This window comes from Cryptomeria japonica, chromosome 4 (assembly GCF_030272615.1).
Source record: "Cryptomeria japonica chromosome 4, Sugi_1.0, whole genome shotgun sequence".
Classification (NCBI taxonomy): domain Eukaryota; kingdom Viridiplantae; phylum Streptophyta; class Pinopsida; order Cupressales; family Cupressaceae; genus Cryptomeria; species Cryptomeria japonica.
This window is the reverse complement of record NC_081408.1, coordinates 17,464,667-17,608,845: the sequence shown is the minus strand read 5'-3', so window position 1 is coordinate 17,608,845 and position 144,179 is coordinate 17,464,667. Positions and strand designations below refer to the sequence as shown.

Below are 144,179 nucleotides of genomic sequence, written 5' to 3'. Positions count from 1 at the left end.
GTGCCGAGGATGCCAGATGGGTAAGATGACAAGATCAAGATTTACAAGTAAGTCTTACACTTCTAAGGGAATTTTAGATCTAGTACATACTGATCTTTGTGGTCCTATGAAAGTTCAAAGTTATTATGGTGATAAATATTTCATATTATTTGTGGATGACTATTCAAGGATGATGTCAGTAATGTTTCTAAAAGAAAAATTAGAAGCTTTTCAAATGTTTAAATGGTACATGGAAAGAGTTGAAAATGAAACAGGAAGACAACTGAAATGTCTTAGATCAGATAGAGGAGGAGAGTTCACATCTGATGAGTTCAACTTATTCTTCAATGATCATGGTATTAAAAGACAAGTCTCTGCGCTGAGAAATCTACAGTAGAATGGAATAGCTGAGAGAAGAAACATATCTATTGTGGATTGTGCTAGAACACTAATGATTGAAAAGAAGGTGCCACAAACATTTTGGAGAGAAGCAATAAGCACAACAGTTTACACCTTGAACCGAGTTCAATTGAAGAAAGGTACTTTGAAGACACAATATGAAATCTGGTATGACAAGAAACCTAATGTTAGTTATTTTAAAATCTTTGGAAGTAGATGCTATGTTCACAAAGATGATAGAAATGGCAAGTTTGATCAGAAAAGTGAAGAAGGAACATTTCTAGGTTATTCTTCTTGAAGCAAAGCATTTAAATGTCTGATCAAATCATCTAACAAAATAGTAGAAAGTGCAAATGTGAAAATTGATGAATTTGTAGAAAGAAATGATGAAGGAAATTCCAAGGAACCAGAAGACTATGATGAATTTGTCTATGTTCAATTGAGAAGTCTTACCGAGAACACTGTTGAAGAAAATGAAGAGAATATCCAGTTACTGAGTGATGAAGAAGATCATATAGAGCCTACCGAGCCTGTATTAGCCAAGTATGTCAGAGGACATCATGCACCAAGTCAGATTATAGGAGATAACGATGATCCAGTGATGACAAGGAACAAACTGAGACATAACACATGTTTGATATCTGAATTTGAACCAAGAATAGTGAAAGAGGCATTTAACAGTAAAGATTGGAAAAATGCTATGACAGAAGAGATTGATCAAAACAAGAAGAATGACACCTGGACACTAATCCCAAGACCGAAGGACAAAAATGTAATCGGTACAAAGTGGATTTTCAGAAACAAGCTAAATGAAAAAGGAGAGGTCATTTGAAACAAAGCAAGACTAGTTTGCAAAGGTTATGCTCAAGAAGAAGGAATTGATTATGGTGAAACCTTTGCACTTGTTGCTAGAATTGAAGGAGTAAGAACATTGTTGGCATATGCTGCTTTCAAAAACTTCAAGGTATATCAAATGGATGTCAAATCTGCATTTCTGAATGGAATATTAGAAGAAAAAGTTTTTATCGAACAACCTGAAGGATTTGTTGAAGACAATAATAAAGATCAAGTATGTAAATTGAACAAAGCTTTATATGGTTTGAAACAAGCACCTAGAGCATGGTATGAAAGATTGCACTCTTATTTGATTAAGATTGGTTTTATAAGAACAAGTGAGAACAACAACATGTACATGAAGAATGATGAAAATGGAATACTGATCTTAGCCATATTTGTTGATGATATTATATTTTGTGGCAATGACTCTTTATGCAAGAACTTTGGAAATGAAATGAGCCAAGAATTTGAGATGTCATTAATTGGTGAGATAAAGTATTTTATAGGTTTATAAATACTGCAAATGAAAAATGAGATTTTCATTGCTCAATCCAAGTACATAAAGGAAATCTTGAAGAAATTTGGAATGAAAGATTCAAAACTAGTAAGTACTCCTATGACTACCAACTGTAAATTATCAAAGAATGATGAATCTGCATCTATTGATGAATCTGCACATGCAGTAGGTATAGTTGCAAGATTCTCTGCAGATCCTAAGGAAACACACATGACAGCAATCAAAAGAATTTTTAGATACTTGAAAGGCACTAAGGATTATGGCTTAGTATATCAGAAAGGAAATGATTTTGATTTAAAAGTTTATACTGATGCTGATTGGGCAGGCAACATTGATGACAGAAAAAACACAAGTGGAGGAGCTTTCTTTTTAGGAGAAAGACTAGTGAGTTGGCTTAGCAAGAAACAAGGATGTGTTTCACAGTCAACAACAAAAGCTAAATACGTTGCTGTAGCATTGAATTGTACCAACATTGCATGGATCAAACAACTGTTGGAAGGTATAAATGAGAAAGTTACCGAGCCAGTAACTATATTTTGAGACAATACTAGTGCCATTAATATTTCAAAAAATCCTGTTATGCACTCTAAGACAAAGCACATCTCTATCAAATATCATTATCTTAGAGAAGAAGCTCAAGAGAAGAAAGTGGTGTTGGAATATGTTAGCACAAAGGAACAAATAGAAGATATCTTCACCAAACCACTACCAAGGGACACTTTTGAATATCTCAGAAGTAAGTTAGGTGTCCTACCCCTATCTTCTACTCACTGACCGAGTTTGGTGAAAGCATCAATCTGATGACTCTATCGAATATATTTTAGGAGTTGATGCTAATTTATACACTTTAGGATGTTTTCTAAAGGTGTATAGGAATTATTATAGGGAACAGGAATTAAAGACAAAATGCTCTAACCGAGACTCAGTTGATACACAATAGCAGGAAATCACTTCATACAGAAAGTAATTATGTTTTAGTTCTTTACTTTTTGGCATTGTTGTCAAAGGGGGAGAAGACTCATATAAAGGGAAGAAGACTAAAAGAAAACTGAGAAGACTACAGATTGGAAAGAAGACTAAAGAAAAGAGGAGAAGTCTAATGTATGGGGGAGAGCATTTCAGCATTTCAGAATCACAGCAATCCGAATCTTTTAAGATCAAATCAATTGGTTTTGCCATCAATGCCAAAGGGGGAGATTGTTGGCAATATAGCATTATAATAGACAATGAAAGATTGTTGGCATTTCAATAAGGATATTGAGAAGGTTGCTGATGATTATGGATATAACTGATTAAGGATGTTTACTGTCTCGATATTATTATTTTGTCATTGATGTCAAGAAATTGATTTTCTAATTCAATAAGATGTTGCCATATCTTGAGAAGTATGATTTGAAGAGTATAAAGATGTCAGTAAAAGACACAGGAAAGAATATGATGAATAAGGGGATGAATAAGGTATTCAATGGGCGACTATTACCGAGTCAAATAATGATGAAATCATGATGTTTAGATTGTTTTAACATCATACATATGTTGTAAATTGTAAAGGTTAATACTATACTATGTTACCAAGCAAAGAACCTAGTCGGTAAACCCTAAGGTTATCGCTATTGGTTAATGAAGGCGGAATGTCTACCGAGTGAAGTTTAGTATTCACCGAGTTATAACTGAGTTGTAACCGAGCTATAACAAAATGCATTAAATGTTTACATGCGTTATTTAATGAAGGAAGTTGATGAGCTGGAACTGATTAAATGATTGGTATGTTGTGCATGAAGTTTGTTAATGAATCTAAGGCAAAGGAAAGTCAGCATGAAGATCTATAGCATAGATTGAACCACAATACCCTAGCACAAGTTCCAAGAAATGTATGCAAGTTCCAAGATGGGGTAAAACATTTTTAGATCGAAAGATACATTGAACCTGGACAAGATTGAAGATTTGATGGCTATGTTTGATCATGGGAAATGTGATCAAGGAGATTAAGCGGTTTTATAAATAGGAAATTGTTGATAAATAATGAATGTGGGCAAGTGTATGCATAGGATTCTACATAGTGATTACCGAGCACAGAAGCTTGAAGACCTATTTGAATAACAGAGTATAGAAGCCTAGCAGATGGACACGATTAGTTCTATGTCTAGATTGTATTGAACAAATAAGAATCTGCTTTAGCATTTTTGATGTGAAGTTGCAGATAGATTTTTATTACTGTTATTTTGTGAAAGTGACAAAAAATCTCTTAACCGAGTGGACTTAACAATCTTATTTGTAAAACCCTCTAGCAAGGTGACATTCTGATTGAGTGTTTGAAATCCTTTAACAAGGTCACTTCTAACAAGGTGAAGATCCTAACATATCTGAGGGAAATCCCTTAACCGAGTCACATCTAGCAATGTGTTTGTAATCTTTAACATGATTTGCTTTTAACCGAGCATACTCTAGAAGAGTATATTTCTTAGTGGTTCCGAAATCCCACAATGGTTTTTCCCTATTTGGGTTTCCACGTTAAATCTGGTATTATGAGGTTTATGATGTTTATATGCTTTTGAGTTTGCATGTTTAACAGTTTTGGTTATATTATTGAAGTATATGTTATGATTGATTGAAAAACAAGTTTTAAGGACCCGAAACCATTACAAGATAGTTAAATAGAAAGTTGAGAAAATAGAGTCCACATACAAAGTGACTGGTCAAAAAACATGCGAACAAAAAAAATAGCTAAACAACAAAAAACAGCAAAGAACCCAAGGAGAAACTACATAGTAATTTTCTTCAGCAGATCCTCTGCCTTAGTCACCAACTCATCATAGGTCACCCCAACTACTTTTAGCTCCTCCAGGTCCTTATTCACTTTCTTTTCCTTCCTCTTTCCATGGGTGCGGGTTCTCGGACCTTGGGCTTCCCCAGTTCCTTCTGCATCTAGGTTAATTTCCTGGGTTTCCTTTTCATCATCAAGCTTGCTGATGAGGGTATGGGTGTTGTTGGCTGAGATTTTCAGAATGCTGAGACTCTACTCCACAATGTTCTTGAGGCACTCCTCTATCTTTTCCACTTTGGCAACTGTATCCGAGAGCATTTTTTCACTAGTTTCCTCCAGGGTTTTTCTATCTTGTATCTCCTTTTCAATTTTGTCAAATCGGGGATTAAAGGCATCTCTGATGTCTTTAGCTTTGAAAATTGTGTTTTTTAGATCTTCGATATAATCAGCCATAGTGTTCCCCTCTCCAATGTTAATGGTCTCCAGGATCATGACTCTATTGTAGAGTTTTTTGTATTCATCCGCAGTATTCTTATTCCCATCAATAAGCCATTCAATGGTTTTCATAAAACCCTTCAAGGCCTCAGGATGAGGACCAGGAGAAGGAGTAACTTTACCAAGGGTTATCTGTTCATCTTTAGCGATATGGAGGGTAGAAATAGTGTCAGCGGCCCTGAGGGTCTCCTCCATAGTCTCCATCTCCAGGCTTTGTTTAGCTTCCAGGGTTCTTGTTTGCTTGTCCTCTTCTGGTTCCTTGCTGGTCTCCTCTAGATCTTTTCCAGTCTCCTATGTTTTCTTTTTCTTCTTCCTGGGTTGGGCTTGGTTCTTATTTTTTTCCTTCAGCAGTCCCTTAGGGTTTTTCTTCTCCTCAGGGAAATCAGAGTCCTCTTCTTCTAAAGAAATACTAATCAAGGGTTTGCTTTGGGGTTTTTTGCTCTTAGAAGAAGAGGGTCTTGATTTCCTCTTCTTGCTCCTCTCATACTCTGAGTCATTAGAGCTTTCCTCATTATCAATCGAGGAATCATTATCTGAATCCTCCTCATCTAAGAAATTAGAATCAGACATTTCTTCTTCCAAATCCACAGAGAGCTGCATTCGGTTGATATTACTGGGCTTTAAATGATCATAAATGAGGACCATAAGTCCCTGGTGCATTGCAGTGTCACCCCGAGGATTTTCTTTATATGCTTTTAGGGATGCATTCATAGAACAGAGCAAGAAGTAAGGGAAATTCACCTTATCATTATGCCTAAAATGATTTAAGAGGACAAAGTGATATCCATATACTTTCGTAAACCTACCATCTAGAGTTATACACCTCATTAAAACAAAGAGAATTTCTCACCAGGGTTTTGCAAAAGCCCTAGGTGGGTAATAGGTTTTACTCAACTTTACCAGTCTTTTCTTCTCTTTCTCTGTGACCGGGTACCTTTCAATGGCTTCCCTCCTGACCTTTCTATCTCTGTAGAAGTTGTATCCCTCCCTTTTGAGTCCCGTAGCTTTAGCTATTAACTCTTCGTCAATTTCCACCAGTTGGTCACCCATTTTAAGCATGCCCTTCTTCCAATTTTTGCAGAAGAAGCTAGTTATCTTTCCATCATGGCCATGGAGTCTCTCAATGAAGCTTGAAAGACCACCCTTCTACAAAATTTCCCACCTCTTCTTTCTATTTCCACTCCTTGCAACTTCCTAGCTCATATCTTCTCTTATTTCCACCCATGGTTTCATTTCTCATAGTCAAGTTTAGATTACAGAGCTGGTGAAACAGAAAGCTTTTCGAAGTTAAAACAAAAAACCAGAAAGCGTGCGTAGCATTAGTGATTTGACAAGTTATAATGCATGTTCTACTAGCTTTGATGTTATAATGAGTAATTCCCTCATTATCAAAGTAACTTGAAGTGCTTACTTCAGTACATATCATAATTGCCCTATCAATCAAGATTCTTTGGGGTACTTCGATATCTTTCAATAATTATGATTTGTCTTACATCTCCAGGAAGACCACTCTCACCTGTCCACGTGGTAATTGTCTCAATCTTCACTACCACGTTTGTAGCCCAATCAGCAGAATAGTTGGCCTCCCGATATATATGGGATATGTGGCAATTTTTGAAGGTTCTGATGATGTCAATGGCAGAAAAAATTATATTGTGAATCGACCAAGAGGGCTTAGAGGTCCCATTGAGACACTTAATAATATTATTGGAATCCCCTTCGATCCAGAGATGGGTACAGTTCCATTTTTTGGCTAGAATAATGCCTTGAAGGGCTTCCATAGCTTCCGCCTTATGACTAGTTTGAATGCCAATAGGGACAACAATCATACCTTTGCAAATGCCTCTGTCGTCTCTGAGAATAGCTCCATAGCCTGAAGGACCTGGATTTCCTTTGGCAGCTCCATCAAAATTGATTTTAAGCCAACCATGGGGAGGGGTTTGCAATTTAACTTCAAGCCTTTTATTGTAGTTGATATTATGACCATCAGTGATCTTCATATTCCAGGCTCTTAAGATATTTAACTCCAAGAGTTGTTTGAGTAACAAGAGACCTCCATAGTTCCCATATTTTCTTGAATAGCCCTTTGAATTTTCTGAAAAACAATGTCTTGATTTAAGGACACATCCCTGAAAATTCGGTTATTTCTTTCTTTCCAAAGACCCCACAAAATGTGAGGAAGAGAGAGCTGCCACATACACCTCAGAAAATAGTTGGTCCAATGAATTTTCCATGAAGAGAACAAATCTCTGATGTTACTGGGAAACACCCAAGCAAGACTAAAGCTTTTGAGGAAGCTTTCCCAAACAAAGGTTGAGAAAGAAAAATGGAGGGCAAGATGGTCCACTGACTCTTCCTCTTGAAAGCACAACACACACCTATTTGGAATGGCAAAACCTCTGTATTTAAGGTTGTCAACAATAAGGATCTTATTTTGGAGAATAGTCCAGAAGAACATATTGATTTTAGGAGTGAGCCCTTTTAACCAAGCTTTAGACCAGAAAGGATTCATAGGAGGGGAGGGGGAGAGGATACAATACATCGAAGATACAGTAAAGGTACCTTTGGGGTTATATCTCCAGATCAGGGAATCCTCTTCCTTATTCAGCCAAATAGCAGACAATTAGGTTTTGAGCTTGGAGAGATTGGGATGAATACTATCAATGTTTTGCTAGTTGTTCCCATCCCAGTAATCTACCACTAAGGTACCAAAAGAGCCAATATAGGAGGGGGCATGGGAAGCCCACTCATAGAAATCCATTAGGGGTTTGTCAAAAAGCTAGGGATCCTCCCAGAATCTAACTTTTCTACCATTTCCAAGTTTCCATGTCACACCTTTAGCAATCACATCTTTACATTTAGAAACATGGTTCTAGATATGGGATCCATTTATATTGAGATCCGAATTAAGAAAAGAAGATAGAGAAGAGGACAGAAGAGAATACTTACTTCTCCAAATTTTGCACCATTCAGAATTAGAGTGAAACCATCTCCTAACTTGTTTTGACAAGAGAGCTTCATTTAAAGTGCAAATCCTCCTAAGCCCCAGACCACCTTTGCTTTTTGGCTTGCAGACCTGATCCCATGCCACCAAGGACATTCTTTGCTTTTCCTCAACCCCAAACCATAGGAATCTTCTTTGAATTTTCTCAATAGCTTCAGCATACTTGACTAGAATTCTGAATAAGCTAAGAGCATAAATGGGGATACTTTGAAGAGTAGCCTTAAGAAGAAGGAGCTTACCAGCTCGACTTAAGAGAGCCCCTTTCCAACCTGCAAGTTTTTTATGAAATTTATCAACCAGCGAACTCCAATAGGAGTCAGGAGGGACAATCCCCATGGGGAGACCAAGGTAGGTAGTAGGAAGGTCAACAATCTTACACTCTAGAATTCTGTTGATCCTTTGTTGTCTTCTCTCTGGGGTGTTAATGAAAAAGACATCAATTTTGGCCTAGTTAATAAGCTGCCCCGTTGCAGAAGCATATTTACACAAGGTATTCTTCAGAACTTTAGCTTTTGAGATGCTTGATTCTCCCATAATTATTGTATCATCAACAAACTACTGGTGTGAACAAATAAGGTTAGTAGAAGAAGGTTGGAGACCCTTAAAGGATCCTATCTGCACCAAATTTTCCATGGTCCATCCAAAGCATTCTGCCATAATAATGAAAAGGATGGGGGAGATAGGATCTCCTTGCCTAAGACCTCTCGAAGCTTGGAAAAAGGTTGAAGGAGAACCATTGACAAGAATAGCAAAGGACACAGTAGTGGTAAGTTGGGAGAAAAGATCCACAACTCTTGGGGCAAACCCAAAGGAAGTGAGGACTTTTTGAAGAAGAGACCAGTCAACCCTATCATAGGGTTTGGAGAGATTGAGCTTAAGGATGAGACCCTTCTTCTTCACTTTAACAAGAGAGTGAATATTCTCATGAACAGTAATAATGGAATCAAGAATTTGTCTTCCAGGAACAAACCCATTTTGCTGGTGTTTAATTAAAGTTGGGAGAATAGACAAGAGTCTAGAGGTCAGGACCTTAGATATGATCTTGTAAAAGGAATTGCAGAGGCTAATAGGTCTGAACTTGTCCAAAGAATCAACACCTTGAATCTTGGGGATAAGAGCAATAAAAGTACCATTTATTTCTTTCAAGAGTTTTCTAGCCCCAAAGAATTCCTTAACCCCATTAGCAACATCAGTCCCAATAATGTCCCAAAACTCTTGAAAAAAGAGCATTGGGAAACCGTCAGGACCAGGAGCTTTGTTTCCATCAAAGGAGAAAACAACATTTTTAATTTCTAAGGTGGAAGGAATGGAAGAGAGAAATACATTATTTTGGGCATCAATGAGACGAGGAATGTTCTGAAGAAAAGAGGACTGAGCTTCAGCATCCAGACTTTGATCCCTCGAAATGAGGTCCGAGAAATACCTCTTAGCTTCATTCCTTATTTCATCTTCCTTGACCAACTCCCCACTATCCACAACTAACTTGTTCATCCTGTTGGTAGCTTTATGTTTGATGGTTGACATATGGAAGAATCTTGTATTCCTATCTCCTTCTTTGAGCCACATGCATCTCGATCTCTACTTCCAGAACATTTCCTCTTTAGTAATAATATCATGGTATTTCTTAAGAATCTCATTCTCCTCAGCAATAGAAATAGTACTGAAACCATCCTTCTGGATCTGGTCCTGTATTTCTTTAAGGTTTTCCTGAATTTTACTCTTAGCCTCAAATATATTCCCAAAGTTGTTCTTATTCCAGATTCAGATGTTGTCCTTCACACTTTTGAGCTTCTTAACCACTTTGAACATTGTCGTTCCCTCAACTTGGATACTCCACCATTTTTGAATATATTTTTTAATATCAGGGTGAAGAGTCCACATTTTTTCAAATCTAAAGGGATAGTTTTTTCTTCTGTTGATCAAACCAGCATTAAAATTAATTGGAAAGTGATCGGAACCAACCCGAATATGTGCAGATAAAGAACAAAAATATTGACTGTACCAATCATCAGAAATAAGAGTTCGGTCAATGTGCACTTGAATAAGGTCATTACCATTTCTTCTATTTGTCCATGTGAAATTACAACCCTGTATCTCCAAATCATTAAGAGCTAGAGAATAAATAAAATCCATGAGGGCCATCCTACTTTCAGTTGAGGCGGGCAGCCTCCAAATTTTTCCTCCTCTTTTAAGGGCATATTGAAATCCCCCATAACCATCCAACTTAGATTTTTGAAACTTTCCCTAGCCTGTTTTATCCTTTTCCAAAAAGAGTTTCTAGCCTTTAAGGTATTAGGAGCCTAAATGCTTGTGAGAACCCATGAAAAACCATCTTTAAGATGCTCAAATTTAATATAAGAAAAATTACCTTCCTGAATAATGACCTGGCCTTTAACAATGTTAAGATTCCAGATGGTTGCAATGCCTCCAGAAGCACCCTCAGAACTTCCCCCACTAATTTTACCATTTTTGAAAAACTTCAAAGATTCAACTTTTTCTCTACTCATTTTGGTTTCTTGAATAAGAAAAATGTCAGGATTGCTATCTCTTATCATATTCCTAATAATATCATGTTTAAGGGGATTGTTTAGACCCCTTAAGTTCCAAGAGATTATCTTCATAGTTACTTACCAATTCCTAGCTCCTTGAGAGTTTTCTGAGTTCCATCTACTATGTTCTTGCTGGCCTCCATGTCTCTAACTTTGTGATTAGAGGGTCACCCTGGGGAAGAGAAGACATATCCCACATCAACTTGAGCTATTTTGCTGGATTTCCTAATCAAGGATGTTGAGGGTGTTGCTGCTTTCTTACTCCTGTGTTTAGGCTGCTTCCATTCCATTTCTGACACAGGAGCCACTTCCGGATTGGTTAGGATTTTGTAAATTTCATCTTCATTACCCCATTTAGGAGTTCTGGACTCAATTGAAATAATGTTTTTTGTTCTTGAATGCTGATCCGAATCCAAAAGACTCAATCCCAAAATTGCACACTTTTGGGCTTCTTGTATTTCAAAACTAGGTATGGCTACAGAAGAGTCTGTCCTTTCAACTTGTGGATCTAGGATCTCACCTTCCTCCGGTTGATAGTCTCTAGCTTCTACTGCCTTATTTTCATATGTGTCATCCACCACTTCATCTTTTGCTTTTGGAGGATCATTCTGATCATTCAAATCCCTTTTCTACGTAATTTTTATGGGGCTAGCTTTGGTTGTTTCATTCCTATCTACCTCCTAAACCGTGGGACTGAAGATAGAGTTTGAGGCTTCCTTCTGTTCCCCCAAAGGAGAAAAGTGATTTGAATTTTTTTCCTTATTTTCTATGTTTTTAACTTGCCACACCCTTTTCTCTGGCATATTTTGGCTTTCAATCTGAGGTTTTAACTGATTAGGCTCCACCTTTTGCTTTTTTGAGCAAGATTTTACCCAATGACCTACCTTTTTACAATGGAAACAAGCAAAAGGAATAGTTTCATATTCTATATGTTGCTTCCAGGTTCCCAATTTTGAAACTAGATCAATCTGTTCCGGCATATCTGCCTCAAGGGCTACTCCAACATAGAACCTTGCATGGGTTAATCTTCTTTTTGAAGTAGTGACTGGGTCAATAGAGAGCAGCTCACCAAAAGAACTTGCTATTCCAGAGAAGATGCTTTCTACCCAATACTCGAGAGGCAATCCTGGGATTTTTATCCAAACTAGAACCTGTGCCAGAATAGAATCATTCATATTTAATTTTGGATGCCATTTTCTTAGAACTAGGGTTGTCTTTCCCACCATCCAAGGACTCCCGCACAAGATCTTAACCTTATCTTCTTCACATGAAAAAGAGAAAGATAGAAGACCTTTGGGTAGAGCCGAGACCTCTACATTTCCTTTAAGTGTCCATTTTCGATTAACAAAGGCCCTAACAACTTCAATGTTTGGGCGCGGACCCATAAATTTCCCTACCAAGGAGTTTGACATACTATTGATATTATGGTCCAGAACCTGGTCAGGGATGGAGATAGCAAACTTACCACCAGAAGGGTCAAAAATGTTCTTAACAAGAGGAAGGGAGGATTTACCAATTGGTCTAGATCCAAAAAAGGAAGACCATTTTTTCCCCTCCCTCCTGTTATCCACGAAGTCAACTAGTGGCATAGGCCCCCCATTGGACCCTACCCCCAGATGCCCAGAAGAATCCACTGTCACGGAAAATAGAGTACCATTGGACTGTGAGTCAGCAATCGGAACTAGGAGGTCTAGGGGCTTGTCCTTATCGTCAATAGGACCAGCACCATTGATCTGGCTGCTCTCACCATTGGAACCAGGGTTCCCGCCTTGCTAGAAATTTGAAATTTGAGCTCCCGCTCCTCTCGCTCCTCCCATTTTTTGAAATAGTTGAAAGGATGAAGAACTTGAAGTTACAAGATTGAAATTGTATGGTTTGAACCAAGGATGTAGGTTCTACAGGCAAGAAGCCCCACCATTTCTCCAAGGTTCTCCCCATGACAAACATGCTCCATTGTCAACACCATAGAGATGAACCTAGGTTGTAGGCACTATAGGCAAGAAGCCCCACCATTTCACCAAAGGGTCATCCCCAAAATTGTATGGTTTGAACCAAGGATGTAGGCTCTACAGGCAAGAAGCCCCACCATTTCTCCAAGGTTCTCCCCATGGAAGATTAAGTTTGTATGATTCACCCCCCCCCTCTCATCTTGTTGGCTATTGGATCTGTACTTACATTAAGTATCAGAACTATCAGCCAGTTGATCCTTTTTGAAAACCTTGATTCAGTAGATACTTGTCCAATCTTCCATATGAATCTCTAGGAGTTTGCTTTAACCCATAAAATGCCTTATTCAATCTACAAAAAACATCTAGATCATCTAATAACTTGAATCCTTCTGGTTGTTCAATGTAAACTTCTTCTTTTAACTCTCCATTTAGAAATGCTAACTTCACATCTATTTGATAAACTTTGAAATCTTTAAATTCTACAAAATCCAAAAACATCTTAATAGTCTACATTCTAGTAAAAGGAATGTATGTCTCTTCAAAGTCAATTCCTTCAACCTGTGTGTATCCTTTGCATACCAATCTTGCTTTATTTCTTATAATTTGTCTATCTTCATCTGGCTTATTTCAGAATACCCATTTTGTTCCAATAACATTCTTATCTATCGGTCTATGGACTAGTTCCCAATTCTAATTCTTCTCAATTTGATCCAACTCTTCCTTCATATCCTTCATCCAATTATGATCTTTACAAGTTTCTTCAACTATTTTTTGTTCAACTTTAGAAAGTAAACATAGAAAAACTTGTTCTTCAACAACTTTGCTTCTTGTGATAACTCCTTTGTTTTTGTCTCCTATAATTTAATTCTCAGAATTATTTTTTTGTACATACCTCAAGATTTTGATACAGTTGTTAGAGAAACCTAAGTTTATTTCTTCTTGTCTCCATCTATGTTCTTCTCTTCTTCTCTACTTGCAGACTCATTAGATTCATAACCTTCTTGTGTACTAGTTTCTTTTGAAACATTTTCATCAACCTTCACATTTGCACTTTCAACTATTTTGTTCAACCTCTTTCTATAACATTTGCAAGCTTTTCTCTTTTTAGATTAACCTAGAAATATACCTTCATCATCTCTAGTATCAAACTCTCCAATTTTTCCTTCATCTCTATAGATATAGCATTTACTTCCAAAAACTTTGAAATACCTTACTAAGGGAATTCTTCCATGATATAACTCATATGATGTCTTCCCATACTTCTTCCTGAATAGAACCTTGTTAATGGTATATACAACAATATTTATTTCTTCTCTCTAGTAAACTTCTATTAGATTTTCTTCTTTGATCATAATTCTTGCCACCTCTTGAATAGTCATGTTCATTCTTTTGACTACTCCATTTTGCCAAGGTGTCCTAGGAGCAGATAAGTGTCTTCTAATTCCATATTTCTCATAGAAAGTATCAAATTCATCATAAATAAATTCACCTCCTCTATTAGATCTTAAGCATTTAATCCTTCTATCAACTTCATTCTCAACTCTAGCTTTGAATATTTTAAACTTTTCTAATGCCTTTTATTTTTCTCTTAGAAATGGAACCCAAGTCATTCTAGAATGATTATCTATTAAGAGCATGAAATACCTCTCACCATGTAAACTCCTTGTTCTAATTGAACCAAAAAGATCTATGTGTACCAAATCCAATAATCTGGTAGAAGATTGTTCTTTTCCTCTGAATGTTCCTTTTTTCTGCTTTCCCACTTGACATTTTGCACAAATATTGTTATTTTGTTTAGTTAGCCTTGGTAAATATCTCACAACTCTTGTCATAGTAATCTTCACCAAAATGTCAAAAGTGATGTGACACATCCTTCGGTGCCATAGCCAACTTTCATTGATATGAGATAATAGGCAATATCTAGTAGTAGCTTCCAATTGATACATGTTTCCACCTGTCTTTTTCCCTGTAACAATAACAGTTTTGGATTTCACTACCACCATCCTAAAAAACAACATTATAACCATTTTCACACATCTACCCAACACTCAAGAGATTATGATGAATTCATTTTACATAGTAAATTTTGTTAGTGTTACACTTTCTATCAAAAGTAACAGAACCAATTCCAACAATCTGAGCAGTCAGATCATATCGAAATCTAATAGAACCACCATCTTGTTGGAAATTGACCCTCATCTGGTAGTTTTTGGTAGTCTTTGGTGGCTAATTATTGATTTAGAGTTTTCATTGATGGCAACTCTTCATAGAGATACGATCCAGTGGTTGTAATTCTTCTTATCCAAAAGCAAGTGTTAACTGGGAGCTAGTTTACTAGAACTCCAAGATGAACATAGCCTTTTTGGTTCAGAAGCTTTTTGGTGATTGCGGTGCATTGAATCATGTTTTGGTTGATTGGGCTGAGATAGACACATCATTTTATTATTATATTGGTGATCCGCATTTATCCTTTTGGATCTAGTAAAGGTGACATGAGACTACACATTACACTAGCAGGCCGACATGATAAAAGATCTATTTTGTGATTGTCGATATATAAGTTTGGTGTGGATGATATTTTTGGAGTATGGTATGATTGTATGCAAGTGAGTGGTGATTGAGAATCTTTGTAGCACAATTTCACATGCACATTCTTGATCTGATAGCTGACCGAGACAATAAACAGGGTAGAATAGAAAAAGTGATCCAGTCAGTATATTTGGCACGCAACCAAAACTCATTCAAGAATTGTAGATGCTATTTCAGAGTTTATTTATTGTAATTCATCACTGTAATTAATTTGTAAGGCAGTGAGCCTTCCAGGTTATTGTAATTGAGCAATGAGCTCTAGGCAGTGAGCCTAAATACCTGTGCATTACCATATTGTAATATTATTTTTCTACTTGCCATAGTGGAATAATATTGTGGGTTCAAATCCCACCTTGGTTTTTCCCATTTGGGTTTCTGCATAAAAAAATTGATGTTATGCTTTTGTGGTTGATTTATTTATGTTTCTACATTATAGTTTCAAGTGTTTGCTTCTGGTGGTTTAAAGTTAAGTTTGAAAATCTTCTAACTAGTAGATCACTAATTCATCCCCCCCCTCTTAATGATCATTGATTCCAACACATCATAATTTTCAAGCTTTAAAAATTTATGTTTGTCATCTAGTCATATGATTTGAACATCCACTATCAATCAACCATTCATTTCTATCTCTTCTAACATGCAATGCTGAAGCAACAGTCTCAACAATCTTAGAATTACCACCACATTATTACTAGGTTAAGCTCCATCTTTTTCTACCAATAATAAACAATCAACATCGTCATGATTTGACTCATCATCTAAAATACCAACATCATCTCTAACATAGTAGGCTTTCTTATTAAACTTTCTTTTGTTTTCCTTAAATTTTTGTTTTGATCCTCTTTCCGGACATCTAGATGCATAATGACCAATCTTTCCACACTTCAAATATTTAAGAGGTAACATAATAAACAATTGCATAAATATCATAATCACTCAACACCCATCTCCCCTTAAGATTAACATAAGGATGAGCTAAAGAGCTAAGGGTGAATGCAAAATGTATGCATGAATGAGTCCCAACAAAAAAGGTCTAATCAGGTACTCATGTATAAACCAATGCAACTCTCATGACTAGAGAAAAGACCAATGGAAGAAAAATCCTCTCCAAAATAGAGAACATACAATAACTATACTAGAGAAAGAACAAAAGGAGTCAATATTATCCCCCAAGAACTACTTCTACCATAATAGTACAATCGATATCCCTCCCATAAGAGAGATAAAATGAGGATAAAAATCTCCCCAATGAAGATGTTTCTCTCGTGCTAATGATGAAGACCTAAAGATAGAACATGATCCATTGCTTACAAACAAAATTTCTCCCCTTAGGAAGAAACAAATCCACTAGAGATAGGAGAAGCCACTCCTATAAATTGAAAGATGCAGGAACCGAAATCCATGTCTCTGAAAACTGCTCATGTGTTGCCAAGTCCTTGGATGATGAAGATGCCACAAATCAATCAGGTACATGCTCAATCACAATAGAAGGTGACAAACAAGGAACCAATCAAAACTAGTTTTGAACAAGATCAAAGATAAATATGATGTTAACAATCATGCTATGATTGTCATTAAATAAGAGAGACAAACCCTCAAATGTGTTCCTCTAAATTTGAAATATGAGATTGCACAAACAATAAAGCAATGTTTGTCAAATAGGAATCTCAATCAAGAAGAAAAATAGATAAATTATCTTGCTTAACAAGAATAAGAGTCTTAATCAATGAAGGTACAACAACTGTCTTTGTAGGTGGAGAAGGCGCAACTTGAGATTTTAATGCACTCTCAAGCTAGAGTTGAAAAACATTATATGATAAATTAGGAAACAATTCATGATCATGTTGATTGATCCCATAATATTTACATCTGCAACCCTTATACATGATTCACTCCTTAAGATAATCTAAAAAATGGCAGGGTAAGTGCACCAATATGGTGAACAGAAAATGGCCACATGCCAAAAAAAAACCAAATTTTTCATAACTCGTGCGGGTTCTGAAAATTCAAAAACGTGCTAGGCTTGGTAATACCAAGCCTATCCAAAAATAATTTAAAAAACAAAAAGTTCCTCAAAACCCATACGGGTTTTGAGGAACATTATTCCGTGGAACAACAACAAGAGAAAGCCAAAAATCCACAGAACCTACACAAGTTTGTAATTATTTTGGATTTTTCCAGCATTGAGAGAAATTTTAAAGAATGGCACCCCATCGAACAGGTAAGATTTGATTGGTTTGATTATTTTTGTTTGCATTTTAATTGAAGTAGTGTTTTTTAATTGATTTAAGTTTTGTTTTTATTATTTTGGTGTCAGATTCTTCAAGCAATCCCCAAAACCAAAATAGACAACAAAGACCTCCTGCACAAGCAACATAAGCTAACTCTGTAAACATTGCACATGAGCAACAAGAAAACCCTCAAGACATTGCTCCACAACCACAAAATCCTCAAAATGTTGCTCCTCAACAACCACCGCCACCCCAAAACCCTCCACGTCCTCCATTAGATCATGCAGATGCCGCACAAGGGGATCTCATCAATCACCTTACACAAAATAGTGCCTAAATTTCTATATTGGTGAATAGGTTGAGGTCCTCTAGGCTTGAGCAGCACTCAACCCTCACCAGAACACTAGAAATAATAGCCAATAGTGTAAATGAGGTATCTAGGGAGGTTACGAAATGGGGTTCATGGAGGGATAGATGCCAAAAAATTTATGTGGATGGGTTGTCATATGATCAAGTGAAAAAAAGGGCATAGTTAAAGCTAACATATGTGCTCTTTTCACCAATCCTGTTACCAATGACAACCTAGAACTAAATATGACTCATTTTCCTATACATTGGTGTGTTCATGCTAGGCTGAAAGAAGCTTTTTGGGATAGGTGGTATATGGTCTTTGACCAACCACCTTGTAATAATTGGGAGGTGCCTCTATATTTTTTGAGAAAGTTGTATTGTGAGTTTATCCTCTATGAGAAGCTAAATTATTTTGACATCCGACAATTTCAGGGTAGAGGGAGAGGCTCTACGCACGATAGACCTAGGGCCCATAGGGTGGTAGAGCCAAAACATAGGAGGCTTACAACTCCTAAACCCATGGTTCATGTCATTGTCCCTATATCCTTGAAGGAGTCTATGGAATTACACTCTTCAGGCAACTACATCATTGACTGATGTCATTGTTCAACATGGCACACAATTGGTCAGAGTAGAGGATGTACCAGCACCTACGACACCTCCTTAATCAGTGACACCTCCTTCATTAGTGACACCTCCTTCATCAGCAACACCTCCTTCATCAGTGACACCTCCTTCATCAGCGTCACCTCATGCATCATTTGGCACGGGCCAACCCATTTAGCATATGTGCCCCACCTACCAGGGTATATGTTCTGGTGTAGACACTGACAAGGATGAGGATGGTTTGACATCTCATTCATGTACATGTTGCAGGAGTAGATTCCATGCTTCCATTGCAGAGGATGTGGCCCTCACCGATGACCTGATCTGTATGTTGTACCCTCTCCATCAGACATGGGTATGTTTAATTCTGTTTATGACATGCTATCAATTAAGTGACTAAATCTTATAAAAAGAAATGAATTTTTTATTTTTAGAACAATTCAAAGTGACATATAGATAAAATGCATTGCAGGTTGTAGCAGGTGGTGGGAGTACACCACATACTTTTCAATCGACTCCACGGACACGAGTAGTTTTGCCACTAGAGGTAAAGATTATTAAATTTGTTAAAAATATAATAATACATTGGTTTCAAAATATCCTTTCTTAATTATATGTATCATTACTTGGTGTTTTATAGGGCTTATCGGGGGCCGAGATGTGCCAACTTGATGATATCATGCTTTTGGCCATTGACTTTGGCCAAGATAGCTATGCGGTACCATTTAGATTTATATATATTTTTATTTAAGTGATATATTAAATACATGCTCTTTTGCCTTATGTTAATTTTTTTATATTAGTTTACCCCACTTGCCTCAAGGATCTCTTGTGTGAGAAAGCCATCCTCTAGCACTCCAAGGTAGAAAAATATATCCTCTCAGACACCCAAACGGCAGAAGGTAAATTTAGTACAATTTAAATTCATTTGTTGAAATGTATTATGATTAACCATGTATATGTAGATATTGATAAATGCCCTTAATTTATTTGTTCTATATATAGAAACATATGGGGTTTATGGAATTAATGAATGCACTTGATGTCGATGAGGTTCAGTAGAGGGAAGAGGTGATATCTTCATATTCACTTTGGATTGCATTCTTGCTTGTTCAAAATAACTAAATCCTTCTATGTCTATATCATATGTTATCATTTTTCATACAGGAAATGGTAATAGCTACATCATATTCGACTAGGCCTCCTAAGATTACAGGAGAACTATATGAGGCTTCTGTGTGCATTTGTTCTACATATGTTAAAAATATTTGTTCTATCTAGCTTGTCAACAACTTTGGGTTATTAACTTGTATAATTGTCTTTAACCTATTACAGCCCCCTTCCAAACTTCCTGCTGATGTTCTACCATTCCATTTCAGTAGAAGTCCTACATGTATAATATGGGATCCAACACGACCAAGGGAAAAGGTATGTCTATCTTAGGTCAACTCCTTTTCACTAAGTGCACAATAGAGCTGAAACCCTCTAGTTAACTCCTTTTGGATCACTTATCATGGATATAGGAAATGATCGTAACTGATTCATCTATGACTTTGCTTCCTACGACCACAACACATCCATCTGAGGCTCTGGTATGCTTTATTTTTCTAGTTTATTCATTTTTAGTTATTATGTGTTATTTTCAACTTAATACATAATAAAACTAAAGCATAATCACGGATCCTTAGCCTCACCCAAGCATCAGGACATCCCACGGATCCTCAGCCTCACCCAATTGTAGAAGACAAAGATGAGGTAGCCAACATTTCAACTTCAAACAATTTAGAGTTCAGTATTTAGTTATTGTGATGTTATATTGAGAATATATATCTGATTTGAAATTTAAATTGTCCTTGTGCAGCCACATGCAGAACCACATACTGCTTTGAAGAGGCTTGATTTTGATGATCCGCCACAGTCATAGATACCGATAGAGACATATAGTTATAGTTGTGATCATTGAAGGACCAATTTTTTTATATATTCGACATTTGTATATGTATATATTTACTTTGACAGACATGGCACATGCCACATTTTTGTAACTATTATTGATTTGGCATCTATGCCTTTTTTTGATATGTACATGATTATTATTCATTTTGATATATATGAAACTTGATATTCAATCCAATTTATTCATTAATATATATGAAACTTGATATTCTTGAAACTTATTTATTTGCTATTGAAATGTGATCAAACTTGTTCATTGTGTATATGTCTTGAAATGTGATCCAATTTGTTCATTACTTGTAACTCATATGATGTATACTTTTAAACTATCTATTTCTCATATTGTGTATACCCACGTACCGACACCGGTAATACTAATATTGTTTATTTTGATTGAGTGAATTTTCTTTGAGTCCTTCATGCATGAAGAGATTGGAGTGAAGTTATTATTTCATAAACTCATGCTTATGGAGCGAAGTTCATCATTTCAAGAATCAATTAAGACAAGATTTGAGTGCACAAAACAAATTTGAAATTTATCTAAGGATGAGTCAGCTTAGGTAAGGTTTTCATTTAAATTTTATTCCATAACAAGTCAGACTTAGGGTAAGAGAAACACCTATTCATCCAAAGCACCTATAAAAGAAGAGTTGAAGCAATCATTTTAACATCAAATCAAAGCAATTATCTCTTCTTTTGTCAAAAACCATCAAAAACTATCAGCGAGAGGTGGCAAAATAGTGCATCTTTTGTTCTAATCATCGTGGGAATGAACTGTCAGTGTGAGAAAATTTGGGTGGCTAGGTTTATGTTAGGTGTGCCCTTGTCTTGCTCCCCAAGATGTCTGATCATTCCGAGCCACCTTGTAGCGACGTTTTCCCTTGAGCGCTCAAAGTGGAAAAAATGGTCAAACTTTGACGTCGCATAACTCAGAGACCATGGCACTTATGGATGATCCATTTGAAGCTATGGGGTCATATTGTCGCTTCCTAAAAACACCTCTCTTGGTTTAGAAAAAACTGATTCCATTTTCTTGTGGTGAGATTTTTTTTGTCGCATCAAAAACCGTAAAAAACCATCAGTGAGAGGTGGCAAAATAGTGCATCTTTCATTCTGCTCATCCTAGGAATGAACCGTCAGTGCGAGTGCATTTAGGTGACTAAGTTTACACTAGGTGTGTCCTTGTATTGCTCCCCAAGACGTCCGATCATTCTGAGCCACCTTGTGGTGACGTTTTCCCTTGAGTGCTCAAAGTGGAAAAAATAGTCAAACTTTAACGTCGCGTAACTTGAAGACCATGGCACTTATGGATGATTCATTTGAACCTATGGTGTCATGTTGTTTCTACCTAAAAAATCCTCTCTCAGTTTTGGACAACTCAATTCCATTTTCTTGTGGTAAGAATTTTTCTGTCGCATCAAAAACCATAAGTGAGAGGTGGCAAAATAGTGCATCTTTTCATTCCACTTGTCGTGGGAAAGAACCGTCAGTGCGAGCGCATTTGGGTGGAAAGGTTTATGCTAGGTGTTCCCTTTTCTCTCTCCCCAAGATGTTTGATCATTTCAAGCCAGCTCGAAGCAACGTTTTCTCTTGAGCGCTCAAAGTGGAAAAATAGGTCAAACTTTGATGTCGCATAACTCAGAGACTGTGGCACTTATGGATGATCCATTTGAACCTATGGGGTCATGTTGTCACTTCCTAAAAAATCCTCTCTCAGTTTCAAACAACTCAATTCCATTTTCTTGTGGTGAGATTTTTTCTGTCGCGTCAAAACTGTCAAAAATCGTCAGTGAGAGGTAGCAAAATAGTGCATCTTTCATTCTGCTCATCGTGGGAGCGAACCGTCAGTGCAAGTGAGATTTTTTTGTCACATCAAAAACCGTCAAAAGCCGTTAGTGAAAGGTGGCAAAATAGTGCATCTTTTGTTCTGCTTGTTGTGGGATTGAACCATCTACATGAGCATGTTTGGATGGCTGGGTTTCTCACCAATAAAACTCCAATCATCCAATACTAAGTTTCTCACCCTTTCACACCTTGTCTCAATGCACTCCCAAGGCTTCACCCAACCACTCAAATGGGGTTTTCGACTTTAACGGCTTAACCAAACATAACTCGGGGGTTTAACACACCTATTAAACCCTAACACAAGGTTTCACATGCCCAAGTTGATTGGTTCACTTCCCAATACACAAAACTGCATTTAGGAGGCTTATTCCTACTAGCCCTTCAAATTGGGTAATTTAACAATAACTCAAAACTTTCCCAAAACACTTGGATTTGTTTTTGCATATTCAGATACCCATTTGCAAGTTGTTTAACATATGTTATAATTAGACACATTTATTGATAATCAAATAGTACAAATTTATAATCAAATGGTACAAATTTATTACAAATGTATTTATAATCAAATGGCACAAATTTGGGCTCTCAAAATTTGCAAATCAGCCCCATGGGCACTTTTATAAATAAAATTTGGCATCTAATATAAATGATCAAGCTCATTACTATTTATATTTACAAAATTTTGCATCTAAATATGCAAATTACAACTCATTATTGTTTTTTTATACAAAATTTAGCATCTAGATATGCACATTACAACTCATTGTTGTTTTTTTATACAAAATTTAGCATCTAGATACACACATTACAACCCATTGATGTTTTAATATACAAAATTTGGCATCTACATATGCACATTGCAACTCATATGCATGTAGAGAACATCCAAAAAAGCAAAGTTACAACGTTTCGCAAAAGATATATACAAAATTGTCAAAATTATTCTACCATATTGTAGAATTATTCTTCTAGATGACCCAAAATCAATCAAGTGAACCTTCTGGATCAGCTCTAACCCTTAGTGTCTCAAGTATTACCTTGTGGTCAGATTCACGAACTTTCCACAAATCCTTGTTAAGAGGTCTACCATGATATTTAATCAAATGAATATTTATTGCAACAAGAAGGTTTGAGTAATGAAGAATATGTCTATGTGTCTCAAAGTCCTCAAACAACTAGGCATTAGAAATTTTGATAGGGTACCTACATTTTATAGAAGGATAAGTTAATGCCAAAATCAATACAATGACTAATAAATAAATGAGTTTAAGAGGTCTCAATACAACTCGACACAACAATGGTACCTTCTAAGCCATGTCCTTGTCACAACAAGGGATCCTAATGGGTACTCAATACCCTCTCCATAAACCACTGTAGAAGTCAATTTCTTTTTGGCCTTAATACAATGACACAAAAAGTAATGTGTTCCTTCTTCTTTGTTCTCATCTGCAATAACTCCATATACATGACCTGCATTTAATAGAAGGATATAAGTTAATACCAAAATCAACATAAGTTAATACTAATAAATTGAGCTTAAAATTGTAGCAAATTGCAACCCTTTACTTGGTTCAACTATGTCTAATACATGGTCAAAATCCACTAATGCTTCAATCTGGTTCATTTGTAGTGCTCTAGGAAGTTGATATGTATCTAGGGTTTGCAAAGGTCTACAAGACCATTGGTCAACCCATTGTTTTGATTCACATTCATCCCACACAAAATGCATACACGAAGAGCAAAACCATGCAATCTGTCTAGTATAAATAACTAGTGATGTTGTATTTGAACTTCTAAATGAATGCACGTCACTTGATCCGGTAAGTGTACAACAATCTAGATAGTTTTCAATGTTAGATTCACATATTAACCAAAAATATCTAGAAACCATATACTTACCTGCATTACCTAGTCACATCATAGAGTTACACCATTGCACAATTGTTTCTACATCTATTAACATTTGACCACCTTCGTACTTCAATTCCTCTATGGTAAGAGCTCTTTTCACATATTCTCCCGCACCATCATGCTCTCCCTTTCCATGCCCTACCTCAATAAAATCCAAAAATGTTGCACACCACTTGTCACATGCATCCTAGTCAACCAGTAGAACATCCTTGCATTCTTTAATTGTGCAGTGCAATTGTCCAACCATATTAAGTGTTGGTTGTATCTTATATCTTTTTCCCTTACTATCATAGAAGACTATAAAGTATCCTTGCACAAACTCTGAGGAATGAGTACGATCATCATTGATATAGAAGTGATATTCTCTTATAACCTTTCTGTCCTCCTTGGTGCTATCATGTGCATGCATGAATTCTATGTGTACAAAAAATAGTAACTTGTCTAGAGTGGTAATACATAGATTGTACTTGATTTTGTGGCTTTAGTGTATAATTCTCAGCAAAATCAACGACATAGACAATAGTGTCGAGGGGGAAAGTGTACTTACATAGCTTGAATTTCCCATCCAACCACCTAGCTCTATGTGTGTGACCTATGTACTCATACACTAGTTTCTCTTGAAACATCTTGATGAAATCAGCTACACATATATCCCTTTTCACTAACTCACACCTCTTTAATTCTTTTCCATCTTTAACACCATATGTGACTGACTTGTATTTTCGAATAGAAACTAGTTCCTTACCAATTCCATGTGTGCTATCTAGATGTAGGCATCTATGCAAGTGTTGCAAACTAACACATGTAGGACAAAAACCTCTCAAAAACATCATCTTATAGTAAATGCACCCATCATCTCATCTACATAGTACACTTGAAATAAATTCTCTCAGTGACTTAGGAGGTGCTTGTAGACCACATTCCTGCAAAACATTGTTAATGTGCAAAGTACAACATATATAGCGATAAATATCATAATGCATGGAAAATTCAACATGGACCCTACAACATGTAGTACGTACATGATTAATTTTACATAAAATGGTTTTTTCATCTCAAAAAATATTTGACTAATTTTAATCTGAGGAAAGCTTTGAAGAAACCTTTCATAAAATTGTGTTTGAGTTGTATCTAAATAGTGTTTTGTATGTGGCTCATGTTTACTAATTCTAGTTCGCCTTCTAACAACATCTCTTTGGTTGGGTGAAACCCTTGTGTTGTCATGCCAATATTTCTCAATTAACGTTCTTAGTGCATCAACAACAACCTTGTCCTTGCGTGGGAGTCTACCCGAGAATGCCCAATAGAGAATTATTGGTAGGATCCTCAATTTTCTCTTGCCTCTCTAAGGCATAGTGTAATGTGGTTCTACTTATCCTTAATGACTTGCTTGTTTTGCTTATTATACGAGATTTTTTCATTTCGTTTCCCATTAGGTTGATGTGAGGACATGAGGTGTAACAATAGCATCTTTAGTGTGTGATTTTGAACCAATGGCTTGGTATGCATCAAAAAGATTTCTCACAATGGTTCTTTCACTATTATTTTTAGATGTTCTTAACCTCAAAATTTTCATTGTCTCTCTAAATCTTTTATTTTTAATCATTTCAATAATTAATTGTCATCTTCCACTTTGATTTAAGTTTTCAAAATAGTTATTCCAAATTCTTCTAGTGTTCTTCTACAAGTTCTTTCAAAAATTTTATCATGCATTGGCTTCACAATATTTTCATCAATATCTATTGGCAACTTTAGTTTTCTATGAATTATTCTAAGAGGTGTTAATATTGGTGCATGCTATTTGTTTTCATTAGGTGCATTATGTGCATTGATCACATCAAATTCAAATGGTATAGCTTCTTCAATTTAACTAACATGTGCATTCACCGAATCATTTTCAAATGGTGTATGTTCATTGCATTCATTAGGTGCATTCATCATATGCATTTTAATTGGTGTATGTTGATCATTTTGATTTGGTGCATTCATCATAACAATTTAAGTTGTTGAATGTTCATCACTTTTATTAGGTGCATTAGATGATGTACCTTCACGTAATCTCTCGATACGCTCCCTTTGTCTTTCCTTTGTTGCCTCTCTTTATTCATTCATTCCTCTCTTTTTCTTTCCCATTGTCCTACACATAACATCATGATGACAATCCACATCAAATAGCAAAAAAACAACAAATGATCACCATTTTGTTATAATCTAAAGTAACAATAATAAAATAACTTCAAAAAAAACCAAAATACAAGACAAATGAATCATGATCAAAGCAAAAAAAACAACAAATGATCATCATTTTGTTATAATCTAAAGTAACAATGATAAAATAACTTAAAAAACAATCCAATATGCAAAACGAATCAATCATTTCAAAGCAAAAGTGACAAAAAATATGAAAACCTGACGGTTACTATCCCAAAAAATCATGTGCAAAAGTAGTGGGGCCTTCAAACAACTTGCAATGCTATTTTTTAGGCCGTTGGGACTAAAATATATTAAGATTTTCCCATAACCTATATGGGTTATGGAAACCTTTAATGTGAACGTTCACAATTTCTTATAACCCGTAAGGGTTATGTAAAACTACAAGTTTTGGCCTTAGTTCTACATAACCCGTATGAGTTATGTAGAACTAGAAGTTTTGGCCTTAGTTCGGGTTATGTAGAACTAGGAACTGAATAGGAAGTGGGGAGAGAGATAGAGGGAAAGAAAGAGAAGGGAGAGAGGGTGAGAGAGAGAGAGAGAGAGAGAGAGAGAGAGAGAGAGAGAGAGAGAGAGAGAGAGAGAGAGAGAGAGAGAGAGAGAGAGAGAGAGAGGATGGATGGAGAGAGAGAGAGGGAGATTAGGAAAAGAAGAGGGGGAGAGAGAGAGAGAGAGAGAGAGAGAGAGAGAGAGAGAGAGAGAGAGAGAGAGAGAGAGAGAGAGAGAGGGATGGATGGAGAGGGAGAGAGGGATATTAGGAAAAGGAGAGGGCGAGAGGGAGAGGGAGATAGAGGGAGATTGGGAAAAGGAGAGAGAGAGAGAGTAGGTTAAGGAGAGGGGGAGGGAAGGAGAGGGAGAGAGGGAGAGAGAGGGGGAGAGAGAGAGTAGGGTCAAGAGAGGGAGAGGGGGAGAGAGAGAATAGGATAAGATAAAGAGAGGCAGAGGGAGAGAGGGGAGAGGGAGAGGGAGGGGGAGAGAAAGAGAGAGAAGGGGGAGAGGGTGAGAATAGGATAGGATAATGTGTGTGTGTGTGTGTGTGTGTGTGTGTGTGTGAGAGAGTAGGAGGAGGAGAGGGTGAGAGACATGAGGTAGAGAGAGAATGAGAAGGAGAAAAGGGCGAGAGAATCGATAGAGAGAGAAGTGTGAGGGGGAGAGAGATGAGATAGAACTCAAGGAGGATAATTAGGGCTTAGAATAGACAAAGATGATGATGGGGGAAGGAAGATGAGAGAGATAGAGGAAAAAAGAGATACATGCATGTATACAAACATATATACATATATCTATATAAATATATGTATATATAACTATAGATATGCATATATACATACATAAACACATTATATATGTATATCTATACATATGTATAGTAAATGATAAGTTTACAAGCATACATTATTATGTCTTCATAACCTGTATAGATTTTGTGAAACACAAAATAATTATTTTTAGTTCTACATAATCCGTACGGGTTTTGTAAAACACAAAATAATTGTTTTAGTTCTACATAACCCATATGAGTTATGTAGAATTGCGAATAGTACTTTTTGTTTTTTAAAACCCGTGCGGTTTTTGGCTTGGTAAGAGGGTTGGAAAATGACCCTAAGGCTTGCAAGCCCATTTTCCCCCATTTTTGTCCCTTTACACATTTTTTCATTGTCCAACATGATTGCTCAACTTCCTCGTCATCAGGTTTACAAATGATCAAGTGGGTATCTCTAAAATTACCACCATAATCTCACACATCTTCTCAATTTTCTGACCATATAATTTTTTCTATTTTTGGACAACATTAGCATAATAAACTTTAATTTTCTTTATCAGTGCCTTGACAGTCCTCACAAACATATGTCTACCATTTTTTTAATAACTTTTGATATACTTTACCAAATTAAAACTAAATTACATATTATTGTTCTAAACTAGATTATATATACTTTTTAAAAAAAAGTTTACATTTTTTATTATTTTGATGCAAGTTATGCCCAGCACACGAACAAGTACCAAAATTTTAGGATGCAGTCACTTCAAAAAATCATTTAAAAAAAAATTCTCAACAGAAAATTACAAAAAAATATACAAATTCTAGATCTCACTCTTGTCTATCATCCTACCAAAGGGTTTTATAAAATACTAAAACTAACTATATATTTTGTATAGCATACAAAAACAGCTATGTTATGTTTTTCTAAAAAAATTAAGAACAATTTTTCGTGTGTGAAAGGTTTGACCCTCTTAATCTTATCCAATTTTTTAAAAAATTAGTAGTTTAGAAACTAGATTCATAGTACTACAATTCTTATTCTTTTCTCAACTCCTAGTTTTGAGTGCATGACCTTCAAATATCTCTTTGAAGTTTAGGTTTACCTATTTTCAGAAAAAAAAAAAAAAAAAAAAAAAAGTGGCCACTTATACCCCCTTTTTGTTCACCATCTTGGTGCACTTACTCGGTACAAAAACAAGACCCCTCAATATAGATATAGACCTGATTTGCTTGTATTCCAAAAAAGGAGACCATGTTGGCAATTGACGCTCATCCGATGACTTGTGATGGTTGATTATTGGTTTAGGGTTGTCATTGATGGCAACTCTTTTTGAGATTCCTATCCGGTCATCATGGATCTTGATTTCCAGAAGAGGATGTTAATCGGTAGATAGTTAACCGATATTTCAGATTGAATAGAGCAGTTTTGGTCTAGAAGCTTTTCAGTGATTGTGATGTATTGAATCATGTATGGGATGATTGAGCCGACATAGAAACCTCATTTTATCATTCTTTTGGTGATCCAGTCAAGCTGACATATGGCTACATGTTACATTAGCAGGCCGACTTGATAAATGATCTATTTTGTGATTGTGGGTATATAAGACTGATGTGGGAGATCTTTTTGATGGATGGTATGATTGGATATGAGCCAGTGGTGATCGAGAATTTGTTTCAGCGCAGTTTCACGTACACATTCTTGAATCGGTAGCTGACTGAGACAGAGAAGAACAGGGAAGAACTCTAGAGGTGATATAATCAATATATTTGGCACTTAACAGAAACTCATCCAGGCATTGTAGATGCTATTTTGGAGTTCATTTATTATAATACATCATTGTATATGATTTTTAAGGCAGTGAGCCTTCTGTGGTTGTAGCCCTTATTGTATTTGAGCAATGAGCTTTAGGCAATGTGCTTGAATGCCTGTGCATTCCCCATATTGTAATATTGTTTTTCTATTGGCCATAGTGGAATAATATTGTGGGTTCAAATCCCACTGTGGTTTTCCCCATTTGGGTTTCCATGTGAAAATTTTGGTGTTATGATTTTATGGTTGATTGATTTATGTTCTTGGATTTCAGTTTCATGTTTATGCTTCTGGTGGTCTAAAGTCAAATAATTTTTTTTTGCAAACTGATAGATCACTGATTCCCCCCCCCTCTCAGTGATCCTTGATTCCAATAGACCAAAATAAGAAGAATAATATATTTGAGTACCTGATGAAAATTTTGCAAAAAAGAACCTAAGATTTCGATAGAAAGCTTTGAGATATTTCCAATAATGTCTAGTTTTTGAAAAATGAAGTTTGGATGTATAAGATATGGCCCTAGAAGTGCAAAAATGAAGGTTGACTTTAGAGGCCTAGTACAAAAAATTGGTAAAAAATTTGAAAAGTGCCTATAGATTTGGATCAACATTGGAACCAACTTTCCAACTATATATGGTTTGTGCGATTTTGACCTTTTATGACAAATTTATGAGAAAAAAACTGCAAGCAACTTTTTAGGGTTTTGAAGGCTTGAAAGGGCATGTACAAGTGAATTGTATTGTTGGAATCTACTTGACATCATGCTAATGTTAGCAAAATATGGCTGGAATATTCCCTTCATTGTCAAAAAGACATCGTCCCTTCTGCTAAAATATTCCCCTTTGTTGTCGATATGTTCTCTCTGCCAAAAATAAAGGCTCCACTAAATTTAAAAGTTGCCACTATATATAGGGTCTACCAAAAATAGATGATGGAAGTGCTGATGGATGGGGCTATGTAGGCTGGAAAAGTGATATGAATAGTACCATGTGCTACAAGGAAAATCCAAATCACCATTTTTTGCACACTATTTAAAGTTTAAAAAAAAAAAAACCTTTTATTTTTAATATAAATAATCTAATTATTTTGCAAAAAAAAAAAAGATTTTAGAAATTTATGCAAATCTTATGGATTTATTTGTGGCACTTGCCTATGATGGAGGGTATGATACAAAAATTTGTACCAAATAAAAAATTCTTTCCTCAATTTCACCAATGTCAAATTTTGACAATTTGACAAATGTTTTTAGGGTTCTTGGGCCTCCTAAGCGTGATAGTGATCTCCATTTTACTCCAAAGTGCCCATATTTTTTTTATCTACCCTTGGATTTTGCTTTGATTTTTATGCCCACAACCAAATGGACCAAAAAATTGAACTACTCAAATTTTGATGAAACAACAATCAATCTTATGGTTTTGGGACATTGCAAATGCGATGACAACCTTCGTTTCAACCCAATGTGCACATAAAAATTACTCCAAGTTGGATCCCTCAAGTACATGGATAGGAACTTGAGAAATCTACTAAAATAGCATGTAGGAGTTGATGATACAACCATAGGAGCCAAGAATCATTTGCAAGCAAAACACAATGTCACACAAAAGAGAAGAAGCCATGATTGATGCTATGCAACCTTGAGAATTATGTATTATTGCTCACACAAAATTATTGGAGAAACAATATTGGAGACACACAATTACAATGAATGAATAAATTGCTTTTACAGAGAGAAATACATGCCCTAATCCTAGAATTAGGAGAACTAAAAAGATAAAGTATGAGGAGCTAAATTAAGCTCAACTATAACTTGAGCTAAAGCTATAAAAATAAACTCTAGATGAAAAAAGCATCTAAGTTTAGCTTAAGTATAAAGTAATTAAAAAACACAGTTAATAAATAATTAGATAAATTTCCTAATTACTCCAACATTGTGCAATTGGTATTTATGCAGTTGTTAGTTTTAGAAAGAAAAAGATTGTCTAATATTGATTCACCCTCCTCTAAATATAAATGTGTGCTCATCACAAATGACTCTATTAAGTGGGCTATAATGTCCTTAAAAATGGATAAAATGTTAGATTTAAATAAGGAAAATTTATCCACATGGGATAGTGTCAATGAGATGGACCTTTGGGGTGGAACTCAAAGTTTTCAAGCATGAAGATAACACACCTATCCACAAATAGCTCATGTGATAAATGATACAACTACTTGGGCATGTTCAATAGTTTTAAACATGCGAGAAGCAATTATTTCCTAGTCTCCTTATGGTTTCAATTTTGCAACCCTTATTCTCCTAGTTCATCTTAGCCCATTTGTAAAAAAATAGTTTTTGTAGGCACCCCCTTAAGAAAAATAAGATGATATTTAAATTTTGGCATTTAGATATAAACTTCACTATTACGCTTAGGAACTAGAATTCTCAAGATTTACCTTGTTTATTGTGTAGGTCTTGAGTATCCTCTTAGGTTGACTTGCTCTCTATTCAATCTTCTTTACTTCTAGTACTTTGGCTAGCACGTTGGGTTTTAAATGTTTTCTTTTCCACGTAGTTATCCCCCAAATCTCTTCCAACTATGCAAATCTAATTAGGTTATCTTCATCTATTATGTTTGTAGTTACATCGGTCTTCTCTCTATCCACTCTTTCCTATCTAGCCACTTCTTCAAAGCAAATTGGAATACAAATGAAAAATAGAACATCTTCAACTCAAGGTTATTAGCCTTTAATAACTTTACCTTGCTTTTATTTAGTCTTTTAGCACTAAACAATTATTTTTCCAATCAATCAAACTTCTTTTAAACCATAGGGTTTCTATAGTCTTCCAAAAATTCTCATATCTCTTCCCTTTGATTTAGTTGTTGAAAATCAAGCTAACTTTATTTGCTTGTCCTCAAAATCCTTGATCTTTCTTTGTTACTCATGATTTTCCCCATTTGTCTACACTCAACAAGACTTAAATAATTAAAAAATATTAAATTAATTTGATATTCACATAATTCAAACACAATCTTATATATTTGAGATTTAGTCTTTTTTGCTTAACTAGATTCACATTCAAACAAATAAATTAATATCTTAATTCTTATTTCAAACCTATTTATTTGTTCACTTACAATCATATATATTTAAGAGTATATCTTTTTGCTTGATTAAATTCTCACTCAACCAAATAAATCAATATTTTAATTCTTATTCAATTATCATTTCCATCTTATATATTTAACATTTCATCTTTCCTTTTTGCTTAACTAGATTCTCCTCAACAAAATAAACTAAATTTATTTAATACCTTATGATCTATTCAAATAAATTATTTTTATTCTTTTGAGTAACAATATTTGTATTTATGTACAGGGTGAGTTGGCTTAGTGATGGAGAACTTGTGTCTTGAAAGAGAGGTCACATATTTAAATCTCATAGAACATGATCCATTTTTTTTAATGTCTTTTTAATTATATTTATTTATTCTAATAATAAGTTTCCATTTAAATACCTGCTTCAAATGTGGCATTTCATTGGACTTCAGTTTTGGCATTAGCGACCTGTTTAGATTCCCATATTAGTATGAATACAATGTTTTAAGATACTTTAGTTGGCATGTAGCACGACCAAAATATTTCAACTTTTTGACATTGACATCAGGACCCATGTTCATAGAGTAATGCCACAAGGATTATCACTTTAAAACTAATTGTTTTTCCAAATGATTCGTTGTCCACTATCTTGGTCCGGTGTGTAGATCCACTTGTAACGTGTGTTACTATTAATCCACGAATTAGGAGTTTTTAAATTTAATGTACTTACACACAGAATCTCAGTCCTCATCTCTTCAAGCTTTTAAGAGTACATCTTTACAACAGGGTGTCTGGTTCTGTCAATGGCAGTAGCAAAACCCACAACACCAATTGCAACAATACCCACAAGAAAGCATACTGTCACTTCACATGCATTTCAAATAGCAAAGAACAATAGCAGTGCCCCATTACAGGGTGAAGTTGATTTCAATTCCAAATTGAAATGTTGCTCTGTCAATATGCATTCTAATGTCAGTAGTCAATGTCTGTCTTCAACACATTTTCTTTTGGACAAATATAATATCAATTCTACCAAGGTATCCAGAAAAAACAGCAGAAGGAACGTGAGAAAAGATTTATCTATGGAAACTCAATCAATGATTGGAAATGGATCAGCCAATGGAGAAACAATTCTGAGAACAGTTGTTCGTCTTCTAGACAGATCAGTTAGTTCCCCTGCTCTTTCTATATTTTGTGTTTTGTAAATTCAATGCATTTATGCTGTAAGTTGTAGTTTATATAGAGCCCTACTTATTTAGAACGACAAGGAGTTTCTTTTCCCTCCCTCCCCAGTGTTTCAGATAATGAGTAGCTTTTTTAAGTCCCACAGCTGTATCTATCCTAGATTCAGAGCTTTTGTGTGTATATCGTTTGAATTCCCTTATTTGTTCATACATTCTGTGAACTAGTAAAGATATAATTTCATTAGCTGCATTCTTTATCATACCAGAATTTTAGTACCCACATTGGTTGCACCTCTGGGAGAATAATTGAGTTGATGAGATCCCAATCATTATGAATTTAATTTCTTTTATTTTGTATAGCTCATTAGTTATACAATTTAGGATATTACTATAATGGATGCTCACCAGGAAATATTAAGAAATGAAGTCAGAATGGTTGAGTACTGTGGAACTTCCTAGACCACAGACCTTTGTGAATTTGTGTTTTTTAAAAGCAAGGTGGAGAGCAATATGAAGATAGCACAGATGCTTACACATAACAAGATGAATAAATGGGTAGAAAATCAATGTAAAATCTGTCTGGCAGTTGAGGATGGAACTTGGACTATTGTCAATGAACATGAAGTATTTTGCTACACATCCTGGTTTGGTGTTTTGGTAAAGGCCCACATTTTACAAGTACTTGGTCTTTACTTCTAACTTAGAAAGTGAATACAATTCAAATAGAAGTTTCAATTTGTACACAGGGATTCCAGAAATCTGACAATCTTCTCAGAGTGGGCTGTGGAAAGTCTGGGTACCTATTCTGTTATAAATTAATATAAAGATTTCCCTCCCAAACTAGTAGAAGTAATTGCATACATAAAATTCATAAGTTTGTGGCCATTGCTCTCTCTTACGATATTGAATTTGAAACTTTAATACTTGAAGCACTCTAGTCTGATGGTCCCAAAGGAGTATGACAACTAAGTAATCTGGGTGAAGGCACTGAAAGCAGGGGATTGAAGGTAAAATGATGGAATCCCTTGAACAATATCAGCAAGTAGAGCTCTAAGAGATTTTTGATACATGCAAGCTCAATCTCTTCATGAAAATTTACCAGCATAATCAAAATCATGTACAGTAGAGTCTTAAGGAAGCAGGGTGACAGCTCCTGAAGACTCTACTGTGATGGAGACCCCTTTTAAAAGTGGGGCGTCGGGTCGGAAGACGGTATTGCTTGTGGTCCCTTGGTTCTTTCAGGCTCATTCCAAAAAAAGACTCTGTTGAAGGATGTTAGCATTAACAAGGTTAAACAAACATCTTTGAAACAAATGGACTTCAAATCATTTATAAATTTGGGTTGGTTGCTTGTTGGGTATTATATCATTCCTTTGTCAATCTGTTTTTAGTTGTGTAATTATTCTGTTGTTGATTTCTTATGGTTGCCCTTTGTTATTTTGATGAACCTTATTACTTTATCCTCCTCACTACTATAAAACGATCTAGATCCTTTCTATTTACCTAACATTCTCACAAAGAAGTATGACAGTGAAGTACTCTGGGTGAAGGCAAACTGAAAGCAGGGGATTGAAGGTTGAAGGTAAAAAGAATGGAATCCCTTCGAAATATCAGCAAGTAGCTATGAAGAACTTTGAAACCCATTTTGACTTTGAGGGTCTAGCTTTAGCTCCTAGAACTATAAGAGATTTTTGATACATGCAAGCTTAATCTCTTCATGAAAATTTCCCAACATTATCAGTATCTTGCTGTTTGCCTAAGCAACAAGAAATACTATTTCATTTCGAGAAAATCTCATCATTACCAGTGAGAATCCACAGAAGGAAGGAAGTAGGGAGTATCTACTGAAGATTGTACTGTGATGGAGATCCTATTCAAAGTGGGGGCATTGTGGGGGTCTCTTTTGGTCATTTGGATCTTTCAGGTTCTTCCCAAAAAGAAACTTGTGTAGAAGGATTTTAGCATTAACAATAAGATGGTTGAGTTTAAACAAAGATTTTTGGAACAGTGTCACTTCAAACCATTTGATTTGGTCATTTGTTGGATATTATACGTTCCTTTATTAATCTGTTTTAAATTGCTTGTTGGATATTATATCATTCCTTAATTAATTGTGGTGTAATTATTCTACTGTTGATTTCTTATAGTTGCTCTTTGTTATTTTGATGACCTTTATTGTATACAGAGATCTGAACCCTTTCAAAATCCGTGTTTATGTTAATAAATGTTTTTCAACGAATCCTTTACAAATGAAAAACAAAGTACCATGTAAACACCACTTATCTTTGCTCACGCTAAGCTGCTTCCCTTTTAGAAATATCCTATTTTCTGTTTTCAAAGTCTAGGTGATTAATTAACTCAGGCTGAAATTATGTTTTATATTGGGTTGTTCCTTGTCTCACTGAGAAAACTCTGAAGCTTGTTTGATCCTGTTCCAACTCTCCATCTTTGTAAGCAGTTGCATATTATATATTTTGAAAGATGTTTGAAACATAATGTTAGTACACAGTTTTATTTTTCCAACATCTAACCCTTTGATTATAATTTTCATCACATGGTTGCAGACTAAGTGGGTTCTCCTCACAGCTGTTGTCTCTATTGTGGTTTGGAGACATAATTCCCCGGAGGTCCTGTGGGCTGTCACAGGCTGCATTCTGAATGAAGGGAGCTCAAAAACTTTAAAACAAATAATCAACCAACCAAGCCCTGCTTCTGCTATTGGCTTGAGGAAAGATCCTGGGATGCCATCTTCACATGCACAGAACTTGGCATTTGTGACAACATATGCTCTTTTCATACGTATGTATTCCATCTAGAGCCTTTTCCCTGTTTGGATTATTAATACAGTAGTTGCTTATACACTAAGACTGGAGGATTTAGATCATGGAAACCTGTTTATTCAGAACCAACAGTCGATCATTAAAATTTGCAAATTCATTAAATTGAAGGATATAAGTTACAACAGCCTATTCCTACATGCTCAGATATATATTAGAGATGGGTATCCATTCATTGTTTTTAGATTTTTAGCAATTGGGTTGTCTGGTAAAGTAGCATTGTCCAAGATAACAAATATGATTCATGGACAATTGTTCGTCGAAAGAAAAAAAGGTCAGTCCTTAATGTTTCCTCCCTCCCAGAACGTTCCACTGGGTTGAAGTTGGGCCCCAACTCTGATTAAAACTGATTTTCTAGTTTTGCTGTTCAGTTCTCTCTCTTTACTGTTGTGCCGTTCTTTCAGTAAGTCGGTTCCGCCATTTTTGTGTTGTTTGGTGTCTTTTCTCTCCTTCTGGTTAGTTTTGCTGTGTTAATCCTTGTTGCTTAATCGCTTACCCCTTTGATAACCTTTCTTGCTTTGTAACAGGTTTGGACCCTATCAAAAAAACTCAACATATCAAAAACATGCTCATAAATAAAACTAGAAGCAAAAACTAGTAGAAACAAAAGCTAATTGAATTGTTGATTGGTAATCATTCTTAGGTGAACAGCCAGAGCACCTTAGGTCTGTCTTCAGAGAGCTCATGAAATGGAAGTTTCAGATCTGAAGTATAAACTCCATATTCTCTACCATATCACCACTACAGAGTAGTTACCATAATATAGTAGTTACATTAAAGAATATTTGATTAATGGTAAAGATGGGAAGCAGATAAGGATTCCTCTCTGGGAGAAAAACAAGGAGGAACTCCTAATGTCTAGGAAATTTCAGAGAAATTGCTTTAGAAGAAGAATCGCAGTTCCTCTACTAGAGGAATTCCTAATGCTTAGGAATTTTCAGAGCATTGAGAATTTTGCAATTGCTTTGAATTATTTATCAGGGAAATAGTTATCCAGTCATTATGATGAATTATAATATTAATGATTGGATGTAATATAATTGAAGTTTTAATTTTTTGGTCTATAAAAGGCATAGCCAGAATAATATATTGATTTTAAGGAAAAATTTACTGCACGTTTCAGATTTTCAAAAATAGTCCAGTGAACCTAAAAACTGTGAAAATGAAACTATGTCCATGAGTATGCATAGAAAAAGAAAACCAACTCCAAAGCCCTAAAATTCTCTCAACTCTGAGTGGAATTTGAGCGTTTATCCTTTTCAAAAAATCTCTTAAAGATTCAAAATTTAAAAGTCTAAAGCTTCATAAAAGCATCTACGAAAGTTTTAAAATTAACAGAGAAGTTAAAAATTAACAGAGAAGTTAAAAGGAGCCAACTATGGGCTCTGTAATGGCCTCAAGAAAGAAAAGACCAACTGGAAACCTATCTGATTAATTCTCCCCTCCGGGCATGGGTGGAGGCATTGGGGCACGGCCTCTTCCAAGACCCCTGCGTGGAGGATGACCCCTTCCTCGACCAGAGGCACGACCGAAACCTCGGCCACCACCTCGCTTACTCTGCTCCGCTTGGGGACCCTCTGGTTCTGTTTTGGGAGGCAGGACACCATTGAGTCTGGCGAAGTCTAGGAATTCTTCTTCGCTGCCCGCGTCCTCTGGATTGTCCCCCAGAAACCTCCATTTTAGAAATCTGAGGGCCATGCCTGCAAAGGTTCTGTGCTTTTGTAAGTCCTTTCCCACCAGGTCGAGCAGAAACGGGTAGAATTTGATCAGCTCTCTCGGGATATTGAAGAGGATTCTCTCGCTCGGTCGGGGAGCACCAGTGTCATGTCGCACCTTGTTTAGGACTTCTTGCAATTCGAGCAAGATGTCACTGGGAAGAGTCTTTTGGTGAGGTTCCAGACTTCTTGTTTATCAAGCTTTAGGTCAATTAGGGAGGCGACAAACCGAGACGATATGCTCGTGTTGTCTCGGGGGTATTCTTCCCTGCTGATATGCCCACTCCCAAGAATGAGCTTGACGGCCAGGATGATCGTTGGCTCAAGAAAAAGGAGGAGCCTCTTCAGTCTCAGGTCCGTGATTTTTTTGAAAGAGATTTGATGGGTAGAGGCCGAGAGAGAGATGAGAGTGTCCGCTCCAAAACAAGAGATTGATCTGGGGTAGACACTCATTATAAATCCAAACGGCTCCTCACCAGACATTGCTTAGAAACCTGTAGCAGCTTGAGCTTCTGTATGGGCGGTTGCAGAATCCAGTTGATAGTCTTTTCATCAATGAGAATTTTTGTAAAATTTGTTTGAAGTGATGGTACAATGAACAGGTTGTAAGCAGTTTTCATTGATTTGAAGTCAAAACATCTATAATGACTGGATAGCCGTATCACCTCATACATTCCTTTGAACAGTCCATAACATTAAGAGATTGTTGTTGACAGATAAAACATCTATGTAATTGATGGAGTTAATAAATAGATTTTAGCATTTGCTTCAGTTTCTGAGATTCTAAGTTCATATGAACAAATTGTTGCTCAAATAAGTAAATTTGCCAGAAGATATTTGGCTTAAATCAAAAATTGAATTTTGCTTAAGTTACCATAGTTGAAAATTTTACAAAACTGGTAGAATATAAAAGTCTAGATTTTGATGCCAAAGAGAGGTTATAAATGCACCCCACGAAATGAGGCCTGAATTACTCATGGACTCTGAATTGCTTTTAATTTTTTGTCATGTTTTAAGAAGCATCTTATCTGCACACTGTTTTTCATCGATGCCCTGGTTTTTTTCACATATCAATCAAACATATGCACTCAAATGGCATTATCCTTTCGGACCATTATATTGTCTCAAAACATAGTAGAAATATAATATTATAGTCTAAGAGAAGTATTCATATTACATTTTTCTTTTATAATCGATTTGATTTTAAGTTTTAAATTTGTCTTTAACTGTTAAGTGCAATAAGCACTTTTAATTTTCTTTTTAACTTATTTTACTAAAATTTAACTTCATTTCTTTTTCTTTTATAATTTTTTATAGATATTAAAAATAATTTTAATTTCAGTTTTTTAAAATTTATATTTTTGCTTTTGTACTAGTGATTGGTTGGCAAGGACTCAATATATCCACCTTGAGCATTGCATTTACAATTATCATATGGGCAATAAACATGGTAAGTGTTTTTTTGCAATACGTTTTCTAGATGTTTGTATTCTTTATAAATTTAAGATTGAACCTTGAATCAATTAAGCTTAGAATTTTTGTGTTTCATGAAAGATTGAGATAAATAAAAGTTGAATTTTATTATAATTTATATATTTCCTTCACGAGAGCCTAACATTTTCCACTTCAATCAATAATGACTACTTTAAAAATGTTTTTTTTTTTTTTTTCAAGTTTTAATGATCTCTAATTTATTCTTAAGCTTTTATTGTATTTAACTCATATCAATTAACAATAAATGAATCTGTAGACAACCAAAATTGTCCAGTCTAATTAAATAAATATTATTTATTTAATTATCTAAGCCTAATTCTTCTATTAATTAAATAAATTTTTATTTATTTAATTAATTCATTTATCCTCTTCTAGCTTTATTTCTCATTTAAATAAATACATTTGTTTATTTAAATTATCCCTTTCCTAAATTAAATAAATATTTTATTTATTTAATTATCCTACTTCTTCTATTAATTAAATAAATCTTTATTTATTTAATTAATTCATTATCTTTTTCTACACATGACACATGTCATTCATCTCTTAATTCCTACACTACCTACCTCTTTCATTATTTTACTATTTCTTTTACCCACCCTCTAATCCTAGCCGACCTCTCTTTTTACTCCTCTCAATCTTAACCCTCCATTTCTTATTGTGTTTTCTATTTAAGGAGATGCTTTCTTCATTATCAAACCCTAATCACTCAAGCTAATCAACAATTTTGGAGGACTTGGCTACACTACGATCCTACTTGCAACCACATTCTGTTCTTTGTTGAGCTCTTGTGCATATAAAAATCTGAGAGCAAATATACATCAAGCAAGATCAATGGAGATAGGAAGAATGGAGATCAAAACCCTATTGGACATGTGATGGTATAATCTTTGTGAGTTTGAGTTATTTTGCATTGTCTTAGGTAATCTTCATATGTTATGGTGGATCTTTGTTCATTGTTAGGCTAGGGTTTTGTGGTTGGATTCATTTAGCCTTTCAATATTGTTGTTATTGTTATCCATTTTCACCATACACATTTTGGCACGCCCGGTGGGACTCTTGTCCCTTTGCATTTAACATTTTTGTTGCAGATTTTGCATTTTTGAAGTTGCAGATCGGACATTTTTTGACGACATTTTAGGTATTTCCGCGTCTGCGAGCGTTCGGATCGCGTCTCTGAGTTTCAGAAGCGTTTGAGAGATCGGGAATCGCGTCTGTGTTTTTGTCGAGTTTTTATTTTGCAGGTTTCCGGAAGCTGCGTCTGTGTTTTCTAACCGCGTCTGAGAAGTCTCTACCCGCGTCTGTGTCCGGGAAAAGCGTCTGTGTACTCTGAGCGTGTCTGTGAATCATAGAACTGCGTCTGTGTCATTCAGACGTGTCTATGTCTGGTATAACTGCGTCTGTGTTTATTGTTTTGAAATTTTCAATTTTCCTTTGATTCAATTTTTCGGATTTCGCGCTTAGGGTTTCAGATCTGGTTTACTTTTGGACTAACCCTTGCAGATCTAGCTAACCAAGTTTGTGCAGCTTGCTTTGGAGGCAAAAAACATTTTTGTTGAAGGCCCCTTTTTCACAAAGTCTTTTGGGTTTTTCTAAAATTTACCTAACTTGTGTGCTTGCAGGAAGGGGTGATCATTTGAAACAACCCAAACTACTAACAATTTTGTTGCAGGGCCTTAGCTAGGGTTTTATAATTTTGTTGTGTGCCTTGTTTTCATAGATTAAACACTTCCATTGGTGCACTAAAATTGAATCATTGTCTTTTGTGTCTTGAGCAATAGGCTCTTTTTGTTTAATTTTTAGAGGGCCTGTCTTCCCGTGTGGTCATTAGGACTACTAGTGAGAAGAGAACGACCCAAGTGGCAGCAAAAGAAAAGCCATCTTCTTCCAAGCCACTATAAACAAATGTATTCATGGTGAAAACTATGAATAACGTGTGCTGATTAGTTCATACCGACACTATGTCTCCCCATAAACCCATTTGATCAAATTTATTTGGTCATTTGTAGGGCGTAACCCCTACCGGCTGGGAGCCTTCTGTATTTACAGAGCTGAAAGTGCCGCATGTATGGCCACACGAGCGGATGCCCTTACTAGCACCTTTTTGTTTTAGAAGCCCAAATCCTTCTAGTTGTTGAGGCAGGAGGTCGGACCTCTGGTAGCGGCCCACACACATACGGTTCTTAGTAGAGATACAAAGTTCGCCATGGGGAGTTTTCATGGGGACCGATGCTTGGCTGACCCGAGAAGTGAGTGCCGAAGGTGGAGCCAGTGAGGTCAAGCATCTAAGTATCCGCTCTGAATAGCGTAGCCTCGGGGGTAAAACCCTATGTGGGATCAACAACTATTGTCTTGGCCAACCATAAGATTTGTGCTTGTCTTATGCTAAACACTCAAACATTCAAGACCAAACAACAAAACATTGTGTCTTTTGTGTCTTCAAGTGTATGCAAAACATTTTACATCAAACAACACACTTTTGGAGTCTAAACACTTGTAAACATTGAGTTCTCATCAACATTGTGTCCTCTTGTCACAAAAAAATAGTCAAACAATCGGATTTGGTCACAACAAAACAACTTCACAGATTGGAAAAATTGCATGAAGTTTACAGAAACGCGTCTGTGTCTTTTTTAACCGCGTCTGCGTCATATAAGCGCGTCTGTGAAGGGCAGAATAGCATCTGTGTTTTTATCCGCATCTGCGTCAAACAGAGAAGCGTCTGTGTCTGGGAATCGCGTCTGTGAAGTATATAGAGGCGTCTGTGTCAGGAATTGAAAACTTTTACAATCCAGCAAACAAAGGAAACCAGTTTCGGAATACTTGAGCTTCCTAGGTTGTCTCTTCAGGTTTCATCTAGCATTCAACCTGTTCTAAGGTCTCATACAGTCCATCATTGCTTCACATCTCATTTTACATTCATACTTGTCTAAACTTGGGTCAAAAAGGTCACTTGCTTGTCCTCACTATACTCTTTCAACACACTACATACAACTACACTTTGCTAAGTGGTCCCTCATCAAGGTTTCTTACCTTTGGGTCTCATTTGGTCTTACTTAGAGTCAAGGTCAGCTTACCTCATCAAGAGAAATGATCCTCTCTTTGGAAGTCACACCTACTCTACTACTTACATACTTGGTCTTACACTTTGGACTTTGCAAGAACACCTCGAGATTCATTTACACTCCATACAACTCTTGGTCTTCCATACTCTTTTCATTTTCATCTAGTCTCTCACATCTTGGTTGAAACACCTAGTTCATGGTTGAAACCCGTCTTCAAAAATCTAGGAGAATAGCTAAAGAAGCTCAAGAGTCCGCAAACATGAGTTCTTATGAGTTTGACAATGATTTATTTTATAATCTTGAGCACACTACATTACCCGACATGGATGTTTATAGAAACAATCCAAATGTGGAAAGCGCAAACACTATAAACAACAATACTACACACAATGACAATGTGGACAACTCTTCAATATTATCAGCAGACATAGAAGAATCCATAATGAATCCTCATTTCAATAGATTGGTTGAAGAGATAATGAGGAGAGATTGATAGTACTTCTTACACATGATGGCACAAAGTGGAGCTAAAATACCTCATGACTTTGACATGTCTCAACTTATGGAAAGTCGACCCTCACAACAAACTCAATCAAACATGGATCAAAGGAGACCAAATAGTGGAGGAAATAGAGCACCGAATATGATGCCTGAGTCACCATCAGTTTTGCTTCAAAAACCAACAATCCCACATACACAAGCTCTTACATATGATACTTACTCTCGAAGACCATTATGGAAGCCTTACGCTCAATCACATGCTCAAGGTATGGATCAATCAAAACAAGTGGATACTCAAAGACATCCTCAAAATTTTGACACAAGGAAACCTCATGTCAAAATTGGGGGCAACACAATGGAAAATGAAATACCTATTGAATATGGTATATATGCACAAAATAGATATGGGGTCCCTCAACATGAAGTTATGCCAAGTGCTCCATATATGCCACACCAATATAGACCTCCATATGGACATGTCTACAATCAATATCATCCATATATGCAACAAGCTCCTCCTCAAATGGGTGTTTCAAACACGGGGTATGCTACAAGAAATCAATCTCCTCCTAAAAACAATTTGGAGCAACAAATTAGAGATCTATAAAAGAAAATGGAGGACATGAGTACATCAAAACCAACATACACTATGAGAGATATATGTCCTTATCCCTTTGATAAGAACATTCCAATGCCTCCGTTTCCTGCACACTTTGTGACGCCAAAATTTGACAAGTATAGAGGAAGAGGAGACCCCAAGGCACACATAAGACAATTTTTCACAGCCTGCATAGAGGTAGCGGCAGAAGAAACATACTTGATGAGATTGTTTCCACAGAGCTTAGGCGATCAAGCTATGGAATGGTTTTCTCAATTACCTCCTGGTATTAAGTCATGGGGCGACTTAGCAGAAGCATTCATTCAGCATTTCTCTTACAATATAGAAACAGATGTCTCAGTCACTACCTTGTGCAATACGAAACAAAAGGAAGGAGAATCTTTCGCAACATTTTTACAAAGATGGAGAAATCTAGCTAGCAGATGCTCTTGCGAAATCCCACAGAAACAAATGGTAGAAATGTTCACACAAAACGTTAACAAGGCTATTGGCTATGATCTCAGAAAAGCTTGTTTGTCCACATTCAAGGATGTCATTGAAAAGGGCCTAGCCACAGAAAAGGTCTTAATTGAACAAGGAGTCATTAAGATATTCAAAGCAAACAAAGAGGACTTCAAAGGAAAGGACAAACCAAAATTTTGGAACAAGAACAAGAACACAGTTAATGATGGTGTTGTTGATGCCAACACAGTGAGACCCAAGTTCGTCTTTTCTGGATCGAGTTCTACAAATAATCAAGTGAACACTCAAACAACTTCTAGACCACGAAGGAAGTACACCCCATTGGGAGAACCACTTGAATTAGTATTCAAAAAGCTTGTGGCAAACAAAGTGATCACAGTTCCAGATTTTCCTCCATATGAACCAAAGGTCAAACCAAATTGGTGGAATGATGATGAGTATTGCGAATTTCATAAGAGCAAGGGTCACAAAACAGGTAATTGCCATCGACTGAAGAACATTGTGTAGGATCTCATTGATAGAGGTGATATTGAGATTGAGGGACATTCATCTAATCAAGAACATGAGATGTTTAAGGAACCATTCCCAAAACATGACAAAGGAAAAGGCAAAGTCACAGATGATCAAGCCAACTACACTAGAGCACCTTACAATTATGATTCTACTATCAATTGTATCTCAATGGATAATCATATCTCTACTATTACCATCAAAAACAAAAATCCTGAGAATCCTCCTCAGAGACCTAAGATTGTCCTAAAGGGTGTTGGATCTTCTTCTGAGCATACCTCTGAATGTCATGTTACAACTCGTCGAGGTAAAATCACGTTGCCAGGTGCCTCCACTAAGAATACCGCTTCCTCATTAACCAAGCCTGAGTATGATCTTGTAGAACAGTTAGGGAAGACACCTGCGCTCATATCTATCCTTGAGCTCTTACGTATATCCCCTGCTCATAAGCTATCCTTGACAAAATATTGAGAGACACTACCATCCCTACTGATCTGAACGTGAACCAGTTTCAAGCCATGGTGGGATACCTTTCCATTCCGCATTCCCTTACATTCACAGAAGCCGATGACGCCTCCATAAGTCAGCCTCATAATGCACCTTTACATGTTGAAGCCTTTATACATAAACATCGAATAAAGCGAGTCCTGATAGATGGAGGAGCAGGTCTAAACATTTGTACATTGAGCACCATTAGACAATTGGGATATTCTGACAAGGCTGTGAATTCTACAAATCAAATAACCATCAAGGCCTATGATGATGAAGAGCGTTTATCCAAGGGGACAGTCACCTTACCTCTAAGAATTGGGCCGGTCACAAAGGATGTGGTTTGTCAAGTCCTAGACCTGGATCTCACATATAACATATTGCTAGGAAGTCCTTGGATTCATGAAATGAGGGCAGTCCCATCGACATATCATCAATGCATTAAGTTTCCTCATAATGGAGTCGAGGTAACAGTCAACGGTGATCCAAATCTGTTCATATATTGCAATAACTTGAGATCACATACTGAGACTATCATTCCCAGTAACCGTGAGGCTACTCCTTCTTCGGCATACATTGACCCTGAGTCATTAAAACCCTCGACATCCAAACAAGGTGAACTTAGAGGCAAGTTTCAGGACAAAGGCATGGGAGAATACACTTTGAATCAAACCATGTTTTTACGGCAAGTCATGAGCTCTCCAAAAGAATATGGGAGGCCACATTCTAACAAACAAATCTCCATCATGATACTCAAATGGGATCCTACTACCTTTCAAAGATGGGGCGAACTAGAAGAGGAGAATTTATACAAAATGCTTTACAAAGACATTGAGGAGGACACACAAGATCAGATTAATATACCCTGTGAGAACTATGGCAAAGGCTTCAAGATTCTACAAAGATTCGGGTATGATGGAAAAAGCCCTCTCGGGTTACGCAAAGAAGGCGTCATGGAGCCCTTACAACCTGAATTAACCACAAGAAGGGAACGCTCAAAGGGGCTTGGTTTTCTGACTCCCAAACTACACAATAAAAGAACAGAAAGGACCTCACGAATCAAAGTTGCTGAAGTTCAACAAGAAGATTACTATTCCACAGATTCCAATGAGTGGGAATGGGGTTCAGACAAATCCTCTAGTGACTATGAGCTCACCGAGACATTTAGAGAGCCAGATGAACCCACATAAGAGGAGGAATTTTACAAAAAATTCAGAGTTGGTCAAGAACCAACCCATAAGGATCCCGCACAGTCTTCGTTTCCAGGTCCTAGGTTGAAATCGCATAGGATGAGGACACCTGTCCTGGAAGGCGCTACTAGTGATGACAATTTGGATTCGTTTACGATCGAAACTGATGAGGAGAGTGCCATTGATGACCTCGACGATTGCCTCGACATACCCGAATATAACCACATCTTCACTCTTCGCCCTGCAAATTTCGAAAACATTAAAGACCTTCCCCTTGTTCACCCACAACTCATTGACTGGGATCATGAAGGACCAGCACAATTTGATACATTTCAAAATGATGAAGCTATTATCGACTATCTTGGCATTCGAGATGATCTTCCCCCTGGGGACCACAAAGCAGGATACACCATAGAGCTCAGCAACATGGCATACTTTGGTGAGGGTGCCGGACCTTCCAGTCGCAAAAATGTGAAAATAAGAACAAAACAAGGGTCTTATGGCGAAAACCACACTGTGGCGCTATCTGATCCCAAAAAAGTAAAAAGAAAGGACGTATCTGAGGGCGAAAACCTCTCTGAGGCACTTGAAGATGGAAGGCTCGACATCCTCCCAGCATCATATGAGGAAAAATCATCCATGTTGGTAGAGGAGACTATCAAGACAAACATTGGTACAGAAGAAGTTCCACACAACATATTTTTGGCTCAATCCTTGACAGAATCCGAAAGGGCAAAATTCATAAACTTCTTCAAGGAAAGACAAATCAACTTTGCATGGTCATACGCTAATATGCCTGGACTAGATCCGGATTTGGTAATGCATCATTTGACAGTCAAACCGGGGGCAAAGCCAGTAAAACAAAAATTAAGGAAAATGCACCCGCAAGTGGCATTACTAGTCAAAGCAGAGCTGGAAAAATTATTGGATGTCGGATTCATACGCCCAATTGATTATCCTGAATGGATATCCAATTTAGTACCTGTCAGTAAACCTGATCGCAGTATCAGAATATGTACAGATTTCAGAGACATCAACAAAGCTTGTCCAAAAGATGACTTCCCATTACCAAATATCGACTTGATCGTTGATCTCATAGCAGGTCATGAAATGTTATCTTTAATGGATGGATTTTCTAGATATAATCAAATCAGGATTGCACCTGAAGATCAACATAAAACATCATTTACTTGTCCATGGGGAACCTTCTGTTGGAATGTCATGCCCTTTGGGTTGAAAAATGCAGGCGCTACTTATCAAAGAGCGATGACTACTATCTTTCATGATCTCATGCACATAACCGTGGAAGATTATGTTGATGATCTCTTGGGAAAATCAAAAGACAGAGATACACACTTGGACATACTTTCAGTCATCTTTGATCAGTTGGAAAAGTATAAAGTAAGGTTAAACCCTAAGAAATGTGTCTTTGGAGTAACCTCTGGGAAGCTCCTAGGATTCATTGTGTCTAAAAGAGGAATTGAAGCCGATCCAGCAAAAGTCAAGGCTATCTTGGACATGTCGCCACCTAGAAATATCAGTCAACTTCGATCCTTACAAGGGAGACTCCAGTCCATACGAAGATTCATAGCACAACTTGCAGATAAGTGCAATCCTTTCCAGCACCTGCTACACAAAAACATCAAGTTCAAATGGGATGAGAACTGTCAACAAGCTTTTCAGACGCTCAAAGACTATCTTTTGAATCCGCCAGTTTTGATGCCACCAATTCCAGATCAGCCTTTGCTACTGTACATATCAGCTACTCCAACAGCACTGGGGGCACTCCTAGCACAACAAATAGCTGACGGTAAGGAAAAAGTAGTATACTATATCAGTTGCACATTGGTGGGATATGAGCTAAACTACACACCAATCGAGCGTGCATGTCTCACTGTGGTCTTTGCTTCACAAAAATTACGCCATTATATGCTCACTCACAAGACTAAGTTGATTGCCAGAATTGATCCACTAAAATACCTTCTCAACAAAGCTACACTTACTGGGCGGCTGGCCAAGTGGGTAATGATCCTGAGTGAATTCAACATTGAGTACGTGGACAAGAAAGCAATAAAAGGACAAGCAATCGCAGATCAATTGGCAGATGCTCCCATGATAGATGATGCTCCTCTAAAATCAGAATTTCCAGATGAAGCAATTTTAACAATATCACCTGCAAAGCCATGATAATTATACTTTGATGGCTCATACACACAACATGGAGTAGGAGCTGGTATACTCTTTATAACTCCTCAGGGCAATTCTATACCCAAATCGTACCACTTATCATTTCCTTGCACTAACAATATAGTGGAATATGAGGCATTAACAACTGGATTAAGAATTGCAGTTCAGTGGCAGATCCAAGAACTTCGTGTTTTTGGGGATTCTCAACTTGTCATCCGTTAAGCAACTGATGATTATCAAACAAAAGATGAAAAACTAATGCCTTACAAACAATTGGTAGATGATTTGAAACAACACTTCGCAAAGATAGATTTTGAGCAGATACCAAGAGAACAGAATCGTGCTATAGATGCCATGGCTACAATTGCTTCACTAATTGATCTACTGCAGAATGAGACCTGCTCTGAGTTCCTGGTAGACAACCTGTTGATTCCCTCATACGAGATCACTTCTACTGAAATGATATGCGTTGTTGGTCCCAAATCCCAGTTATATGGTTCCATATACACATACCTTCGCGACAATATCTTACCTCCCGATCTATCGAACAACCAACACTGTACTTTCATTCGCCAATCCTCTCGATACGTCATTCTAGCTGATATCCTATACCGACGAGGTCTAGATGGCACTCTTCTTAGATGTTTAGAAAGTGACGAAGCTCAGATTGCGTTACGTGAAGTGCACGAAGGGATATGTGGTCCGCATACTAGTGGTCCTACCTTGGCCAAGAAACTCATCAGGACTAGATACTACTGGCCCACTATGGAAAGAGATTCATATCAGTTTGTCAAGAAGTGTAAGCAATGTCAAATTCATGGAGACCTCATACATGCACCAGCACAAGAACTACAACCACTTGCATCTCCTTGGCCCTTTTGTTAGTGGGGACTCGATCTCATAGGCAAGATTCACCCTCCTTCTTCCAATGGTCATAAATTCATTATCACAGCCATAGAGTATTTCACAAAATGGATTGAAGCCGTGCCTCTCACACAAACCACTAGGAAACAAATTGCTACTTTCATCCTGAACTACATCATTTGCCGATATGGTATTCCCACTTCCATTATTACTGATAACGGGCGTCCCTTCAAAAATCAGGATGTTCGTGAACTCTGCGAGCACTTCCGTATCTCTCATCGTTTCTCCACACCATATTACCCCCAAGGTAATGGCCAAGCTGAGGCATCTAATAAAACAATTCTTAAAATCCTCAAAAAGACAGTCGACGATGCTGGTCGTAACTGGCATATCCAACTCAATCCTGCACTTTGGGCCTATCGCACAAGTGTCCGCACACCTACAGGAGCTACACCTTATTCACTTGTCTACGGCGCTGAAGCCATTTTGCCTATTGAGGTCGAGTTGCCTTCTTTACGGGTCTCTTTGAGAAACATAATCAATGATGAAGACTACAGGGTCTCTCGCTTACAAGAACTAGAACTGCTGGATGAACGAAGACAAACTACTTTTAATCATCTCAAGGCTTACCAACAACGAATGAGTCGCAGCTACAATCACAAAGTCAAGCCTCGCACATTTGAGGTAGGTGACTTAGTCCTCAGAGAGAACCCCAAGAACCAGCAAGACAGAGATAAGAAGGGCAAGTTCGAACCAAACTGGCTTGGTCCTTACATCATCACATCAGCCTATGGATCTGGGGCATATCAGCTCTCAACTACAGAAGGTGAACCCTTGGAGGATCCTATCAATAGCATGCACCTTCGCAGGTTCTACACATAGCTTTTCAAGAGTATCCTAATTCAAAAATACAAAAAAATCAAAAAATTCAAAAATACAAAAAAAATTATAAAACAAAAAAATCATTACTTGGTGAAAACCTGGCAAACAGGAGCCTTGTGACAAAAAAAAAAAAAAAAATCAAAAAAAGTAAAGAGAAATAATTTCGTCCAACGGTGAAAACCACTTCGGTGGCGCCCTGGGCAAGTACCATGGTGAAAACTGGGTCACCAGCGCCATGCGTAAAGACTTTGCTCCTCTCTCCTTCAGGATTCCCTTTCATCCTTCACATTGCACACACTCACTACCTATTCACTCACAATAAACTTACCCATTCCCATCATGGCTTGTTATTGATCTACCTAAGATTGGTTAGCCATTCATAATAAACCCCCTTTCTCACTCTCTTTCCATCCATAATAAATCAGGTCCTATCTGTGGCTAAGGCAAATCCTACATCTAGTGATGGGTGTGGAACTAAGAACATCACATGTTTCGAGGAGTACAGTTTCTTCCAGCTTCCTTCAGTCTATCCGCGCACAATCCGCAATAAAGAAACATTTGCATCGAAGATCCGCAATAAAGTTTCGTCTTCTCCGCAATAAAGTATCAGTTTCATGGATTCAGTCAGTTTCAGATGAGACACAGCAATAACAAAGAGCTTCAACAAATCAAATCTTTCGACAGACTCAGACAACATATGATTCAGTGTTAATCTATCCTTTTTGTGAAAGTGAACATTGTGACCACAATCAAACATGACTTATACAAGTGACAAGAGACACTAAACTTGAGGACTACAGTGGATGTTGGTGTCGAGTCTTGGTTTTCTTTTGATTTTATCTTTTTTGGTGACATGTCTTTTAGCTTTTCCAGGATGTCTCTGACTAGAGATTCTATCTCCAGGATGTCTTTGACTAGAAAGGCGAGGATGGGGTATCGTCACCTATTTTGTTTGCTATCTATGGATTGTCTTTTAGTAATACTATGACTTGTCCAAGGATATGAGGACACTGTGAGTCTAGTATGAACTGGGGCATTCCTTGTTTGTGACTGTCTTATCTCCATGCAAACAGGTACAATGACTTTCTAGGTCGAACATATGCCTCGATTGTCATAACCTATTTTGTCATAATAAGCTCAATGATGATAACGCACAAGAAGCTCTTTCACGTTCATATCTTCTGTCTTCCATCCCCCTTTCTTGATTGACTTCCATCATCCTTCTTGAGTTCGCGTAGCCCGCTATCACATGACTGAGTATAATGACACACCAAAAACATTTGCATTTCATATAGTTACACCTGCATCACCACATATAAGCATTTCATATAGATATCACAATTGCATCACCTCCTGCATACAACACATGTTAGCACATCTTACATTTCCATCATGTAAATAATCATTTGCATTATCATATTCATTTGCATTACATACATTCACATTTGCATCATGCATCACATATAAAACATAAAAGAACAAAAATATATTGCATTGCATCATATCATAAAATAAGCATCACATAAGAACATTTCATCACATAAGGTACACATGCATATAGCTACCACAAAAATGACTCATCTCTCATATATATAATCAACTGTGTCATGATACAATGATGTCAAAAGCATCATATGGCTACAAAATCATCCGCAGGTGTCTACAATACAAAAAGGGTACATATACTGATACAAAGGGGAGCCCTCTATGGCTATGATGAACTCCCTCCCTCGGAGCTGCCTGGCCTCGACGGACGCTAAGCTATAGATGGACCTGCTCCAGGATCACCCTGCCTGTCTGGTGGTGGTGGAGGACCCATGACCCCACCACTAGATGCCTGCCTCCTCCGACTCCCTCCCGTAGCCATCGCTGTCCGCGATGGTCTATGGAAGCTCCTCACCCGCTGATCCGCTGGCACTGCACCATAGTAGAGGTCCCTCCAATAGGCGATCTCCTCTCCAGCTCGCAACACATATGCGTAGCCTGCCCCTGCGTCCTCTGCCGCCCGCCTCCCTGCCCTCAGAGCTGTCTCAGCCTCAGTATATCGCTGGATAGCCTGGTCTCTCTCTCGCTCAGTATCTCTGAGCCTGATCCTGAGGTGATCCCTCTCCTGCTCCAACTCCTGGATCTCGTCTGCCTGGCCCTGGCAGATCTCTCTCAGCTCTAGCAGCTCATCCTCCTCGGGATCCCCACCCTCAGCCTCTGCCTGCGGCTCTCCCTCTGCGGGTGCCTATACCTGTGCCTGCCCCTGTATCTGTCTCGGTACCTGAACCGGTGCCTGTCTCTGTACATGCCTGGGAACCTGCACCTGTCTCTGTACCTGTGCCTGTACTGGCACCTGTCCCTGCACCTGTCCCTATCTAGGTCCCTGTGCTCTAGGACCCTGTGCTGCTGGTACCTATAGGGGCAATCCATCCCGACCCCTCACCACCTGGGCTGCTCCCTCCTGTCCTCCCTCTCTCCGAGGTGCCACCCTCCTCTCTCCCACTACTCCCCTCCGTCTTCATCGGCCTCGGCCACCATCCCCTCCAACCTCTCCCTCCAGCAGCTCTCCTGGATCTGTCAACCGTGGAAACAGATGCTTTGCCCAATATGCAGAGTACTCTGCATCCATACCTGCATCCTCAACCTCCAACCACATATCCCAAGGTAATGGCATCATCTCTGTCAGCTGTGTGACGGCCTGATCATATGATAACAATGGCCCGAACTGTGCCTGATCCCTGACTGTACGGGCATACATGCTTGAGCCTCGTGGCATCCTCTGGATCCTGCCGAACTGTCTGCCTACCCTATCAACCAGCTGTCTCTCCAAAATGTAGGGCGTCCGCCCAATCAGATATCTGCTCCTGAATGTATATGGCAGCTCCACTGCGTCATCCTCCCACTCCTCGCACCTCAAGTACGGCCTCAGATGACCACATCGATGTCGTCTATCACACGCCTCTAGTACTCTAACCTGCCAATCCGAGGCTGTGATGTAATCATATCATAGAGGTGTACAAATCTTCACCCATGCCCTCTGCCCCTGAAGTGAATCGGCCGTGTGATTGGCAGATGCTCATATGCCCACACCTGTAACTGTGTCACTCCGCAGCCCAGTCCCACTGATCCATGGTAAATGAACTGATGCAACTCATAATACAGATGCGCCAAGACACATGGCCCCCATGCATATTTGGTGTGCTCAGTCACCAGTATCTCTAGTGCTCCTCCCCAGCCCACTGCCAAACCCCGTGTAGCCCTGTCTGGACACAAGAACCCACTGATGGCTCCTCCTATCACAGCTGGCAAAGCTAAACCTGTCACGGTCATGGTATCCCATGCCACGTGTCCTGCTCTCATCTCCAATCCAGGGTCCTGAAATACCCGTCTCAATGCCTCCCTATCTCCATTTCGATCGTATGGGATCAGCTCTCCATCGATCGGTATATGCAATATCCTATATACATCCTTGAGGGTCACTGTCATCTCCCCCATCGGCAAGTGAAACGTGCAAGTCTCGAAGTGCCATCTCTCCGCCAGCGCAGTCAGCAAACCCATGTTTGCCCGAAACTCAGGCACATATAGTACATGTCTGAGGCCCATCTCCTCAATAGCAGCTCTGTCCTCAAATGACAACTCTAGTCGCAGTCTCTGTGTAGACGAGAATCTCTCCCATGACTCCAAAATAGGCAGATACTCCTGCAGTCAAACAATCAAATCATGTCAGTTACCGTGGCATTCACTGTTTATCACAAAATGCTACTTGCTATCTAAATGCATATGGTTATCTATCCTAGTGACATTCCTTGTTCATCACAAAGTGTTACTCACATTTGTACTCCCCGTTCATCACAAAGTGCAGCTTCTACTTTGGGTACTCCCTGTTCATCACAAAGTACTCTATCTTGGTGCTCCCTGTTCATCACAAAGTGCCTTGATCTATCCTAGTCTTCCTAGAGGACCTGTTTGAGTGTATCCTCTCAGCAGCTTATCCAATCGACAGCGTATGTTCATCACAGAACTGTCGATTTGACCTAGAAGACCAAAACCATGCATTTTGAGACACAAATGCGCTTTTACATCACAAACGCGCCTCTATACTGCACAAACGTGCCTCTGCAACACATACGCGCTTTCTGAACATAAACGTGCCTACATTATGCACAAACGCGATTTCTGAACATAAACACCCTTGCAGGACACAAACGCGTCTGAAATTCACAGACGCGGCCGCATTGAACGCAAACGCGGTTCCAGACACATGCGCGCCTGGAACCAACACAGACGCGCCTGGCACCGACACAGACGCAGTTGCGCGTTTTTGCATTTTTTTTAATGCCCTATTCCTAGTGCATTTATTGCTACCTACTAAAAATTAATGACAAAAAAGGGAAATGCGTGAAAGTACGAGGAGGTTTGGTGGTACTTACTGGCTCTCTGCCTCTGCTGGCCTCTGGAATCGGCGAACGCGGTCGAATTTGTGAACGAAGGCCATCGCTGCTGACTGCTGCTGCTCTTTTCTCGCTCTGCACTGTGATCTCGTAAGGGTGTGGATGACAATGAGGATGTCTTTTGCCCGTGGTCTATCTTATAGCTTACCCTAGCCCTCGCCTTCATTTCCCGAGTCAGTCTTTTTTATCCTGGGACTTTGTCACTTTATCCGGTCAATCCATTCTAGCCTTTCTTTCTTATCGAGAGATTGTCTGCAATCTTTTTAGACAATTTCATCCAATCTCTCGAGGGGGCATATTATTCCCATACTGGGGCAACTTTGTATCAGTTCATCTTATCTTCTTTGAAACAACGCGACAAGCCGCATTGTCTCAAAGAGGTGCAAAATGTAGACACCCAAAATTGTCCAGTCTAATTAAATAAATATTTTATTTATTTAATTATCTAAGCCTAATTCTTCTATTAATTAAATAAATTTTTATTTATTTAATTAATTCATTTATCCTCTTCTAGCTTTATTTCTCATTTAAATAAATACATTTATTTATTTAAATTATCCCTTTCCTAAATTAAATAAATATTTTATTTATTTAATTATCCTACTTCTTCTATTAATTAAATAAATCTTTATTTATTTAATTAATTCATTATCTTTTTCTACACATGACACATGTCATTCATCTCTTAATTCCTACACTACCTACCTCTTTCATTATTTTACTATTTCTTTTACCTACCCTCTAATCCTAGCTGACCTCTCTTTTTACACCTCTCAATCTTAACCCTCCATTTCTTATTGTGTCTTCTATTTAAGGAGATGCTTTCTTCATTGTCAAACCCTAATCACTCAAGCTAATCAACAATTTTGGAGGACTTGGCTACACTATGATCCTACTTGCAACCACATTCCGTTCTTTGTTGAGCTCTTGTGCATATAAAAATCTGAGAACAAATATACATCAAGCAAGATCAATGGAGATAGGAAGAATGGAGATCAAAACCCTATTGGACATGTGATGGTATAATCTTTGTGAGTTTGAGTTATTTTGCATTGTCTTAGGTAATCTTCATATGTTATGGTGGATCTTTGTTCATTGTTAGGCTAGGGTTTTGTGGTTGGATTCATTTAGCCTTTCAATATTGTTGTTATTGTTATCCATTTTCACCATACACAGAATCAATATTTTAACTTCAAGATTTTTTTAAAGACAAGCTAATCTCTATATAAAATATACTCATATACATCAAATAATCATCATGTATGCATCTTTAGTATGCATGATGGGTGATAAAAAAGTGACAATATCATTCACTTTAAAATAGTGCGACTTGTTATAGTTAGAAGTATCTTTGTTCCTATGGTATAATTGGTTGATGGACATGCTAATAAAATATAGGCCGCAAGTTCAAATCATTGTTTATTTGCTAATTGCATGTTGAAGATGCCTACATCCAAATAAATATAAGTATTGCAATGCTTTTTATGTCCCCATTTTCACTTTGTCTTCTTTTCAAAATATCTTAAAAATAAATTAAATCTACAATAACAAGATGATTACAAAAATAGAAAGAGTGGAATAGAGGTATTGTAATTAAAAGATAGCACAAGTTAGGGAGAGGGGAGGTTTAGAAGCAAGAGAAATGAATGAGGTTAGTAGGACAACAAGGTTTACAAGAAATTAAAAAGGAACATGGAGAAAGCCATCATTGTAAGAAGTAGTGAAGACAAACAAAATATAATAATAAAAGGTATGAGGAAGGATGTATGACAAGAATCCCAACTACCACAACACTAAGAAGGAAATAAAAGGAAAAAAGGAGGACCATGAAACAACAAGAAAAGTTGAGGAAAGAAGCATATAAGAAGTAAATTAGATGAAGAAGGAAAGAAAACATAACGAAAAAATATATCAATTAGAAAAAGATAACTAAACACAAAATTAAAAAAAATAAAATAATAATTATAATACAAAAAAATAGAAGGAAACCCAACAAATAGAAATACCACTTAGATTGACAAGCCAATCTCTAATCATGTTCACCCCTTCTAAAGTCTTGAAACTACAATTACATTAACTATCCTTTGGCTGAAGTAGCATTTGTCAATTTAACTTTTGGATCTTGGAGCTAACAAAAATTTACAGTTGCTACTAGTATTAATAAGTTTATAGTCCCAAAAAAATCAAATTTCCTCTATATCCCTTATAAGGGATCCAAAATTTGATTCTTAAGGATTATGTTAAGAGACTCCATGATAAAAATTAATTTAGTTTAACCAATGGTGGAAGCTCTAAACTTCTCCACTCCTCCTTTTCTTAACCATTGGATTGATTTGATAGAAAAATAGATATAAGCTCTAGTCAATTCCTTAAAATTTATAGTTTATTTGGATTACACTCTTTTTATTTAAATTTTAAAGAAAGGATATGGACACTACAAGTGAGAAATTTCTCCTAATTTTGATTATGATTTTTTAATCCATTATTACAAAACATTTTGTTTGTTAGGATATGGACACTACAAGTGAGAAATTTCTCCTAATTTTGATTATGATTTTTTATTCCATTATTACAAAACATTTTGTTTGTTTCTAACTAGATCTTCCATCCTACAACTATACACCATAGATCTTTTAGAACCCTAAGAAATAATGGGTTGTTCTAGGAATTTGAGAGTGGTCTCTAAAAGTTTGATTACATCCATAGGTTTTAAAAGAGGAGATTAACTATAGCTAGATATCCTTAGCATAAGAACATTGAATGAGGAGATGATTATCTCTTCCTTGTGAGAAAAGTAAAGTAGAAATCTATTCTGACGTTTAAAACCCCTTCTTTTTAACTAATTTCAATTGAGAAGATTACCATGAAATGATAACAATAGAAAGAATTTAGCTTAGATGATCTTTGAAAGATCAAATATTATTCTACGGAAAGGAATTTGTCACCTCCCTCCTTTTAGTATTCTTATTAAAATATCATTTTTTGATAGAATGGGAGCCACTACCTATATAACCATCCCAAGAAGCCCTCCTTATTAAATTCCATAAACACTTGATGCTCTTAAGGAGTTTGATATATTTGGAGGTCCCATCTTCATACTATATATAATAAAATAAGATCCTTCAAGTTCTAGAAAATCACTTTTGTCTAGCTACTCAACCTAATAGTATACATTCCTTTAAGAAATGATGATCTGTTCTATTTATTGAACACACAATGCTCACAAAACCCACTTTTATCAACCAAATTTTTATTAAGAATGATCTTATGATCATTTTCATCATTTTGATGCAATCTATGGTGCAAAAACATACATGCATTTTCAGTATCAACTACATTAGTAGAGTTACAAAAAGTAAAAGAATTTAGATTAAACAAAGTCCCTGTCAAAGATTCTTTATCTATCAATAAACCCCCTCACACGAAATTGTAACATGACTTGTCAAATTTTACAAGCATTCTACAATCATTCAACTTGGACATTGAAAGTAAAATTTTCACATCATAGAATATGAAAAACATTATCAAGATTTCTTATCGTCCCATTACTAAAACACAACTTCTCTTTTCCCATACAAACAATATTCTTCATGTTGTTATCACTAATGAAAACTCTCCCCCATCACATCCTTTGTATGTAGCAAACCACTCATGTGAGCAGTTACTATTGGCAACAATGCGACAAACTGAGAGGAGGTGGGGGGGTGAATCAGTTTGCACCATAAATTCAAAACCTTGCTACAACTTAAACCACAATTCAAATCTGATAATGAACAGTTAAAGCATAAAACAACACCACATCAATGACGAACATAACACCAATATTTTTGACGTGGAAAACCCGGTTAAGGGAAAAACTATGGAGGGATTCAAACCCACAATGATATAATACCTTGTTAGGAGTAAATGAAATATTACAATGGAGAATGGACATGCATTCAGGAACACTACCTAGAGCTCATTACTCAAAATAAGAAACCTAGAAAGGCTACAACCTTTAGAGAAGGTTCACTACCTTAAAAGAAGTCACAGTGACTTATAAAAAATTCAGATTATATCTGGAGAATCATGAACTGATAAAGTAGCATCTCAACATGCCTGAGTATAGTTTTGGTTAAGCACATGTCTGATCTGCTATGCAATTGGTGTAGGAGCACCTAGGACTTAGGTAATTTAACTTTCACAATGTTGGCTTGTACTGACCCTAGCCAAGTTAGTGGTCAATAAGGACTCTAGGAGGGTCCAAGGGTGAGTATTTTGTGTCAATGTAGGCCTAGGTTGAGTTCATTTTACTTAGGTTTGCATTTTTGTGTAAATAGTGAGTTTGAGTAGGTATTTGGCCTTTTTGTTAGTCAAAAGTGTCAAATGTTGGTAAAAGCATTAGAGAGGGTTAAATAGGTCTTAGAAATGTTTTAAATGTCATATGTGATTATTTGAAATAGGTCTCATAGGTTGAAGAGACCAAAAGTACAAAAATCACAAAGTTGCAAAAAGTTGTCATGACAACTTTTGAAAGTTGTCATGACAACTTTTGTCCTGAAATTGGTTAGCGGTGGAGTTAGGGATTTCCCAATGCCATGGAAGGATTCTACATGTGGGAAAGATATATAAACCCTCTCTTTCATGTTTACCAAGGTTGGTGAAGTGTGTTTTGAAAGTTCAACAACTGAAACTACTCATTTTCAGTCTTATTGAGAACATTTTGGCTTGTTTTACTCAATTTTGCAATAGAATATGGATTGAATCCATTGATCCAGAAATGGATTGAGTTACTCTTGTGTGTTTTTGTACTATTGGTTCATTTTAGAGCTTTGTAAATACTGTACATAGGTGTTTTCTTGTTCAAGTTTGTAAACAACCAGTTTTGGCTTGTAAATAGCAATTTTCTTGTAAATACGGCTGCCCCATGAGTCTCACATGTTCTGCCATCATGGCTAGTTGGGACATTCTTGAAAATATACTATACATTGTACATATGCAGGTTCAAGTGCTGGAGAAGTGTTTAAACATGACTAGCCCCTTATTCTAGGCGAGTCTAGGAGCAACCCGGCTAGAGAAAATAAGGTGAAAAAGTGGTGTAAAGTGCAGGGGTGAGTGCAAGATCACTATTTCAGAGTTTGGATGGGTCCATGGGGTTGGGAAATACTTTTCTATTTAAGGAGGAGCCTTGACAAATCCATTTAATAGAAAAACCCCAATTTGTTCATTCATTGCCGGTTAAAGGCCTTATAAACCCTTCAAACCCTCATTTTGAGGTTCACACATTGTACGGCTAGAGCAGGGCCTAAAACCACAAAAATCATTTAGGGATAGGTGTATCATTGAAGAAAATCCAAACTTTTTTGTGGTTCCTTTGAGTCATTTTCCCTCAAGCCCTAGAAAACTGGTTTTGGAGGCCTAATTGGGGCTCATTCCTTGTAGCCCTTTTCTAGGCAAGATTGTGAAATCGGTAAGAAACCTCAAGGTTGCAAACCACCAATGGAATAAAAATGCACTAGAAACATGTTAGAAGACCTATCTACACCTCTGCAACACTTCACAATAGTTGGAGGTGAGTTTGTCAAGTTGAGGCCAGGAGACCAGAATTGAGCACTTGGGAAGCACAGTGAGTTGGTAGGGTTCCTAACCAAAACACCTGAAGAAAACACCTTAGAAAGGTCAAGAATCAAGCCCTAGAAGATATTGAGAAAGACTTAATCAATCCCTAGAAGATATTGAGAAGGACTTGGAGCTCTAGAGTGCAAGTAGGCCTGGTGAGGTGGTGGAGTTGAGTAACACCAACTAGGTGGAGTGTTGAGTAGGCTAGGTAAACCCCATCAAATTGGTATCAGAGCCTATAAGATTTGGGCTAAGAGAGTTTATTTCCTTAGTGGAATCAGTAGGAGACAAAAACATGGTGACCAATGCAGAGTTGGCAAGGAAAGTGGATGATCGGGAGGAAGAGAATAGACTCCTGAAAGAGAATTTGATTGAATTGGAGAGTAAGCTTGGTGCAATTGAAACCAAGGTTGATGAAGTGCTAGTAAAGGTTGAAGGAGCAGAAGGGAAGGGTAGAGAAGTGTTGGAGATAGACAAAGTGCCTGAACTAGATCCTATCCTAGAGAAAGAGCCTTTCCTAAAAGCGTTAAAAGCTTTGAGTTGTAAATCACTAGAAGGATTGCCATTGTTCACTAGTAAGATGGAAATAGAAGTGGTCCTAGAGTGGATAGAAGGTATAGAGAACCACTTTGAATGTGAAGGTATAACTAAAGCTCAGAGAGTTAGAGTAGCCAAGTCTAGGATGAGAGGAGCTTCTCTCACATGGTGGCAATTTGTGCAAGATGAGAGGAAGAAAATGGGCAAAGCACCCATCTCTTCTTGGCAATGGATGTTAATCAAGATTAAAGAAGTCTAGCTCCCTGATGACTATGAAGTGCAAATTCATAGGAAGAGGCAAAAAATAAGACAAAAATACCTTGATGTTAGCAACTACATGGAGGAGTTTCACAAACTTAGCCTTAGGTCTCATGAGGTTGAAGAAGAGGGTCTCAAGGTTGCTAGGTACCTCAATGGCCTATGGTGGAATATCCAAGAAGAAATCAGTTTAATGAGTCCAAAACAAGTCCATCAAACCTATCAACTTTCCCTTAAGGTGGAGGAAAAACTGAAAAGAAAACATGACACAAGCAACAATAGGGGCAAGGGTAGAGGAAAAGAGAATAGAGGCCATAGGGGAGGCTTTGGAGGAAGAAGTAGTGAGAAAAGAACACAAGGTGAGTCCAAACTCACAGAGCAGCAAGAGAGTGGCACAAGTAGAGGAGGATTCAATAGAGGAAGGGGATCAAGTAGTGGTTCCAGAGGAAGATCTAGTGGACAGGGTAGGGATCAAGTAGTGGTTCCTCATAGTTTGCAACAATGAAGTGTTACCATTGTAACCAACTTGGCCATCCAACATATAGGTGTCCAGAGAAGGGATCATCATCACAAGGTGGTGAAAGAAGAGTAAACTATCTTCAAGAAGAGACTTCAAGTAGCAAGACTTCTGAGGTTGCCTTAGAGTTAGAAGTGGGTGACAACTTGATGATAAGGAGAACTTTGATCAAAGAACTGGTTAGAGAAGAGCCTAGCCAAAGAAGGTCCTTATGTAGAATCAAATGCAAGATTATGGATAAAGTGTGCAAGGTGATCATAGATTCAGGGTCTACAAACAATATTGTATCAGAAGAGGCAGTGAGTAAGCTCAAATTGTAAAGGATACCTCACAACAATCCCTATAGAGTCACTTGGTTGAACAAAGGAAAAACATGTACTAGTCAATGAGCAAGCATGGGTGGATTTTACCATTAGAAGGTATAAGGACAAGGTGTTATGTGATGTCCTACCCATGGATGCATGCCATCTCCTATTAGAAAGACCATGGAAATTTGATAGACAAGTTATCCATGATGGAGCCAAGAATGCACACTCATTCAAGAAAGATGGAGTTGCATTCAAGATTCATTCTATCCTTGAGGAAGGTGAAAAAAGGGCAGCAGGTCCTAATGTTCTTTTGGTAAGTGAAAAATAGTTCTTAAAGACACTTGAGGAAGGTGAAGGAGTAGGGTTTGCACTAGTGATGAAGCCTAAAGAGGAAGACAAGAAAGAGCAACAAGATTTGCCAAAAGAGGTGCAAGATTTGTTGAAGAAATTCAAAGGCATAGTAAGTGATGGGCAGCCAGCCACATTACCTCCTAAAAGAGCCATAAGCCATCAAATAGACTTCATTCCCAGAGCATCCTTACCTAACAAGGCAGCCTACAAGATGACTCCCCAATAAAACATTGAGATTGCCAAACAAATCCAAGAGCTCTTAGATCAAGGCTTGATTGGGAAAAGTATTAGTCCTTGTGCTGTCCCTACCATGTTAGCCCCAAAGAAAGGTGGTACTTGGAGGTTGTGTACTGATTCTAGAGCCATAAATAGGATCACCATCAGATATAGGTTCCCTATTCCTAGAATATAAGACCTCATGGATTGTTTAGAGGAAGCCAAGTACTTTACCAAGATTGACCTTAAGAGTGGATATCACCAAATTAGGATTAAGGAGGGCGATGAATGGAAAACAACATTCAAGACAATAGAGGGGCTCTATGAGTGGCTTGTAATGCCATTTGGCTTATCTAATTCTCCAAGCACCTTCATGAGGCTCATGAATGAGGTGATGAAGGACTTCATAGATAAATTTATGGTGGTATATCTAGATGACATTCTCATTTTCAGTAAGGATAAGGCAGATCATATTTCTCATTTGTAAGATGTATTACAAAGATTGTATGATGAAAAGCTAACCATGAACTTGGATAAGTGTGAGTTTGTCAAGCAGGAGTTGGTTTACCTTGGGTTTGTATTGTCTCAAGGAAACCTCAAGATGGATCCCAGCAAGATTGAAGCCATTGTTAATTGGCCTACTCCTAAGTCAGCAACAGATGTGAGAAGCTTCCATGGACTAGCTCAGTACTATAGGAAGTTCATAAGGCAATTCAATGCTATATGTGCACCAATGTTAGACACCATTAGAGGTGGAATGAAGGAAAAATTTCAATGGATTGAAGCACTAAACAAAGGTTTTGAAACTTTGAAGCAGAAGATAGCTACTCAACCGGTGCTAGTGTTGCCTAGTTTTGAGAAACTTTTCATTGTGGAATGTGATGCAAGAAATGTTGTAGTAGGTTTTGTCCTAAGCCAAGAACAAAGACCAGTAGCTTTCCATGGTGAGAAGCTAAGTGGTGCCAAGAAGAAATACTCTTCTTATGATCTTCAGTTGTATGCTTTAGTGCAGGCTTTGAGAAAATGGAGACACTATCTCCTCCCTAAAGAATTTGTAGTCTATACAGATAACCAAGCATTGAGTTTTCTCAACTCACAAGACAAACTCAATCATAAACACATGAAATGGGTGGAGTACATGTAGGCCTATACATTCACCATCAAGCACAAGAAAGGGCAGCTAAACTAGGTAGCTGATGCATCGAGTAGAAGACTTTTGACAGTCCAAGAAATCCAATTGAAAAGCATAGGTGTTGACAGTTTTTAAGGATTATACTAGGAGGATGAAGACTTCTCAAATGCCTACAAGGTGTGTAAGGAATATCAAAATCATTTCCATAGTGAGTATTCTGATTTTACCTTGCAAAATGGACTATTGTTTAGAGGTGGACAACTTTGTGTGCCTAGAGGCTCAATAAGAGAAAATATCATACAAGAGAAGCATAATGGAAGCCTTAGTGGACATTTTGGAATCAATAAGACTCAACAGTTGGTTCAGAGGTACTACTATTAGCCAAGAATGAATCAAGATGTGAAGAAGTATGTGGAGACTTGCATAGTTTGCCAAAAAGACAAAGGTACTTCTACAAATGCCGGTTTATACCAACCTCTTCCAATACCAAATAGGCCTTGGATATGCATTACTATGGACTTTGTAGTAGGTTTTCCAAGGACAAAATAGGGATATGACAACATTTATGTGATTGTGGATAGATTTAGCAAAATGGCTCACTTTGTGCCTTGCAAGACTACTCATGATGCATGCCAAATTGCTCAATTGTTCTTCAAAGAGGTAGTAAGGATACATGGCTTACCCATGAGCATTGTTTCAGATAGAGACTCAAAGTTCATGAGTCATTTTTGGAAGACACTTTGGCAAAAGCTTGGCACCAACCTCTCTTTTGGATAAACCCATCATCCTCAAATAGATGGGTAGACCGAAGTGGTGAATAGGAGTTTGGGAAACTTATTATGGTGCCTTACTAAGGAATACAGTCATACATGGGATCAAGTACTCTCACAAGCTGAATATGCATACAATGACACCATGAATAGGACTACCAGCAAGAGCCCTTTTGAAGTGGTCTATGGAGTGCACCCAAGAGGCATTTTGGAGTTGAGAGATTTAGGAAGTGCATCAGCAAGGAGTGGATATGCAGAGGACTTTGCTCAATCCATGAAGGAAGTCAATGAATTAGTCAAGCAAGCATTGATGGAGAACACAAGCAAACTCAAGCAACAAGTGGATGAAAAGAGGAAAAATCTATAATTTCAAGTGGGAGATCTTGTCATGGTGCACCTAAACAAAGAAAGGCTACAATAAGGAGTACCTAACAAGTTACAAATGAAAAGGATAGGTCCATGTACCATTCTAGCCAAGTATGGAGAAAATTCCTACAAGGTGGATCTACCTAGTGACATAGGATTGTCATCAATTTTCAATATAGAAAACTTGATTGTCTACAAGGGACCAATTAAAGGTTCAGATTGTAGTCACTCAGAGGTTTTAGATGATGTGAATAACCTTCAATTACTAGCCAAACCAAATCCAAAGGCCAAGAAGGTGTCGAGTTCAAGGATCGCCAAGAGGACAAGGCATCAAACCTATTGGGAGAACCTCATCAAATGGTAGGGTATGGATGATGTTGAAGCTACATGGGTACTTGAGTCAAAGTTTAAGAAGATTTGGAGTGATCAAAATCTGATTCTCAAAGAGGTGACATGAACTTCTTTTGTTTGGGAGAATGGTGCAGGAGCACCTAGGACTTAGGCAATTTAACTTTCACAATTTTGGCTTGTACTAACCCTAGAAAAGTCAGCGGTGAATAAGGACTCTAGGAGGGTCCAAGAGTGAGTATTTTATGTCAATGTAGGCCTAGGTTGAGTTCATTTTACTTAGGTTTTCATTTTTGTGTAAATAGTGAGTTTGAGTAGGTATTTGGCCTTTTTGTTGGTCAAAAGTATCAAATGTTAGTAAAAGAATTAGAGAGGGTTAAATAGGTCTTAGAAATGTTTGAAATGTCATATGTGATGATTTGAAATAGGTCTCATATGTTGAAGAAACAAAAAGTGCAAAAATCACAAAGTTGCAAAAGGTTGTCATGACAACTTTTGAAAGTTGTCATGACAACTTTTGTCCTAAAATTAGTTAGCGGTGGAGTTAGGGATTTCCTAAAGCCATGGTAGGAATCCAAACATGGGAAAGACATATAAACTCTTTCTTTCACATTTACCAAGGTTGGTGAAGTGTGTTTTGTAAGTTCAACAACTGAAACTACTCATTTTCAGTCTTGTTGACAACATTTTGGCTTGTTTTACTCAATTTTGCAATAGAATATGGATTGAATCCATTGATCCAGAAATGGATTGAGTTACTCTTGTGTTTTTTTGTATTGTTTGTTCATTTAAGAGATTTTTAAATACTGTACATAGGTGTTTTCTTGTTCAAGTTTGTAAACAACCAGTTTTGGCTTGTAAATAGTAATTTTCTTGTAAATATGGTTGCCCCACGAGTTTCACACATGCTTCCATCACGGATAGTTGGGAAATGGTTGGAAACCTCCTTTAAATTGTACATATTCAGGTTCAAGTTCTGGAGAAGTGTTTAAACATGACTGCCCCCTTATTCTAGGCGAGTCCAGGAGCAACCCAGCTAGAGAAAATAAGGTGAAAAAGTGGTGTAAAGTGCAAGGGTGAGTGCAAGATCACTATTTCAGAGTTTGGAGGGGTCCATCGGGTTGGGGAAGAATTTTATATGTAGGTAGGAGCCTTGAAAAATCCATTTAATAGCAAAACCCCAATTTCTTCATTCACTATCGGTTAAAGGCCTTATAAACCCTTCAAACCCTCATTTTAGGGTTCACACATTGTACAGTCAGACTAGGGCCTAAAAGCACAAAAATACTTTAGGGATAGGTGTATCATTTAATGAAATCCAAACTTTATTGGGGGTCCTTTGAGTCATTTTCCCTCAAGCCCTAGAAAACCAGTTTTGGAGGCCTAATTGGGGCTCATTCCTTGTAGCCCTTTTCTAGGCAGGATTGTGAAATCGGTAGGAAACCTCAAGGTTGCAGACCACCAATGGACTCCAAATGCACTAAATAAATGTTAGAAGACATCTCTACACCTTTGCAACACCTCGCAACATTTAGAGGTCAGTTTGTCAAGTTGAGGCCAAGAGACTAGAATTGAGCACCTGGGAAGCACAGTGAGTTGGTAGGGTTCCTAACCAAAACACTTGAAGAAAACACCTTAGAAAGGTCAAGAATCAATCCCTAGAAGAGATTGAGAAGTACTTGGAGGTCTAGAGTGCAACTAGGCCTAAAGAGTTGGTGGAGTTGAGCAACACCAGCTAGGTGGAGTGTTGAGCAGGCTAGGTAAACCCCGTCAACAACATACTTCTCACAAACTTGCTCAACTACCAAATGATTAGATCAATATTCACACATACAAAAACCTTTCACAGTGATCAGATACCTCTCCCAATGATTACAATTCTTATTTATACACATCATCAACCCATGAAACATAGGTAAGCTCACCACATGCTACATATTAAAAATATAATCACATACACCATAATAATGCATGTGGACCAAAAAAATGTGGGCTAAGATAGTCTAGACCTAAAAAACCACCACAAATATGAAATGCATCCAAAGTTCACAACTTGATCATCCACAACATGCTACAACACGAAAAACATCACATAACAAGAAGAACATCACCGGATTAAGAAAATCTTCAATAACATGCACAAGGATCAATGCAAACCACCAATACAAATAGCACATGATCTAGAAACATCCACATGAAATGTGAATTGCACCACAAGAACTACAACATCTTACGTCACAAGAATCATCATTATCTCACAACCAAAGCTGAAAAGCATACACAGAACTAACTGTCAAACTAAAAGATTCACTTGCGGACCTCAAAATCATGAACCACTCAAACTAAGGACACATATCAATGTTCAAAATATATCCCACACTTTTACAACCAAAGATATTACAATTCCGGAGCATAGCATACAAATTTACCAAAACTGCCAATATAAAACAACTAAATAACCAACCACAATACCGCATCACAACTTGATCAAATCATCATGCATACCTCTGAAACTTATGCTGAATCAACTAGAGATAAGCATCTCATAAGCCATTAAACCGCATCATCTCATTTGCAATAAACATGCTCAACCAGCTCAACCAATCTGACTGTAATACAACATCACATATTGACTCACATATGTTGACATCAATGACAACATATCAACCAATATCCAATAGTTACGTGTTAGGAGCAACCTAAATTAATAAGCCAAACATCATTACTAATAGTGCTAGTTGAAATAAAAAAAGCACTAGAATAATCATTGAAGGAATTTTTCATGTATGAATAAAAATTATTTTTCATAAATTTATACTCCTTCACATTCTCTCTCTGACCACAATTTCAATATTATCCTTCTCTTTCTAGGGGTTTGAGAGAATCTTTTAGACTTATCCCTCTCTTTATCTCCTTTAAGCCCTTTCTCTTTGGAGCTATGCTATGCATGCAAGGCATCTTGGGAGCCAACACTCATAGAATTTCTCCTCGTCTCTTCTAAAAAATGTATGAAAATCATGCTATCCATCTCTGGATCTACATTAATAGTAATAATAAAAACTATTAGATTTTCCCAATATTTGGGAAAGGAGCAAAGAAACAAGATACATTTATCTTCATCTTCTAATTTAACATCTATTAATGCAAGTTGACTTATAATCATATCAAATGCATTTAAATGCTCTAGAATAGAATCACCATCTTTCATTTTTAAACAATAGAAATTCCTTTTGAGACATAACTTATTGGAAAAAAATTAGTTTGATATATATCACCTATCCTCTTCCATTACTTGTGTACATTGTCTTTTGTAGAGATATTTTAGAGAAAAGAATCCATCTTAGACACAACTAAATGGTTCCTTATGCCTTCTTGTCCAAATTCTTCCAATATTTATCAATATTGTTGATGGATTTATTTCTTGCGAAACCAACAAACACTAATCTATTTCTTCTAAAATATCCTCCCATCTTCAATTTCCACATCTCATCCCCAATGCCATTAAATTTCTCAATATATTGGTGAGAAGTAGAAGCCATATTTTTCAATCCTTTTCACAAATCTACAAAAGATCACAACAAAAAAAGCTTCCACTATAGAAAAAAAAACTTGAACACTTAAAGAGAAAGGCATCCCCCTCTCAAAAGGAACCATTATCTCTAATACCGAATGTTGAAAAAAAACTAAATAAATATAATAATATTAACTTATTTATATGATAAAAAATTTGGAAATAAGATTATCAAATTTGATTATGTGACTGCACATTTAACTTGAAATAGAAAAGTTAGAAAACCATAGAGACATTGAATTTAAGTGGAGAAATCCTTTTGGCAAAAAAATATATATACTAGAAAGATGGCAAGTATATTATTAATCTTCAATGATACATACAATAATATGCTTCACTACTCTCCACCTTGGCAACACCCCATTGCATGCAAGAACTCAATACACTACTACCATCTCATGGCTCCAATTTATAGAAAAATGCAAGAGAAAAAACTACTATGGTATCCCAAAGCAAAAGGCAACAAACCACTTGCAAAAAACCGTTCCTAGGATAGTAGACAACTAACATACATGATATTAAAATAAAATATTTCAAATGGCTCCAACATGGGTGCCTAACCTATAACTACTTGAAAACATTTTGCTTCCTAGATGCTCCATAGCTCCATAGTGACTCTTTAGATCATTCAATTGAAAACCTTACACCTTTAGAACTTGGGTGCCCAAAGAATGACTCTTCACATTCCCCAAAGTGGATTCCTAGGAGGCATCTTTGCCCATTTTGACTTGTCTCCATTGACAATACATGTCCACCTCTTAAAAATGCAATTACAATTTGACATATAATACAAATGTTTGATATTTAATATTTATAGGAAAATTAGAGAGGAAAACTAAAAATAGTTTCCCAAACTAATGTACCATCAAATTATGTTATAATGAAAAAATCCAAAATAAAAAGACTATTTTGAGAAAAGTACAAAAACTCTCTAACTAAGCCATAGATAGAAAAAGTATCATCCTTACTAATAATAAACATCTTTAAATTGTTCAGAATGTGCAAATTCACCTTCATGCATGGATACATGTGGGCCCACTAATAATGCAAGATCCTTAACTACTTGTTTCTATCACCCAAGAAAAAGAAATTGTTAAAAATAATTCTTATAACCACCACATCTAACTCAACCTTCATTAATGCTATTAGATATAATATTATAACTAAATAAGAAAAATAATAATTTCTCTTAAGAGCATGGGCATCTAAGTTCCCACACTAATAACAATAGTAATGCATGAATAGTTACATTAGGATTTCCATTAAGTATCACACTATTCTAACATTTTCTCACTTGATATTATATAGTACAATGGAATCTAATGGATTAGTAAAGAATAACTATACAAGATCTAAGACCTATGCACTAAGATAACCTATTGATACTGATGCAGGAGCATCCCTGGTTCTTGGCAGTCTTGCATCAACCAAAAACATTTTTTTTCAATTTGTTTTCTATTTTGCAGTTTTAGCATTTTGACATGCATTTTGTTGTATTTTCTCACTGGATCTCACGGAGCTGGATTTTGCTTGTAAACATGATTATCTTCCTTATTCCTGAACCATGGGATGTTTGGATATTTTTTCAGCAAGTTATCGCTTTTGGATTCTGAGACAGTTTTCTGGCTTAGAACACCGAAACTGCTTCGACCTATTTGCTATTGGTGAATCTTGTGAATCCTTCTCGTAGCTTACAAAGATTCAATTCATTGAGTCCAATGTTCGTTGGCATTTCATTGACCTTCCCTTTGATCTGCACTTCTTCCTTTGGATTTTTCAGAGGATTTTTCATTGGTGGAGGTTGACCTGGTGGTTTTACATGTTTGATCTTGGTCTTCAGCATTTGATCCCTCTTGGACCGATGTGGATCTCTCTTGAGCATATAAATCAATGTAATTAAGCACCACAATTCATTCCAGAGAATATAGAAGATATATCTTAAGATTTAGAGGTCCAGAGTTGACCGATTCTGTAATTGAGCATGTATGTAGCAGGTTAGTGAGCCGAATTTTGTAGTTCAGATATTACTAGTCATTTGTAATCATTTTTCATGATCTAATTCATTCAATTCTGCATTGCCTCCCTCATCTTGTCTTTCTTTCGTTGTGTTTACTCTTCTTGCATGATCCAGATAGATCTCATTGAGGTCCCTCCTAATCATGACTACACCAAGTGGTATCAGAGCGAGATTTCATTCTAGAGATTGCGTTGTCCAAGAGATTTTGTTGTGGGGTGGTAGATTGTTGATCTGACCTCCAGCTACAGAGGACTAACGTGAAGATGGAACAAAGAGGAAGTAGGAATGGTGAGGTGCGTGGGAATGTAGACCCAATTGTGATAGAAATGTTGAGAGGAATTCCAACTCAGTTAGAAGCTGTTGAAACAACCTAGAGAAGATGTGAGCGAAGATGAAGAAGAAGAAGCACTGGCAAAACAAGTAGCAACCTCATCGACGATTGATCCAGATGAAGAGAGGTTCTTGAGGGTTTTGAGTAGGGTGAACACCAAACCACATTTTACCTCATACATGCACCATGCTCAAACTAATACTATTTACTGAGGTACATCGTTGCCATTCTAAGTAGATTGATGAGCTCATACATATCCTCAAAAAGCATACCATTGATTTGCATAATGCCTACAAGAAGGAGGATTCATCACCTTCCACTTCCTCATAATCAAAGGGGAAAGGGAAAGCATTTATGGCCTCAACAAGTGGGAAGACTCACTCTTTTGGGAAAATAAAAGGACAAGTTTTGTGTGCTACTACAAGTCATGATTTAGGGAGATGGTTTCTATATTAAGGGGCTTCTCATCATATGGCATCTTCATAGACTATGTTTTCTACATTTGAGCCTTGCACCATGTCACAAATTTTGATGGGAAATAATACATATATAGATGTGATTGGGAATGGATCTTCAATGATGTGTTGTGTGTACCCCATTTGAAAAACAATCTTATTTCCATCTATCAAATCACAAATGGGGAAACAAAGAAAACTGTGGAGTTCACACCCGAGTCAGTTATCATTAGAGACTTGGAGAGTAGAGCTATCATTGTGATTGGGGTGGTGGATCATGCATCTCGATTATATTCCTTTTCAGATTTTGTTCCTATTGATGAGGATGATTCTACATATGATGATCAAACTTCTTGTGATGATTCATATTTTGAGGAGAGCTTTGGGTACTTGAACTTGGGGATTCTCACATGTGACCCCATTCTTGAACCTTGCATTTCATCTCCTCCTCTTGATATCACATCACCTATTGCACCTGATGATGTATATGATGCAACAATTTTGCCTTCTTGTGATTCAGTGCAGTAGGATATTCCTTGTCCTCCAGCTTCAGTTCATTGAGATGACTACTTGACATACATTCTAGGTTTGTTTGTGGAGTCCTACATTGCAGATTTGGGAGACATCATTGATGATATTCATCTTCTCTTTGATGAAGATGATCCTTCTTTGATTGTTTCAAGGGAAACTCAGACCGTTTTGTTCATTCTCTACAAAATCATTCTTTCAAGGTTGACATGATTGTGGATTCCTATGTACAATAGTTGAAGGAGGTCTCTTTATCCTTAGAGGAGACATTTAAGTCTTTGGGACTTGTTCTACGTTCTTCTCCACTAGATCTTAGAGTGCCTTTTTTAGCAGTGTGGAGCAGTTCACCAACTTTGGAGGGGGTAACTTTTAACAGAGACATGGGGACACTTGAGCAATTTTCAAAGACTTCATTCATCATGAGTTTTTTTCCTACATCTTTCCTTCATGATCTAGGAGACTTCATGGATACACCTTTGGTTTTGTTTCTTCCCAAGGGGAGGAACGTTGTTCGACATTTGTGGAGTAGTTTCTTCATTCAATTTCGAGCTTCTACCATTGGTACATATTCTACATTGAGGGGGGGCTACCTAGCTTCTCTCTTCTCTCATATGGGGGGGAATTTATCCTCACATGGGGTTTAGTCCTTCACATACTTCTTTGAGAGTTCCTTGTATAGTTTTCATCTCTCTTTTGGGGGAGGGTTTTTTCCCATTGGATTTTCCTATCTTTCCCTACTTTTATGGGAGATTGCATTTGCATTTGTACATGGGTACCTAACATGGCCTTGTAGTCGGTACCCATCTTGCATTTCTTAGTTGCATTGTAGGCATAAGTGCATTCCCCTAAGTTGCACTTAAGGGGGGGTGTTGGTGTAATTAATTATTCATCTTGGATATAATTACACTTTACTTAAGTTTACTTAGGTACATGCATAACATTGTAGTTTGCATATGAGACACTTAGGGAGATGTGCATACATTGGGAGTGTGTATGTAGGAGAATTTCAACATTTTAAGGTATGATCTTGTTGTTACTTTATCATATCCACTTATTGTGGGGTGATAATTCCACTTTTGGTGGGTGATCCACCTCATGTGGAATACTTTACTAATCTCACATGGTATCAGAGTGCATAATCTTTGGAGAGATTTTATTGCATCTTTGAAGGAGGTCAAGAGGTAGATATGAGGATAATCATATTTTAGAGGTAGCCTAGACTATATTCAACCTCACCATTGAGTCTAGGTGGCCATTTCCATGAATTTTGACTATAAATTCGCCTATATTGGGTGAAAATTAGCTTTGAGGCTTTGGAGGAATTTTTTTGCCCAATTTGGGTGTACGGTACGATTTTTTTTGAAAAAAAATTAATAATATTAATTTTATTATTATTTTTTGCAAAATCATTTTAATTTCAAATATTGTCAAAAAACAATTCGCAGTTTTCATTGTGTATTGTAAGAAGTTTATTTTAAAATTTATTTCGGGGAGGGGGGAGGGGTACATTGTCCCCACCCCCGAACTGTATCGTACCACATAATTTATTTGTATATGGGTCATCATACTTGCACCAAACACTACCCATAGTACTCAACTGACTCTTTGTGTCCATCTCGGTGTTGTCATCGGCTTCATTCTCCCGGCCCGACCAACTGACCTCCGTCTCCTTGCCACCCATCACCAACATTTATGGCCCACACTTTCTCGATCGATGATCTCTTCTACCTTTCCCCCTTGGATGCCTCCCATGTGCCACCTGCCTGTTCACTTCCCTGTCGCCAACCCTGCTCCTTTCGGTCACCCCTCAAGACCGTCAATGACCTGCCACACAGGACCTTCCGTCTGCACTATGTCATTCCATGTGACACTTTTTCATTAGGCCACACTATTGTACTGGGCCACGTCATTGCCTAGATGGCCACCACGTCACAAGAATAGTAAGTTATACAACTTTCCATATCAGTGCCATGCATAGTACAACAAGCATAGTCAAAGACAAGGTTGGCTGGCCATGTCACTCACCACAGAAGCAATCGTACAGTCAATACGTCCACACAGGATCCACGTCAGCTTTTCTATACTATACGAAACCTATCTAAATCTTCCATATCATCTCAATCCGTACCGTATAGACACTCAATCAGGCAGATGTGGTGAATTTTTGGTGACGACCATATGACCATCAAATTTAATTGGGTGTTTTGCTGACATCATCAATTTTTTGAAAATTTATCAGCCCCTTCTCATTGAGCTTTTCAGTTTTGTAGTTCAACTTTAGTAGGCCATATCTTGCTCATTTTGGCTCCTTTTTGTTGGCATTATTGGCATTAGGTTGTCATTGATGTCAACTAGTTTGGCATGGTCACCGGTGAGTAAACTGTAGTGGTGACTGTTATGGGTGAAGTAAGACATGATGATGTCAATCCATATGTGTGTAAGTAGACAAAAAGGTATGTTACAGGTACATATGAAATGCATTATTGACCGGTAATGCAAAGCAAGCAAGCAAAAGAAGAACTGAAGGATGTGAATTGGTATACATAGAGAAGCTTAATGTTGTCGGTAAATGGACCGAGTAGTTGGACTAGCATGTTTGATGAAAGGCCAAGTTGATCCATTGATAGAGACAAAGTCAACAAGTATGAAGGACCACCGATGTAGTTAGGTTATATCGATAAGGTGAGTTGAACCCATAGTCAATCTTGGTTGGTGAAGGATGTCAAACCGACTTAGCAAACCGAGCATAGGTGGATGTCAAAAAGGATGATAGGTGGAAACCAGGTGGCGATTACGCAGAGGTTGGTGAAGTATTCATCAATGTAATAGTCAACAAGTAGGTTGGATTTAATGAAGAACTCGCAAAGTATGGGAGGATGGCAGAATGTTGCCACTCGAGGAAGACAAGGTGGCAAGATGATTGAAATGACCCTGCAAGAAGATCTAATCTTTGTACCCAATTGCCAAAGGAAACAACCGAGCCATTAATGGTGTTTGGCAGAGAAACGCAGAAAAGCATGTCATAGACATCCTAAAATAGAAAACGCACATCGAAAAGCAAGGAGAAGGGGGTGCTATTTGGTGTGATGCAAATCACCATTCTAGAAAAGAGGAATGAAAAAATCTAATATAGATCAAGTTGGTGAATGTTAAACCTAACACAACATCATTTGAATGTTGCTTTGGAAGGAACCCTAAAAGATAAAGATGTCAGCTCGAGACTGAAATTAGTTGATTCTAGATGCGAGGTGTGAGAGGAAAGAGAGTTTAATAAAGAAAGATAATCTGCCTTAGAGTTATCTCTTAGAGAGTTACATTGTGTGTTAGCAAGCTGAATCGGTGAGTGGGTCTAACTGGTAGAGATAGAGCAACTGGTAAACTATTGCGGTTCTAATAGCCAAGCGAACCGGTGAGGAGTGATTAGTTAAGAAGGCATCCAAGAGTGTCACAGTGAAGTGTGAGGTTGAGAGAGAGAGAAGAGTGGCTGGGAGTAACTGGTGAGTGATCAGAGAGAGTAATCTGATAATCGGTAGTGTGAGAACCAGTGAAGAAGAGGAAGTTGTTAACCAACAAAAATCCATTTGATCTGGTGTTGTAGAACTCATTTGCAACTAGATTCTATCACTGTATCAAAATTGTATTTCATTATATTACATCGAGTTAGTGCTTGGTGCAGGGGTTGGTGCTCCTTGGGTTGGTGCCCTAAATCATTATAAACTGTTGTTTCATTATGAGGCTGGATTGGAGCAGTAGACTCCAGTAGCATTTCTCACTGAGGTTTTTCCCATATTGGGTTTTCCTCATACATTTGGTGTTGTGGGTTATGCATTTGTGTGTTTGCCTCTTTTTATATCTACTTTTATCTTACCAGTTTGATTGTTTAGTGTTTAGGTTGATAACTGGTATTCCAAGATTGGTTAAAGAGAAGATTTCAAGAACCATTGATTTACCCCACTCTCAGTGGTACATTGTGTTCAACAATTGGTATTAGAGTGTAGGTTCTCAGTTGATTAAAGCTTTCTCTAGCTTGGGTAGGTTCTAGTCAAAGAACACAATGGCAAGAAATGAGTCTGCCTCCTCAAAAGTCCCCATGTTTGTTGGATCTAATTATGCCTTCTAGAGCAGAAGAATGGAGACCTATATTTCCTCACTTGGCTTTGATGTGTGGATGTCTCTCAAGAATGGGTATACTGTCCCTAGTGTTCCTCCCATTTATCTGGATGCTAAGAAGGAGTATGAGAATAATGCAAAGGCTAAACATGCTATATTAAGCAAGTTGTCAGATAATGAGTTTGTCAAGGTCACGCACTGTGCATCTTCCAAGGAGACAGGATAAACTATAGATGTTATTTGAAGGAGATGCCAAAGTCAAAGAGGTCAAGCTGCAATCACTAAGAGGTCACCTTGAAGACATCAAGATGAAAGATGAACTAAAGATTGCAGACTACCTTCACAGAATAGATGAAACTGTGAACACCATCAGAGGACTTGGAGAAGAAATTGCTAATGAGATTATTGTCAAGAAGGTACTTAGATCTCTCACATCTAAGTATGATACTAAGGTTTCTGCCATTGAGGAAGCAAAGGATTTGAAGACCTTCACAATGGATGAGCTATTTGGCTCTCTAACAACCAATGAAACGAGAACAACTAGTGAATCATCCTCAAGGAAAGAGGCAGTGTTCAACTCCACAAAAAGGGAAAGGAAGAGGTTGCTCATAAAGGATCCAATGAAGACTTGAATGTAGAGGTAGAAATTTTTTTTAGAAATCTCAAGAGAGTATCCGACAAGTATAAAGGAAAGTTACCACTCAAATGCTTCAACTGTGGTAAAGTAGGACACTTTGTTGCAAAATGTCCTTACAATGAAACTGATGGAGATGAGAAAAGAAGTTTTGGCAAATCTGTTGGTAAAGACAAAGAAATGAATGTCTGTCTGCAAGGAAGAAGAAGCTAATAGAAGCAAAATAGATTTTATACTCTTGAGGATGATGCAACAGATGAAGAAAGTGCATTAGAAGATGACTTCCATGAGAATGAAAGAGAAGTTAATCTCTTTATGGCACCAGTTGGTGAAGATGAGGAAGAAGAAGACATTGAAGCCAAAGTGGATTTAGATGGTGAGCTCATAAGTGCTCTTGAGGAGTTAAGTAAGACAAGAATAGAACTCAAGAAGGTCAAGCTTGCTGCAATAGAAGAACAAGATCACTTGAAGCATTCCCTAGGTGAGTCCAATCAAGTTATCTCTGACTTGAAACTCTAGTTGGAAGAGGTCAAGAGGATATGTGAAGTTACATCCTCTGATCTATTAAAGAAGGAAAAAGAGCATCAAGATTTGGAAGTAGAAATAATGAAGCTCAACAAAGAGTTTGAAGAGAGTAAGGATGAACTACAAATGAGGAGCAAATATGAGGGTAGCACCGAAGCCTTAGAGAAGATGTTGAGAAAATAGAAGCAATCTAAAGATACTGGTGGCTTAGGATTTGAAGAAGGAAAAAGTTCAAACAACAAAGACACATCTGGTAAGGAGATACAGTTCACTTCTTCAAGAGAAGGTGAAGAGAAGAAGACATTCACAGTAAGCAAGGATACTAACAAGAAGACTTATGCAGTTTGCAGTTATAAACCATTACACAGATTGGTATACACAATCAATGAACTAGAGGCCACACTCAATGTACTAAAATGCAGATCTTATGATAAATGCAAGGGTTGATCATGAAGGATTTACTAGAGTCAGCAGCATGAAAGGAAGACCCCCAATGAGGTAGACGTTTGCAGGACCAAGACAACCTAACTGGTATGTTCCAAACTTTCATGGTTATTGTTACTGATGTAACAAATTTGGACATAGGTTAGCTGATTGTAGATTAACAAATAAGCCCACTATGAGTTTGAAAGTAGAAATCGATTTAATGCACTCTGAGATATGAATGTTGTTTGTTATTAGTGCAATGGATTTGGTCATAGGAGTTTGAATGTAGGAAGAGTAAACCAGTGTCCTACAATAGTTTCAAAGATTCACCTTTCAATGTAAATGTGAAGTGCTATAACTATGAAGACTTTGTACATATAGAAAAGCTTTGTAAGAATAGGAAAATCAAGAAGAAGAGGACAAATCCTGATTAGGAACTAGTAGCCAAATTGGAGTACAAAATTGCAGCCAATAAGAAGAAGGAAACTCAATTGGTTTGGGTGGAGAAAGAAAAGGACAAAGAAGAATCAAGTCTGATAGTGCAGACTTCCCTACATGATGAAAGAAGAAATCTATGGGTTGTAGATAGTGGTTATTCCAACCACATGATCGGTGATATTTCTTTTTTATCAAGCTTGAAGATTGGAATGGTGGTTCAGTGAGATTTAGAGACAACTCTTCCATCAAAATAAAAGGAAAGGGTACTCTAAAAATTGATGGAAAACTGAAAGCACATGATGTGTATTATGTGGAAGGCCTGAAGAACAATTTGCTAAGTGTGAGTCAGATGTGTGACAAAGGTTATAAGTTCACCTTTGACTCTACTGACTACCAGATAAAGAAGGAGAGTATCGATCGAGTTGTAGCCAAAGGCAAGAGGACATATGGTAATGTATATAATCTGAAAGAATGTTTTGAATCACAATGCATGTTGGGACAAGTGTATGAAATTTGATTGTAGCACAAAAGATTAGGCCACAAATTTTGATAATCTAGTTGTAGTAAGCAAAAAGGGGTATGTAAGAAATATACCACCAATTATCAAATCGATGAGCACATTTTGTGATGAATGTGTGAAAGGAAAGAAGACTAAGGTGAGCTTCAGGACAAAAGAACACAACACCTCAAGACCACTTGAAATTGTACATATAGATCTGTGTGGTCCAACTAGGACAAGAGCTCTTACCGGTGAAAGATATTTTATTCTCTTCATCGATGACTATTCAAGAATGACATGGGTCACTTTCCTACAAGATAAATCACAAGCATTTGACAGATTCAAGATATTTCAAAAAATGATAGAGAAGGAAAGCAGGTGCAAGCTGAAATGTCTAAGATCAGACTGGGGTGGAGAGTTTACATTAAATGAGTTTGAAGATTACTGTGAAAGAAGTGGAATCAAAAGTAAATACTTAGCCCCTAGGACACCACAACAAAATGGTGTGGTAGAAAGGAAGAACAAGATAGTCAAGGAGATGGCCACAACCATATTAAATGAGGCAAGTTTGCCAGACATGTATTGGAAGGAAGTGGTTCATACTACTACATAGACCTTGAACCGGGTTCAACTAAGAACAAACAAGAAAATGACACCTTATGAGTTGTGGTATGACCGGAAACCATCAGTCAAGTACTTCAAGGTATTTGGAAGTAAGTGTTTTATCAAGAGATATATGGATGGTTTAGGTAGTTTTGATTCCAGGAGTGATGAAGGAATCTTCCTTGGTTATCGAACTAACAACAAGGCTTATAAATGCTACAACAAAAGACTAAGAAGAGTCATTGAGAGTGTGCATGTAAGAGTTGATGAGGATATGCATAAATGAAGACAAGCACAAGTGAGCCAGTATGATGATTCCTATGATGAAGCTGAAGAAGCTCAGTCAGACAATGATCTGAAAGAAGCATCCACAAAGGTCCCTAATCAATATGTGAAGATAAACCACCTGGAAGAGAAAATTTTAGGTAATAAGAGTGATGGTGTGCAAACTAGGAGAAGACTTGCCCAAAATGATGAACAAGTCAATTTCTGCCTTATGACTAAAGTAGAACCTAAAACATTCAATGAGGCCAACTAAAGTCAGAAATGGATGGATGCATTGGAAGAAGAGTTGCAACAGATTGAAAAGAACAAGACGTGGGAATTAGTTTGTAGATCGGAAGACAAGAACATCATTGGCACCAAATGGGTCTACCAGAATAAGATGAATGAAGAAGGTTAGGCATAAAGCTATACTTGTGTGCAAAGGTTACTCTCAAGTAGAGGGCATTGATTTTGAAGAAACATTTGCACCAGTGGCTAGACTAGAAGCAATCAAGATGTTTCTAGCTTTTTCAGCCTACAAGGGTTATAAGGTATATCAAATGGATGTAAAATTTGCCTTCCTCAATAGAAATTTGAAAGAAGAAGTGTACATGGAGCAATTGGAAGGGTTTTTGTTACATGATGATGAAACCTTTGTGTGCTGGTTGAAGAAAGCCCTATATGGTTTAAAGTAGGCTCTTAGAGCATGGTATTCAAGGCTAGATCAATATTTGAAGGAGCAAGGATTGTGGTTGTGTATGTAGATGACATTATTTTTGGAGGCAACAAAGACACTCTTTGCAAAGAATTTGCTGATCAGATGCAGTCAAAATTTGAGATGTCAATGGTTGGAGAATTGACATACTTCCTTGGTTTACAAATATGATAGCTAGATAAGGGAATATTGATCTCACAAACCAAGTATGAAAGGGATATGCTAAAGAAGTTTCAAATGGAGGACTACAAACTGGTAAGTACCCCCATGGTGACCAAAAGAAAATTAAGCAAGAATGATGAATCACTAGTGGTGGATCAGACATTGTATAGATCCATGATAGGCAGTTTATTGTATCTTACTGCTTCTAGACCAAATATAGTTTAGGCAGTATGTATGGTGGCTAGATTTCAAGCAACACCTAAGCAATCACATATGAATGTCGTAAGCAAAATTTTTAGGTACTTGCAAGGAACACTCAATTATGGATTATGGTACCCTAAACAAGGGGAATTCATCTTGGAAGCATATACTGATGCTAATTAGACAGGTTGCATTGATGAACAAAAGAGTACAAGTGGTGGTGCATTCTTCCTAGGTGACCGGTTGGTCTCATGGCATAGCAAGAAGTAGGATTCAGTCTCCCTATCAACTGCTGAAGAAAATACATTGTTGCTTCTACATGCTACTCTTAGGTGCTTTGGATGAAGAAAAACCTCAAGGATATATAGGTGGATATCTCTGATCCTATTCCCATCTGGTGTGATAATTCAAGTGCCATCAACATATCAAAGAACCCAATGATGCATTCAAGGACAAAGTGAATAGCCATCAAGTATCATTTTATCAGAGAAAAGATTGAAGGACAGGAAGTAAAGATGGAATATGTCCCTATAGGAGAACAAGTAGTAGACATCTTCACCAAACCTTTACCGATAAGCACTTTTGAGTTTTTAAGACACAAGTTGGGAGTTGTGTCACTTGCCTCATACATTTAAGTTTGTAAGGAGATATATGGTTCAGGGGGAGAATGAAGTACCCTAACCCTTTGTCTTTGTGTCAAAGGGGGAGAAATCTACTAGTGTGAATACTTGTAGTTAGTTGAAATCAATGCCAAAGGGGGAGATTGTTGGCATTATTGGCATTACATTGATGTCAATTGGTTTGGCATGATCACTGATGAGTAATTAGTGGTGACCGTTATGGGTGATGTAAGACATGATGATGCCAATCCATATTGGTGTAAGCAGACAGAAAGGTATGTTACAAGTACATATGAAATTCATCATTGACAGGTAAGGTAGGCCCATCGGTAAGGCAAAGCGAGCAAGGAAAAGAAGAATTAAAGGATGTGAACCAGTATACACAGAGAAGCTTAATGCTACCAGTAAATGGATTGGGTAGTTGGACCAACATGTTTGATGGAAGGCCAAGTTGATCCACCGACAGAGAAGAAGTCAACAAGTATGAAGGACCACTAGTGTAGTTAGGTTATACTAGTAAGGTGAGTTGAACCCATAGTCAATCTTGGTTGGTGAAGGATGTCAAACCGACTTAGCAAACCGAGCATAGGTGGATGTCAACAAGGATGACAGGTGGAAACTAGGTGGTAATCACGTAGAGGTCAGTAAAGTATTCATCGACGTAATAGTCAGCAAGTAGATCGACTTTAATGAAGAACCTACAAAGAATGGGAGGATGGAAGAATGCTACAGATCGAGGAAGACAAGGCAGCAAGATGTTTGAATTGACCTTGCAAGAAGATCTGATATTTTTACCCGCTTGTCAAAGAAAATAGCCGAGCCATTAATGGCATTTGATAGAGAAACACAGAAAAGCATGTCACAGACATCCTAAAATAGAAAAGACACATTGAAAAGTGAGGAGATGGTGGTGTTGTTTGGTGTGATGCAGTTCACCATTATGAAAAAGAAGATCAGATCAAATCTAATATGGATCGAGTTGGTGAATGTTAAACCTGTCATGACACCATTTGAATGTTTCTTTGGCGGGAACCCTAAAAGATAAAGATGTTAGCTCGAGACTAAAATTAGTTGATGCTAGATGTGAGGTGTGAGAGGAAAGAGAGTCTGAGAAACAAAGATAATCTGTCGTAGAGTTATTTCTCAGAGAGTTATAGTGTGTGTTAGTAGGATGAACTGGTGAGTGGGTCTAACTAGTAAAGATAGAGCAACCGACAAATTTTTGCAATTCTAACAGTCAAGCAAACTGGTGATGAGTGATTGGTTAAGAAGGTATCCGAGAGTGACACAATGAAGTGTGAGGCTAAGAGAGAGAAGAGAGGCTGGGAGTAACCGGTGAGTGATCAAAGAGAGTAATATGATACCTGATATTGTGAGAACCAGTGAAGAAGAGGAGATTGTTAACCGATAGAAATCCATTTGATCAGGTGTTGCAAAACTCATTTGCAACTAGATGCTATCACTGTCAAAATTGTATTTCATTATATTACATTGAGTTGGTGCTTGGTGCAGGGGTTAGTGCTCCTTGGGTTGGTACCCTAAATCATTGTAATCTATTGTTTCATTGTGAGGATGGATTGGAGCAGTACACTCCAATAACATTTCTTACCGAGGTTTTCCCCATTTTGGGTTTTCCTTGTACATTCGATGTCCCTCTCAGTGGTACATTATGTTCAACACTTTTTGGGTGTATTTTTTTTTTGAAATGGGCTAATTTTTTGTGTACTTTCACATGGTGGTGTTGTTTCCTAATTTGAGTGGAAATTTTTTAGAAAATTCAGTTTTTGGTGATGGTACCTGTCCAATCCTCATTTCTGCAACTTCTAGGACTCTGTTGGGGCTCATACGAAATCCTTTTTAGGTGCCCTTTTTTTTTTAAAGTAATGATTTTTTGTCTACTTTCATAATCTACTATCATTTTGTAGTTATTTTGAGTGGAAGTTGTACTTTCAACATATGGTCCTTTTTGCCAATTTGGCACTTGTATTGCATAGATCTATCTTTTTGGTCTTTTGCATTGTAGTTCTAAGCCTATTGGGGCAAGTTGTAAAAAAAAATTAGAAGTCCACTTTTCCATTGTTTGCAAGTGGCCTATTGTACACGCACTACATATAAAGTGCCAAAATCATCATTTTGGGGGCTACTTTGATTGAGTAAATTTTTTTTTTGGGGGTGTCTCTTATGCTCTTGTTCTCTTGTGTTCTTTCATTTTGTGGCTATGGGTTCTCCTAAGTTTCCTCTCTTAACTCCACATAATTATGCTACTTGGAAAATTGATGCATGGAGTAAACTAATGGAAAAAGTGTTAACTCATTACATTGATAGAACTATTGTTGCTCCCATTAATCCTAAGGCTGATCCCAATGGTCACTTGGATTGGCTTACTAAGAATATCATGGAAATTTGTACCTTAAGAAAGTATGTATCAAAAGACATCATCTTTCATATTGAAAAATATACTTTAATTAAGGATGCTTGGCAAAAGTTTCAAGACTTGTATGGTCAAGCTGATGAGATTAGGGGATATCAAATTGATAGTGATCTCACCATGTTAGATCCCAAGAACTTTGATACAATACAAGATTATGTCACTAAGGAAAATGAGTTGAGGGCACAACTCAAGGATTTTGGCAATGATAAGAAGGATACTCAATTGATCTTCAATCTGATGGGTAAACTTCCATAAGAATATGTAGCATTTGTTTCTAGTTTTCAAACCCATAGGATGACAATGGGTTCTGTAGACGTATAAAAATGACCATATTTCTAAATGAATATTTTATGTTCATTTCTCTATTTGATTAAATCCAATTTAATTAAATTATCCGCATTCCTCTATTTAATTAAGTAAATTACTCAATTAAATTCACTATACCCATTTAATGAATAAATCATTTTATTCAATTAAATCCCTTCTATCCACTTTTAATTAAATTCAAATTTAATTAAATAGTTATCCTAAATTGAATAAATCTAATTTATTTAATTTTCCCAAATTACAACCAAATTGAATTAAATTAACTTTATTTCAATTAAATCTTATTATCCCTCCATCCACTTGCAAAATCCTACACCTCCCACTTGCATCCTAACCCTCTTTCTAACCTCTTCTAGACTCTTCTAATCGCTTCTAATTAGCCTAACCCATCTCCTAAGCTTTGTCACATCCCTAAGCAAAGGGAAGTCACTTCTCAAACCCTTAAAGTCTTTGATAACCATTAAAGGCTTCAAGTCTTCAACCAGTTAATTTTCCAAGGTCTCCCAAACCATTAATGGTTAACTCAACCCTCTAGCATGATTAAAGAATTTCTTTTAACTCAACCTCCATCTAACCCAAGGGTCTCATCAAGAATTCATTGCTTTGACCATGGTTATTCCTTAATCATTTGCACAAGAGTTTATCCTTGGATTAACTCTTAATCCAATGGGTAATCTTAACTTAGACTTGACCCTTACCCTCTAGATAACCATAAGGTCTTCTCAGGCATTTAATGCCTCCAACCCCTTCTCTCAACCCAACCCTATGTTGACAATTGTCACCATTTCATTGGTGCCAATTGCAAACATGGATCCCCAACTTTCAAACTCAACCCTTGATTAAACCTTTCAATCCTGACCATCCATTGCCCTATTTTTGCTATAAATAGAGCTCTCATTCCTCCATTCTTATATCATCCAAGTTTGTAGTATCATACTTATGCTCAAATACATTCAAGCTTTCATACCATTTTTATGCTCATCATTTAAGCCTCTCTTTAACTAGGAATTAGTCTAAATATGCATGTTTAGAATACTTTCTTTATCATTTAGCTCAATCATAGACTAATATATCATGTTAGGATATTATTCATACTAACCTTGTCATCTTATAGTTAGTTTATTGCATTTCTAGAATCATGCATAGCTTAGGATGCATCTCATATTAAAACCAACAAAAAGAATCTCTCGTTCTTGCATTTGCCGTACCTAAACCATTTTGCTCAGTGATCTGAGAGCAAAAACATTGGTTTGAGGGACCGTGTAAGATAGAGAACCATGGGACCAACCTTGGGAAGCTGAGTGATACTTCATTACTCCATAGCTTGCACCAAGAAGTCTTGTGAGTGTGTGAGCAAAGCTCCATAGAACTCCATTTTTCACATTTCAAGTTCTATCGATCCACTTTTCCCGCATACATTTCTGGTGCCCACCGTGGGGCCCTACCCCATATATCTAATCGGTTTTGAAATATATCCACTTTTGCAGGCACATGGGAAAAATGAATTAGCGTGTTAAGTTAACTGTTTAGCACATCCAGTTAACAGCCTAGCACATTCGGTTTACTGTTTAGCGTGTGGAGTCCATCATCTAGTGCATAAAGTCCATTTATTAGCACATAAGATTACTAATTTTTCCTATAGGTCTCGGTGCAGAAGAAAAACAAAGCAGCACTTTCGGCACACAGAGTAGTGAATCTTGAAAATAGAGTAGCGCACCATATCCATCTTTTAGCACATCTTTGTTATATTGTAGCACGTACAGTTTGTTCTATAGCGAATTACAGACAGAAAAGAGAAAACTAATTTGCAACAGAAACTAAAATTTAGACTTGTGGAAGTCCAGAAAATTTGCCTTTTTGCTAACAAATTGACTAGTTTTCTGTAGGTTACTGACAGTTGACTGGAGGTTTTGAATCCATTCTATTTAGGCTAGAATTAAAGTAGTTTAAATTTTTACTAACTTTTCTAAGTTAGCCAAAGTTCAAATTTATTTCTTTTCTTGTTTAAATAAAATTGAACTCACTTTTATTTTGGGCAGGTAAAACAAACAACAAATCAAAATCTTTTCTTGCTTTTCTAGGAGAAAATTTCTCACTTTGGGCTCTAAAAAGAACAACACAAAATTTCATTTTTTTTGCAACGGGCTTAAAAAAAAAACCTCACCATCCTTTGGTGCATAAAAGGATTCACTTTTGAAATTTTGCAAAGGAAAGAACCTCACCTCAAAAGGCTTTGTTGTAATTAAAGAGAGAAGTTATTCCCCTTTTGTTTACTGATTTTTATTTGTTGACCAAATCGAACCTTTTTGCTTTGTTAACGCGGTTATTTCGTTAGATTAAATAATCATTGCTTTGAGGAAGTAAAATTAACACTATGCTTTTCTTGTAGAAACATATCCCAGTAGAGGTTAGAAAATCACTAAATTGAAGGTTTAAAAAGAATTTGTGATTGCCTTGAATCGAAAGAGGAAGGTATATGCTCTCCCCTTAACTGGGTGATCCAAAAAACCAGACCTCTCTTAAAAAGATTTCTTTCCTTCAAAAGCATTTTACATCCTTTAGCAGGCCTGCCTTCCCGAGGAGTTGAAATCAACTCTTAAAGCCATTTATGGCTGGTGTGAAGGGAACGACCTAAGTGGGAAATGACTTTGACGCTAGGTATTCCAACCCACTATAATCAAAAGTGGAAAGTGATGAAAGTCCTTTTCAATGGTTGTGCGCAGCGATTAGCCTTCCACCAGTATCCTCGAGATATGTAAAGCCTTTGTTCTAAAGGTTGGGAAGCCTCCCGAGGGAGTTTATCACTGACGGCCAAACAAGAAGCCTGATTACGAGCCATAGAAATAGAAACTTTGAACTGAGTCAGTAACCAAACATTTATAACATCATAGTGCAAGGGTGGGGAAGAATCCACCCCCAAGATTACTCACCATATATCTCCCAAGATAACTACTCAACTGTGAAGCAATTCACTTTGAGTTACTTTCTGGCAAAAGGAAAAAAAATGGGCGCCCTCTAGGGGGTGACACGGCTGTTTCAGCTGATAGAGTATCGAGACTAGTGGGCTATGATGTTATTTATGACCTTTGAATAAAGAGTCTTTCTAAAGTGCATTATTCGTATCCAAACCTATTAAAACATTGGGGATTTGAACACATCCTTGCAGAACATACACTTTTTGTTAGATTAGGCAAAATGGTTGTACTTCTTGTGTTGTGCTTGCATTTACTACTTCAGAAAATTATCCATCAAACCTAAAAAATTCACAACAAAAATCCAAAATTTCCAAAAACCAACCAAAGGAAAAATCAGGGCAATTTAGCACGTAAGAGAAATTTCTTAGCGCGTGAGGTATTTTTGTTAGCTCATCCAACCATCCAGTTAGCACGTCTGTCCAAACAATAGCGTTTTATCCCAAAATCAAACCAGTGCTAAAACATTTAGCACATCAGAGAAAAAGTCTAGCGCGTGGAAGCATCAGCTTAGCACGTAGCAGCAAAATATTACTGCATCAGGTTCAAAAGTTAGCGCGTCATAGGCCTAGGCTAGCGCATGACTTTTTAAACAGGTAGAAAATAATTTTTTGAATAGTCAAATCTTTAGCGCGTGTCTGGGGGTAGCCTAGCGCATGTGGTCATTCTTTTAGCACGTGGAGTAATTTTGGTAGTGCATTTCGTCCCTATTTTAGCGTGTGAACAAAAACATATAGACAGAGGGCAAAACAGTGAGGAATTTTAAAATTTTTGAAAACATTTTCAAAAGCCTCTTGTTATCAACAACATTTTTCATCAAAGCGGAGTAGCGAAAACAAACTGTTAAAACTATTTCTTGAGCTAAATTTGTGTCAAAACAAATGTTGTAAAAATCCTAAACTGATCGCACGATAAAACATATCTATCGTATCATAATCCAGAAACCTCATTAGCAGTATCAACAGAATCCTTTACCATCTTACGGATTTCATCTCAAAAACACTTGTTTAAAAATTTCAAGTTGTCAAATCAAGTCTCCATATCGGGAGGCTTATATCCATATCATTTGATACGCTTTGTCGTGAAGGGGCATCTAAACCTTCATTTTGATAAAGTAAGACTTAAAATTTTTCAAACAAGATCAACTGAATCCAAACCAAACAAAGGAAACCATTGATCACTCATGCATGACTAATCCCCATATTTTGAGAAGAAAGAACCTTTATCGTAACATCACATTGAAGAAACAACAACCTAGTTTTTCCAAGTTCATCAAGAGAAATAAGTTTTTATACATTAATCGTCAACTCTTCAAATCTCATCAGGTATTCCTTCATCACATCAAACATTATATCCAAAACAAATCCAACGAATTTGACAAAGAGCCCTTAAAAACAAGAGCATACTATCAAAAGTCTGCTTTTAATCAAATCATAAACCGCAGAGGAAAAATCAATCTGACATTCTTGCCTGACGAGTGTATCACTTATAACACACCTCAACCAGAACCACCCACTCCCAAGGAACATATCAACGAGGATTTTGTCCCCTTCATCACTGAAAGTTTCTACTAAAATGCCTGTTACTTACTCTCAAAGAAACCAACAAAGCCAGACACACACAGAGTCTAGTATGAATCGAAGTTGTCAAATCCTTTTGAAGTTCCACACCTAGAAGAGACTGAAATTTCTGAAGCACTTCTTCAGGAATGTCAGGAAAACCCTTCATTCCAAAAGCTTGTAGAAAGGTTTATGGAAAATGACAAAGAAAAATATTTACTCATGCTCACAAGTAAAGGCGTTAAACTTCCCGAAGATTTAGACACAAACATCTTTAGAACCAGATCTTGACAATATGCATATCAAGAACAACAAAGAGAAGAGGAAACTTGTAACCTTGAACAACACATACCTGAGCAACACATTCCAGAACAACATATACCAGAAATGCATATACTCGAGCTAGACTCTCCAGAGAAAAATATACCATTTAACACACCTTTTTAAGTAAGAACTAATACAAGGGAAGAACTCTTCCCTCGACAAGACAATATACCTTTGGCTGCCCTTACTCAACAAATGCAAATGTTACAAAGGCAAATACAGGACATGCAACAAGGGACAATAGTACGGTACTCTTTAAATGAAATTTGTCCTTATCCTTTCGACAAGAGATTGCACATGATCCCTTTTCCTTCAAACTCAGATGTGCCTAAATTTGACAAGTATGATGGAAAAAGTGATCCCCGTGATCATGTCAGAGAATTCTGTACCATGAGTCTTGAGTTTGCTCATGATGACACCTATTTGATGAGGTTATTCCCAAGAAGCCTGGGAGGGCAAACAATGGAATGGTTATCCAAAATTACACCACCTGTCAGATCATTTCATGAATTGGTTAACAAATTCATAACCCAATACTCCTATAACATCCAACATGCCATAACCATGCTAGATGTTTACAACACCAAACAAAAGAACAACGAAACATTCATGATATTCCTTCAACACTGGCGACGTATGGTATCTAGATATCCTTGAGATATTCCTAAAAAGGAGAAAATGGAAATCTTCATTGACAATTTGAATGGTGAAATGAGTTACAAGCTAAAACTTCAATGCATACCGTCTTTCGCTAAATTGGTTGAAAATGGCATTCAAGTAGAGGAAGCCTGTGTCAAAAAGGGAACACTCAAATTCTTCAAGGAAGGAACAAAATCATCAAACTACAATAACCAGAACAACAACAGCCTAGACAAATCTTGATTTTGGACTCAAAACAAAAACGAAGGCAACAATGAATCACATGATCCCAAATCTAAGAAACCAATGCTTGCATTATCCGAGAATCCTCAAAATACGAAAAATCCTAAAAATGCTAATCCAAATACTAGCACATATGCACCAAATACTGATCAAGGAAAACCCAACACAAACAACACCAATGATACTCAAAGCAAAAACATGAATCCAGGACCTAACAACAATTCACGCAATAGAACAAATAATTTCCAAAAGTGTATCTTCACACCATTGGGGCAATCACTAGAATCAACATTCAGAGAACTTCTGGCAAACAAAATTCTCTCCTTGCTTGCAATCAGCAACTATGAACCCCAAATCAAACCACCATGGTGGAATGATTCACACTATTGTGATTTCCATCGTAACAAGGGACATCAGACGAATGATTGCATGAGATTGAAACACATTGTGCAAGACATGATTGATTGAGGTGACTTAACAGTAGATGGTCTCGAAACAAATGGTGATCATGAAGCCTTTAAAAATCCTCTTCCAAATTACAACAAAGATGGAGCTTCAACCTCGGATGATACATGCGGAGCTCGTATCAACCATATCTACAACAACACCATAAATCACATATCAGCTGAAGATCATCAAGTAAATGTCATCACCATCTGAGATCAGCGTGATCATGAATCTGTTAATGTGACAACCCGAACTTAGAAATATGTCTTAAAAGGACACATTGCGCCTACAACTACTACACCAAAAATCCAATATGACTTGGTTAACCAACTACGCAAAACTCCAGCTCAAATATCTATACTAGAATTGCTGAAACTATCACCGAAGCACAAAGACATATTGGAACAAGCACTATTGGAAACCAATGTACCTCAGAATCTATATACGGATAGATTTCAAGCCATGATCACCCATATGACTAGACCTCATAACCTCACCTTCTCAGAGCATGACAATACTTCCTTGAGTCATCCGCATAACACTCCTCTAAATATCAAAGTCATTGTTTGCAAACATCGAGTAAAAAGAGTCTTAATAGATGGAGGAGCTGGACTTAATATATGTACTTTAAAGCTTATCCATGCATTAGGCTTCTCAGAAGAGTCTATTGATCCCTGAAAGAAGATTACCATAAAGGCATATGATGATGAGGAAAGGTCCTCTAAAAGTAACCTTGATGTTACCTATTCAAGTGGGACCAGTGTAAAAGGATACTATGTGTCAGGTCTTAGACATAGATCTCACCTATAATATTTTGTTAGGGCGGCCCTGGATACATGAAATGCAAGCAGTGCCTTCGATGTATCACCAATGTGTCAAATTTCCTTATGACGGACAAGAAATCTCCATATCTACTGATCACAATCCATTTCAACATTGTAACGCAATGGGGGCAGCCCAAGATAGTTTGGTTCCTCATAATAGAGAAAAGAAGTGATCTTCAACATCAAATCTACAAACAGAAAAGCCCAACTCATTATCTAGAGATTTCAAGTAGAAAATGCAAATCAAAGACCAAGGTATGGGAGAATACTCTTTGGAGCCCCTATGTTTGGCCAAATTACCGACATCACCCAGATCTCATGGATTGCCTACTACATCGACACATCTGGTCACTTAGCCCATTGCCAAATTTGATGGTACCGTCATCCAATTGGGCACTCTAGCACATGAATCAGAAGACAAGGATATTCTTAGCTGGTTATACAAAGATGAGGAAGAAGGTAACAGAGCAGCTGCTCTAGACATTGTTCTACCTACACACCTATATGGAAAAGGATACTTAATCATGCAGCAAATGGGATATGATGGTAAAGGACCTATTGGGAAATGCAAAGAAGGAGTCACTGAACCCATAGATCTTCCTTCATAGCCCAGTAGAGACAAAATAGGACTGGGTTGTAAGCTCACTTTCCTATTAAGAAAGCCACCCCGCATAACTGCAAAACCTCAATGGAAAGTAAAGAAGAAGTACAAAGAAGAATACTGGCAGGAAGCACTCTTTGAATAAGCAGAAACAATCCGCAAGGCACAGGAATGTCAAGAACAAAAGTTATATCAGGAAAAGCTTCTAAGCCACAAGAAGGCCATATCTGCAGCAGTAGCTCATAGTCAAAATCCAATATGCCAAGAACAAATAAGATCATCTCAGGATACCATTATTTCTCCCAGAGGAGGCACAATCTATGAACAAATACAAAAAGTAGAAGGATCTGATACCAAGTTAACAAAAACTATCAAAATGGTATCCATTATCAAAGATTTATTTTCACCATACAAAATACCAGTTTACAACACTAATAGAATCTGGGATGATGCCTCTGAGACTGATTCAAATGAATATGAATGGGGTAGCTGCTCAAATGCTACTACAGATATCACTAACAATACTGATTCCATATCCCTTTCTCAAGAAAAACATAACGTAGAAAATAGACCTCTTGAATTTGGACCTCAGAATATCTATGACACCAAGGAAAGCGAACAGAAACATTATGAACAAGTCTATACAGAAGATAATACCATCGAAGACCTTGATGAAATCCTGGACTTCTTTAAAACCAAGAACAAACACGATGAAACTTCTATCCTGACACTTACAGTAGCAGAACTTGATCCACCTAACGATTCCTTACCACTTGTTTTTCCTGATCTCATCGACTGGGATGAACCTGAAATCCATGATATACCCATTTTCCCAAATGATGAATCTATTATCCATTACCTATGTACCGTAAATCCAGAAATAGGCTCTACTAGTGAACAAAGTAACAATATCTTCCAATCAGGGAGTGCCAAGTCTCTCAGTCACAAAAATGAACCAAGTAAAAGATCTAATGCTGAAAACCAGTCAATGGCAGCTCTAGATCACAAAAAAGTTAAAATAAAGGATGCATCTGAGGGTGAAAACCTTTTTAAGGCACCTAATGATGAGAGACTTGACACTCTTCCTGAGTACTTTCATGAGCGATCACCCATATTGATTGAGCCCACTCAATCAATCAACATCGGTACCACAAAAGCAGTAAAAAACATACACCTTGCAGAATCTCTAACAAAGGAGGAAAGATCAGCATTCATCATTTTCTTTAAAGAAAAGCAAATTAACTTTGCTTGGTCATATGCCGATATGCCCAGAGTTGATCCACACTTGATCATGCATCACTTGTCCATCTCTTCAGGAGTTAAACCAGTAAAGCAAAAGCTACGAAAGATGAATCCATAGGTAGCACTCATGGTCAAAATTGAACTAAAGAAACTATTAGATGTCAGATTCATCCGGCCCATTGACTATGCAGAGTGGATTTCCAACATTGTTCTAGTATCAAAACCAGATGGTAGTATCAGAATATGCACCGACTTCAGAGATGTCAACAAAGCTTGTCCAAAAGATGACTTTCCTCTGCCTAATATCGACGTAATTGTAGACCTCACGACAGGACATGCAATGCTCTCACTAATGGACGGTTTCTCAGGCTATAATCAAATCAAAATAGCCCCAAAAGATCAAGATAAAACAACGTTCACCTATCCTTGGGGAACATACTATTGGAATGTTATGCCTTTTGGCTTAAAGAATGCAGGGGCCACTTATCAAAGAGCAATGACAACAATCTTTCATGACATGATGCACACATTTATGGAAGATTATGTGGATGATTTACTAGCTAAATCCTTCACTAGAGCGAAACATCTAAGCATCTTGACAAAGATCTTTGATCGATTGAAGAAATTCCATGTTAGGCTCAACCCTAAGAAGTGTGTCTTCGGGGTTACATCTGGCAAGTTACTAGGCTATATAGTCTCAGCTAAAGGTATTGAAGTAGATCCAGCAAAAGTACAAGCCATTATGGAAATGCCACCACCAAAGAATATCAATCAATTCAGATCTCTACAAGGATGACTTCAATCAATCAGGCGATTCATCGCTTAGCTAGTAGATAAAAGTCTACCATTTAACCATTTACTACACAAAAATGTACCATTCAGATGGGAAACCAAGTGTGCAGAATCTTTTTACCAAATCAAATAGTACCTGATGAATCCACCAGTTCTGGTACCACGAGTCATAGGAAAGCCACTTATCCTATATATCTCAACAACAGATATATCGCTGGGGGCACTATTGGCACAAGAAGATCAACAAGGAAAAGAACAAGCCATATACAATATCAGTAGGACATTGAATGGCTATGAATTCAACTATACATTCAATGAAAAGGCTTGCCTAACAGTGGTCTTCGCATCTCAAAAGTTTTGACATTATATGCTAGCGCACACAATTAAGCTAGTGGCAAAAATTGATCCCCTCAAATATCTACTCAACAAGGCATCTCTTACAAGCAGATTGGCTAAATGGGTCATGATTCTCAGTGAATTCAACATCCAATACATAGAAAGATGAGCCATCAAAGGACAAGCAATTGCAGATCAACTAGCTAAAGCATCGCTACCAGAAAAACAAACTATGGAGATTGAATTTTTGGATAGGGATGTTCTTACTCTTTCTACCAAACAATGGACCTTATACTTTGATGGATCCTACACACAACATGGTTTAGGTGCTGGCATTCTTTTCATCACTCCTGAAGGACACACTATACTAAGATCATATAGGCTTATGTTCCCATGCACAAATAATGTGGCTGAATATGAGGCATTGGTTATAGGCATCAAAATGGCCGTAGAATGGAAAATCATAGAGTTAAAGGTCTACGGAGACTCACAACTAGTTGTCTATCAAATCAACAATGACTATCAGACAAAGGATGACAAGTTGCTACCCTACAAGTGAATGGTGGATGACTTCAAACAGTATTTTGTGCACATCACCTTCAAGAAAATACCAAGGTTGAACAACAAAGTAGCCGATGCAATGGCTACTATCGGTTCATTACTACAAATTTCAGAGCAACAAAGTCGTTATGAGATTTTGGTAGAGCAACTGTTCTCCCCAGCTTATGACCACTCTAAATCCCATGTTATCTATGCCTTGACTAGTTCAGATTCTCCGTTATATGGACCAATATACAACTACCTTAAGAATAATATCTTACCCATTGACCAATCCTATAAGCAGAAATGGAATTTTATCTGACAAGCTACCCGTTATACCCTTACTGCTGATACTTTGTATCGTCGAGGTCTAGATGGTACTCTTCTTCATTGCCTTGATCGTAATGATTCTAATTCTGCTTTACATGAGCTTCACGAAGGTATTTGTGGAACACATTCAAGTGGGACTACTCTTGCTAAAAAGCTTCTAAGGATGGGATACTACTGGCCTACAATGGAGAAAGATTCATACCACTTCGCCAAGAAATGTCCTAAATGCCAGATCCATGGCAATCTGATACATGCACTAGCACAGGAACTGCAACCATTCACGACATCCTGGCCCTTCTGTCAGTGGGGGTTAGACTTGGTCGGCAAAATTCATCCTTCATCTTCAAATGGACACAAGTTAATTATAACTGCAACAAAATACTTTACCAAGTGGATAGAAGCAGTCCCCATGACCACTATGACTAGGAAACAAATTGCCTCTTTTATCCTAAATTATCTAATTTGCAGATATGGTATTCCAAGTTCAATCATCACAGATAATGGACGGCCTTTCAAAAACCAAGTTGTACAAGAACTATGTGAAAAATTCAAAATCCAACATCGATTCTCTACACCATACTACCCACAGGGAAATGGTCAAGCAAAAGCATCTAATAAGACAATACTAAAGATCCTAAAGAAAACAGTGAATGATGCAGGCAAAGATTGGCACGTACAACTTAATCCAGCACTTTGGGCATATAGAACCAGCATCTGCACACCTACAGGAGCAACACCATACTCATTGGTATATGGATCAGAGGCCATTTTACCCCTGGAAGTAGAAATCCCATCTCTCAGAGTCTCTTTGAAAGGTTTAATCCTAGATGAAAAGTATCGAGTTAACTGACTACAAGAACTCGAACTATTAGATGAAAGATGTCAGCATGCTTACACTCATCTCAAAGCATATCAACAACGCATGTGCAGGAGCTACAACCACAAAGTCATCCCTCACAACTTCAAAGTTGGTGACCTGGTCCTCAAAGAAAATCCAAGAAATCAGCAAGATCGAGAAAAGAAAGGGAAGTTTGAACCTAACTGGTTGGGTCCCTATGTCATCATATCAGTCTATGGATCAGGTACCTATCAGCTAACAAATTCAGAAGGAGATATGCTCGACGAACCAACTAACAACATCCATCTAAAGAAGTACTACACTTAAGTAGCCTAATGCACGAAAAAAGCCAAAAAAATAAAAAAAATCAAAAATCAAAAAAATCAAACAATCCAAAAAAAGCAAATAAAAATGTACAATAAAAAAAATGGTGAAAACCTGGTAAACAGGCACTATTGTGAAAGAACGACTCCTCTATCTATCTCCATACCATTTTATCCGTATCCTTAAAAACACTATCGGCCATCGCCCAACACTTAGTGCATATCCATTCAGGACATACTTAGCGTAGTCACTATCCTGGTTTATACATATATATCCTCTTACCACATTCCACCATGGCTTGGAAATCACTATACATATTCACATCAAGAGGCAAACTCAGCTAGGGGCAATAAATCATCAAAACTTGTAAACATTCAAAATGTCAAAACTCGAAACAAAACTCAGAAGCATTGCATCCAACTACCAAAACTACACTTCATCGCAAAGCAAAACAAAGAAACACAAAAATACCAAGGATGGATGATTTTTTGAAGTACTACATGTTGCATTATCGCATAAAATCTGACTATTTTTGCATTATTGAAAATTTTAAATTATTGGATTCTCTCCCTTTTCTCACTAAAATGCTTCATAGCTAGAGATCATGGGGAAACTCCAATATTTTCTTAGTCTTTTGTCTAGGAGGCGATCACTTGTACTATGTGGATACTTGCCTCGGGAAGTGATACATCGAATATCACTGAAGGCATGATTCCACTTCACGCATACAAATGATTCAATCTTGTCTATTTTTACGCAATCTGCACTCTGGTCGTCCTTGTTCAATTATACCTTGACGCTTGTGCTATCTTGCAAAATCAACTGTCATGTAAATTTTTCTCAAGTCATTATGGTTCAATTATACCATTATGCTTGTATAAATTTTCAACATATCCTAAAGAAATCAATGCTCAATGATGATACCTACAAAGAAAGCAAACAACATGTGGCTATATCAGATGGCAAATACAGAATGAGAATGCTACCAAAAACAAATAGTTGCATATCATTTTCCAATTAGTTGCATATCATTTTACAATTAGTTGCATATCATTTTACAAATAGTTGCATATCATTTCACAATTAGTTGCATATCATTTCATAATTAGTTGCATATCATTATCATACATCTCATTTTTTAAATACATCTCACAAACATATCAAAGCATACATCCTGCATCATACATTATATCATATATTTAAGCATTGCATCATCATAATGTAAAGAACATAACACATCAGCACATACATCCATATAACACACCACATGATCAAAGATAATGATGCCATATATATATATATATATATATATATCTCCAAAAATGATCAAAATGTACAAAATCTATCATCTCTGTGTCCAGTACAAAGAATACAATGATAAAAAATACAACAGAGACCATGTCTCTCAAGTATGGCTATCCCCTGATGGAGATGGTCTGGCTCCAGATGTCCCCACCCCTGGATCTCCAGGGGGATCCTATCTTGATGGCCCTGTCACACCTTGGCTCTCGGACCGCGACCCAGTATCTCGAGATCGACTAGATCTTGACTGTGTGAATCTCTGTACTCAGCGATCCTTGGGTACCACAGCCTCATAGTGCCGACGGTAGTACTCCACCTCTTGAGCTCTCAAAGATAGCTCTCTCAGGGTGTCTCTCATCGGACCACTCGCTATTGCTCTCTGCATGCTCACTACAAGCTCCTCCGCTTGACCCCATCGCTCTATCTCTGTGTCTCACTCAGTGGTCAACTACGCAATCTGTCGCTGATATGTCAATACTTGTGCCTGCAGCTGCTGTATAGTCACTTGCAGAGTTTGAATATGTGCATCCTCAACATGATTGGGGATCCAAACCCGTAGCGGTACCTGTGCAGGGGCATCCCCTCTAACTCTGCCTGTCCTCGGTGCTGGAGGTGGGAGCACATCTGTCCTCCTTTGAGCTGGCCGTGTTGCCTCATCTGTCCCCCCACTACAGCTAGAACCTCTCCTATCCTCCCCTCTCCACTTGCTCCAATTGCCAATCCGCCTCTCCCCCTGTCCATCACCGCCCATCTGACTGCTCTCTCCAAACCTCTATCTCCCCTCCTCCCTCGATCTCCCCTCCTCCCCTGATCTCCTCTCCCTCATCAACCTCCTCCACCATCTCCATCATCCTCATCATCTCCACCTCCCTCCTCATCATCATCATCAAATGTTGGCCGCATCTCATCTAGATTTGAAATTCTCACCACTTCCCATGCAACAAACAATCTCGTGAACTCATCTGTCATGCCCGCATCCAAAATCTCTAGGGTATAATCCCATATCTAGCCCGCCAAACTGACAAACTCCTCCACGGCCACTGTACTATCAATGGTCAGACCCCAATCTGGTATGTCCTGCCTCTACCATGCATATAAACAGGCCCCCTGAGGTATACCCTGCTGTCGACCAAACTATCGCAAAACTTTGGTCACCACGAACCTCTCAATAACAAATGGGGTCCTCCCAATCAGGTATCTTGTCATAAACACATAGGGCATCTCCAGCCCATCCTTCGCCCACATCTCACATCCTGTATACGGTCGCCATGTGACCGTATCAATGTCATCCAGCACTCTCCTCCAATGCTCTAGTTTGCCCAGCTTCCGCTAGACAACTAGACCCCTGTACCCATAGGCATAGGCACATCCAACAGGCCTATCTTTGTCTACTAATGGCCTAGTGGCCGAAATGTGCTCCCAGCACCATAACTGCAAGAGAGTCACGTCAGCTGAAAAACTACCATAACCTAGGTATACCACCTCATGCAAGTCCCTGTACAGATGGGCTAGCATAGCTGATCCCCACGCAAAATTGTGGCCATGTGTAACCATGTCCTCTAACACCAACCCCCATCCCACAGAGAATCCCTTTGACCTACGATCAGGACAAAGGAATCCACCGATAAACCCTGCCAGTACTGATGGAAGTGGTGCATAATCCAAGTCTAGGAACTCCTACCATGGGATCTCGTATCCGCATACTGTCTCATCATGAAAAATGTGGCGAAGTGCCTCTGTGCCACCCTCCTCTAACTGCTCATATGGTAGTAGTGCACCTACTACTGGTATGCATAGAATCTTGTAACAGTCCTCTGGCGTGATTGTCATCTCACCCGTGGCAAAGTGGAAGGTGTTTGTGTCATTGTGCCACCTCTCTGCGAGCACTGTAAGTAACCCCCGGTTCATGGTGAACCGAGGCATATCCAACAAGGACGTCAACCCACATCTCTCAATAATATCCAGGTTGACCTGTGTCAACCATGGTATCAGAGTCTAAGGCCTAGGAAATCGCTCACATGACTAAACCATGCCCAATCGCTCCTGTCAACCAGCAAAACAAGTCCAATATCAGTTTTCCACATCAAAACAAAGATATCAAAATCAAAATCACATCAACAACATGAAATAAATTACTCATATACACCAAGTTTAACATCCTATCATTTCATATCAACTTGTAACACAACTCAAGTTATCAAAAACCATATCAAAACTTGTAAAACAACTCAAGTCTCCAAATCACATAAACTTGTAAAACAACTCAAGTTTCCCACCCATATCAGCTTGTAAAACAACTCCAGTTTCCAACCCATATCAGCTTGTAACACAAATCAGGCTTCACACATTGAACTTGAAACAAAGTGCAAACACAAATCATGCTTTGATCAAACCAACACATGCATAACTTGAAATATCGCAAATCAAAACAAGTTATATCAACACTCATATTGGACAAATCAATAAAAACCATGATAGAAAAACACAACAATTTTGCAAATCACCCCATCTCACAATTTTTTTTTTCTGATGCACTAAAACAGATTATCTACACACTAAAATCTACCCATGCACTAAACTGTTTTTCCCACGTGCTAATTTGTTTACCCTATGCGCTAGAATACTTCTACGTGCTATCCTTTTTCCCCAATGCGCCACCTAACCTACCCTATGCACTAAACCCTATTTATGCGCTAACCTATACCTTGCTGACGCTACCTATTTAACCATATGTGCTAGGTCTACCCTACGCGCTAAAACCCCTTACCCATGCGAAACCCTGTGACCCCTATGTGCTAGGTCTTCCTCACACGCTACCCTATTGACCTGACACGCTATCCTATGTTTCACATGCACTACTTTCCCGCCATGCACTAACACAAAACTTCTATGCGCTACACTATTTTATTTTGGATGCCGCCCTAAAAACAAACTTCATGCGCTACCTAAATTTTCATATGCGCTAACTTGCAACTTTGACACGCTAAACCGCTAAAACTGAATTTCAAAAAAAAAAAATGACAAAAAATGACAAAATCAAAAATCAAAAAAGGGTCAAAAGTGTTGACTTACTAGTGGTCCATATGTGGCAAGTCTCCGGTACCTTCGAACGCGCTCAAAATGATGCCTGGAATATGGAATAGGCATTTTGACTTCTCTCCAAATTCTCTTTCTCAAAAGTCAACAATGCACAAATGAATCAAATAAAGACACTTTTCCCCTTTTATAGGAGAAAAATGAAATTAGGGTTAGGGAAATGGGCATGTAATATGCTCGTGGTCTCCCTTATACCCTAAAATGTGTAAATTATCGGGAGTTGAAAAAATTTCAACATTTCACATAGCCAAAATCATACACACCAAACACAAATCACCAAATCAAATCAAATTTTTTAAAATATTGATTCATCTCCCGAGGGGGCATCACCATCAAATATCGAATCTGGGGCATCACACATCAAATTAAATCTGGGGCACAACTAGAAAATTGTAAAAACAACATAAAAATTTCATTTGATCATAAAATCATGATAAACACATCATTTTCTTTGAAATAACATGTGCACACACGTCACTTCAAAGAGGGGCAAAATGTAGACGTATAAAAATGACCATATTCCTAAATGAATATTTTATGTTCATTTCTTTATTTGATTAAATCCAATTTAATTAAATTATCCGCATTCCTCTATTTAATTAAATAAATTACTCAATTAAATTCACTATACCCATTTAATGATTAAATCATTTTATTCAATTAAATCCCTTCTATCCACTTTTAATTAAATTCAAATTTAATTAAATAGTTATCCTAAATTGAATAAATCTAATTTATTTAATTTCCCCAAATTACAACCAAATTGAATTAAATTAACTTTATTTCAATTAAATCTTATTATCCCTCCATCCACTTGCAAAATCTTACACCTCCCACTTGCATCCTAACCCTCTTTCTAACCTCTTCTAGACTCTTCTAATCACTTCTAATTAGCCTAACCCATCTTCTAAGCTTTGTCACATCCCTAAGCAAAGGGAAGTCACTTCTCAAACCCTTAAAGTCTTTGATAACCATTAAAGGCTTCAAGTCTTCAACCAGTTAATTTTCTAAAGTCTCCCAAACCATTAATGGTTAACTCAACCCTCTAGCATGGTTAAAGAATTTCTTTTAACTCAACCTCCATCTAACCCAAGGGTCTCATCAAGCATTCATTTCTTTGACCATGGTTATTCCTTAATCATTTGCACAAGAGTTTATCCTTGGATTAACTCTTAATCCAATGGGTAATCTTAACTTAGGCTTGACCCTTACCCTCTAGATAACCATAAGGTCTTCTCAGGCATTTAATGCCTCCAACCCCTTCTCTCAACCCAACCCTATGTTGACAATTGTCACCGTTTCATTGGTGCCAATTGCAAATATGGATCCCCAACTTTCAAACTCAACCCTTGATTAAACCTTTCAATCCTGACCATCCATTGCCCTATTTTTGCTATAAATAGAGCTCTCATTCCTCCATTCTTATATCATCCAAGTTTGTAGTATCATACTTATGCTCAAATACATTCAAGCTTTCATACCATTTTTATGCTCATCATTTTAGCCTCTCTTTAACTAGGAATTAGTCTAAATATGCATGTTTAGAATACTTTCTTTATCATTTAGCTCAATCATAGACTAATATATCATGTTAGGATAGTATTCATACTAACCTTGTCATCTTATAGTTAGTTTATTGCATTTCTAGAATCATGCATAGCTTAGGATGCATCTCATATTAAAACCAACAAAAAGCATCCCTCGTTCTTGCATTTTCCATCCCTAAACCATTTTGCTCAGTGATCTTAGAGCAAAAACATTGGTTTGAGGGACTGTGTAAGATAGAGAACCATGGGACCAACCTTGGGAAGCTGAGTGATACTTCATTACTCCATAGCTTGCACCAAGAAGTCCCGTGAGTGTGTGAGCAAAGCTCCATAGAACTCCATTTTTCACTTTTCAAGTTCTATCAACCCGCTTTTCCCGCATACAGGTTCAAGCTACACAATGCCTAGATTTGATGCTTTCACGAACATGTTGATGATGGAGCAAACTAAGTTGATAAGCATGGGCATTGTTAAGACTTCTAAGTCTCAAGCATTAGTGGCAACTCAAGGGAACAAAGGAAATCAAGGAAAGGACAACTCAAACAAGAAGAAAGGCCAATCAAAGACTAAGGACAAAGCACCACCTTCTCCACAACAAGGAGATTCATCCTCTACCAAGAAGGACAATTCACCAAAGAAGGAGAGACCTACTTGTGCCTATTGTGAAAAGGTTAGTCATGAGGAGCATCATTGCCATTCTAAGAAGATTTATGAGCTCATACATATCCTCAAAAAGCACAACATTGATTTGCCTAATGCCTAAATGAAGGAGGATTCACCACCTTCCACATCCTCACAATCAAAGGGGAAAGGGCAAGCATTGATGGCCTTAACAAGTGGGAAGACTCACTCTCTTGGGAAAAGAAAAGGACAAGCTCTCTGTCCTACTACAAGTCATGATTTAGGGAGATGACTTCTAGATTCATGGGCTTCTCATCATATGGCATCTTCATAGACTATGTTTTCTACATTTGAGCCTTGCACCATGCCATAGATTTTGATGGGAAATCATACATATATGGATGTGATTGGGAAAGGATCTATTTCTATTGGGGATAACTCCTTCAATGATGTGTTGTATGTACCCCATTTGATAAATAATCTTCTTTCCATCTATCAAATCACACATGGGGCAACAAAGAAAAATATGGAGTTCACACCTGAGTCAGTTATCATTAGAGACTTGGAGAGAAAAGCTATCATTGTGACTAGGGTGATGGACCATGCATCTCGGTTATATTCCTTTTTAGATTTTGTTGCTATTGATGAGGATGATTCTACAAATGATGATCACACTTATTGTGATGATTCAGATTTTGAGGAGAACTTTGGGTACTTGAACTTGGGGATTCTCACATGTGACCTCATTCTTGAACCTTGCATTTCATCTCCTCCTCTTGATATCACATCGCCTATTGCACTTGATGATGCAGATGATGTGACGATTTTTCCTTCTTGTGATTCAGTGCAATAGGATATCCGTTGTCCTCCAACTTCAGTTCATTGGGATGACTACTTGACAAACATTCCAGGTTTATTTGTGGAGTCCTACATTTCAGATTTGGGAGACATCATTGATGATATTCATCTTCTCTTTGATGAAGATGATCCTTCTTCGAATGTTGCAAGGGGAACTCTGACCCTCTTTCTCATTCTATACATAATCATTCTTTCGAGGTTGACATGACTGTGGATTCCTATGTACAATAGTTGGAGGAGGTCTCTTTATCCTTAGAGGAGACATTTGAGTCTTTGAGACTTGTTCTACATTCCTCTCCACTAGATCTTGGAGTGCCTTTTTCAGCAGCGTGGAATAGTTCACCACCTTTGGAGGGGGTAAATTTCAACATCGACATGAAGACACCTAAGTAGTTTTCAAATACTTCATTCATCATGAGTTTTTTTCCTACATATTCCCTTCATGATTGGGGAGACTTCATGGATACACCGTTGGTTTTGTTTCTTCCCAAGGGGAGGAACATTGTTCGACATTTGTGGAGCAGTTTCTTCATTTAGTTTCCAGCTTCTACCATTGGTGCATATTCTACATTGAGGGGGGGCTACCTAGCTTCTCTTCTTCTCTCATATGGGGGAGGCTTTATCCTCACATGGGGTTTAGTACTTCACATACTTCTTTGAGAGATCCTTGTATAGTTTTCATCTCTCTTTTGGGGGATGGTTTTTTCCCATTGGTCTTTTCTATCTTTCCTTGCTTTATGGTAGATTGCATTTGCATTTGTACATGGGTACCTAACATGGCCTTATATCTGGGACCCATCTTGCATTGCTTAGTTGCATTGTAGACTTAAGTGCATTCCCCTAAGTTGCACTTAAGGGGGGGTGTTGGTGTAATTAATTATTCATCTTGGATATAATTACACTTTACTTAAGTTTACTTAGGTACATGCATAAAATTGTAGTTTGCATATGAGACACTTAGGGAGATATGAATACATTGGGAGTGTGGATGTAGGATAATTTCCATCTTTTAAGGTGTGATCTTCTTGTTACTTTATCATATCCACTTATTGTGGGGTGATAATTCCACCTTCGGTGGGTGATCTACCTCATGTGGAATATTTTACTATTTCTCCTACCTACTCATACCTACCCTTGCATCTCATTGACCCACATGTCATCATTGTGTGCTCTCTTGTCTCTTAGCCTTGCCTTTATAAGAATGCTCATCTACATTATATGTAGTAATTAATGATGATCCATTTGATCTCTTTTTCATCTTGATAGGAATACAATTTATTCTTATCATATTTTATCTCTCTTTGTCACTGTGCTATCTATTGGTCTCTTTGATCTTGGTTGCTTCAAGCATAATCTCACAGAGAGAAAGGTAGAGATATGTGGATAGAGATGGAGAGAAAGAACAAGAAGAAGGGAGAGAGATAGATATAAAGATAAGGATATGAAATTATACATAGAGAGAGGTAGATAGAGGGAAAGATATAGTGATAGAGAGAGTTGGAAAGACAATAAGATAGATATACATGGAAAGATGAAAGAAGAAAAATGGAGAGATAGTGGAGAAAAAGAGATAGGATAGATGAATGAATGAATTTGTCCCCCACAAAAGGTAAAGTAAAAGTGGTTTTTTGTCAACATTTTGATAGGTGCAGTAGAGACTCCATTGTAGGTATGATCTAAGACTAGAGGGCTTCTATCCAAGGAGGTTTGATCTAAGATGGTCTGATATAACCCTCTTTAATTAAAACCCTTCAAATGGAACCTCTCAAAGCTTTAAATCATTATACTTTCTAAAAAATATGTGTTTTCAAGAAAAAAACAAGATGTCTCAAGTTTGTCACCCATTAAAGTGGGATTAATGTTGCACAAATGTTTGGAACATATAAGTGAAAAGGATCTTAAGATATTAGATAAGCACGATTTTAAATAAAAAATGTCTTAAATGAAGGATATTGAGAGGGTCATGATTTATTATTATTTTAATAATATATAGAAATTTTATTAATTATCTTGAAACATGCCCAAATAAATATGTCATTGCTGGATGTCAGGTAGGCTTTCAGCACCAGTACACTTGGCAATTTGACTCTTAAATATTTTGGTAGATGTTAGTTTTCATTGGAATTGCATTTAATGCATTCTTAGTTATAAATGAAATGACATTTAATTTTGTCTTAAACTACAATTATTATTATTTGTACAATTAGTGGGCCTCATAACAAAATTGAATGCAAGGAAAATGTGATTTTTTTAAAAGAAAAATTAATTTATACCTACTCTTACCAATAGAAATAATAAAAATTGTCATTTCTATAATTAAGTAAAAGAAAAATTAAATTTAGACTATTGATTTTTTGTTCACAAATATTAGTTCTATGGACTGATTGAATAATCTAATTAAAAAATTAGATTGAATGAATGCAATAGTATCTTTCTTTGCTTTGGCAAGAACTAATAATATTGACCTCTTCCAATATAAATAATATCAACAAGATCAAACATATCAAATGAATAATTTTTAGTATCCTCTTTGTTTGATATTATCTTGCAATAGGAGATGAAGATTTACTAGATTTACAAAACACACAATACTCACAAAAAAAATTAATGGTCTTAAGATCCTTTTCACTTATATGTTGCAAAAATTTGTGCAACATTATATATGTGTAATCCCACTTTAATGGGTTACAAACTTGAGACATCTTGATTTTTTCTTGATAACACATATTTTTTAGAAAGTATAATGATTTAAAGCTTTGAGAGGTTCCATTTGAAGGGTTTTAATTAAAGAGGGTTATATCAGACCATCTTAGATCAAATCCCCTTGGAAAGAACCCCTCTAGTCTTAAATCATACCTACAATGGAGTCTCTATTGCACCTATCAAAATGTTGACAAAAACCCACTTTTACTTTACCTTTTGTGGGGGACAAATTAATTCATTTAGAAGTTATGTTTTGTAAGTATCCCTTATTATAAGCTATCAAAAAATATAATTTTGAATATATTTCATCAATATTTTTTTTAATTTCATGTGAATGTAGGTTTTTCACCAAGGATAAAGTTCCTTTTTCACACGTGGTAAAATGGGAAATACAAAAAAATTCTAAAATATATTTTCCCTAAGTATTGATATCCTCATTTTAACAAAGAAAGAAGTGTAATCAAATGCATACAAAGAAAGTTATGCATGGTGACATACACCTCTTGCCAAATTATAATTACTCTGACTTCAAAAATTAGTTAAGAAATACATATGCAATAATAAATTATGAAAAAATACCCATGCACTAGATATTCATGTGACAAATCTATATTATAAAAATTAGAAGTTAATCATTTCTATAAAAAAAATTATGCATGGTCTAGGGGCCTGGCTTGATTTCCAAGAGCTTCCTATGGTAGACACAAGGTCATGAAGTCCAATCTTCCCCCAACCCATGTATTACAAAATGGTGTGTTGTGCTAGTGTCACCAATCTCATTAAAACATTTACCCAACACACTATAGTTTATAGGGTGGCTACCCGATTCATGTAGTCTAAAAAAAAGTTATGCATGATGACACAAATGCCACTTTTAAAGAAAACTAATCACTATAAAAATTATTTATTAAAAGTTACTTAAAAAAAAATCACAATTTATTTCTGCTTTTTAAAAATATATTTAGAATATAAACAAAAAATCTCACAAATAAGTAGTTTTCTTCATCTTCAAATTTCTAACGATTTAGCTACTAAAAGTGTCAAAATGTGTTGATGTAGTGCAAAATGTTGATTTCATTTTCCTACTTTGACCAACAAGTGTGAACTCTTATTGTGGGATGACCCACATCCATTTCAATATTTCCTATTGCATTGATAGAGTTACAAAAAATTGAGGCACTAAACCTAAGAAAATCCCTTATCTAAGATCCTTTAGCTACCACCAAGTTTCCTTTGATTAACCTACAACCCTACTTGTACAATATCACAGACTCTAGAACCCTTTAAATTCAATATAAAAAGTAAGTTTCTTGCAATTCTTGAAATATGAAAAATATTTTTAGTTGTTTTAATCCTCTCACCACTAAAACACAATTACATTGTTCCCCTTAACTTCAACCTTTCCGATTTGTGGTGTCATAAAATAATGAAATATGTTAAATTTGTTTATGGGATGTTAGTTTTAGTGTGAAGAAATTAAGTAACCTTGTTCAAGAGTGATATTTTATTGAAATGTTCCCTTGTGGAAAGGTATTTATTGAATATTTATTTATTTGGTTAGATATTGCATAGTTCACTAACAACTTAGTAACTTTCCTATAACAATGTTGTATAGAATATTAGTTTATAAAGAATAGATTAAGCTACACTTTCCATTTATGTTCTTTTATATCTAATATAACATTTTATTTTTGTTGGAATTTATGATTAGGACGGAAAATTTTCTATCATGCTATTTTTTATTTATTTGTAATACGAATCTAGAGACTTGATAAAATTGCATGTGCGTGTACACCTCATTATGAGTTATTGGATTTAGTATGTTATCATGTCCCATTTTATTTGATAATGTTAATATCTAATGAAATTTCCCACCCTAAAGGGTTTGTACTACCCGTTGTAGCTCAATATAATTTTCTCATTTGGGGAGTGATCCAAGTGCCATATTGTTCATTATTTTGTTTAATTTATAGAGTTCATAGATATTGTATATCTATATATGTATGTGTATATATGAATTGTATTTATCGACTAAAAGATTTTTAGAATAGTTAATTTAGTGTTCCTTAAGGTATCTATAGATACATTTCTATATTTTCAAATAGGAAGAATAGTCACTTTTTGCATCAACCTAATATATGTAAACAATACATATTAGCATTTGTACTATAGCCTTAGCAACATAAAATATCAAATGCGAGTAGTAGATAGATCATTTATTTATTTTATAATTTTTATAGCATTAATAAAACTTGGATGTGAAAGTATCTTTTCTTCATAAAATTAATACCTCTCACCATTCAATGACATCTTATTTATTACATCTAAACTTATGATATTTATTAATGATATCTATAATTTTGATAATATGATCAATATTATGAATGCAATTTTCATTCAATGACTTCTTGTGTAAAGGACCCAACTCTTACTCTGCTTCAATTTATTTGAGTATGTTATTTACTATTTTTCTTTTATTAAAGTACATATAATTATCTATTTATAGATTTTGGTGTGTTTGATATGCCTTAGGCATGGGTTCGAGTATTGGAAGGATTTCACACACATTTACAAGTTATGGTGGGTGTATTACTTGGTTCAACCATAGCAATTTCATGGTTTTGGATATGGAAACTTACAATGCAAAAGATGTTTGATTCTTTGTACTTGTTGAAGTAGTTATTTCAACTTTTGGATTAATATGTTTCAATTTTTAAATTTGTTTATATATGAAAACTAAGATTTATCTAGACTTTGGTTTTTTCCAAATAAAGTGACAAAATGTTATCCATTAGCAAATATTTTTCATTAAATACTATGTTGTATTATTCCACTAAAAACAGTGCCAGATTTTTATTTAAAAATATTTTAAAAAGGTATTGTATTAATAATACTCATTGAATGATTTATAGTGCATTCCAAAAGAAGTACTTAAGACAAAATGTGGGGACCTCTCAAAATAGTTATGTTTTTAGTACACAAGATTTTAAAGATATATATATATATATATATATATATATATATATATATATATATATATATATATATATATATTAGACCATGTATTTGACTTCGAATTTATCAATATAAAAAAGAAAAAATATTATTATAAAAAGAAAGGCCTTGTTAAAATTATTTTAAATAATTCTATCAACGTTCAATTCAAATCTAGAGTCAACAAAATACATTTTAAAAATGCTATTAAACCTCGAGCAATTATTACTTATATGACATTATGCAAAAGGTGGTGATGGGAACTATGTTAGACTAGACTAAGATAAAGAAACAACTTAAGAAGATTGTTGGAGCAAGCAAGGGGAAGATTGAAGAAAAGAAGGGCAACGGTTCTTCAAATGAAGACTAGAAATAAATTCTACAGGAGATGTCCAAGTTAGGGAATCATTTTTGCCACCAAAAATCAAGGCTTTTAATGAGTTCTATGTTTGGATTTTTTCTACTTTGTAGGATGTGACTTGTGAACCATTTTAGTTTAATTTGTCTGATCTTAGTCTTAATTTCTATGTTACTGTCTAATGGTAATTTTAATGGACATATGGATTGTTTAAATATTTATATTTCATATACGTTAATTTTAAGGTTTGTGTGCCTTGACATGATAAGCTTAAGTAGGTATAATGCTATTTTAAATCTGAAGTTAAAAGACCTAAAAAATTATAGTGTTATTTATATTATGTTGCATCATGATGGTTTTGATTGTATAAGGGATGGCTCTAAAGGGGTCTTTTGGTAGTGCAACCTATCTCCTATGAAAGTTGTTTTTGGATTATTTAGCTATTTCTTATGGTTAATGTTTTGAATTGTTGTTTTGTTTAAGGGATAAAGGGCCTTCTCCCTTCTTATATAATAAAAAACATCCAAATATAATGGTGATTTTAAAAATAATTACATCTAATTAAATTTTTAAATTTAAAAAACATAAAATATAATATTTCTTTTTAACATTTCATTAGTCTACATTATCTCAAAATTTAGTGTGTTTGTCAATTTCAACTTATTTAAGTAAAATAGTTATATTTATATTATCCATTTCCTTCATAAAAAATATCATTCATCTTTGAAATTTCACCTTAATAAATAAATCCATTTGAAACATGTATTACACACCTATCCCAACATTATTACCTTTTTCCTTGCTATAGAATAAGGGGGTATCCATCAATTTATGAGCTAATTGTTAGGGTCTTATAGGCCCTTAGACCCACTATATCACCTAATAATTTTAGTGTTCATATGTTTCATCAAAACATCTACAACATTCATCGAAGTGTCAATATTTTCAAGAATTGCTCTTCCATCCTCCACCACCACACACACATGTATGCACACATACACACATATGAATTGTATGGAAAAAATTGGCTTCTTTACCAAGTTGATGTAACTAACTATCTCATTTAATTTGAACTATTCTATTTCTTATCTCTACATCTAAATTTAATATCTATAACTAGATTTCCTTCTTAGAGGCATGTAGAGTTTCTATGTACTCTACCTTCATAGTGAATAATTTAGGAACAATAACCTATCAAATTATTATCTAACTAATTATACCATCGAAATGGTTAAAACATAACCATTGGTAGATCTTTTTCTATCCACATTTCCTCCCAATATTAGTCAAGAAACCTTATATCTAAACATATTTTAGGTAATAGTTAACTTTACTACAAGTGAAACTATTTTTTTATTTTCTACAAGTTACCTCTATCCCTGATTGCAAGTGACCTTTTTTAGAAATGATGGAAACTAATATAATATGGAAATGTAAAATAATTGTGCATAATTAAAACTATCTAGAAAAATACCAATGAAAATTTATAATAATTTAAAATAACAATTGTACCATCCTAAATTTTAATCCATTACAATTTTGTCCTCATTTGGGCCCTCACCTTGGCATTCATCCTTTGAGGCTTGATTGGAGCCCTAATTTTGCTCACACCATGTACCAAACTTAATATTTTCAACATTTGTAGTTTCTCCCCCAAAATCCTAAGTCCCTAATTGGCCAAGACTAGGGCACCCACGACTTGGTCCTCCCAATTAAGGCCCATTTTGGGGCCTCACAATGGTAACTTGAAATGGGTGAGAACCTAGATCTCATGTCAGCTCATGTCAAAAAATTAATTTGCGTTTTCGACCAAGCATGCATAAAAGAAGATCTACCCCTCTCATTTTAATCCAAATCAATCTAATATCACACATATTCATCAAGCCACCAAGCATTCAAATTCAAGTGACCAAGCAATCAGTCTTCTTTCAGGCATTGGAGCAGAATTGAAGTCAAGATTCAGCATTGGAGATGACATTCATGTTCTATGTTTTATGAAGACTACATGAAACCCTAATTCCTTGTGCAGACAAACAAAACTTTATAAAAAGGTATATCATTAGTGTTTTGGACATTTTTATCATTTCTCTCAAAAGGAAATCATTTCCATTACAGTACTTCATTTACATTTCAATTCTATTTCATGGTCAATTCCAAAATTAGGGTTTCACCTAAGGCAAATCCATATTCCCAACCATTTTCCTTTCTCCATTGTGTGCGGGAATAAGTATAGAGTTGCAATTTTTAGTATCGACATTATTCATAGAGATGAATAGGTTCCCTTTTCGAAAATGAAAAATTTGAATGACCAAAGTGACGAGCATTCTAGTCTCGACAAATCAGGTCAACCTTTTGGGAATAGATCCAAACATTCACCTATTACTCAGATCTAGGTTCGTAGCTCCATTTGGCAACTGAAGCTCACCGTTTATGTATAATTACTTCAATTTCAGCATATTTGCCCCAAATTCAACATTATTAATTAAATCAATTCAAATTAAAGGGAAAGAATCTAAAACCCCTAGAATTTGATCAGAATGTATATCTATCAAATTCATCCTTGAAGTAGTTGGCCCCTAAGCAAAATTAGTGGTTTTATTACCTTAGTGGTAGAAACCCTAATTTTCCCCATCTTACATTTTGGTGAACCTGATGTCTTACACCTTAATTTCTGATTTATATTCTGAAATCTCACTATTTATGCATTTACAAATTCAAATTTACATTTGGAAGATTAATTTTCAATTGAATTTCATAAATGTAGAGCTCAAATTCACAAAACTATAATTTTTAATTCTAAAATTGAACTTGTAGGTTGCCTAATTTGGATTTTAGATCTGATTATTTATGCATTTTAAAATTAAAATTTGTAGTCATAGATATAATTTTCAATTGAATTTCATAAATTTAGTGGTTAAATTCAAAAATAGTAATTTATAATTCTAAAATTTACTTGTGGGTTGATTAATTTTTCAAGTTTATTTTCAGATATGATCTTTATGATACACAATTCTATGATTTAGAGACATTTATCTTTCAAATTTACAAATGAAATTTCTCAATTAATTGATTAATCAATCATTTTCACAAAATTTCACATTGTTTAACCATATGTTTTAATTTAAAATTCAAATTTTCCTCCTTTGTGCATGAGTTTTATTACTATTAGTCCTACCTATAATATTCTTGTGAGAAGAAGTTATAGAATTAAGGCTTCCCAAGGTTTAATAACTAAGGATATGGAGCCTAATTTGGACAACTTATTTCATGAGGATGCTGGTAGTTCTTCTAATCCAACAAATGATGTCATTTATCCCCATTCTTTCTATAATTCTCTTGATGGGGATGAATCACTAACTAGGGTTTTTGTTGACCAATTGTAGAAGATTGACAATGAATTTGAAAATCTTCAACAATGGATGAGTCAACAATACTAAAAAATTGAGGCAATCCCATTGATTGAAGGATTAAAAAGAATGGTTCAAAGTGATAAAATTGGTTTTGATTTGTTGTGTGGCCTTTCTCATATTGTTGACACTAATACGATGCCTATCAAAATTTGTGCCGAAGTCCTTAGTTACACTCAAGCTACTAGTCAAGTCAACTATTCTATTCCTATAACTACATCCTTGCCTAGTGTGCCTACATGCATATATTTTATCATGAATACTTCCACATAAAATGTTAATCCTATGCATGTTAGTCAAGGGGGCAACCTTGTTAATCAAAATTCTCTTATATCTCCTTCCGCGAGTCTTCCATTTGCAACCCAATCATCTCCCATACTTACATATCATAGTGTTCCACCTCTTTACTCTCAATCTCCACCTACATACAACAATGTTACTCCATCCCAATCCAATATGTCTAATTTTAATCCATCCACCGAAGCAACCATAAATAACTTAGCTCAAACTATTTCATCCCTACAACAACAACTAGCTTCCATTACTCAATCCAAGTTTAATGTATCCACATTTGATGTAGCGAGCCCATTGTCTAATGAAATTTTCCATGATGTCCCTCCTAAACACATGGAAGTCCCTCAATTGGAGTTGTACAATGGCAAAAGTGATCTCTTGACTCATATGAAAACATTTCAAACTTTGTATAGTGAATCTGCTCATGATCAAAGACTTATGGCTAAGTTGTTTACTCAAACATTTAGAGACAAAGCCTTCCAATGGTATTATTCTTTTGCTCCTTATTCTATTACATCATTTCAACAATTGGCTAATTCTTTTATTCAACAATTTTATAATAATATTGGTTCTAAAATTACTTTGACTGATTTGATTCATTGCAATCAATATGTTAAAGAAAAATTGACAGATTTTATTGGTATATATAAACATTCGTATTCTCAAATTGCTTATCCTATGCCCGATCACGACGTTCACAATTTTTTTATTGCTAATTTACAAAAAGACATTAGGTATAAGCTTCTCTTTTTTGAGTTTTTTTTTTAATGCAGTTGTGCATAGTGCTTCATAATTATCAGCTTCAAGTGATTCAATTTGAACCATCTCCTTCAATGGTTCCAATTGATAAGAATGAAAGTGCCCAATAATATTTTGTGAAGTTTAAACAAAATAAGGGATACAACAAGATCAATGACAACATCAATTTTGGCAAGAGACACTGCTTAGGTGGTCAGATGTTGTCATTGATAGAAACTCATGTTAGTAATTACATCCGTAGTTCATGATTTGCCTATATTGGAAGTCAGATTGAGTTTTGGTTAAGTCTGGTGAGTTAGAATAGGGCATCCGACAGAGTTCGGTATATTGGTCATTATTTCATTTCAGTTGAATATCTTGTGTTGTGGAGCTAAGGGAAGGTAGTTGGATAAATGGAGTATCGTGTTCCATAATCTTAGCCTCTGGTGATAACTGTTGTGCAAGTTAGAAGATCCGGTGTACAAGTTTTTGGGATGAACAATGTAGTTTGGGCGACATGTGTAATTAATTGTTATGTGGATTTGTTGGATATGTTTTGGTGACTATTTCTATGTTCAAGGATGTTTAGCCAACATATGGGAAGTGTGTGGACAATTATTTTTGGTCCGCATATGCATTTGTAAATAGATTCAATCAACAACTCATAGACGTTTCATTATTTGTTGAATGTTCTTGAAGCCGACATGTAGCCAATAAAATTTGATGCTATAGATTTATAAGGATGACATATTTGATTATTCTGACTAAGGAAAAGGTGTTGGCAATCGAGTGTGTGCAGTTTCACATGTGAAAGTTAGAGATCTATGCTCTGGATTAATGCAAAATAGTGGAACAAAGCAATATAAGACAAAGTATGAAATGTTTGATAAATGTGCTTAACCAGGACTATAATTTGGTATTAGTAGATGCTATTGTTTAGTTCAAGTAATTCAGTAATCATTTGTAACTGATTTGTAAGGCAATGAGCCTTCCGGGGTTGTAGCCCTTTCATGTTTTTGAGCACTAAGCTCTAGGCAGTGTGCCTAAATGCATGTGCATTCCCCTATGTAATATTTATATACTTCTACAGAGTATATTTATATTGTGGGTTCATCCCCATCCTAATTTTTCCCTTAACCGAGTTTACACATATTAAAATCTTGGTGTTATGGTGTTGTGCTTGCTTGCTTTATGTTCCTACATCTTACTTTTGTTCTTTTGCATTAAGTGGTTGAAGAATTAGTGTTATAATGTTAAAGATTGTAGAACACTGATTCACCCCCCCCCCCTCTTAGTGTTTCTTGATTCCAACAATTGGTATAAGATCCTAGCTCCTCAAAAGAAGTCTAATAACTTGAGGAGGATTTAGGAAGGTATTTCAATGGATTTCAGTGGCGTTGGTTCCTAAATTAAGAAAATTTAGTGGACACCCCTAAAAATGCACTCATAAATCTTGATCCTGATAAGAAATTTGACCTTGCAATTAGGTTTACCACTCATAAATAAACATGATTATCCTGATAGACTTATAAAGCATTAAGAGGGGGTGGGGGGTGAATCAGTGACACCAAAAACAATACTACTTAAACATTGATTGGTAGATATACTTAACAAGTTTATTAAACACTATGCATGTAATCCAAAATAATATTAGTGCATCCACAATAAGTAAAACATCCACCATAACACAAGTGTTTATATGTGGAAAACCCAAATGGGAAAAACCATGGTGAGATGAGACTCACAAGTTAATTATTTGCAGTAATAGGTAACTGACCAGTTAAGGTCTACAAACATGCTCTGCTTGGAGTGAATCCTGTTAAAGATCCCAAAGCTCTATTAGGAGCTATACCCTGTTAAAGGTAGTACCCTGTTAGGAGTAACCTCGATAGAGGATTTCTAAATCCAAAATAATGGATTACCTAGTTAGAGGATTTGTACAATGAAGCTTGTTATAGCTTACCAGATTAGGGGATTTGACTGTTGTAGTGATAAGAAAACAACAGGTGGTGTGATCTAGAAGTAGCACAACTTGCTTGAATAGATCCTCTTCTGCATACTCAAAACTGCATTACCAACATACTTTGCAACTTAACTCTTGTGTCTTCACACCAAATAATCTCATATCATATCTCATCATACATACAAAATAGTTTATCATAATGTAATTATATAGACATTTAGATTTCATGTCGGCCTTAGGAATCATATCACAATTTCCTAGGTGCGGTGTATTTGGACAATCAAACATAACTCATCACAAAATACCACCAAAATTTGTCGGTTAGGATAACTCATCACGATCGGTGATAACTCATCACACAATCAATGAATACCGGTTGGAACACTGATAACGGTTGGAGTTAACCTCTGTCAACATATAAACTGATTGTCCTCCATTGCTTCTTTGATAATCTCCACTGGATCTTCAAGTTGGTGTCAGGACATTCCTATATATACCGGTTGACGACATGTACAGGGTTGACACCATCACAAGAAAAAATTCTAATACCGGTAGAAATATAATAAAAATAACTTTGAAGTAACACTGGTAGACAAACATATGTGTGTGTGTACATGTTCCATCAATGACAACATATGAAGTCATTCATTACAATCATCATCAAGCCAACAATCTCCCCCTTTGGCATTGATGGTAACACTTAGAAAATTTTCAAACTATATAGCTAAGTGTGCTTACAAAAATTGTACACATATATTTTTACTCCTACCCCCCTTAACAATACATACAAATTTTTCACAACACAAACATATTTCTACTCCCCCTTTGACAACAATGCCAAATTGAAAAAGTAAAGTATATACATATATAGCAAAAATCTGTAGCAAAAGTTTACATATACAAAACTTGAAAATATGAATCAAGGATTGTTCATTGCAATTCTCAAAAAAATGTCACTAAAAGTACGCTTCAATTGAGAAAAATCATTTTCCCATGTCTCCAGCAAAGTTTCAGTGAGCTCAATTGTAGTCATGACCCCTGTACAAAATTCTTCCATTGAATCAGGTGTACACATTTCTGGAGTAGCCAAAATTGCTTTTGCATTCTTGTAAGCTCTTTGTAACATGTCCATTTTTGGTCTAAGTAAACTCTTCAACTCCTTCAGAGATCAGAGTCTTTTTGCCTATTCACAATCATAGACATCTAACTGGTTTTGCAAATCATCCATAGATTTGCCAAAAGATAAAATTGAATCTTGTAAAGGTATGTAAGCATGGCATATCCTTTCCAGTTCTTTCTTAGTTTTTGTTTGCCTTTGATTGATATCAGTATAAAATAATGAAACATTAGATGTAAATCCAAGAATTTTCCCTCCTATTTCAATAGCTTTTCTTAATAGGTCTTTATTCAAGGATAGGGTAATTCTCCCTGTATCAATATCCTTCATGATCTGATCTCCTCGCTTATTCCTGTAGCTCTTCTTTGCATAGGTATGTGTTTCTTCCTCAAGGGACTTAAGTTGGTCAGAGGCACCAACAACCAACTGGCCAAGCTTGCCAATGGGAGTTGACAAGTTCCCTATAGCAGTTTTTGGTAGAAGGCTTGACAGAATATCTACAACATTTTGAATGGTTTTGGCTTCCATTCTTTGTTCCTTAAGCCTTTTCTTCTGAGCTCGGGATTGCATCACATTTGTAAAATCCAACAGTTGTGATGCACTGATGTTATCAATATTTATTGGCCCTTTGATGCTGTTAGAAATTAGGATCTAAGGATACTAATCATTATAAACAAGATTATAAGGTGAATGAAATATGAAACATACATGCAAAATGTACACATTACACAAGATATACATGGGGAAAACCCTTTCGGGTAAAAAACCCCATAAAGCATCATTTAATTAAAAACACTTACAAATATAGTCTATAATAAAATAGACATGAACCTGGGGACACTCCTCCAATACTTCCACATGGCCAATAATACCTCATATGCATAGTGATACAACTCACCATAAAGATCCAAATTCACACGCCTCTCAAATGAGAGAGAACCTCCTTAAATATAGGAGGAAGGGTGACTTCACTAGTCACACCTTTTCAATAAACCCCACTCATAAATAATTAATAATCTAATAGTTATTAGATTATAATTATTTCAAATGGGATATGCTTATAAAGCATATAATATATAAGGTTTTATAACCTTATATTAGAACATTATATATAAATGTTATCAGGATGTGATCCCTAATAACATTATGTTCTAACAGATGCCAAATGAGTCATCATCATCATGCTACTATTTGACTAATGCCTTTTTCCAGTTCAGCGGATGTCTCCTTATTAGTCTTCTCTTCCTCTTGTCCTTTCTCCTTCTCCTATTCAGTGGTTGGTTTATCAACTTTTTAAGCAGGGTCCTCCTGAGGAGCCTGTGAAAATGGTGGGAGTTGGGGTTTCACTTGTTGATCATTTACCAGTGGGGGTGGAATATCCACACTTGATTGAGTTGCTGGTATCTCTACTATATTAACCTATGATACAGTAATTTCAGGTGGCTGCATATCTGGTGCAATGATGTTTCCAGATAGATCTATTCTATCCTGAATATCATCAACACATATTACTGGTTGGTAAGTAGTGTCATCCTTCTTCTTGATAGGATAGACAATATCATCTTGCACTATTTCTTCCTCATCCATTTTTAGTAGATCAATAGTATCTTGCTCATTATCCTATTGGGACTCTATCAGTTTATGCATATTCTGAATTTCCTTCGCTATTTGATGAGTATCATCTTCAACAAGTTGCTCCTTCCCACTAAGTAGCTTCAATCTTCTTGACTTAAAATAAAATTGAGCTTTGTGTTTATCAAGAAATATAATTAACTCATCCTTTGACAAATCAGAAAAATATTGCACAAACACATCATCAATAATTTCTTTTTCTTTCTTCACAGCTTCGTCCCATTTATTCAAAAGAATAGTATATAAAGAATCAAAAATATCCTTCTCAAGATCATGAGGTAATTGATTGTAATGACACAAATAGCTGATTACCTGTTGAACAATTTGTTCCTTCTAATCTTCATCAAATGAATCAAAATATTTTTTGACATTATCAAATCTATTTCTCCCCAATGTCTTTATGATTCTCTCAAAATTAGTCATAGGCTTGTAAGATAAAGCATTAATGGGAGTAGTCTGTTGAGAGGTGGCTTCAACTAGTTTGGACTTCTTGCTAGTTGCCTTTACCTTTTTGGTTCTTCCTCAGTATCAGTTTCATTAGATTCTGCTTGAAGAATCAGTTGCCAGCCTTTTTTCTTTGTTGCAGTCTTCTTCTTTATATATACCTTAGGTGTTGGTTCCTTTTTAGTTTGGACACTTTGTGTCACTCTAGTACTTTTTGACACCGGAGGCACTTGCTCAACCTTCTTCTTCTTTCCTTTACCACTACTGGTTGGAGCACTACTGGTTTCAGCTTTTGCAATTTGCTCCTTAGCAATATCCAGTCTTTTCTTCTTTTTGTCTACTGGAGATGCCAATAGGTTATTGGCAAAACCAATCAATAAGTCATAATTAAATTCATAGCTCATGTCTTCCATTTCATCTTCTCTCAGTTCAATAGCTTCCATCAGACAGAAATCAGTGGTGATTGTGAAAATGATGTCCTTAGCAAAGTTTTTCACCACATCCACAGGTAGCCTTACCCTCATACTCATTTTCTTCTGAAATTCATTGAAATATTTGTTCATTGCAGCCGAGAAGGTGTTCTTAACAACCTTAATGTTGTTCTTAATCTAAGCGGCTATTGGTAGGTCGTTAGACCATTCAAGATCACCAATTCCCAGTAGAAAATTCTGAAAGTAAAAGAATAGACCAATCAGTAACTAACAAAACTTGAACTTCTGACTATTTTTCTTTTTGATTGACTGTAGATTAAACATTAATTGACTTCTTATGGCCTTGCAAAGGTCATAATTTGCATTCTCAACAATCATTTTATAGGCAGTATGCACTACTGCAGATGGTACATTGTTCATTCCACTAGAATAGAATATCCGATAGTCTATAACCATAGTATCCAGTTTAACCGTTGGGTCCTTAATGTTATTAACAGAAAAATCATGCCTATCAGAGGTTTACAAGGTTAAAGTGGTTACTATCTCCTTATAAATTTGCCTCAGCTTAGGCACTTCACCGGTTGACCAAAAACCAGTCACAGCTTGAATAGCCTCCTTGGTTATAGTGCGTGTTCTTTCCAAATACATATTCTCACCATGAACACGACTCAAAATGATTCGGATATGTTCCTCTTCAAAATCCTCAAGAAAATAAGCTTCATTATGAAAAACTCTCTCATAAACCCTAATATACTCAGGTTGAATCTTTTCGCTCTTATCGCAAAGGGTTGTCAACTGAGAGTAAATTGACAATTATCCTAAATCTTCAATTTTACAATCAATGTAGCTAGACAAATCCCCTTTTACAATGACTTCGTCAAGAACTTGAGATAAAGCATTATAAGACACAATTTGTTCTGATTCCACTATCGTCATAGGTTCTGATGTGATCATTAACCTCTCTACTTGCTTAGATGATGAATCCATTTCAGATAAACTAGATTCGAAGCAGGATTTATAAAGAAATACCTCAATTTACACGCATTGCCTTGGTTACCGATTGATTTCTCAAATGCACACTAGTTCAGCCTTCACTAACCTTCAAATCAGCTTCAATCACACAAATTCGACAAAAAACAGCTAGCAATTCTCTCTCTACTCTACAAGTGCTCAAGAATTCTCTCTCAAATGCATTTAGGGTAAAAATAACAAAGTAAAACTTGCTTTTATCCTTTTTACCTACTACATTAAATGCTCGACCACTAGGGTTACAAACCCTAATATACCACTTAACGATGCATACATTATTAACAGGTGTAAAACTGATTTGATGAACTTTTGAAAAACTAATTGACAAAAGATATCAAGATTTCACACATAACAACTCAAAATTCAAACTCTCTTACCACTCATCTTTCAAGGGGTCCAGAAGTAGATTTACTACTATGCTCCCCTTAGCCCTATTGAAGGGCTCAATTCATCGGTGCAGGATTCTCTACACTAGGTGAAGTATTAGGTTCTTCTATAGGTATATCATTGCTCTTCTTTTTATAGATTCGGTTAATCTCTTCTCTGGTTTCCTCAACATTTACCTTCTGCTTTCCTTTCTGATCATTAGAATGATTAACTGATTTGTTCTTTTTGGATCTACAGAACTTCGCCATGTGTTCCGGTTTGTGACAATGATAGCAGGCCATTCCAGACGATCTCCAAGGTCCTACATTGCCTCTTCCAGTTCTCCTTCTGCAATTCATAGCCACATGACCATAATTGTTACAAATGCTACAAATGACATTAGTTACCTTTTCCTTCTCAAATGGACTAAACTGGTTGACATAGGGTCTCTGCTAGTTCATGTTACCTCGGTTATCATAGGTTCTCATCTAGTTGCCATTAGGTCTTGGATTCATGTGAGGTACTGGATTATTTGCTCCATCTCTACATTCAACTGATCTATGTCCATACATCTTGGATGTGAAACAATGACCTTCAAATATATTAGATACATATTGAGTATTTGCATTGTATCTTGTATTTCCATTGGGTTTGTTTCTACACACATTTGCAGTATGTCCAGGCTTATGATAGACAAAGCAAATAGGTTTAAAAAATTTCTTACTGGTAGATTTGTTAGCCTTGGGAGCATTTTTATCCTTGTGAATGTTGCTTTTGGTTCCAGAAGACTCTCCTTTCTCAGATGTGTTAAAACCAAGTCTAGAGGTATCTCCTTTCATCCTTTGTGATTGAATATGCTCATTCAGCATGGTATAACTTCTATTGAACTTTTCCATCTTTCCATTAACCTTAGTGAATTCTCTGGTAAGATCATTGTGTTTTAAAAGAGTCTCTTTCAGAGATGATGCTATTTCAAGATCTAGCTACAAGGTCTCTTTTTCTTCTTTCTCTGCATGCCAATGCTCATGCAAAGTAGTATTCTCTCATTTGATCTTGGCAATCTCATGATATCTCTCTTTGACAAGGTCTTCAACTGCCCTCCTAGCTTCCAACTCTTGACTCATGCAGATAGTTAGGGCTTCTAACTCTCTTCTCAGATTTAGCTTTTCACCATTCAGATTTTCAACTTCTTCGGCTAATGCATAAATGTTGGCTTCATTTGGAGAAATATTATTAGATATTTCCAATAGTTGTTTAGTTATCTCTCTCCTTTTGACTTGTGAGGCTTTGAATCTGACCCTTAGGGTTTCAAGCTCATCCTTGGTAGCTTCAAGCACTCTAGCCATCTCAAAGTAGCTCATATCCCCCATGGTGGCTTTAGGGTTTCCTTCTAAGCGATTAATCCTTAAAGAAGTTAGGCTCTGATACCAATTGATAGACTTATAAAGCACTGAGAGGGGGGGTGAATTAGTGACACCAAAAATAATACTACTTTAAACACTAACCAGTAGATATACTTAACACATTTGTTAAACACTATGCATGTGATCTAAAATGATATTAGTGCATCCAGAATAAGTAAAACATCCACCATAACACAAGTGTTTATACATGGAAAACCCAAATGGGAAAAACCATGGTGAGATGAGACTCACAAGTTAACTATCTGCAGTAATAGGTAATTGACCAGTTAAGGTCTACAAACATGCTCTTCTTAGAGCAAATCTTGTTAAAGATCCCAAAGCTCTGTTAGGATCTATACCCTATTAAGGGTAGTACCCTGTTAGGAGTAACCTCGATAGAGGATTTTTGAATCCAAACTAATGGATCACCTGGTTAGAGGATTTGTACAATGAAGCTTGTTAGAGCGTACCTGATTAGGGGATTTGACTATTGTAGTGATAAGAAAACAATAGGTGGTGTGATCTAGAAGTAGCACAACTTGCTCGAATAAATCCTCTCCTGCGCACTCAAAAATGCATTACCAACATACTCTGCGACTTAACTCTTGTGTCTTCACATCAAATCATCTCATATCATATCTCATCATACATACAAAATAGTTCATCATAATGTCTTTATATAAACATTTAGATTTTATGTCAGCCTTAGGAATTATATCACAATTTCCTAGGTCCAGTGTATCTAGACAATCAAACATAACTCATCAGAAAATACTGCCAAAATTTGTCGGTTAGGATAAGTCATCACGAACGATGGTAACTCATCACACAATCAACGAATACCGGTTGAAACACCAATACCAGTTGGAGTTAACCTCTATCAACATATAAAATGATTGTCCTCCATTGCTTCTTTGATAATATCCACTGGATCTTCAAGTTGGTGTCGGGACATTCCTATATATACCGGTTGATGACATGTACTGATTTGACACTATCAGAAGCAAAAATTCTAATACTGGTAGCAATATAATACAAATAACTTTGAATTAAAACCGGTAGACAAACATATGTGTGTGTGTACATGCTTCATCAATGACAACATATGAAGTCATTCATTACAATCATCATCAAGCCAACATATCCATATTGAGCTTCCCATAGTAAAATTTATGGTGCACACCAATTCAAGTCACACAACCATTTCGAATAACCATTTTTGAGATTTAATATCTTTGCATCTATAAGTCTTCATGTTTATTTTTTTGTCCCTATCAATTCTCTATATGACCAAGTACTCCCATGTCGATTTCCAAACTCATATGACTTCATTTCATATTTTTCATAGACCCAAATCATTTGCAATTTATTCAGTTTTTCATTAAAACCCATTAAAATGGTCCTCTATCCAAGTCAGTATTTGGCAACCTGATGAACCCCACATCAAGTTGATTATTCTTTGTAGTTTTCTACACTACAAAGAACCCCTATGCAAAATTCAGAGCCTCAACATGTCATTTGCTATTTTTTCAAAGTCGAAACTGTGTGAAATTTCTTCAGTTGGCAATGAACTATTTTAGAAGGCCAGCTTACGAGGTCAATGTTTTCACATCCGATCACATTAATGCAAAGTCACTTTGGGGACATACTGATGCTATATTCATAAACATGATTTCCAAATTCTATAGCCGTTGGAACTCCTGTGATATTTTTCCAAAGCTCCAACTTTTTTGAGTTTGCATTATCCTCATAACAACACATTGTCAGAAACACTCCAAAGGCCGAATTTAACAGATGATATCTCACACCTGAAGATAGATTTTACAGAACCATTTTTTAATATGAATTATTGGCTCAGATGTCTACATGGTTTCCAGTGAGGGTGGTCTAAAGACAATTTTTGATAGGCTTTTAAATTGTTTCCTGCCAGCTCCTGAGCCAAATTTGGTGTTCTAAAAAATGTGCAAAATTTGAAATCAAATAATTTCTTGTGCCTTAGGATGGTCACATGGGTATCCAATTTTCATTTCATCAAGATCTGAGCATGTTTTATATATTATTCTAATGTTCTTATTTTTTCGCTATCCGCTCCAGCAAGTCAGTTTACAAAGAAGGTACTTTAATTTTGCAAGTTGCTCGAATTCCGACATAAAACCCATGTTTTATTTTAAATATCATAATTGCTTGCCAATTTTTGTGGCTCGAAGACCCCTAGTTGGTCCCAAGTAGAATTTTTGGAAACCAATAATACTGAGAGGGGGGGGTGAATCAGTGTTATACCGGAATAGAAGATTTTAGCCTTAACAAAACATTTATACACAAACCAGTATACTGGTATAAACATAATTGAAAGAAGTAAAGCAATCAATAAACAAACACATAAATGATAACCATAACACACAAATTTATACATGAAAAACCTCAATGAGGAAAAACCATGGTGGGATTTGTGACCCACAATATCAATTCACTGGCCATATGAAAATATATTACAATATATGATGGGCCTACACTTGCACGAAGGCTTACAACCTAGAGCACACTTCTCAATCACAATAGGAGCCTCACTGACTACATAGAATTCTAGACAACAATCTGGAGAAGTGTTGAACTGCTAAGATAACATCTTCTATGCCAGAATACAGTTCCAGTTTACGCTCTATCTGTTCTAGTTGAAACCCTAAACCCCTTTATCGGAATAACCCTTACAATGAAATCTTCACATACATATCCTCTCTGATATATTTTGCATCATATAACATCATCATTCCATCATTACATCATTGAATCATATCAAAATGATCTAATCAATCTACCCCATATACCCTATACAAATTTATGCCTTATGTCGGCTTACAAGGATATATACAATATTAGATTACATGTCAACCATATAACATAAATGTACAAACATTAAAACAAGTTGTTGATGCCGGATCTAAGATAAGTCATCCTCCAATACTGATAACCTTTTCTCTACCATGTCGACCTACATTGTCGGTGACCAAAGAACTCTCTCTGCCCTGTCAGTGCCAATGTAGAATTTGGGAAGTGTCTGCTGGTACACCATATGAAGCTGGAACCCAAAATCATGTTGCCATGTTGCCATCAATGACAACATAGTGAAACCAACCAATAGAGTGTCAATTGCCAACAATCTCCCCCTTTGGCATTGATAGCAACACTCATGCGAAAAATGGTCATGGTTTCATCTGCCGGTTTCATCCTACCCTGCTCCCCTTGAGCTGAATATGCAAAATACTCCATATCTCCAAAATTCAAAAAACTCTGTAACTCCCCCTAATGTATGCAACCCTTTATCCTTTTTCACATCTATACTACCCCCCCTTTGACATCAATGCCCCCAAAAAAATTGCAAAAATAATGTCAAAGAATGAAGACTGTACACTCTATACCTCCAAAAATGTCTTACCGAAGCTTGACCAATTTCAAGATTTTTGGATAAGCTTTCTCTAGTAATTCTACATAATTATCCCAACCGGTTTTGAATGTGCCCGAAATAGATACAAGACCAGTCAATAAATATGCAAAAGCTTCTTTTTCATTTACCTCTACCGGTGTGGACTTTCCTAACATATCCATGTATTCCTTCTTATGTACACATAGTGAATCCAATCTTGGACTCACCAAACCTCTCAGACTTCTAGCTCTCTAAATCATTTTATCTCTTTCCTTCTCAAGAGTAGAAATTTGGTTCTCCAAAGTCAAAATTTGACCATCAATTGATGTTGTCAATGCAATTAATCCATCAAAAGAGTTAGCAATACTAGCAATTTTCTCTTGTATCTCCTTTATCTTTTTATCTGCATTTGCTATGAGTATATCAGTATTGCAACATACCCTATATATGTTAGTACCTTGTTTCAAAGAATTTTCAATTGGAATTAGTTTCTCCTCAATCTTTTTCTTCTCTATCTCAATGATTTGATCAAAAGCAGCTCTCTTAACCCGAGTGAATCTTTCAAGTGTTTGTCGGTTAGAGATCTACTATAAGGTTGAAAGTCTTTTGATATGTGCTCAATGATTACCTTAAGCTTTCCAGAAAGGCTCGTTCATTTTCAATCTTATATTCTAGGACCAATCTGTGCAAAATAGTTATTGATTGATCTATAATCCCCTTGTTTGTCGTTCCCTCCTTCATCAGTTTCTAAGCAGCCATCATCATCAGTTCTGCGGGACTCATCTCTGTGATGTTTTTCTTTTCAATTAGAGAAGTGTCAATTGTCAATAATGATGTGCCAGCAACTGGTTCCCTACTGGATTCCCCTATTTTCTCTAATGATTTATCCTTTATTACCTCCTTACTTGCACCGGTAGCTTCACCACTTGGTGCAGTCTATGCAATTGCCGGTTCCTCTCTAGGAATAGTATCCTCAACCTGTACATTAGTATCTAGAGGACAATTTTCCTCAATGTTAGTTTCCTATACAATGTTCTTAGTAATAACCGGTGTTCCAGTACTTGTTTGTACGTCTTTATTTACGCACTAGTACATTTAGGGCTGATTTCCGATGGCCTATCATCGAAATTTCGGCTATTTTTCTTTAGACTGCTGATAAATGAAGCCATCGAAAACTTGTCGTCAGTAATTCTGATGGTGCCATCTAATGTCAGAATTCTGACGACATCCTGAACTCTTTTGACAATGGCCATGTTTGCTCATCCAGCCAAAGAATGTTGTCAGGCATAAAGCATCCTCGTCGGATGGACGTCGAAATTCTGACGCCTACCAGGAACTTGCAGCGATGACAATTACAACAAGAGTTTGACAATAAAGTGTCGTCGGACATATAGCATCCTCGTCAGATATTTCTTCGATTGGCATCAAAATTCTGACACCTGCTAGGAACTATGCACCAAGGAGGATGTTGTTTTTCTGATGGTCTTGTCGTCTGTGCAAAGTTGGGATGATGTCAGAATTCCGACGGTGATTTATTTTAAAAAAATAAAATAATACGCATGCCAATTACAATGGTGCTTGTTGGTTCCCTTTTAGCATGTCCTACTAGATGGACCCAAGTAGTTCAATTTCAAGTATACTGGGATGAATTTTAATGCCATTTGGAATCCCACATGAAGCCACATTGATATTTTATCGATAAGACTTCCTATGCACTACTTCATACAATACAAAATTGACTTGATTCTCAAATATCTTATTCCAAATATATCTTTAACACATCATTTTAGGAGAACAAAATCAACACAAAGTCCAAAAATTAGTAAATTCAAGAAATATCAAGTCAAGTTCATCCTTGTGGTAGTTTGATTATGCTTGCACCCAAGAAAGATGACATATGGTGACTCTAAGTTGACTCTTATGTCTCAACAAGATCTCAATGAAGAACATGTATCTCTTTCTACACATCAACAATCACTTGGGTCATCTCTAGGCACACTAAACCAAGTCAACATATCATCAAGTTTCGATCCAATAATTTGTTTTTGGAAAATTATATTCAAAATGTGAGGACTCTATGAATGGATGGCTATGCCTTTTGACAGTTTTTAATGCTCTTGTGACACTCGTGCTTGATAAAAAATGTTATCATTGTCTACATGGATGACAACCTAATCTTTAACAAGATCTTAAAAGAATACATGCTACATGTTGCACAAGTACTAAATACACTACATCAACACAAGTTGCAAGCTAACCTTGATAAATGCATTTTGGCACCACACAAAATTAACACCTTGGTTACATAATCAACCACACTTGCATTCATGTTGATCCAGAGAAAATCAAGATGATTAAATACTAGCCTATCCCATACAATATTGGAAGAACATATGTGACACATTGCACATGTACCACATATGCTATGCCAAAACAAGTTGCAAACCAACCTCAACAAATGAAAATTTGGCACCATGCAAATTTAGTTACATTATCAACCACTCTCCCATTCAAGTTGATCTTGAAAAAATCAAGGTGACATGATACTAGCATACCCATGCAAACTCAAATAATTGCATAGCTTTCTCAAACTTGAGAACTTCTATAAAAGGTTAGTATTGGATTTTCACATGTTCCTTGATCACTCAACAAGGTTATATGCAGCAAGGAAACATTGCTATGGAATCCACAAAAAACATGCCTTTAATGGACTCAAACAACACCTCTACTTTGTGCTAGCATTTACTCTAGTGAATATTGAAAATCATTAGATATTAGATTGATGCATTTGATTATGTACTAGGCATCATGCTAATTTACCATGGCCAACCTATTGCCCATCACTCAAACTCTATTAATGATACATTGTGACACTATTCAAATTATGAAAAGGAGCCTTTCACCCTCATACAATTCATCAAACAATGATGCCACCATATTCTTAAGAAACAAACTACCATTCAATTGATCATCGCCCACTTCAATTACTACACACAAAGTAAATTGGAAAATGTGTGGCATGTGAAGTGGATGATCTATCTACAAAAATTCTCTTTGGCCATTAAGCATTTGAAGGGGCACAACAAGGCTACAAATTAATGTAGTCATTAATGGTATTCATAATGCCAAGGGTGGTAGGTTGAGAGGGGTAATAAAAAATGATAGGAATGCAGTTTGAAGGTATGGATTGGCAAAAGGGATCAATGATGGCATGCACAACTCTAAAGTACCAATGAAGAGATGAGTGAAAAAGAAAGGAACGTTGCAACCCTTTGGTAGAATGAGAGAGAAGAATAATATCATCAACAAGTAGATTAGCAATAACACCTCATGTAATAGTGAAGGCATCCAACAAAGAGCTAAAAATAAAAAGAGAAGTATGAAAAGAAAACAAATTTGGCACCTAATAGTGATGGCATGAAACTACCTTAAGAATGAGAAGCTCTGTTCTCATTTCAAACAGATCTAAGCATAAACGCTTCTAATTAGCTTGGCTATTTGAAAGTCATGGCTAATGCAAACTATTATGCTGTGAACATTACAAAGACCAGTAGTTATATAGAAGTTTGTGGGGAATCTGACCTCCCTCAAATTCCACCTACATTCTGCAACTTGGTATGAAAAATTTCTGTTTTAATGGTGTACTTCTTGAACCTGCAACAACATTTACTTTTTCTATAAGTGTAGGCCATGGCTGTCAAATGACACATAGTTAAAAAAAGACACATACTAAGTAAATGATACACTACTTGATTCTCATTACCTAGTTATAGTAAGCATGAGTGAGAGAGAAAGGAAAGTATGCAGAGCAACTGTGACTTAAAGCCAATAGGAAGCATTTAGACAAAAGGAGGACTATTGTGACAATACTATTCTTAAGAAAATCTTGAAAACATAACACAAATATTAGTTTCCAGAAAAGGGATTTGCTCTACAAGTAGACCACAGAAGAAAAGCATTCAACTAACATCAAGATCAAGATGAAAAAATCTAGTGTTTTCCTTGGTTTCAGTGAAACTTGTGATAGACGTCAAGATCACACATGAGATGCATGCATCTAAAGGTTGTTTAATGTCATTTATAACCCACAATTTGACATGGTATGGAAAGCCATTCTTACACTAATGATTAGAATGGTCATCTTCTTCACTTAGAGATTGTTTCTAATTCTTTGTGATTAGAATACTACTCATACTATGTGAGATTATGAAGCAACCTTTCTTTTGGATTTGTGCTCATTTCTTATTGGGTGAGATAGATTTGTAATTATTTGATCTTACTATATGTAATATATAAAAATAAGATTATTGGTAATTATTTTTTTATAATTAACAAGAATGTGGTTTTTTAATGTTATTAGATAGATGTAAGTTGAAAAATGAATCTAAAGTTTGAGTGCCTCAAGAATATCAGGGGTCTTTTGGAAAATGCTTTACATTCAATAAATCATATATATTTAAAATACTAGTCAAGGCATATGAGTACGTAGTCAAAGAAGCTCCACCAACTTGTGAATGTAGATGTTACAAAGGGTTAGAGATAGGACACCCTTGTTTGACCCCAATTGTTCTCCTCATCAAGTTGAAGATATTGTAAGCATGAAGCTGCCTAATAAATTTCATAAAGCCTACAAGCAATGCTAATGAGAGAATCCAAAATGCCGACATCATGCTTTTGTTGGAAAAGAAAGTGTCTCCCAATTGAGTCAAAGTCCTTCAAAAAGTCTATAAACAACAAAAGACTATGGAAGAGCGGTGGTGAGCCTTCTCAACAATAGCCTAGAGTGTAAATATGTGGTCAATGGTTTGATAATCTCCCTTGAAGCTAGCTTTCCCACAAGCTCGAACATTACCTTTCTCTAGGTACTCATAAAAAAATTGCATGCCTAAAATTGTGGCAAATTTTTTGACAAATGTATGACCAATCATTATAGTCCTATAGTTGCTAGGATTGAGAGATTCCTAGAGCCATGAATAGAATGAATTTATGTTGAAGAAGGGCTTGAGGGAGTAAATTTTTGTGACTTGGTGTGATTCAAGGGTTGGAAGACCTCAAGATAGATTTGGGCAAGGTGAGAATTCCCTATGTGACATATATCAATGGTTGTATGAGACTAGGGAGTAGGAGTGAGTCTTTGGGCTGTTGAAGCAACTTGAGGGGCTAGTAGGCTAGTGAGGGCTTGGGGTTTGTTCCCTATTTAATAGGAAAGTTGGGAGAAAGATATCCCTAATTGATTGAGATTGGTGGATGCTCTGCATCACAATGCTCCAATGTTGACCTTACCTAATTCTTTGTTTCTCATTGAAGCTTACACAAATGCTATTGAGGATGTCATGGGAGCCATATTGTTATAAGATGGTAAAATAGTATGTTATGATTCAAAGGTTTTCTTTTCAAAAATGAGGGACTATCTAGCTTATGATAGAAATTTATGCATTATTCTAGGTGATGAGAAAGCGTTAAAAAATAGTATGAGAAAGACTCAAATTATGGGGAATACAAATAGAAAGAAAATACATGATCATCAAGGGAAAATCTAAGATTGGTTGACAAATATAAGATAGAAACCATGCAGATCATACAATAGTGATAAGGAGAATGCCTAAATAATAGTCCATATGAATCACCAAGTAATAGCAGCATATAGTCATAATAATCCTCACATAGAGCAACCATGGAGTCAAAGAACACTATCCCATGTACAATTATAGCAGGATAAGAACTTTATATCCATCTATTCTATTGATACATTATCACTATTATCATGGGTCTGAGACAATATAAAATGATCAAAATATACAGTTATTAGTAGTCATAAACTATCTTAGAGGATTGGCAAAGAAAAACATAGGTGTTCTCCTCATAGAACATAGAGATATGAAGCAATAATGAGATGTGAGGTAATAGTTATAAAATTTGGATGAACTCAAAGAGACATTTACAAATACAACCCACCCTTTATAATACCTAATTGAAAAAATGAATGCAATGCAAGTCCTTGTATCAATAATGTCTGGCAGATAGTAAAAAACTAGAACAATAAATTCCATATAAAAGTGGTTAGACTTAAAATGATAAGGAAACTTTAAAAATGCTAAAGAAAATGTCAAGTAATAAAAAAAATTACAAGGATGAGGCATATTCATAACTTTTGTAGTCCCACCATGGATATCAACACTAGAAGCAACTCATACTATTAGTGTACATACAAGACAATATGGGAGTTCATTATACCCAGCAACTTGTGGTGTTGTTGTTCGTGTTGGCTCTGTTGGACCCTGCAATTAAGATTCAATATACATTATTCAATAAGATTAATCGTGCAACATAATCAAATATTGAAAAGTGTGTTATCTTATTGACTTCGCTTGGTTCTGAGAATATTTTAATATTCTCTACTTAACAGGACCAACCACATGAAGGTGGAAGCTCATTTCCCCCCCTAACATCACTCTAAATTCCTCATTAACATCTAACATTCATTCATTCTTTCTACCATTAATAAAATATAACATTCATTCATTAATATCACATAACATTCATTAACACATAACATTGATTAACATTAATTAACACACAACATTCATCAATATTAATTAACATATATAATTCATAACCATTCATTAGCACATAATTACATTCATTAACACATAATTACATTCATTAACACATAAAAATCAGTCATTATCAAATAAGGTAGATTACAATCATTTCTATTTTTGTTTTTTCTTTGAAGCTATGAAAAGACTAAGTGGAGCATCGTTTTCTTCATCATTCCCCCCCTCTTCAGTTGTTCTACCCTTTTCTCGTGATATCGATGTATGTCTAGTCCTATACTGAGGACGAGGACACTGAAGCGAAGGGGGGTCCTCTGCAATAACAAAGAAATGGGTTAAATTCAATTTTTTTTATTATTGTTACAAGTATTTAATTAATTTATAGAACATAACTATTGCGCTCTTTACTTGATGGAGCCACATCATTTTGTCTAGCCTCAACCTCAACATGTTGAACACCCTCCTCTGGAGTTGAAATACTAAAGGTTACATTAATGTTGAACACCAATTGCAATTAAATTTGTTTAAAAGAATAATAGTGGTCCTCTTTACCTAATTGGGGAACATCACATTCCTGATGTTGTGTACTCGGATCATGCTCCACTTGGTTACCACCGACTACATGCTCTAAAATATTAACAAAAAAGGTTACATTAATTACTACTCTAATTACAAATTAACATGTTTAATTGTATTAATAATTACATAAATAAATTTGAATAGCAAATGAATACCTCCACTACTGAGATGCACATCCGGACCTTCATGTGCAGGTGGTGTTTCATGATTAGTAGGTTGCATTCCAATGTCATGCACATTGTTATCATTGCTTGCTTATTTAAAAAAGTATAGTCACTTTATGTTGGAACTCAACATCAATTAGATTATTGGTAAAGTATTCAATTTGAAACAATTTTCATTTAGCTTATTTACCTGTGTGATGGATGCACCATAATCTTGTGTTTTCCCACTCAATTCTCATAGCCATTCAGCCACAGTTGTATAGCATTGCTGGTATGTGATTCTCTTGTAATCTTCTATGGGCACTCTATTGAATTCAGAGCCCTACATTTTTTCTTAGTATCATGAATTTTGCTTGCATTGTTCGATAAAAAAAAAAAATTGTTTGCAATTTATAAATATTTTGATGCGATATTTCATTTATAGATACTTACAATTCGTGCGACAAGTTTCATATAACCACCAGAGATGAGTTTTTGTTGCCCGTGCTTTTCGTTTCTTGCCTTGGTTTCCTTTGACGTGTCACTCAGTCTATGAAAAATTTGAAATATGTTAGATTATATAAATATAAAGAGTAATTAATTAGTACATAATTACATTCTTAATAGTATACCATACCTTCTTTTGGCGTCTGGTGGTGTATTTCCTTTTTTCCTTTCAATTATCTCCTTGGCATCCAAAATCAAGTCCTTCCACTCCCTCTCTGGAATCATGGGGGGACACTCGTACTTTACATTCATCTCTAAATGGGTCTTGTATTGGTCCCTCACATACTTTAGATATGTGCTACCTTTTTCAAGGAGCTTGGTTTTGTCAAATGTATCATTTCCAAACCACTCAACCATACGGTTTGTCAATTAATCTTGTAACCTTTTTTCTTGGTCATTCCACCTTTTAAAGAAAAAACAAACCTATTAGATTCAGAAATGAATTGAAGCTACATTTATTATAGTTCAAGAAATGGATCAAAGGAAAACTATTCTAGCAATGATATGAAATCAAAATAGTGGATTAGGGTTAGTTCACATATGATGTTCCACCTTGTACATATGGTGGGCCCAAATATCTGCAATGCAATTTCATTAAGATTTTTATAAAAAATATCATTTCCTACAAAAAATTCATGGGATCATTAGTCCAAAATGAGTGATCAAAAAGTAAATTACAATTAGATTATATATAATAATAATTTTAAAGTACCTAGAACCTTTTTAGCTTTAAGAGAATCATTTCTTCATCGCTCACCACCGATGTGGCCTGCAACATTCTCGTACTAGCAATACAAGAAGATCTAGGAAATGATGGTATGTTATCAACAGTAGTCACCTCTAGTGCATCCTCATGTGCATCTCCTACTGTAGAAAATGAATCCACTATGAAATGCCCCCAAGAAAGAACGCTTGAAGGGAAATAAACACATAATAGAAGATAGAGCAAAAGAGGGATCTACCAACAATGGGTGGGCCAATATGACATGCAATAGGGGATGTCTGCATGTTGCGTGTTTTTGACATTGTAGTTGACAATACAGGTGGGGCTAACCTCTGATGAGGCATCGATGACATTTGCACAGGAACATTGACAACACCTGAAGAATAATACATTAAATATATGAAAAGTGCAAGAATTGTAAACAAGGATGAACCTTTATTATGAACATTGACAATATCAAGTATGATGTATTTTGGGTGCTCAAAGTGATAAGCCAAGAAAATTGTCATCACCTGAACTACCTGCAATACCTTAATCATGGCCACTAGGTTGATGAGGATGCATAAATTGTTGTAAGAACAACACGTACATATTTTAGTTAATGGCATAAAAGAGTATAAAATATAAACCATTATTGAACTTTTGTTATAATTAAAGCTTTCATTACTACTTACTTGCGAGTTTTATGTTGTCTGAATCAATTTTTGCACCCTCTCTCGTATCTCATCAGTTTGAGGCTCCACGGATGCCAAAGCAACAATCTCTCTACTAATTTTTCTAATAGACTTTTTTATCAACTATAAAGGGTTTGTGGAATTTGCAGGATCATCATCGCTTAATCCTATTGAGTCCACATCCCTAGAGAGGTTCTCAGGTACTGCAGCTCCCTTTCCCTTTCCCCGAACATCTGTCTATGACAAGAATATCATTAACAATTACGAAATTACTCTATAACACTCAAAAAAAGAACATAATAATGTAACAATTTGCTTCTTTCTAATTTGTACAATTACAATGAGGTTTACCTTCTTGGTAGAAGTGTAGCGACGTAAATCCCTATCTATTCTATGTGATGGATCCATGTCGCCCTATGACAAAGAAAAAATATAAAAAACGTTAGCGAAATAAAACCAATAGACTTAGCAAAAAAACTTCATAATAAAATGGTATATTGGAGTCATTAATTGGAGGTTGGTTAATTTAAATGGTATATACTACGTACAACCCCCATGATAGTAACTTTGTTTGTATCTATACGATTCAAATTCTAATCGATTAGCAGCTCTTCCCTTGCACTTATTGATTTTATCGTACATGTGAATACATGATTTCCTTTGCTTGCCTGAAATATTCAATTGGGTTGTTTATTAGTTGACCCAAGTCACATACTATTTATAAAACCTGTAATATTCCCTGTTTCTTTTGGCCTTCCATCAATGTATACAGCTACTTGTTTACTTTGATCATTATCTTTCTGTTGTATATAATTTGCTGACAGTGCATACCTACGCATACTTTTTTTATATCGAACAATCTGCATCTAATTATTGTAATTGTAACAAGGTTCGACAAACTCCATCAATCCAACAACTTCGTTGTAATAGACCTTTATGCCATCCATAGAAAATAGGCCCAAACCATGTAATGATGAAGGTGCTATGCGATATATCCTATCGTTAACAAAAAAATCAATGTTTATTGGAGGAATTTCCTTGGGTACCCATTGTTTCTGTAGATGTTTGTACCTCAAGGGCACCTCAATGTCACCTTTGGTCTCATCATCATAAGAACATGACCCCCCTTGAGCAAGGAAAAATTTCATGCGTTTATTGAATTTTCTTCTAATCTTTTGACCTCTAGTTGATCTCCCTATTATAGACCTACTACATGTCTCACTTTCATTTTCTATTCCTGCATTTCACTCACTCAAGGAAGACACATTTGACAAATACCTATTTGGTGGTACCTGCACTCCATCAAATGAGAGAGTTAGTTTCCAATGAGAGAGATATTTTACAAATGAGGGTAATTTTGATGAAGTCGGCCCTAAAGTTGATGTTGAGATTAAAATTTGAATAAGTCCAACTAGGGCCTCAAGTGTTGATAACTGTATTAGATTTGCTGCTAATTTTGAGGTTTGAAAAATTGAGGAAGTTTGTTTTCCAAGTAATTTTAAAAAAATAAACTATTTCTATAGGGTGTATTGACTTATACCTGTCGATCCATGAGACTATGCAGGATCCTCATCAAAGGGGTTCAGGTTCCTACACATGTAATTCAATTATCTTATGTTAACAAAAAATTACATAGCACACAACATGAACAACATGAACTTTGTAGACAAAAAGAGTATTAAATAAAAAAAATATGTTGTCATAATAATCATTGTAAATTTTTTAATTCCTTACCATTACTTTATGTAGACTATGCAGGATCCTCAACTAAAGGGTTGACGATGTCTGTAGTCAATGACCTGGTCCCACCAAGGGTGACAACATCACACAAAATATATACATGAAATCAACACCATCAATTGAGCATCATAAGCAATACATTTTTAAGTTGATAAACAATAAATACATATGTATCATAAGCATCATAAGGATCACATATGTATCATTATATATATAATTGAGCATCATAAGCATCATACATGTGTCATCATAAACATGTAATCCATAGCATATGTATCATAAATCACCATCCATCACATAGGTAATAAACAATCCACATTCTATAAATAAACACAAAGTTAAAAAAAATGACACGTGTATCATCATAAACATGTAATCCATCACATATATATTTTAAATCAACATGCATCACATAGCTAATAAACAATCCAAATTCCATAAATACACACAAAGTTTTAAAAATGTCACATAAATAGTCATTGTTCCTATCTCCATCTCCTTGGGTTGGCATAGTTCTACTATTAGGACCTGCTAGTGGTGGAACATGAATTAAAAATATTAAAAGATGCATCATGAATTAATTATGTAGCCGTATAAGTCATAAATTTCTATCAAGAAATCAATATTAAATATATCATATACTAATCACATACCTCATACATTTCATTCATGTCATTGATATTCTTCTTCATCCAACTCATCATCATGACCATCATGATCATCATGATCATCATCACCACCACCACCACCACCACCATTGTCTTTGTCATCGTCATCACCACCATCACCATCACCATCACCATCACCATCACCATCACCATCACCATCATCATCATCTTCTTCTTCTTCATCATCATCGAGTAACTGTCCATCCTGATCATCATCTACATTATCTTCTACTTCTTTGGTATCTTCTTCTTCCATCACATTATACTTTATCAGCCTTCCTCTTGGATCATGTCTAACAACAAATGACAAACCCGGTTTGTGTGGAACCTCTGAGTAAAATACCTACTCACATTGGCTTCAAAGAACATAGGGATCATCCTCAATTGGCTCAAACAACGTTGTATTAACCATTGTAAAACCATTATCATGTTTAATAACAGTTCTATCAAGATCATTTTTATTCAATCATAGCCTGTACCATTTGACAATGAACAAAACTAATTTGAAGGAATTAAAGTCACACTCAAGTATATCATCCAAAATATCATAGTATTTATTTTGAGACTCTTGAGGATGTGTGTAGTTTCTCGATGAAATATTTGTCACCTCAAAGACTCCAGTTATCCCAGAATCACAAGTTTTCTTCGTGTCATCCAACTTTTTGATGCAAAATTTACAACCATTGCAGCACATAGCATTGTGGTGTTTGACCTGCAATATGTCAAACATGTAAAAATTATTGCATCTTGAGTTGATAAACATATGGGTGATTAATACATTTATACATACCTATTTATCTCTTAAACCATATGCTAAATCAATTTCCCTTTGCATAACATTGGAATCTCCATTAAGATGAGCTTCTTTAACCAATGAAGTCACACCTTCCCATGTTAATGTGCGACTACAATGTTGACAATGTTCAATCCATACCGTCATCCAATCAAGGTTGTTTGCAATATACAAATGTAGTGCATCCCACTCTCGACCAACTGTACAAAAAATAAATAGGCATCTTACAACCGATTTATTTTGAAGATTACGAATTAATTAACTATAATAACATCTTATAATTACCTCTCACTTTCCTCAATCTACCTTTCCCCATCAAGTACTCCCCTTCGAATTTGTTAATGGGGTTGGGATCCCAAATGCAATCCACGTAGATCTTTGCTGCAAACTTAGGAAGATATTCAGAAATGTACACCATAGTCTGGTATACCAAAGCCTTCATAAATTTCAAGTGCCTCTCAACCATCCACATTGACCTAGTGTGTACAGGTCCACACAACTCAATCTCCTCAACTTGGTGTATGAGGTAGTGTTCTTGTGCATTGAAAAAAGATGAAGGTAGACACTTTTGCATTTCACACATTAGATGAGGAATTTTTCTCTTCCAATATTTTATATCTTCTTTATGGATTTCTTTACATGACAACCACCTACAAGATATTCAAGACGCAAAAATACATATTACATAACATGTAAAACAAATTGCAAATATAATATCTATACAATAAACTGAACAAATATCACTACTTACCTCATGTATTTTCCAAGATCATATATGACTTGCTTGACATTATTGTCGAAGTGGTCTGGGAGAGATAGAGGTAGAACGTACTACAACAATTATAAAATTATCTTTTCATTTTTTTCTAACATAATACAATGAAAAGTACATGTGTAGTATACAAATATATAGTAAATACACAAGAACATGAATTACCTTAATGAAGGTATGCCAATCATGCATTTTCATCCCTAGCCCAAATTCACTTTTCTTTGATATGAGATTGTTTATGTTAGTAGCAAATCCTGTGGGAAAATGAATTTTTCATATGACTTCTTTTATAGCATTGCTTTGCTGGTCCGTTAATAACCAAGGAAGGTCACTTATATTAATTTGGTCTCCATGGCTATTTGATTTAATGACATTTTTCATTGCATGATTGGATTCCTGAATGTCACTAAAAATTTTGACAATTTTTTCTTTGTCACGCCTTCCATCCAATATTTTCCATAATGTCTCTACTATATTCTTTCCAATATGCATAGTATCAAACTAATGCACAATTTATAACTGCTTGTAGTAGGGCAACCTACTAAATTGTCGGGGATAACTTTTTAGTCCCTTAGGAAGGTGGTCATTAATGCCTTGACGACCTTCACAATCATCAATCACATCATCAGTAAACAAAACACAATAGAAAAGATGTTTTATGACATGAACCATTAGATGGAATGGCATTACCTTGACGACTAATTCTATTATATTCCAACTTCCATAGGTTAGGTGTTATTCTTCATGGCTTTGATGTATTCTCTTCTTTCCCATTGAAAAGATGTTTTTCAGTATTTTGATACTTATGATTTTTGTGGAGAAAGTGCCTATACTCATCAAACACATGCTTTCGTAAACTTTTTGAATGACAAGATTTCATCTTTGGACCACAAACTAGACATGCAAATTTTCCCTTTGTTTGAAGACCTACAAGATAATGTATAATTGGATTAAATATGTTTTTTTTTTAAATTATAATTATCATGCGCAACTTGAACACTATAACATACCACAAAAATGTGTTAGCCCTGGGGCATCGTGTATTGTCCATACAAGCATCGCATGGAATTGAAATTGTCTTTATCCTATTGGTCTAGAGACGTCATACATAGTGACACCATTCCATAACTCCAACAACTCGTCGATAAGAGGCTCAATATATACATTTATATCTTTAACTTGGTACTTACCTAATCGAATGAACAAAACCATTACATAATTATTATGACCATTTTATTGCAATATTTATAATTAAATGTAGATGACTATTAAATGATAAAATACATAGAACAATCATTGCCAACATTATGTGCTCCCTCTTTATTGACATCCATGGAAGAATGTTATTGTTGATAACAAAAACAAGCTACACTGAGTAAACAGATCTCAGCTCTCCAAATGGATTGACACCATCCGCTGCCAATGAAAGCATGAGATTACGAGGTTCTTCTTTAAAGTGTGGCCACTTTTCCTCTATGTCCATAAATGCTGAACCATCCACAAGCATTTGAATAATGTCATCTTGACTTCTATTGCATGCATGGTAATCCATAAATTGTGCCAAGCTAGTGCAGTTGAATAATCGTTGCATATGTGGAATAATGGGAATATAACGAAGAACCTTGAGAGGCACCTTTTTTGTTATTTGATCTGTTCGATATCTACTGATATGACATTCAGGGCATTCAGTTCAAAATTCTTGTTGTTTATGATACATAACATGATCATTGGGACAAGCATCTATTTCTTAATACTCCATTCTAATATCTTTCATAATGGTAGATAATTCTCGGTATGAGCGAGGTAGAATATTTTATGGTGGAAACAAAAACTCAACTATCAATCTACAACAAAAAAATATAATTTGTTAATATAAAGAATATTAATGGTACACGATTCACCATTTATTAACTATAATGACATATATGACATACCTTAACATTCATGAGGTTATTATGTTGGATAAACCATTCATAACCTTCAAGCTCACCAACAACAATACAATGGAGAGAAGAATTGTCTGGGAGCCTTCATAAAGGGCTTTAGATGCCTTCTCAAGTAGAGGTAAATGATGAACAACATCAAGGTCATCTTCATCATCATGATTAGCTACACTAGTAGTAAATGTGTCATGGATCAATGTATTTGTACCATCATCTTCAATTGTGTTTTGTGGATCATGATCGTTATCTTCCATGGGATCATTATCTTCAGCTTTGATATTCACACCTCCATGTTCCTCCACTTTGAAAACCATATTCTCTAGGTTGTGTTGATCCATATCATGTGATCTGGGGTGCTTGACCTATATAAAATTGATAAACATAAATAAACCATGATCACGATCTCATCATCAAGTGATTTCTTACGTATGTAAATTCTTAAAATGATATAATGAAAAAATTACCAATGGATGATAATCATGTCCCCCTTCAATGTGACCTTGCAACCTACAATGTTTCTTAGTTGTTTTGATTAGAAGTCTTCTAGTCTTTAACCCCTTACAAATTTTGCAGAGACAATAACATTTTCCATCACCTTTTCTTTTCAATTTAGACCACAATCTAGCACTTATCTCCTTATTTTGTTGTTCGCTGATATTGTTTGACATGGTCTTTCTTTAGAGGCGAAAAAATTGGGATATAGAACTAGTTATATAGAAGTTGAAATGTTGGTTATGAAATCACATTTCAGTATAATATACCAAATTAAATTACTTGAACATAGAAATAATGCGAATTGAACCAAAACCATTTAACTCTTCTTTTTCATCTCAAAACATATCTAATGGCTTTGTGATGATTTAGAGAAGGTGGCATGCTAATGGATTTGTGGTATGCAATCCTTGTATCATATCTTAAGTTGACTAATGTCTAATTGGGGTAATCCATGAGTGTCTAATGTGAATTCATTATCAACGTTGTGAAGTCATCGAGAGTATGGTGATAGTCATCCTTATAGGATCCTCTCAATACTATCCAAATCAGTCTAAAAGGAAAGTAACTATCCATTCCCATGCTCATGTATACTTACATGACTAATGTTGCCCTTGTGTATCCTAAACATTGGAGAGACCTTATTTGACTTGCCTAATCAATGTGGTTGCTGTCCTAATATGAAATACTAAGTTCTACCCTTGCCTCTGCATCAAAATTCTCACATCATGTTTCTTCAATAAAACACACTATTCTGATCCCAATCTTCCTCAATACCCTCAATGGAGGGGCATTTATAATGGTTTCAACATACAAAGTCAATGATCATACAATCCATTCTTCTAGACACCCTTGGATACATTACTTGGCTTCTAGGCTTGGGAAAACTAATATGAATTGAGCCAACACCATGAGGATAGGGTCAAGTATCATGGAAAATAATCATAATACATGAAGATGGGGTCCACACCTAAGTGTTGGCTCTCAACAATGCCACACTTCCAAAATTGTTAGTGTCAAGACTTCTCCTATTGGGTCAACACTTATTGATGGCCACAAGGCCAAATTAATGTATCTAGGCTTCAAACTCCTTACTCTAGGCTTGGAGGACCCTACACAAGGTCTATGAACACTCACTTGGTATTACAATAGAAAGAGCCTTCCTCTAGAACTTTGTTTGCAACACACACATCATTGGTAATCATTGTTATGATGGATGGTCTATTAGGATAGTAAATAAAATGCTTATTCTTTTTCCACCCTTTGAAAATACAACAAGGTATTTGACTTGGCAGGGTCGCAACACATCACTTCAACACCAAACATTAGGAAATTCAACCTTTTTCCTTCTCAATGCATTTTTTTTTGTCTTTCACTGGTTTTCTTAGTCTGATACATAGGGATATCAGACCTTTCATGGCATCATCACATGCACAAAGTTCCCCATATGTCCCTATAAGTCTAATATATTAAATACATTTCACCTAGCACTATCTAGTATAGATTCTTGTGTCCTATCCATATAGGATGTTTTCACACCACACTATCATCCTTGACTCATGTGTATGATGTAGAGGTAGGGGCATGTATAATGGTTTCAACATACAAATTCAATGATCATACAATCCATTCTTCTAGACACCCTTGGATACATTAATTGGCTTCTAGGCTTGGGAAAACTAATATGAATTGAGCCAACACCATGAGGGTAGGGTCAAGTATCATGGAAAGTGATCATAATTTGTGAAGACAGGGTTTACACTCATTGATGGTCATTTTTCTACTCACCTTGAGTCTACATGAGCTGTAGAAGCTTGTGATAAGTATGGATGATTGTCTCCTTCCAATATGTAGTCCTTTAATATTTTGGGTGCCTAAACACTATGTTGTTGTTAAGTATTGATGTAGTCTTAATACATCTCATGTATCCATTACATGTCCACACTTGGGTTTACAAACACAACTTTGTCAAAACAAAAATAATATCACTCATAAAACTATGACTGTGACAATTAATACCCTTAGGACAATCATAAAAATTTAATCTATTTCATTTGGTTTTGATCCACAAACCCTTCTAAAATTTGTATAGGGTCCCCTCGCCCCTCTCTCTATCATCAACCACTTCAAAATACGAATCACTTGGTATTCCCACCAAGTTCTTCACTCTTATTGCCTTTTAATGTTTGATACATAGAGATATCAGACTGTCCTCATGCCCAAACACATACCAAATCTAATTTGGAGCCCTACACACAACATAATATGATACATATCATGAAAATAGGTCTTTCCACACATTTGGGTGAATTTATATGCATGGGAGACCAAACTATACATTATTTACTCCTCTCGGTAAACACTAGGCAGGGTTTTGACATTTTTTAGAAAAAAACTATGATATCTTCTTTAAAACACAATGAAATTCAATGCCACAAAAAGACAAAATGAATTTAACTCACTGCTGTACCATATCCAATTGACGTCCCATCAAATTATGATGATTTTCACAATGAAAAATGAAGATAATCAGACCGAAACGTCAAAAAATGCACAAAAAACCCCAATTTCACTAAGAAAAAATCTTGGATGACATGCCAAAGGCCTATTTATTCCCATAAAAGTGGGTTATAGCCTCAAACCACCATAAAATAACTTTCCAACTATATTTTTTAAGAAGTTTCTACAAGAAATGCAAAAGTTGTCATGACAAAATGAGAACTTTTTTCCCAATGGACCTCAAACTTTCACAATTAGGTCCCAATACATGAATATTTGAATGGAATGGGAGCTTCCAAAGAGGGTAAAGCTTGCA

General features: G+C 36.3%; 1 protein-coding gene across 2 annotated transcripts; it reads left to right on the top strand.

The window, feature by feature from the left end:
* Positions 1-33,082: 33,082 nt before the first annotated feature.
* LOC131033153 (lipid phosphate phosphatase epsilon 2, chloroplastic) lies at positions 33,083-109,003 on the top strand. 2 transcript variants are annotated; one of them, XM_057964289.2, is made up of 4 exons: positions 33,083-33,510; positions 36,093-36,327; positions 39,457-39,530; positions 108,708-109,003. In XM_057964289.2, the coding sequence occupies exons 1-4, from the start codon at positions 33,148-33,150 to the stop codon at positions 108,852-108,854; spliced, it is 819 nt and encodes a 272-aa protein (XP_057820272.2). In that variant the 5' UTR covers positions 33,083-33,147; the 3' UTR covers positions 108,855-109,003. The 2 variants fall into 2 exon arrangements, with proteins under 2 accessions (XP_057820272.2, XP_059074597.1); XM_059218614.1 differs by lacking the exon at positions 39,457-39,530.
* The last annotated feature ends 35,176 nt before the right edge of the window (positions 109,004-144,179 follow it).

Excerpts from the sequence above, each read along its gene's own strand:
- LOC131033153 (XM_057964289.2), top strand. The coding sequence starts at position 33,148 with ATGGCAGTAGCAAAACCCACAACACCAATTGCAACAATACCCACAAGA. Across the intron at positions 36,328-39,456 it reads AACATATGCTCTTTTCATAC|TGATTGGTTGGCAAGGACTC; the intron begins GTATGTATTCCA and ends CTTTTGTACTAG. Across the intron at positions 39,531-108,707 it reads TCATATGGGCAATAAACATG|GCATGGGTTCGAGTATTGGA; the intron begins GTAAGTGTTTTT and ends GATATGCCTTAG.